Raw genomic sequence first — 144,179 nt, forward strand, 5'->3', positions numbered from 1 at the left:
ACCTTGCTTACCTAGGATGGCGTGTTGTTTACTTCAAGCAATTACATGTTCTGTTGCACCTATGCTTTCAGATTTTTCCAGTTTGTGGCTGATCTCTGATTCTTGCTTGCCCTCACCCTACTGAGCGAGCCATGTTCTTGTCCTGACTCCTGGTAGGTGACAGATGAATCTCGGAGGCCTGGTGTGTTGGGCTACAGCTTGGTTGAATCAGAATTAAGTTCAAGAGCCATTGAGAGTCTACCAGAAAAGGGAGTTTTATTACATTCAGTGCTTTATTATTTCCTCAACATTATTTGCACTTATTTGGGTATTCATCCTTTCTGCATGTTCCCATTTCTCATTACAGGCATATTACAACTGTTTTCCATGTGTGGTAACAACCATTTTGAAATTCAACAAATGTTTCATATGCTTCTTCTTGTGTTAATACATTAATAACTTTCATGCAAGTTTTGTTGTAAATATCCCTGAAGGTCTATAAAAATCTTAAAAGCCCCTGTAATAACCCACTAATAATTTAAATCATTGTGATCAAGTCTAGGGTATCTGTACAGCATGTTACTTGATTTTATTCACAATAGGTAATGGTTTAAATTTTATTTCATGGTTTTTATACACAACATTATATATAATGTTTATATAGAAAATTAATCACTTTAAAAATAAAGTTATTGAAATCTAAAACTGATTCTACAATTCAACCTGTTGTAAGTTGTTGAGCTATACTGTATACTGTTCTGTAGACTGGTTCTTTGCAAGCATTTAACAATTTGTTTTAATATTGATAAATTTTATAATTTTATTAATTCTTGGGTAAACAGTACCAGGATTTGTTTAAGTTTGGTATTTGTTGTTTCAGTAATAATAACCGAGTCAATACTTAAGAAAATGAATGTTGCATGGTATTTGGTAGGTTATTTATGTGAGGAAGAGTGGACAAAGCATGCTATCTATTGGAACACATCAATATTAATTGGCAGTACGAGAGTAGCAGCGTCATTCACGGAAATCTGTCATCGAGGTAAGATTGGATGTATTGAAGGGTGTAACACCCCTCACTCCAGTGTTACAGATTAAGTAAGTAATTCTCAAAAGAAGGCACCAAACTGGGAAAGTTATGTAGCACCATCAAATGTGCAGAATAATCAGAGGGCGCTAAATATCACCAAGAATGCCAATACCAGGAACAGAAACACATAAGGCGAACGATATCAAAAGTATCCGATTCACCAAGAATTCTATCGAGGGACAAGTGAAAGCGAGGGACGGTCGAAAAGCAAGACATACGCTCATCCTGGAAGTCAGGACATTCAACAAGGATATGCACGATTGTAACATTTGGACAACAGGGAGCAGGGCGGCGCTCCATTAAATGAGTTAAGCGTGTATGGCCAATACGTAACCTAGCCTAAGCCATTTCCCACCGCCGGTTACGGTGGTAGAAGGAAGGCCATGGAGGAACACTATTCTTAAAAGTACGCAGTTTGTTACCAGCAACAGAAGACCAACAACCCTGCCATCGGGCAAGGATGGAGGAATGAATAACTAGGTAAAAGTCAGAATAAGGATACCTTTACGGGAGATGTAACAAGAGCAGATAACCTCTTTAATGGCAGCATCCGCACGCTCATTTAAAGACACACCAAGATGGCTGGGAACCCAGCAAAACTTTATTGACTTTAAACTTACTGGAGATAAGAAACAGCCAATGTTGAATCTCGATGACCACCGGATGAACTGGATTAAAGAACCCCAGAGCCATGAGGGCACTACGAGAGTCGACTACAATCACAAAGGAGGATTGACAAAGAGAAAGCAGGAGACAGTGTTACAGATTAGAAAGGTTATTATGGTTAACAGTGTCAAAAGACTTTCAAAGTTCAACAAGTAGTCTTATCAGGTACTCATTTTTGTCAAGAGCCAAGTGTATTAAGTCATGCATATTTATCATAGCATTGGTGGTACTTTTTAGGGGTCTGAAACCATATTGACAAGAGTCAAATACAGTACATAACATCTTGAGGTTATCTTGAGATAACCTTGAGAGAACATGTTTTAACAAGATTCTCAAATATTTAAGATGTGAGAAGTTGTGATATTGGTCTATAATTGTTAATACAGTACCAGTGAAATCTTCCGTATTATAGATTGGGGTTACTCTGGTTTTCATTAGGATATGGTAAGATTAGCAATTTATCAATCCAATATTTTGTCTTGGATATTGAATTGCACACACAACTCAATAACAGCATTGTTAATTAATCATATAATTACATGCCAGTGTCTATACAAGGATATTGATGATGACAGTTGTGTGTCAAATGCACAGCAATCATATATTTGACTAAGATTCAGTTTAACATTACATTATCTGGAAAAGTAAACAAGAACATAAAACACATTTAAAAAGCTCTTTTAAACATTTTGAGGATACTACAGGAAGAATGTCTGATACACATATTACTACTATTTGTAATTTATTTAATCCTCATTATAAAATATAATATATTGGAAGACTATCCTGGAAGCTGTTGTAATTTTTCTTCACATTGTTATGAGCATTACCTGTGGGCATGGCATGGAACATTAATTATATAGTCCTTATCACTAGATAAAAAAAAATTAAAACCTACCAAGATTGTAGTATTTCTTGTCTCAAGTATTCTATTTGCATACAAATGAACAGCTAGACTCGTGTCAATTCTGATTTATAAACCACACAAATCTCTCAAATATATTTTTTTGCTTTGTAACAAAAATTAATGCAGTAATTATTTTTGACAATATAAACCCAACAATACTGAAGAAACAATCCTGCTATAAGGAGAGCACAGCAATTGTATTCTTCAGCATGGAAGACAAGCATTTATTTTTTTTAATATTTTATATAATTTTTGCCTAAGCCACAATCTCTTGTGTTATTTGGAAGACATGCATTTTTTATTATGTTATTTTTAACATAATATTTTATGTTAAAAATATTTTTTGTTAAAAATAACAGCATTAGATATTACAGTACTTCATTTATCATTCATGTGAGCTTCAAAAAAAAAAATACTCAATGAAGCCATCTGCTGCATCATATTATGTATAATAATATATATCACATTTAGGAGATTACTGTGTTACTCTTATCATCAATTATTCAGAGTTAATCTTATTGGAAGAGCCTTTTAATAAAAAACATGAAAACATGCAATAACAATTAGTGCTATAAATATAATTTTCTAACGCACTATCTATAACAAGATGTAATTGCGATAACCCCTATCAAATTAAATCAATTAAGCCTGTCAGATCAGCAATATGTGCTTTGTTAACAGTATTCAGCATATTAGAACTGCTTACATAGATTCATTCACAAGTAAATGATTAAACTGATATTATCAAAGTCCAGCCACGTGTGAAGATTGCGGCGTTACAGATGAAGCTGGAGACTGTGCTAGAGAAATTAACACAGCCTCCATTTGAGATAATTTGTTTTGTAACACAAATGGTAATGTGTCTTTTGCTGAGTAGGTAGCAGCTTTACCAGAGGCGTCTGAAAAAATCACTTTGGGGGAATTGCTGCTTACTTGAACCTGTGTTCCATCCAGATATTCAACAGAAACTTCACCATTGCTACCCTGTAAAAAGTGAACCTCAATTATAATATGGTGAAGCCACTGCTAATACTTTTAACTAAAATTATAAAAACTTTTTATCCAATATATTTTCATTATTTAGTTTCACTGTGCACATATCTATCTTTTATATATATATATATATATATATATATATATATATATATATATATATATATATATATATATATATATATATATATATATATATATATATATATATATATATATATATATACATATATATATATATATATATATATATATATATACATATACATATATATATACACATATACATATATATATACACATATACATACATACACACATGTATATATATTAGTATATTTTGGTAGCAGTCTTTCTTGTAAACACATGTTGTTAAATATGACCAAAAAAGTAAGATTAATAATTCTAACACAAATTTTCTCAATATTTCTTTTGTTTCTTTTTACTGTCGATGGTAATTGAAAAATCAATTCTCCAAAATTCATTTTTATTTCTAGTCTGACGCGACGCTTGAACGCGTTTTGTAATAACTTATTACATTTTCAAAGACTTTAGTTTACCCACACACAACTGTAACCTGAAAACACTAAACAGAGTTTTAAACAGCTTGTCTTATATACTCGCATTTGGGTGAGGTGATATGTTGCAACAGTTTTGGATGAGGTGAACAAACTTTTGACCAACACAAGACAGAATACGGAACAATGGGTATTAATTGATAAATGAGAGGGAAGAATGTAAGTAACTGCAAAGGGCCTATTGGCCCATACTTCCTCCTGATACTTCTATATTGGTACGGAGTCTTGAAGTGGGTAGAATATAGTTGTGCATTAATTGGCTGTTGATTGCTGGTGTTGACTTTTAGATGTCAAACACCACATCAAAAAGTCAACACCAGCAATCAACAGCCAATTAATGTGTCTGGGCTTGAACCAGCCATTGAAGTCAGAATATCCTTGTGCTCTCAAACTGTGAACAACCAACTGATATACGCTCTGTTTATTGGTGGAGGTTCTCAGCTAGCGCTATATTCTCAGCACCTGTTTAATCATTCTTTTGTCTTTATTATATTTGTAGAGTAACGTCACCCTTGTTCTTAATTTTTATGTTATATTTTTTGACTTGTTTGTTTGCACTGTACATAGCCAAGGGATTCTCTTTGTTCATAATTTTTAAAGTTAATTAAAGTTTCATTGTTCATACTATGTGTTTTGCGTGTCTTCCCTTACTTTACCACAGACAACAGCTAAGCAGTCTATCTTTTTTTTCTAAAATGTGATAGGCATTGACACCAGCCATTAGGTGGACCGCCGAACACCTACACTTCTACACTTTCCCGTCACAAAATATTATTTATATATATATAAAATGCACACACACACTTCAAAAGGTGTGTGATTTCAAAAATGATTCAATGTGATGTGAACTGATTCAAAAGGTGACACCCCTAGGGTCAACACTTGCAGCAGAGGAGCTCCAGCATATTTCAACAATCCTAAGTATTGTAGTACAGGTTGATGGTAGTGAGTGGTGTCCCAGAGAACATAAAGGTATAGTGCTCTTGAAAAACAAGTGAGATAACAGGAAAGTGCTAAGGGAAGTGAAAAATCGGATGAGAAAAAGATGCCCTAGTGTTTCCAGTGCAGAGAAGAACATTCAAGATGGCCGCCGGCAAGAGGAAAAACAAAACAGAGCTTGATTTTGCGGGAATCAATGAAGAAAGCATTGATATTAGCAGTCTACATAACAAGTTGGTAAAATTAGATACTATAGTGAACTCTTTTTTTTAGAAATTTCTGGCTCTTACCTGTGATGCCCAACCAATATTCTGTACATAAATACGTGATACAGGTCGCTTCACATCTGACTGCTTTATCTGAATATTACTGGAGGTGTGGGGAGCGAGAGGCATCCTTACATGGGGAGCAGAATTGCTTGCTGCTTGAAAGCTGGCAACTGAACATTCAAATGATCCAAGCTGACGAAGAGAAATATATTTGAATATTAAAAATATTTTTCAACTAAAATCTGGAAACACCTTTGCTAACTTAGGAAATCTTGAATATGTATATACAGTATTTCCCCATTTGACACTGAAAATATTCTAGCACGTTCACCATCTTGACTTGAGAGTGATTTGGTTCATCGTGCAAACTCCGCACAATAAAAGCCAACAGCTCATAATTCACTTTATGGAAGGGAAGAATTTAATGTTAAAATCAGACCAGTTTTTATGACAAAAGGGTATTTACATATCTAACTTCCCTCTATCCCTTAGTGCTTATAGTTAACAAAATATATTATTAATGCACAAGAAAGAAAAGATCCCAAGGTCAAAAAACCAGCATTGAATGTAATGAAACGTCATTTTCTGGGCGAGACCCAGGGTCTCCCCGAAGCTATGCAGGCTGATATGTATATTATTAGACTTTGGCATCAATCAGTGTGAATGGAGTTCTAGGCCTACCAGGGATCACGAGCCAAAACCTGGCCTCCTCAGAGAGGCACGAGGAGCAATGGCCTATAGAAATGTATATGTGTGTAAAGCATTCTGTGTCTGCCATTGACCGGGCCGGGCACCTAGGAAGGTAGGCGCTACAAAACAAACCCCTAATCTGGTTAAAACTACTACAGAACACTAATCTGTTTATTAAACTATTACTGTACTGTATTGTTATTGCCGACACAGATTACGGAGAGAAGATGTGAGTATAAAATAATTAGATATACTGTAGTATTGAAAGATAATGAGTAGTACGGAAGAGGACCAACGAGGCCTAGAAATGACAGGAGGTAATCCTCACCAGAAATCGACAGATGTTCCAATAATATTTTAATTATCGAAGTGCTTCTCGAGCCTTCGAGACCCTCGATAATCAAGAACAAAATCACAGAGGCACATATGGGCCCATTGATATACGTAACCAAGGGTCACGCAGTATCCCGAGATGATTCTTACACGATTGTGACATGATGTAGATGAATACATGTCCCAGATGTTGAGAAAGTGGGCAAAACTACCCATAGGAAGGACGGAACCAATGGACCCGAAGGGACATGGAACCGAACCCGGGGAGGGGCCAACACGAAAACTAACTCGTACGCAGAGGGGGGGAAAGGAAAACCCCACTTTTAGTAACAGAAAGCCTTGCTCAGAGGGTTGGAAAACCCAGACAGGGTCCAACGGGGCCCAAGACCCCCAAGTCAGCTCCTCCCCAACTCCAGGAGCTTCCACATTAGGACCCAGGGGCGAGTCATCCTCCAAAGCCCCAGCTTCACAAGAAAATGCTGGGGCAGCCGGAAAAGCAGGAAGAGAAGAGGCCCACTGGTTAGACCCCGGCACTACAGCTGGAGGAAAAGACTCGAATGCCTTCGTTACCACCCCAGAAAGGGCAACTCCCAAAACTGCCAGTCTCCGAAACCTCAAAACCCGGCCCCAATCCCGAAACCTTCAGATGTCTCGGAGCCGGAAGCAAGCGGAGATGGGGGAGGGGGAGAACAAGGGGGTGCGAACAGGACCAAGACTGAAGCGACCAACACTCCCAAGTCCGGATCCCTACAGACAAAGCAGGGCAGTCTCGGGACATCCGGGGAAGCAATCAACCTAACACATTGCAGCACCCTATACCTATCATGCACTCAAATAATATCACCAGTGGATTGGGTGAATTGAGTCAGAAACAAGCAACAATGCTTGCAGGACTCTGGGTCGAAGGTGTCACCGACCCAACAGGCAGCATGATGGAGGCAATAACAATGAGCGTCACTCTGAGATAAGGGAACAGAGCAACCCTCAAACTCGCACAAGGCGAGAGGGGGACCTAGCGGTCACATCCATCAGACCCCGTGCACCTTCGCGGGGATTCCCAGGGCCCTTAGACTGGTATCGCTAAGGGTAAGCCCAGACAGGGTACTGCTAACCGGCGCCCAAAGTACGGGTGCCGGTTAGAGAGCTACCAAACAAACTGCTAAAGCTGAACCCCCGGGAAGTGTCCACTCACAAGGCCAAGCAGTGGGTACCACCGAACATCGGAGGTCAAGGTTCTAATATAACAGGGGCAAGGGACACAAAGGCAGACCCCCACCAGGTAAAAACAATAAGAAAAACCCCACAAGAGTACAACGTTCCTATGAGGAACAGAGCCAGCTGCTGTAATAGGTGAAAACTAGCTGCACAGTACCCCGTGCCCCTACCAGTGCAAAAACTCCTACTTATCTTAAGGTAAACAAGTGAGGAAATCTCCCAACACACTCGGGGCAGTCGATCACCAAGCAGCAAAAGACCAACAGAGGAAGACCCCAAGGTGATTTGTGGAAGATAACCCCAAGCCCCAGGAGTGGTACTTACAGGGCACTCACCCTAAGCACATGCAGCCCGAGTACCTGTGAATATTACTCTCAGCTCGCACGCCACCGTAAGAGCAGTACTGGACACAAGGCACAACACAACACAAGAGAGAATCTGGAGCTGGAGCCACACGACCATGCCACAATCACATCAGCCGAGAACTGGAGGGTGGATCACCGGCATGGTGGTCTGAGGCTTCCCCCTCCCCCTCCCGGGGAGGGGGAACCTGCTCAGACATGCGGCGCGGCATGTGTGACGTCATGCTCATTTTCTCATTTTCAATTGGGGAGTTCTGTCCACTCATTAGTCTTCCTTAGTGTTTTAACCAGAATAGGGGTTTGTTCTGAGGCACTTACCTTTCTAGGTGCCTGGCCCGGTCGATGGCAGACATAGAATGCTTCTAATCCCATGTGCATTTCTATAGGCCATTGCTCCTTGTGCCTTTCTGAGGGGGCCAGGTTCTGGCTCGTGGTCCCCTGTAGACTTTGAATTCCATTCACACTGACTGATGCCAAAGTCTAATGATATACATATCAGCCTGGATAGCTCCGGGGAGCTGAAAGGGCTCCCCCCCATAAACACTGAAATTCTTTACAAAGAATTCAGGCACAATTGTTACTAGGCAGAAGGCACTGGTAAACTGAGGCGCGGTCGCTGTGCCACCACGCGCTAGGTCAGCCATACGCCTATCAACAAACTACGTTACCCCAAGGCAAAATTCATAACCCGATTTGGATTTTACAAAGAAATTCGGCTCATAACCCGAAAAGTTCGTAAAGAGGAGCATTCGTAAGCCGAGGTGTCACTGTATATCCCTTTTTAGCATTCTATTGCAAACAATTTGATACCAAAATGAATGATGTAACACAAAAATTGAGGTGATCAACCTGAAAAGAATAAACACATTTGAGTGTAGGTGTTGTGTGTGTGCATGGGTTCTTGCTCACAGGTAACATTCAGTCAATTTTCGGGTTTGCCGAGGGTGGCACGCCGGGCTTTTTGACCTTATATGCATATATCCCTTTAGAGAAATCTATTTTGATCAATTTGATACCAAAATGAACAATATAACACAAAAATTGATGTGAGAAAACTGAAAAGAGTATACTGTACATATTTTAGTGAGGTTGTGCGCTCACGGGAAATGCCAGGCCCACCTTGGGGAGGGCTGGCGTGCACGCCGGCAGCTCAAAATGTTAAAAGAAACTTACTGCATCCACAATTTTATCTCACATCCAAGAAACCAAGCCCCCTCCAGAATGTCCCCAGACTGTGAGACATATCACTCATTTGTAAGTTAATTTTTCCACTATAACTATGAAAATTAAGGACCCTGCTTTATTTGCATACTATAAAGCATTATGCATTGAACAATAAATCTTACACTAAAGACAGCGAACTTCCAACTGTCACTAAACCGGACGGTTTAAGAGGTCAGACATCAGTTGAGGTATTGATTATGCAATTGCTTGTCTGAAAGCATATGCTTTCCCTGTGACAGGTTATAGTAAAAATTAGCCACACACACATACCCCCCTTGACTTAAAAGTGTATATTTCATGGTATTACTCTCATAATTTCACATGTATAGTTACTAACTAGTGGCCCAATAGCCATGACAGACCATAACAATATTTTTTAACTCTTTCGAGAGCTCACAACTAACATTAAGCATGTTGGCTTAAGAGGTAAGTCACTGCCCAAGCGATTATGCAATTGCTCATCAATTGCATATACTGTAATCTAATTGTAATAGGTTATATTAAAACCTGACATCTATCCCAATGAGAGTCCTGTGCAAACCACAGAGACTCTGGCTCAGGAAACATTAGTGAGGCATAAGCTCACAACATCTTATGAAACCCATAAGGTACCTCTACAGGGAATACCTTAAAATATAAAAGTTCCTTATCAGCCATACCCAAAGTAAATTATTTCCAAAGTTTCTTCAAAATTAAGAAAATATTGTACATACCTGTCCTGTAATATTTCTAGGAGATCTATAGGATTGCATGGATGTGGGTGAGATATTTTCTTTATCTGACCAAGAATGTGGTTTACCAGGAGGAGAGACTGATGGTGAAGCAGATGCTGGTCTTCTGCCCGAAAATATGGGAAAGCATTCCATTTTTGTCTTATCAGTTACCTCAGATAAGACTCGCTCCAGGTAAAGGCAGTGATCGTGAGCCTGTAACAAATGTGAAGAAACTCTGACATTAAGCAATACAGTGATCTCAGATGGTTTTGACTGATCAAAACCATCTCAGACTGAAGGTTTTGATCAAAGCTTCAAAGCCAAATCAAATCATCAAAAAACCAACGTTGAATGTAATGAAACGCCATTTTCTGAGCGAGACCCGGAGGCTCCACAGAGCTATCCAGGCTGATATGTGGCCAGGACCCAGTATGACCTCCAAAAAACCCTGTGCCCTAATGTCAACCCAAGACCCGAGCTCAGGAACAGGGAAGGAGGGAAACCGAGTCAACCCAAAGCACATCCCAGGCCACCGAAGCCAAGGTGCGCAAAGAATGGCGGAGAGCCGCAACCGGACACAGCACATGATGATCCCTGGCCTGACCAAAAAAGCATCAACAACCCAAGGACCCTTCCGGAAAGCAGCAGTCTCATCTTTCACCAGAAAAGAAGACGGCTACAACCGAACAAACCTACCACCATGACCGAAAGAGCAGAAGCCCCTGCGCTGGAGGAAAGTAAGAAGCTCCCTGACCCAACCGCCAGAGGCCAACACCAACAGAAAAAAAAGAGCCTTAGAAAAACAATTCTGTATCGAAGGGGCCACAACAAATCGAGGAGAAGAGAGAAAAGAGAGTACCGGGTCCAAAGACCAGGACAGCGCACGGGGGAGCATGAGCAGGCCGGAGGTGAAACAACACAGGAGACAGCTTGCGGAAAGAGCAGAAGTAACATCAACAATGAACGCAAGCTGGAGCGGCTCCACCCACACGAGAAGACGCGACAGTATACGGCATAGGAAGACAGTCCCGGAACAACCAAGAGAGAAAGGACAAAACAACCCTATCAGACACTGAAGTACACCTATGCGGTGATAGGAAAAATCGGAAGGACTGCCAGGAAACTTCATACTGCCGCTAAGACAAAGCACACAGGTGGGAGTGATACAAGTGATACATTCGAGTCAAAATCTTAGGGCGTGAAGAATCGGGAGAAGAATGAACCAGCCTCGTACCGAGCTGGACCGATCTGCTGAAAGAGGGGGGATTCACGGGAAGACCCTCGGATTCGGACACCGAGCAAACAGCGCCTGAAACCTAGGCTGGGCCAGCCACCAAGGAGCCAGAAGGACAATTCTCCTGTGGTAAGTCACCAAGCAAGTCAGGACCTGGAGCAACAGCTGAAAGAAAGAGGTACAGGTAATCCCACCTCCCCCAGTCCCGCCGAAAGGCGTCGACCCCGACGGCCTCGCAGTCAGGAAAGGGCGCCACGTATACCGAGAGACGTCTCGACCACGCCAATGCGAAGAGAACCACTTCCGGAGGCCCGAATGTCTGGCAGAGCCAACGGAAGGAGTTGGCGTCAACCGTCCATTCCGTGGATAGGGGAATGAACCGGGACAAGCCATCCGCCAGGATATTGGATATTCCCCCGAATGTGAACTGCCAGGAAAGCCAAACCTCGAGAACCCAGCAGACGAGTCACCCGAAACGACCAGCCCCAAAAGCCAAGGACTGCACCGAACCCCCCTCAGGTTCAGACAAGGAACCATCGGGGAGCAGTCTGAATAGAGCCAGATCGTTGATCCGTGAGCGACTTCAACCTTCCGGAGTGACATCCACACAGCTGCTAACACTCGCACTGTGCTGTGAGCCCAATGGATGGACGAATCCCACCGTCCCTGGCCGGCCCGGTGAGCACTGGTCACAAAACCCCAGCCAAGAGACGACGCGTCCGTGAACACATCGAGCGAGGGCTCGGGTAAGTGCCAAGGCACCGAACTCTGAAAAACCTGAAGAGGAAGCCAGCGACGCAGCAGTCGACACAAAGCCCCTGGAGGGCAAACCCAGCAGTTGCGAGAGAGGAGGAAGGGATGTCCCCGAAGGAACCAGAACAGCCGCCAAAGCCACAACTGACCCAGCGGGTAGACCACCATGGCAAAGTTCAGGCTCTCACACAAACCTCCGAGCAACCGCCGTGTGACCCGGGAGCCCCTCAGAGGTCCAAGTGTCCCACATAAGACCCAGACAAGACCAAACCTGGGAGGGAACCAGATGGGACTTCCGCCAGTTCACCAGGAACCTAAATCTAGATACCTGGGGAAAGAACCAAATCCCTAGCAAGCAGACACGTGGACCGGCTGGGAGCCCAACCAGCCAGTCGGCGAGGTAGGCCAGAACCCGAACACCTAACAGACTCAGACGGGCCACACCAGAACGATACCACACCCACACGATTCGGGTAAGGCGTGTAAAAACACGAGGCGTCAAATTCAAACAGAAAGGAATGCAACAAAAGCGGTAACCTTGAAGCCCCACCACAAAACCGAGCCAATCCCTGAACCTCGGATGAATCGGGATGTGCCAATACACGTCCGTAAGGTTCAGGGACACCATCCAAGCGTCCAGCTCCAACAGAAGACGAACCTGGGACAGAGGAGTCATCCGAAAGGAGGGGCAATGGACTGGAAACAGGTGGGAACCCACCTGAGAAATAAGGTCGTGTTGATCACGCCCAAGCAAACCCACTCCAAGATGACTCAACAGAGCGCAGGAGAAGAGGCCTGCCCCATCAACCCTGAACCTCCCGAAGGAAGAGCCACCCAACGCCATCGCAGACCGCACGAAACTACCCGTAAAGCCCACAAATCGTAGGACCAGTCACGAGCAAACAGAGCGAGGCTCTTCCCCCATCGCCCCATGAATGGGAAGAACCACAAAAGGGCCGACGCATGATACGAGAACCTAAACAGCGCACAGGGTGATCCCCGCACCGACCAAAAAAAGATGGAACCAAAGGCTGCACCTGCCCCGAATCTGGCACCACTGTGAAAAGTGCCACCACTGTGAAAAGTGGCACCACTGGCACCACTGGGGAAAGTGACACCACTAGGAAAAGTGGCACCACTGGGAAAAGTGGCACCACTGGGAAAAGTGGCACCACTGGCACCACTTTTTGCGACGGGAAAAAACCCTGAGCCCTGGCACGACCCTTCCAGGAAGGCCCCCCACAAGTCCCCGGAGGACCAACAAGTCCGACATAGGACGACACCTAGTCGAAACCGTCTGCAGATACTGCACAACAGCAGACTCTGCAAACAACAACGGACAAAAAGGGGAACACAACCCAAGAGCCAAGGCCCAAGCAGATTCTAAAGAAGAAGCCAACACCACCCAAGAAGCAAAAACCGAGAGTCCAACACGAAAGCAGAATCCGGGTCGCACAGGAATCCAGGTCACAAAGGCTGCCCGCACCACATAAGAAGGGATGCGGGAAACCGAAAACCTCCGGAAGGCCGGGATCGAGGAACCCAGAAGATCACGGAACCGAACCCGGGTAGGAGTAGATGCAAAGTCCAATATGTAGGAGGAAGGGGCGAAAGAGAACCCGCTCCCTGTAACGCGAAACCCTGCCCTGAGGGGTATAAAAACCCTGGCAGGGTGCAACAGGGCACAAGGCCCACCAAGTCACACCCCCCCCCCCCCCACACACCCCAGGAACAACAACCCGAGGCCGAGCTGCTCCCCCAAAGCATCGACCCCACAAGAAAAAGCCAAGGCAGCCGTAAAACACTAATGAAGGGGGGGGCCCACTGGTCAGACCCTTATGTATAGGCAGGGAGGAACTAGCTTGAATGCCCCTGCTGCCACCCAGAAGGGAAAACCCCCAAAACCGCCCGAGTCTCAACACCAACGAGGCCCCGCCACACCCCCAACCCTGGGAGTGTCGGAGTTGGAAGCCAGGGCGGGGAAACTGGACCTACAAAAAAGGGAAGAAGAGAGGAAGGCAAAGCGGCCTCTAGCCCCAAGTCCGGGTCCTGAAAAACACCAACGGGGCAGTCTCGGGGCATCCAGGGAGACCGAGATGCCAGGCAGACCATCCGGCAAAACCCACTGCGTCGCTACAACCTAACCTAGCCTAGCCTAAGGAGGCAGATGGTGCATGAGGGAGGGAGGGAGGGAGGGAGGCAGGCAGTGCATGAGGGAGGGGAGGGGAGGGAGGGAGGCAGGCAGTGCATGAGGGAGGGGAGGGAGGGAGGCAGGCAGTGCATGAGGGAGGGAGGTAGGTTGTGCATGAGGGGGAGGGAGGGAGGCAGGTGGTGCATGAGGGGAGGGAGGGAGGGAGACAGGTGGTGCATGAGGGAGGGAGGCAGGTGGTGCATGAGGGAGGGGAGGGAGGCAGGCAGTGCATGAGGGAGGGGAGGGAGGGAGGCAGGCAGTGCATGAGGGAGGGGAGGGAGGGAGGCAGGCAGTGCATGAGGGAGGGGAGGGAGGGAGGCAGGCAGTGCATGAGGGAGGGAGGGAGGAAGGCAGGTGATGCTTGAGGGAGGGAGGGAGGAGGGAATCAGGCGGTGCATGAGGGAGGCAGTACATGAGTGGGATGTGGAAAGTAGGGGGACTGTGTCACATCATGAATTACACACAGCTGATTTAGGTTTCAAATATAAGGATGTGTTTGCCATCCACACACTTTTTAAGTGCTAAAATAATGATGTTAAAGTAAAGAAGATGAAATGATGTTGTTTTTAGCTAATAATTAATGGGAAACAAGTGTTTTTTAACTGACTACTGTACAATATTTGATTATTGAACACTTTTTTCTGTGATCCATCTCATACATAATATGCCCAACCACTTGGGGCTGGGTGGTGGAGCGACGGTCTCGCTTCATGCAGGTCGGCGTTCAAACCCCGACCGTCCAAGTGGTTGAGCACCATTCCTTTTCCCTCGGCCCATCCCAAATCCTTATCCTGACTCATTAAAGTGCTATATAGTTGTAATAGCTTGGCACTTTCCCTGATAATACACTCACTCATACAACATATACATTTTGAGTCACAGTTTTGTTAGATATTATTAAAATAATGTACAATAATAAAACTTATTACGTAAATGTTTTAAAGCATATCTGTGCATCACTCCCCTTTTGAACATTGTTCAGTGAAGCAGGGAAGTGCCAGTAAATTACCCCTGAAAAGTGTGCACTGGAACTGGAGATTTGCTCAAGTGAGGTTGAACTGCTTATGCACATAATATGCATTACAAACACTAAGTAACTAGAATCGACTTGAGAATGGTCCAGGACGGACCGAAACGTCGTCGTCCCTTCAACTTCTAGTGTGTGGTCTGGTCAACATACTTCAGCCTACGTTATTGTGACTCATCGCCTGCACTAAGTAACTAAATCAATCAAATGCTAACTTTTCATAAAAGCATAAATACTGTAAGGTACATTACTTGTTTGAAGTGCAGACAGAGGGGCTGCAGGATCTCGGGCAACACTTTATGTCCAGAAGTCAGTAACACTGTATGTGTGGTCCCAGTTGTTTCTTTGACTACCAAATTGTTTCCACATTTGGTCATTTTAGTTCCTGTCATGAAGGCGAGATATTACAATCACAAATTATTAGGTTTATACATAAACTTGCTTGAATGTTTAAACTCTCAATATGCTTAATATTGGTGTACCTGTAAATATTGGTGAACTTCTAACAGACTGCTAAAAAACCAACGTTAAATGTAACGAAACACCATTTTCTGGGTGAGTCCCGGAGGTTCCCCGGAGCTATCCATGGCTGATATGGGTACCCTAACTATTTTGCATCAGTCGATGTGGGTGGAGTACTAGGCCTACCGAGGACCACAAGCAAGAACCTGGCCCCCCTTCCCCTCACAGAGGCACGAGGAGCAATGGCCCATAGAAATGCACATGTGATTTGGAGCATTCTATATCTGCCATCGACCAAGACAGGCACCCAGAAAGATAAGCGCCACAAAACAAACCCCTATTCTGGTTAACAACGATAATCATCAAACAAATGGACAGAACTATCCAAAAGAAAAACGTGCAAACAAGCATGATGTCACACGAGCCGCGCCGCATGTCTGCGCAGCTCCCCCCGCTCCCTGGGAGGGGGAAGGGGGAGCCCTAGACCCTCGTGCCGGCGATCATCACCCCAGTTCTGAGGCTGGATATCAAAAACCGCAAAAAAACGCCAACCAGAGGGAGGGAGGGGTTGCCGGGGAGCCTCTGGGACTCACCCAGAAAATGGCGTTTCATTACAATCAATGCTAGTTTTCTAAGGGGGAGCCCCTATGGCTCCCCGGAGCTACTTCACCAAAGACAACATAATAAAAGGGGACTTACCCTGGAGGCGGTCGGTGCTCCACTGCTCAACTCGAAGTCGAGACAACTGGCTGCAACCGGCGACCCAAAGCAACACAGGCCCGACTGGGCCCAGGAACGTTCACAAGGTAGCGTGCAGCCAGGACCCTGTTTGACCACCAAAAACCCCGTGCTTGAATGTCAGCCCAAGACATATTGCCAAAGACGGCAGCAAGAGCAGCAAACTTACGACGTCATGGGCACGGGAATAGACCGCATGCTAGCTGGATTTAATTACCCTGCGGACGACCTGAGAGACCCAAACCCGCGAACAGCGAAGAAGGGAAACCGGATCAACCCAAAGTGTGTTCCCGGACACAGAAGCCATGACGAGCAGATAACGGCGGAAGGCCGCAACCGTGCACAACACATGATGAACCTCCGGCCTGACAAACCAAGCATCAACAACCCAAGCACCACTCCAGAAAGCAGCAGTCTAATTCTTCGCCAGAAAAAAGGGAGACGGCTGTAGACGAATATACCTACGACCATGACCAAAAGAGCAAAAACCTTTGCGCCGGAGAGGAGCATGAAGCTCCGCCACTCGACCCCAAGAGGTTAATGCCAACAGAAAAAGAGCCTTAGCAAAGCAATCCTGAACAGAAGGCACCACAACAAACCGAGGAGAAAAAAGATAGGAGAGCACTCTGTCCAAAGACCAGGATGGCTCAGGCAGTGCATGAGCAGGCCGGAGGTGAAACAACGCACGAGACAGCTTGCGAAACGGTGCAGAAGTAACATCGATAACGAAAGCAAGCTTCAGCGGCTCCGCCAGCGCCGCACGATACGAGGCAACAGTATTAAGCGTAAGATGACGATCCTGGAATAACCAAGAGAGAAAGGACAACACTACTCGAACCAAAAGCGAAGAGCAACGATGAAGGGACAAAAAGAACCGGAAGGACCACCAGGAAATTTCATACTGCTGCCGAGAGGAAGTCCACAGGTGGAAAACCAGCAAAGAAGCTACCTGATTACCATAGAGATGGTGATAAACCCAAGTCAAAAATACCAAACATGAAGATTCTAGGAGAAGAGCGAACCAGTCTTGTACCGGACCGGACCGATCCCCTGAATGAGGTGGAGCCGCGGAAAAACCTCCGGGTTCAGACACTGGGCAAGAAGTGACTGAAACCACGGCTGGGCCGGCCACCATGGGTCCAAGAGGATTACTCGCCCCTGGTAAGTCTCCAAGTGAGCTAGGAACTGGAGCAACAGCTAAACCAGGGGAAAGAGGTACAGGAACCCCCACCTCGACCAGTCCTGCCAAAAGGCATCTATCCTGACAGCCTCGCAGTCGGGGAAGGGCGCCCCATACACCAGGAGACGCCTCGACCACACCGACGCAAAGAGGTCCACCTCCGGGCGCCCAAACGTCTGGCAGAGCCAACTGAATGAGTCAGTGTCGACCGTCCATTCCGTGGACAGGGGAACAAACCAGGACAGGCCGTCCACCAGGACATTGGACACCTCCTGGACGTGAACCACCAGGAGATCCAAACCCTGAGAACTCAGCAGACGAGTCACCCGAAGCAACCAGCCCCAAAGAGCCAAGGACCGCATCAAACCCCCCTCGGTTCAGGCAATGAACCACCAAGGAGCAGTCTAAATGGAGCCGGATTGTTGATCCACGGGCGACCCGAACCTTCCGGAGCGCAAACCACATTGCCATAAACTCCACCGTGCTGTGGGCCCAACGGAAGGACGGACCCCACCACCCCTGGCCGGCCTGGTGAGCACTAGTCACAAAGCCCCAGCCGAGAGACGACGCATCCGAGAACACATTGGGTGAGGGCTCGGGTAAGCGCCGAGGCACGGAACCCCAAAAACCCGAAAAGGAAGCCGGCGACGCAACAGCTGACAAAGGGCCGCCGGGGGACGAAACCAGCGATCACAAGAGAGGTGGAAGGGACGTTCCCGAAGGAACCAGAACAGCCGACGAAGTCAAACCCGACCCGGAGGGTAGACCAACATTCGCAAAGTTCAAGCTCCCGCACAGACCCTCGCGCAACCGCCGGGTGACCCGGGAGCCCTCAGAAACAAGCACAGGCAGGACCGCAGCCGAAGGAAAGACACTGGAGGAAGAGACAAGGAAGCAGTCCAAGAGTCCCACACAAGACCCAGCCAGGATCAAACCTGGGAGGAACCTGATGGGACTTCCTCCAGTTCACCAAGAACACAAACCCGTTGAGCTGGAAAAGCACCAAAACCCAGGCGAGCAGACACGAGGACCGACTGGAAGCCCAAACCAGCCAGTCATCGAGGTAAGCCAACACCCGAACACCTAACAGACGCAGACAGACCATCACGACCCAGGTAAGGCATGTAACTCTGATGCCCCACAACACAACCGAGCCAGTTCTGTAACCCCAGATGAATAGGGACGTGCCAATACGCGTCCTTAAGGTCCAAGGCCACCATCCAAGCACCCGGCTCCAACAGAAGTCGGACCTGGGACAGAGTGGTCATCCGAAACAAGGGGCAAGAAACCCATGGGTTCAGTCAGGACAAGTCCAGAATGAACAGCAGGTCGCACAGTCCCGTTTCAGAACTGGGAACAGGCGCGAAACCCACCTGAGAGACGTCGTCGTTTTGACCGCGCCCAAGTGCACCCACTCCAAGATGACCCGAAAAAGCGCAGGAGAGGAAGCCTGCCGCTGTCAGTCCCAAACCCTCCAAAGGAGGAGGAGCCACCCAACGCCACCGCAGGCCGAGAGAAACTACCCAAAAAGCCCACAAATTGTGAAACCAGGCGTGAGCAAACAAAGCATGCCTCCCCACACAGCCCCGTCAATGGGGGTGAACCGCAAAAGGGCCGCTGCCCCTTACGAGAACCAGACCTGCGTGCAGAGCATACATCGCGCTGACCAGGCGCAGGCAGGGCCGCAGACAGCACCAGCATCAAACCCGACACCTGTGGCCGACCCCGACGAACGGAACCGCGAGTCCTGGCACACGACCTCACCCGGTCTAGAACAGTTCACTGCCACGAACGTACAAGAGAAACGAAAGGAAAGAGAGGAATAATGAAGTAATTAGTGAGGGTTTGGGGTGAGGGCAGTAGGGAGAGGGGAGGAGTAAGGAGGGTCATCAGATGAACGGGACAGGGAGGAAGAGGCGGAGGGAGAGGAAAGGGGGCAGGAAGTGAGTAGGAGAGTTAGTGGTAGAGGTAGAAGGGTAGATAAGTAGAAGTAGAGAGTAGAGTGCCACCATCCATTCTAGTCCATTACATACAAGACAAGGAATGGAACTTGTTGGTATCACAAAATTCTCAAAGATGTATAAACAGGTCATTATTAGCATGTTTTAACTGGAATCATGTTCCAGGCAAGATTCTTTTAGTCCCTTACTCAAGAGTACTCTACACTCTAGTTTGCATATATCAGAAATTCCAAGAACTCGGGAACACAATTAAAATCAAATTAAAAGTAAGTGAATCAATTATTTATTTAGCATGATAAATATCAAAATTCAAGCAATCGAACTGAAGGTTCATTATTTCCAGATAAACAATGCGAGCCACCACACAGAATTTTGAGAGTCACTACAGCTGTCTGCCCCCTAGAGATCACACAACATCTTAGTACACGAAATAAGTCACCTTTCATGTTCAACTCGCCAAGTGTCTGCCTATAGCTGGATAGAGGGGGGGGGGGAAGGTCTGTAGTTGACAAAGACTGTCCTGCCCCGTCCGGCTGCCAGCCTCCCTGGCTATGCTGGCCTCTGTTCTGCTCTGCTGGCTGTTCTCCTGTCTCTCAAGTGTAAAGTACCCTGGGTATATATTGGGGACCATCTAGCTAACTCTGCCCACAAGTAGATAGCCCCAGGCACTCCTTAAACTGGCGGCTTGTTTGAAAGGACCCACCCACATACCCGGCTACAATTATGAGCTTAGCAGCAACCAGGTCAACTTCACACGACTTGACCTTGGTCACTTGGTGGTCATCAACACTCTAGAGGTGTGACTTTCTTAATTACCAGGGGCCGCCAATCTGGCACCTCTCAAACTTGTCTGTGTTTCCTGTACTATGTATATATTAAATACAAAACACCTTTACAGTATTACACCAGGAACAGGGCACCAGAGGAAACAGGATCCACCAGACTGCGTCCATGGCCACCGAACCGGGGGCCCCCCAGGTAGCGACTTACAGCCCCTACCGGATAAAAGACATGATGCACCCCCAGCCTAACTAACCAAGCATCTACATCCAACGAACCCCCTCCAGAATGAGACAAAGCCAGCCATCTCATTCTGCGCTAGAAAAGAAGTTGAAGGCTGCAAACGAACAAAACGCGCACCAGGACCCAAAGAGCAGAAACCCCTGCACTGGATAAGACTGCAACCCGACCCGCAGAGGCCAAATCCAACAAAAGCAAGACTTTCAAAAAACAATCACGAACCGGAAGGGCCACCACAAACCAAGGGAAGGAAAGAAAAAAGAGCACCCAGTCCAAAGACCAGGATGGCGCAGGCCGCACACGAGCAGGCCGGAGGTAAAAAATACATGAGAAAAACTACGGAACAGAGCAGAAGAGACATCCACCTCGAACACAAGCTGGCGTGCCTCCGCCAATGTCGCACAATGAGAAGCGACAGTATTCGGCATGAGATGCCGAATACTTTTTTCGGTCCAGAAAAAAAACAAGAAAAAACAAAACAATCTTAACAGATACAGACAACACCCTCGAAGGGAAAGGAAATGGCGGAAAGACCGCCAGGATTCATACTGTTGCTGAGACGAAGACCGCAGGGACATCATCAAATAAGTCACCTGATCACCATACATGTGGCAATACACCCACATCAGAAAAACCAGATGCGAAGAGCGAGTAAGTCGAACCGGCGAGGTACCTCACCGGCCTGACCTGCTGAAAAATGTGAAACTACGGAAAACTCGACCACCAAGCAAGCAGCGCCTGAAACCAAAGCTGGGTCGGCCACCACGGGGCCAGAGAAGCACCCTCCCCTGGTAGGATTCCAACTTAACGAGAACCTGGAGCAGCAGCTGGACCAGGGGATAAAGGGATTGGAACCCCCATCTCAACCAGTTCTACCAAAAAGCATCAACCATGAGGGCCTCGCAGTTGAGGAATGGTGCCACGTACACTGGGAAACGCAGAGACCAAGTCGACGCGAAGAGGTCCACCTCTTCGCGGGAGAGTGAAGACGTTGAACACACCCCTGGATGTGAACAGCACGGAGAGCTATACCTCGAGAACTCAGCAGAAGAGCTACCCGAAGCATCTCTGTGATCCCAAAGAGCCACTGATCGCAGAGACATACTCCAGTTGAAACAATGAACCACAGAAGAGCAGTCTAAAAAGAGCCTGATCACAGAGTCCCAAGGAAGCTGAATCCACTACAGCGCTACCAACACAGCCAGCTGCACTCTCCCGCACCATGTTGTGAGCCCAATGGAAGAATGGAGCCCAACGTCCCTGGCCAGCTTGGTGAGTGCTGATCACGAAACCATAACCAAGAGACGAGGCGTCCGTGAACACATCGAGCAAGGGAAAGGGAAGGTGCAATGGCATTGAACTCGGAAAACACTGAAGAGGAAGCCGGAGATGCAGCAACCAATGCAAGGACCGCAGTGATCAAACCCAGTGGTCACGAGAGTGGCGAAAGAGGCTGCCCCGAAATTACCAGGACAGCCTCTGAAACCAAACCCAGCCCAGTGGGTAAACCAGCATGGCAAAGTTCAGGCCCCCCCGCACAGCTGTTCAAGCAATCGCCGAGTGACCCAGATTCCCCCTCAAAAACAACTGAAGGCAGGACAGCAGCCGGAGCAAATCTGCAGGAGGGAGAGACACAAACGCAGTCCAAGAATCCCATACGAGGCCCAGCCAAGTCCGAACCTGCGACAGAACCAACTGGGACATCCGCCAAATTACCAGGAATCCGAACCCTGCAAGCTGGGAAAGAACTAGCAGACAAGCCGAATGGCCGGGAGCCCACACCAACCAGTCCTCAAGGCAGGTTGTCAGCCAGGAAGACACCGAAACCATGAAGTGCACCCAATCAGAATAACAGGAAACAAACTCAAACAAAAACCGGATCCAACACAGACATAACTAGAGTATCACAGGAGTTATGCGCCTAGGGCCTCCCAAACCCCTGCAAGGGGACTCTGAGAGTAAGAAAACCTCCGAAAAGACCAATCCAAGGAACCCTAGGGCACCCGTAAACAAATCTACCTACTCCATTGCCATCTTTTAGGAATCACAATGTGAATGAAAAGCTTTTTTTTTATATACAGTATATATATAAAGAGCCCTATGGCTAAAACAGCCATAATACAGACAGGATACTGAGGGCTGAAGCTTTGGAAGCCGAACAAGCATATAAGGCAAGGGAACCAGGCACAAAACCAGTGCCCATAAAAAAGAAAGAAAACAAGCCAATGACCACAGTCTGTGAACACAAGACTGGGGTAATAATATACAGAAGCAACACAGGCACATACACAAGACAAGACAGCCCAGTAGACATGACCACCACCCAAAGGTCCCCGAGGGAACAGACAAGACAGGGTAGGAAGCCTGAAAAATAAAGAAACAAGACATAGAATGCCAATCTGCAGCATTAGGTCTTCCTTGTTTAGACTCATACAAATGACCCACTTTAGTTGTGGTTTCCATAAGAATGAATGTATAGAAATTCAAACAACACGTACCAAGAGGGATGACAAAGTTAATCCCAAGAACTCCAAAACTTCCTGAGGAAGAAAGATAATAAAATGTTACTCGCATTGCAGACAAAACAGGGTAGGAAAAGAAGGACGAATCAATGAGTACACTACTACGAGTACACCTAGAATGGGACACTGGAGAAAACCGAGTACCCAAAGGAGCCACAGAGACATGAAAAAGAGACCGAGAAGGAAGGAAAGGAAATGCAGGAGGCAGGGATGAGGTGGAGGCTGCAAACAGAGAACCACAGGAGTTCAAGAAGCTCAGGAATGTGCCCGAGCCCAAACAGGGGCAAAAGGAGCCCAAATGCTCCCAGCAGACTTCCCCTGAGCCCCCAGGAAACCCCAACACAGGCCATGGGGCAGAACCCTCTTCCACACCCACCACCTCTGAAGAAAAGGCAGAGTGCAAGAGAAAGACATTCGAGAAAGAAGGCGGCTGGGATGAACCGGAAGCCTTGGCGGGAAGGACAGGCTAACTGCCTCTGCAACGCAGTGCAACTCAATGCACCTTGCAACGTAACCACCGCCTGAATTCTCTCATCCGCAGACGAAGAATGGGTATCTGAAGCACAAGCGAGGGACCAAGTCCTGCAAGACTCCAGGCTGTAGGTGTCACTGACCCAACAGGCAGAAGGAGGTTATCGTCTTCCTGAGGCAGGGGCAACGAACAACCTTCAACTTCGCACAAGGCAAGAGTGGACTCAGAAGGATTCAAGTTACCAACTGATCCCAAGGGGTTTCTTCAGGGCCCGCAGGGTATGTTAATCCTGCATGAAGCCCAGGCACTGTGGCCAGCTATGCTGTAGACCCCCTGCTTGTAAACAGACAAACCGAGTACCAGAAGCAGCGGTGAAATCTCGGGGACAACAGAATAGGAGAGCCACCACAACCTAGGCTGTCCTAATAAGCAGGTAAGCAAACCTTCTCCGTCCACAGAAGGAAAATTCCCAAAAATTATAAAAAACAAAAAAACAAGCCCCCAAAACAACACCACAAGCACACTAGCAGCCAGAGAAACATCAGCTGTTGCATAGGTAGCAGACAGCACACCCAGTCACAGCACACCCCCCTCTCCCCGGCCAATAGCACTCCCCTACTCAGGGCAAGACAGAAAGCCCCAGACCATCGAGGGCGACTTACCCCAAGGGGCGAAGACAAAGTCAAGCTACGAAGCCCTCTAACAGAAAACGAATCCCGAACGGCCAGAGAGGAGAACCCTGAATGCAAGGGTAGTACTTAAGGAGCACCCAGGGTTGTGCCTTGTACCCTAGGTGCATGCTGTTCAAAGTACAAGAAACACCTGGCCACCACATCACACAATGCTGATACAGTGTGTGGTGTTGCGTAGGTATTCCCTTTCTCCCTCCTATAGAGGAGGGGGGGGGGAATACACTAACAACCGGGAGTACTAGTTGAGGGTAGAGTTGCCAGTTTGGGTCATTTTCTGTTATTTTTATTTTATTTTAGCAGGAGTTTCTTTGCTTCTTTCTGGCTGTAGGTCGCATTTTATTGGCTGGTTATTTGTTTTGGCTCGCTTGTCTTTCTGGGTGCCTACCCCAGTCGATGGCAGAAGATGACATACTTTACGTTTAGAGTGGTCACACGCCATGCTCCCTGCGCCTCTCTGAGGGGACCAGGTTGTGGCTCTGGTTCCCGGTAGGCATATGAACTCCAAGTGACTGATGACCCCAAACTAATATAGAATAGCACATATCAATTCGGATAGCTTCAGGGAGCTGACGGGGCTCCTCCAGAAATGTAATTACTGTACATATACAGTAAATAGTTTAGTGAGGCATCTTGAAGTAACTTTTGGTAAAAATGAAATAAAGTATGAACAGAAAAATACTTTATCATTTAATAAAGACAAATTTGCAAAGTGGAATCAACAAATAAGTGCTGAAGCCAAGATGCATTAAAACTTTTACATTACCATGATAAAACATTGCCACGAAATCTGGATCTGGTGAATTTTCCATCAGATAACATTTTGCTTGCTCTGTGTAATATGTAATCTTGGTAGTTATAGACTTCACAAACTTTACAAACCTGTAAAAGAGAAATTCATGTCATACTATAATTCACTGTCTTCAGTTATATACAAATATACAGTACTTTGAAAAATATAAAAAAAGAATGAAACGAAACGCCACTTTCTGGGTGAGACCCGGAGGCTCCCCGGAGCTATCCAGGCTGATATGTATATCATTAGACTTTGGCATCAGTCAGTGTGTATGGAATTCTAGGCCTACCGGGGACCACAAGCCAGCCTGGATAGTTCAGGGGAGCCGAAGGGGCTCCCCCAGAAAACGGCAGTAAATATAATGACGCCACACCACAGACCCAGAGAAGAGTTACCAGAGCCTAAAGGAGTGTAACCAAGCAGGACAGCCAGGCACAAGAGATCCTCGCCAAAAGAACTGACACCAAATGAAGCTTATAGAATAAACACAGCTAAAAAGAGCAACAGTGGTTTTCTGTGTGAAGCAGGTGACCCCTAGTGCACCCCACAGGAAAATAATCCAAATGCCCTTAACTGCAGGGGGCCCTACAGAGGAGTCAGAAACTCATGTACTACCCAGAACAAGTCTCTTAACACAGCAGTTTTGCTTCTCAGGGGCCATGTCCCGAACACACCAGAAATCACTATCAGTGTATGGGCTACACTAAACAAGTGCTTAGGGAAACATTGGCACTAAACACATGCAGGTCATAGTGATTATTAGACCAAGTCTATGCAACAAGTAAGGCATTTAAACAAATGTACAAGAAGCAAATACTAATGGTAAGGAATAACACATAGGACAAAGTCCAAAGGATAACCTACACTTATGAAAGTAAATGGGAATCACTATGGCTGGTGACTCAGGAAGGCCAGACTGGTCAGCCATCAACAACAGGACTGGCTCATTGTGGGTGTGGGGGAGCCTGGAGCACCCAGGATGCCACCTGTTGGCACCACTCACAACTAGGTGGTTCATGCTAGTTTTGAATGAATCATGTGGGTTGAAGTGAATCATTGGAGAGTCATTTAGCTGTTTCGATGCTTTGTTTTCTGTGAACTTTGCAGTTGTTTATATTGCTTCACTTAATTTCTGAATGTTTTCTTTGTGAGGATGATCATAATAGTCCCCTGCTCCCTGTGCCTCTGTATGGGGGTTTCCAGGTTCTAGTACTGGTCCCTGTTAGGCTATACAAGACACCTATGATTGCTATAATTCAATACATGAAGTCAACTCGGCAAGATAGTTTCAGAGAGCCACCGAGAGGCTCTTCAAGAAAAAGTAATAATATGCCCTACACAAAATTACAAAAACTGTGATGTTAAGTGCACAAATAAGCACTGAAAGTAAAGAAATACTTCCACATCTTAGCTCTGGTACTACCAAGCCATGACCAAACACACCAAACTTCTGAGACCTATCCATCAGGAGTCAGAACCAGAATCTGGCCCACTCTACAAGATGAGGGGAGCAGGGGTTATGGATCAACCACAAAATTGAGGAAAAACTTACCGGAAAGCAAAAATACAACAAAGCAAGCAACTGCTTGAAAGGAAACTAGGCACCCCAAGGTAAACAAGGCAAATCATTATTACCATGAGGCAAATATCCTTACTGATATGTGCCTGACAGCCTCTAGATGGCAGCCCAAGTAATGTGTGTGTCAGCCAGCCCGTCCCTTCACTTGAGAGCTCTCTATACAAAATCACAAAAGAATACTGGTAAAAAGGGGAAAAAGGAAAGGATGAGGAACTACTAGGAGCTTGAATTCCGGGAGGGACTCCTCAGTAGCTCCCAGAGCTTTCTCAACGATGCCTTGACAGAAGACACCAACTTTTCCAAAGAGAAAAAAGGCAGACTGGGCTAACCTGTGAGAGAAGAACGGTATAAGAGGAGTGCCCAGGGCAAAGAACATACAACAAAGAATGAGAGACCATCATCAGTATGACTGCCAGAAGCCCAGAGTTCAAATATAACCTATAACCTCAGGAAAATGGACAAAATGGCAAAAACATCAAAGTAGCAGCCAACTGCACATCCTCATGTTTGAAATAAACAGCTGTCTGGTTGAACCAAACCACCTCTTTGAATACCTGAGGATGGAAGGCCTTGGAACACGGGATCATGAGAAACAGGGCCAATAAATAGCCCAGACAGTATCCTGTCAATGAACAAATCCACAAGGGCCGTGATGAGGGTTCAAACCTACGTCCGGGATGATCCCAGACGCACCTTAGTCGACTGCGCCATGACATGGTTAAAAGAATTGCAACCTGGCGTGTTACTGCACTCTAGTAGACAGAGGTAGAACATTTGGTTGACAGAGCCCGGTTGCATGGGGGAATTATGTAAAACCCTGGTCTGTGCCTCGGAGAAGCTGTTTGAGTCTTGTGGGGGCAGTAGCACTCCAGGTTACAATTCTTTTAACCATGTCGTGGCGCAGTTGACTAAGGCACGTCTGGGATCATCCCAGACATAGGTTTAAACCCTCATCACGGCCCTTGTGGATTTGTTCATTTGATTCATCATGCTATTGTGATTTCTGTGAGTATCCTGTCATTCCTCAAAAGCATGAGCAGTATACCTAGACACCACAGTCACAGGACAGAATACAACTGACTTCCAGCAGGACACCAAAGTGTATCCGAGACATACTCAGAGAAAAGTACCAAAATTAAACCCCCTCCCCACCCAACTGCTAGTAAAAATCATACACGGGTAGTACTTGTGCAAGGGGACACGGGGTGGAAACCGAGTACCCAAATGAGCCACAGGAACCTTAGAAAGAACTTTCAGTGTAAGAGTAGTTAACAGATGGAATGCATTAGGCCGTGATGTGGTGGAGGCAAACTCCATACACAGTTTCAAATGAAGATATAATAGAACCCAGTAGGCTCAGGAATCTGTACACCAGTTAATTGACAGTTGAGAGGCAGGACCAAAGAGCCAGAGCTCAACCCCCGCAAGCACAACTAGGTGAGTACATACTGCCTATGCTGAATAAAATGAAGCAACAGTATAAACAGCAATTGGGAAATTCTGAGGAGCTAGAACAGAAATGATACAGTAATGCTAATGATAATCAAAGGACAGATACCAGAGCGAAGAAAGCCGCTAACGCTGCATCAACAAGCCCACCACTTGAATCCAGAGCCACTGACCATAAAACCCCTTGTCTCAGAGGCCTGGCATGACCCTAAATTTAGCAGCTCCAGTGTTTAAGGCACCGGGATTGAGGGCTCATCAGAAAATTTTATCCGATTAAATTTAGCAGTTTTTTTATACAATGTATTTTCTTTTACATTGCATTTAATCATTCCCGTATACTGTACACTGGTACCTCATCCGTAATTGTTATGTTTTTTCCTGCATTATAACTTTTCAACAATTATTAACCTTACCTGGCAGCTGCTTTATATTTATTCCAGTACTTGACAGGAAGAGTTTCATAAGAGAATAGTAATTGGGCTCCTTCATCTGGTAATGGAGGTGGAGCATCTCCAGGCACTGAACCTGAGCCACCATTTGGCTGGTAAATAACTATCTGAAATAATATACACATATCAAAATATAATACTACTTTCATATTTCTTCTCTCAACCCATATATGCTCATGAAACAAACTTAAAATACAGTATATTAGTCACACTGGAAATAAAGCCAGCGTTGAATGTAATGAAACGCCCTTTTCTGGGGGTAGCCCCAGAGGCTCCCTGAAGCTAACCCAACTGATATGTTCTTTATTAGTTTGGGGGTCTTCAGTCATTGCAGTTCCTTAAGCCTACCTGATCAACTTGATCAACCAGGCTGTGATTCATACGTCAGGCTGCGAGCAGCCGCAACTAACAGCCTGGTTGATGAGTCCAGCAACCAGGAGGCCTGGTCGACGACCGGGCCGCGGGGACACTAAGCCCCGGAAGCACCTCAAGGTAGCCTCAAGGTAGGTACCGGAGGCCACGAGCCAGAAACTGGTCCCTCAGAGAGGCGCTAGGAGCAATGACATATGAGCACTTTACATTTAAAGTATTGTCATATTCTGCCGTCGACCGGGGCAGTTGCCCAGAAAGACAGCCTAACCAAAACAAGCACCTAGCTGGTAAAATGCAACCTATAGCCCAAAAGAGCAAAGAAAATAGACAAACTGAAACAAGCAACTCTGCAAGCAAACTAGTACTCCCATTTGTTAGCGGAACAAGTGGGAGTAGTTTGGGTTTCCCTACTTGAAAGCAGGCATTTCCTTGCAAAGGAGTTTCTTTACTCTTTCGGGCTCTTTAGGTCGAATTTTACCAGCTAGCTGCTTGTTTTGGTTCGCCTATTTTCCTGGGCTACTGCCCCCGTGGATGGCAGAATATGACAATACAGTACTGTACTTTAAATGTTAAGTGCTCATACGCCATCGTGTCCTGCGCCTCTCTGAGGTGACCAGGCTCTGGCTTGTGGTCCCTGGTAGGCTCAGAACTCCAGTGATTGATGACCCCAAACTAATAAAAGCACATATCTGTTCGGTTAGCTTCAGGGAGCCGACGGGGCTCCCCCCAGAAATGACGATGCATCCAACATCAGTGAGAAATACAATAACAAATTTGAAATAACTTTATTATTTAATATTGATTTTGTAACTTTCATGCACATAATCATACCCTCAATCCATCGGGAGTAATTCTGCATACTTCATCTACCATCTCTTGATTTCTTTTGTTACACAGATGCTCAATGCACACTTCCCCATTACTCAAGATGTTTAAGATGCACCTCTTACTTCTATATCGTCTTTTCATCAATCTTCTTGAAGAAAGTGGTGAAGTTTGCTGCCTAAGGGTTTGACTGTTAACTGCGCCCAATTTTTTGTGTGTCCCAGGTTGCTGTTTAGCATTTTCTAAAGTGTCTGATTTTTTGGGCTTTACATCATCACTAACAGCTGGTATTGTGTTCACAACTGGTGGAATGTCACTTAGAATATTGTTTTGTTGTTCATTTTTTGAATCACTAGCAGAATGACCTCTACTACATGAATTAACACTTCGCTTACAGGTATCATTGCATGAATTATGATGAGAACTTACAGGATTTAAATTACTTCTTTTTTCAGTTTCACTGTATTTGCCACTGCCATAAACTGAATCTACCTTCTCTGGAGCTTGAGATCTTTTCTCACACCAAGATTTGTGCTGTGAACTCTGACAGCATGAGTGAGTTCTGTCACTATAATGTTCTCTATATTTATCTCTGGAACTGTATGATTCATGGTTCATTTGGTTTCTAAAACTATCTTTTTTATCTAGAGACCTGCTCACATGTTGCTGGTTTGTCCTATCTTTTGAAGAACTATGTGGAAACTCACTGCTCCTTGATATAACTTCATATCTCTCTCCAGATCTTGACGCACATCTGTATCTTGGATCATCTGAGGAACCTTTTCTCTCAAGGGATCTACTTTGGTGATTATTATATCTTTCATTTGATTTGGTACTTAAAGCTTGACTTTGCTGACCTGAATAGTGGTTATATGAGTCATTATTGTGTCTGTCAGAGATACAGCTATTTGGTCTTTCACTAGAATTCCAAGTTCCACCAATACGGTCTTGTTCTACTGTACTTTTATCATTGCCCTTACTTCTGGAATTACTCCTAGCACTGTCCTTCCTTTCTCTGTTATGGTGATGAGATGCTTCATCTTTATTATGAGCAAAGGAATACTGTACAGAGCTAGACTGCTCATCACTTGAAGAACTGTATCGTTGATCATGTGAAAGCTGCTGTCTCCTCCTTTCCTCAGAGACATCTCGCTCCCGCTTTATTAATGGGGGAAGCCGTGGTGTAGGACAGGCAAAATTTCCTCCACTCTTCAGTGATGGTAAAGGTGTAAATTTTCTCTTCCAAATATCAATAATTCCAGCATTTGGAGGAAGAAGTTCTCTTGGACTGAAAGAATTATCAGATAGATTTTACCATTAAAAATTATGCAATAATAATTATTAAGATGTATGACATGTAGCAGAATACTTTTCATGAATTTAAGTCAAAAATAGATAACTATTTAACTCTTTGGTGTCACCTGGATTTCATCCTAACTGGTGGTGAAGAGGGATGCCGAAGTAGTGGATCAAGGCTTGGTTTCATTATCTGTCTCGAATGACTGCTGCCACTGTCTTCACAAGATGACAAATCACTTTCTGATATGGCATTTAGTGGAGTTCTAGTATAATGTGTAGTGGCTACAGTGGTCATGGTATATAATCCACTGTCAGACAGCCTTGAAACATCAACTTTACTTCCTACAGTCATGAAAGGATGATAAGGAATTGCTTCAAGCTTGATCCGCTCTTTTGGGTTCTTCTGAAGGCACTCTGATATCAAGGTGCAAGCGTAAGTCGAGACATAACTTGGTACCTAAATATATAATTACAATTATTCAGTTATCTTAATCAAGGGGTATACAAAATAAATAACAAGAAATAAACATAAAAAAAAGACCCCTATGATATAGATGAAAAGCAAATTAAGAGCCAGACTTTAGTTTTTTGCTCCAATGGTTAGCAACAGTCGACAGAATAATAATGGCCATTCTCGGGTATAATTAATATTTAACCACGTGCCATGAAAAACCCAGCATTAAATGTAATGAAACGCCATTTTCTGGGTGAGACTCGGAGGCTCCCCGGAGCTATACCAGGATGATGTGCATATACAGTGGTACCTCGGTTTAAGAGTTTAATCCGTTCCTGGAGATAGCTCGTATTCTGAAGCTAATTTCCCCATAAGAAATAATGGGAAATGAATTAATCCGTTCCTGACTACCCCAAAAACCCCACTTCAAACTAAATTTTATACCTAATTCATCTAAATAAACCTACAAAACTATGTTCAAGTTATTACTTACCCTTGCTGATGATTGCTGTTGGCGTATGGAAGATGGTGAGGAGGAGGAGGGAGGAAGAGAGGAGTTACTGTCTGGAAGGGGAGTCCCCTTCCATTATCACATCAGGCAGTGAGGACTTCACTGGTATGCACACTCTGGCACATTTTGCCTGCATACCACTAGGACTTGCTTGTTTTACTAAGAATCTGTCTAAAGACACTTGTTTTTCCCTACATTTTAACACTTGTCTGTAGTAAGACATCACATTGTCATTTAAAAGGTCAATGCAACGGCCTGCTACAGCTTTATCTGGGTGAGTTTTTTCAACAAAACTTTGCAATTCTTCCCATACTTCACACATTTTCTTAACACTTTAGCATTGTCACGGCGCTCGAGAGCGTTACCATTTTTTGTGTTGAGGTCGCACAGCAGACTCGCTCACGAGTCACGAGAAAAAATATTTCTATAAACTAAGTACATACATCGAAAATTAATGTCAGGACAGTGAAAGAAGTATACACTTTTCAGTGTTGCCACTCGATCGCCCGAAACGCCGCACTATTTTCTTAGGTTAAACCTTACCACTGGCTTTCTTGGGACCCATGGCGACATATATAATAACAACTTCTATGGTCAAATGACCAAAAATCCAACAAAACATTGAAAATCCGGTGAAGAATTGACGTGGGATAGTCACTGGGCGTGAGACACTGGTAAACTGAGGAGTGAGGGGCGACGATCGCCGTACCACCACGCACTAGGTCGGCCTGTACGCGTATCAACAAACTCGCCTTCAGAGGCACATTTTCTGAGCAAATACTGCTCGTATTCCGAAAAACTCGTATTCAGGGACACTCGTATTCCAAGGTACCACTGTATTAGACCGTGGCAACAATCAATCGATGGAGTTCTAGCCTACCAGGGACCACGAGCCAGAACCTGGCCCCCTCAGAGAGGCACAAGGAACAATGGCCTATAGACACCCCCATGTAGTTGGAAACAGTCTATGTCTGCCATCTACCAGGTCAGGCACTCAGAAAGGTAGGAACCCCAAAACAAATTACAGCTAGTTAGAAATTGCAAAACAAAAGTCGAACGAGCAAGCAGAACTACCCAATCAGAAAACAAGCAAACAAGCATGACATCACCACAGTCACCACGCCGCTGTCTGCACAGCTTCCCCCTTCCTGGGAGGGGAAGAGGGGAGCCCCAGACCTCACGTGCACTCACTAGATATCATTCCATTGAAGATTGTTTTTCCCTTCTTTGTAACACTTGTCTGTAGTGAGACATCACATTGTCATTAATAAGATCAATACAACAGCCTGCTACAGCTTTATCTGGGTGATTCTTTTCAACAAAACTTTGCAGTTCTTCCCATACTGCACACATTTTCTTAATAAATAAGGGACATCCTCTACTGCCTCCTCCTCCTCCTTCCCTGAAGATTTGTTGTACTGACTAGCTAGTTCAACAATTACCATTTCCTGTGTACCATTTTCATGTTTACGAATGATCTCTTGTTTTTCCTCTATGGTCATTCTCATATGTGTTTTCTTGCCTTGAACTTTAGCATTGGCTTTCTTGGGACCCATGACGAGATATATATAATAACAAATTTTATGTTCAAATAGCAAAAAATCCGAAAAAACTGTAAATCCTTGCAAAGAATTCAGGCGGGAGGCACTGGTAAACTGAGACGCAATCGCCGTGCCACCATGCGCTAGGTGGGCCATACGCGTATCAACAAACTCGTATTGCGAGGTAGAGTTTGTAACCCGATTCAAATTTTCCGAAGAAGTCGGGCTCATATCCCGAAAAGTTCGTAAAGAGGGGTATCCGAGGAACCACTGTATATATATTTAACATTAGATCTTCACTCATATGGATGTCATAATTCAAACCGTTAAACTTTATGTTCACTATGCCAAGATTAATATACAATGTGAATCATCACACAAGAATTTGAGGACACTACGGCTGACTGCCCTTGAAAATCACACAACACACACACACCCGAAGCAACAGCTGAGCCGGTGGTAAGAGGTATAGGTAACCCTACCTCTACCAGTCTTGCCGAAAAGCATCAACTCCGATGGCCTCACAGTTGGGGAAGGGCGCCGCATATACCGGGAGACGCCTCGACCACACCGCCGCGAAGAGGTCCACTTCCGGGCGCCCATGCATCTGGGAGGGCCAATTGAAGGAATCAGTGTCAACCATCCATTCCATGGAAAAGGGAATGAACTGGGACCGGCCGTATGCCAGGATGTTGCAAACCCCCTGGATGTGAAACGCCAAGAGAACCAAACCCCCGAGAACTCAGCAGACGAGTCACCCAAAGCGACCAGCCCCAAAGAGCCAAGGACTGCATCGAACCTAGACAAACTAAAGGAATGGTCGAACAAATGGTTGTTAGAGTTTAACCCAAGCAAATGTAATGTAATGAAGATAGGTGTAGGGAGCAGGAGGCCAGTTACAAGGTATCATTTGGAAGATGAAATTCTACACGAGTCAGAGAGAAGACCTGGGGGTTGATATCACCCCCAGACCTGTCCCCTGAAGCCCATATCAAGAGGATAACATCAGCAGCATATGCCAGGTTGGCTAACATAAGAACGGCATTTAAACACTTGTGCAAGGAATCATTCAGAACTTTGTATACCACCTATGTCAGACCAATCCTGGAGTATGCAGCCCCAGCATGGAGTCCATATCTAGTCAAGCATAAGACCAAATTGGAAAAAGTTCAAAGGTTTGCCACCAGACTAGTACCTGGGCTGAGAGGTATGAGCTACGAGGAGAGACTACGGGAATTAAACCTCACGTCGCTAGAAGACAGAAGAGTTAGGGGGGATATGATCACCACGTACAAGATTCTCAGAGGAATTGACAGGGTAGATAAAGACGGGCTATTTAACACAAGGGGCACACGCACTAGGGGACACAGGTGAAAACTGAGTGCCCAAATGAGCCACAGAGATATTAGAAAGAATTTTTTTAATGTCAGAGTGGTTGACAAATGGAATGCATTAGGCAGTGATGTGGTGGAGGGTGACTCCATACACAGTTTCAAGTGTAGATATGATAGAGCCCAATAGGCTCAGGAACCTGTACACCAGTTGATTAACAGTTGAGAGGTGGGACCGAAGAGCCAGAGCTCAACCCCTGCAAGCACAAATAGGTGAGTACTTGCAAGAAGGACTCTGGGTCAAAAGTGTCAACGACTCAACAGGCAGCATTATGGAGGCAAAAATGATGAATGTCACCTCGAGACAAGGGAAAGGAGCAACCCTCAAACTCGCACAAGGCGAGATGGGACCCAGAGGACGCATCCATCAAACCAATGAGCCCCAATGGGGTTTTCTAGGACCCTTTGGCTGACTGCTAAGGAAAGCCTAGGCAAGGTACTGCTAACTGGTTGGCCCAAACTAACAATAGAACAACTAAAGCTGAACACCTGTGACATGTAAAATCACGAGGACCTAGCAGGGGACCTAGCGGGGGACCTAGCGGGGGACCTAGCGGGGGACCTAGCGGGGGACCTAGCGGGGGACCTAGCGGGGGACCTAGCGGGGAACCTAGCGAGGAACCTAGCGGGGGACCTAGCGAGGAACCTAGCGGGGAACCACCAAAAGAACAGAGGGTAGATAATAACCAAGGTGCAGACCCCCCCCCCCTTGGCAAGAAACAAAAAGAAAACAGAAAAAAACCACAAAAGCACAACATCCCCAAGAGAAACAGAACTGTGTATCGATGTGTATTGCTGTGTATCAACGTCAGACAAACTGCACAATACCTTGCCGCCCTACCAACGACGATACTAACTTCTACCCAAGGTCAAACAGCGGCTATGAAAACCCCAGCTGACCCCAAGGGCGGGCATTCACTAAGCAGCAATAGATCCCTACGGAGGTAGCTCCTGAACGGCTTATGGAAGAGAACCCTAAACCAGAAGGGCAGTACTTACAGAGCACCTAGGGAAGGGAGCCCTAGGCACATGCAGCCCCAGTACTTCATGAATTACTCCAGGTTCGCACACCACAACACCTTAAAGGTACAGAACTGCACCTAGTCTTGAGGCAGAGTCGAATGTCCCCCACCAAGCACAACAGTCTTAGAACCGAGGTTGGATAGCCAGCGCGGGGGTCTAGAGCCCCCCTTCCCCCTCCTCAGGAGGGGAAGGGGGGACAGACAGGTGGCGGGTGTGACGTCATGCTTGTTTACTTGTTTTCTCAGATTGGGGAGTTCTGCTTAGCAGTTCAGCTTTCAATAGCAATGTGTCACTGTTACGGCCCTCTCGGGACGCAACGGGGTCCTTACTCTGATGTTGTTAGAGGAAGATATATGTATCCGTTCCCCAAGCCAGTATTGGCTATCAAGGGATGAGATCCGTGACGCAATTAACTTAAAGGGAGTAGGGAAAGAAAGCTAAGAACTTAATATTATAATTTCCACCATCACCGAATAAATATATATAATAAAAGAGTGCACAAGGGGGGAGGGATATTAACACTTGACAAGGGGATTCTTCGCAATGTAGTCTTCTGCTGAAGACTGGATCAAGAAGCTAGGTGCTGAATCCGCGGTGCTTTCTTCGTGGCCTCACGACGTGTCCTCTAAGAATGCCGAGCCTACCCGGGCCACAGGTCAGCCAAAACACAGGTCCACTGGGGGCACCGCCGTGGAGGCCGTCAACCACACGTCCAGCTGGTCTGCTGGCAGGTACTGAGCCACCAAGGCTGGTACGGCCACTCCACGAACGATATAAGGGGTACTCCCTAGACAGGAGTCTTGTGTGATATCGCAAATCACCCTCCTGTCCTCAATACCCCAGTGGATGATCGTCTCCAACAGTCGGTCCCGGGTAATTCCTTTCACTGCCACTCCACTGGCAGGCTAACACACCACAGTGTTCTTCCGGGGGGACGACGTCACAACAGCTGCAGCAAACTTCACAGTATGGAGACTGGCTGCCTCGGGTAGACTGACTCCACTTCCATCACAGTGGTCCCAGGTCGGCTCTGTAAGCAGACACGTCATCAATAACCGGGACACTAATACACCACACTTACGGGCTCGGGCGCAAACACCTGACGTATCCAGTCCATAGATGGCGCTGTCGTCGGAGCACCACCTCACCAGAGGTCAGGAGCGGCTGTGTTGTGAGCTGCACAGGACTGGAAACTGGCCCTTGTGGCCGATATTCGCCGTCCTCATACGGTGTCGTCGTTCGTTTGGCGGGGGTTTCGGGAGCTGACCCACAGATGGCGTAGTCGTTACTGCTCCTTGCTCGGACGCTGGATCCGGGTTCGTAACAGTCACCAGTTGGGGTCTGTTTTGGGACGCCTACCTTTCTGGGTGCCTAACTCGGTCGATGGCAGAAATAAAATGCTTCCAACCACAGGGGGGTTTCATAAGTCATTGCTCCTCGTGCCTCTCTGAGGGGCACGAGGGATATCGTGGTCCCTGGTAGGCATTAGAACTCCATTCGAAGGACTGCTGCCACAGTCTAATACATGCATATCAGCCCGGTAAGGTCCGGGGAGCCAGAGGGGCTCTCCACAGAAAGTAGTTCAACAAGCTTGACAAATACTCGTAGTTAATATCCAACCCACAACTGATAATGAAGAAACGAACCAAAATGTCGCAGTCATTTCTTTATTTTCAGTTGTGGGTTGGACATACTGTATATATATATATGTATATATACCTATAAACTCTTCAGCCACATTATCCTCTACTTGAAGTTATATAACAGTAAGAGCTGTAGAGAGAAACAAAAGTGGAAAGAATGCCAGGTGGATGGGTACTCAAAAGTCACCAAAGAAAGACAACATGTGCCCAGCATGAAACCTTTTAAAGAGCTTTTATATACAGTACACCAAGCTACTGTACATTAATAAAAGACATTCAAAATATTGAAAAATAAAGCTAAATGAAACGTCACATACGTACCTTATAATCACCTATGACAACCTTGGTAAATATAGACTCCTTCACACCTTTGGAGTCAAATGGAGGATGGCCAACAAGCATGATGAACAGCATGCATCCCAAACTCCACACATCTGACTCAAGGCCATGGGAACTGCGCGTCACCACTTCAGGACTGCAATATTACAAAATTACATAATTATAAATAAATGCATTTGCAGGAAATAATATAATATTAGCAGTAATCAATGTACAGTATTCTATTACTTTACAATTAGGTGTGTTTTATTGGCAGCTAATCAGTTGAGATTAGTCATTAATTAGGATACAAACAAAATGTGTAATTAAGTGTAATAATATACCCCTAGCTTGTGGTTGTGACCACCTGCAGCACATTGAGATAACATTAGGCATTGGATGACTTCTTGAATACATGGGATGAAACTTTTGTCAAAATCTGCTTTGCTCCCACAACACAACCAAAGTAAACTTCCTACTTTGACTCCTAGAAATATCTAAAAACATTCAAGCTCCCCCTGAAAAACATTTTGCATCATTAATGACAAATGAATAATAAAATTTTAGAGAAAATGTGACCTGAATGTACTATTAACAATGCAAAGTCCGGATTTTTCCACACACACACATTGTACTATATTTCAAAGTTCAGATCCACAATCAGAACTTTCAAACACTGTAATATTCAGATAGCAAAATCTTTCCTGATTTTTTTAAGGTTTCCAATATATTAACACTTTGGCGGTCCAGCCTCTCTGCACATTCCCAACCATAAATATTCTAGGTTTCCCGGGTTGCTCACAAACCACTCAGTGATGCAAAATATTTTTACAATCATTTCAAGTTTTCTCAGTTATTTGTTCAGTTATAAGTACAAATTTGATGTCAATGTTTGCAAATGAATTCTCTAGAGAATAAATACAGAAACAAAAGTATATTAATAACAGATTATGTGTGACAGCAATATACAAAAGTTTGTAAATAGCAATCAGATGATGCATTTTAGCGACATTGGAATGTTTACTGTCGAGGTACATACCAATGATGCATTTTTTGCATCATCGGAATCAGAAGGTATTAAGATCTGTATTATTGAGGGTTGTTGTTATTGTTAAAGATTCGCTACCTGAAACAAAAAGTTCCAGGTAACACGGGCTATGGTGAGCCCGTGGCCACTGTACACACTGCCAACAAAATACATACAAAGGAAAGATGGACTTCATAAAATACCTACCTGATGTAATTAGGAGTGCCACACATGGTTGTGTGTCTGTCATCAGGACGTCTAAGTTGTGTTGCAAGACCAAAGTCTGCTATTTTTATTCTTCCATTATTGTCAAGAAGGATATTTGATAGAGTAAGATCACGATGCATAATAGACTGGGAGTGAAGATAAAGCATTCCTGCAACAATCTGACTCAGGTATTCCCGTGCTATTCATGAAAAGAAATTTATATTTTTTTTAGATGTAAGTAATGGAAATGTCTTCGCACAGACACAATAACAATAACAGCCCACACTTATGTACAGTATTTGTGAAATTTATGTAAACATTTACAGCAAGTCTTTCACACTCTACTGAGTGCTTTGTCAAGGTATGAGTACATGGTTAGGACGAGACTTACATCTCAACGACTAATTCATTAGTCATTGAGATGTAAGTCTCATCCTAACCACATACTCAGACCTGTCCTGCTTGATGGGGTTCTGGGAGTTCTTCTATTCCCCAAGCCCGGCCCGAGGCCAGGCTTGACTTGTGAGAGTTTGGTCCACCAGGCTGTTGCTTGGAGCGGCCCACAGGCCCACATACCCACCACAGCTCAGTTGGTCCGGCACTCCTTGGAGGAAACAAACTAGTTTCCTCTTGAAGATGTCCACAGTTGTTCCGGCAATATTTCTCATGCTCGCTGGGAGGATGTTGAACAACCGTGGACCTCTCATGTTTATACAGTGTTCTCTAATTGTGCCTATGGGACTCCTGTTCTTCACTGGTTCTATTTTGCATTTTCTTCCATATCGTTCACTCCAGTACATTGTCATTTTACTGTGCAGATTTGGGACCTGACCCTCCACCTTGACCTGTCCCTTGATAAGAGACCTGACCTTGACAAAGCACTCAGGAGAGGAAAGAGAATTATCAGGGGAAAAGTACCAAGCCATTACGATTATATAGCACTTGGAAGGGTCAGGATAAGGATTTGTGATGGGACGGGAGGAAGGAATGGTACCCAACCACTTGGACGGTCGGGGACTGTACGCCAACCTGCATGAAGCAAGACCGTCGCTCTACCGTCCAGCTCAAGTGGTTGGGCACTCAGAAGTATGTGAAAGACTTGGTGTAAATGTGGTTGACACAAGTGGAGCTGCCCTTGTGGTAGACACAAGTGGAGCTGCCCTTGTGGTAGACACAAGTGGAGCTGCCCCTTGTGGTAGACACAAGTGGAGCTGCCCTTGTGGTAGACACAAGTGGAGCTGCCCCTTGTGGTAGACACAAGTGGAGCTGCCCCTTGCCCAATCTTTACATAAATCTCACAAATACATAAGTGTGGGATGTTATCATATTTTTATGTAAGTTATATTTCTGCTCTATTATGACACTTTTTCATATATATACTGCATTTGCCAGATGACAACATATAAGAACAATATATATATAAATTATATATATATATATATATATATATATATATATATATATATATATATATATATATATATAATTTATATATATATATATATATATATATAATTTATATATATAATTTATATATATATATATATAAATTTATATATAATTTATATATATATATATATATATATATATATATATATATATATATATATATATATATTATATATAATTTATATATATATATAAATTTATATATAATTTATATATATATATATATATATAATTTATATATATAATTTATATATTTATATATAAATATATATATTTATATACATACATATATATATATATATATATATATATATATATATATATATATATATATATATATATATATATATATATAATATATATATATATATATATATATTTATATTTATATTTTATATATATATATATATATATATATATATATATATATTTATATTATATATATATATATTTATATTATATATATATATTTATATTTTATATATATTATTTATATTTTATTATATATTATATATATATATATATATATATTATATATATATATATATTATATATATATATATTATATATATATATATTATATATATATATATAATATATATATATATATATAACATATATATATATATATATATATATATATATATATATATATATATATATATATATATATATATATATATATATATATATATATATATATGGTAGTCTAAATACAGTACTAATTTAAAACATATTATCAAACCTTCATCTTCAGTAAGAACTCTTCTGAGATTTGTTAAATGCTTCAGCAATTCCCCTTTAGTGCAAAGTTCTAAGACAAGATAAACAAACTGCTGATCCTCAAAGAATGTATAAAGCTTGAGTATAGATGGGTGGTTGAGCTGTGAGTGAATAGTAACTTCCTGACGCACTCGGCTAATGAGACCACCTGCCGTGATCTCACTCTTGTTAATCTGAAAATATAAATGATTAAAAATTTAATATGATCTGATTGTAAATGATGAAGTGATATGCACCCAGTCCCAATGGCACTTTTTCTCACATAGCAGAAAGTCACTGTTCATCAGCCAACAATATTCTTCAAAATACACAATGATAACTACATTATTATATATAAACAAACTAATTATTAATACGGTGATAAATAAGGTATTGTATGCTCGACATAATGGAAAAAACATCAAAAGGCGTTTTCTTCGTAGCCTTTATATTTTTTGCTGATGAATACATATGCTGAAATTTTGTTTTTATTATTCTTAGAAAACTATGTTATACCATTTTTACTATTCCACAGCAATTCTATGAAACAAACTACTGTACAGTATTATACCTCACTTAATTACTTTGATTTCTAAGTCTTCAATATTTATCTGTTTAATATTATATGATTTGATTTTACTTATTGCCTTTTACTGTATTATTGGCTGAGTAACATTGACTATTATAGCCAATTTTGTAAAAATTAATTGCAAAATTTAACCCCTTAACTGCGCTAGCCAACAAAAGTCATTCTGAGAGTTGTGCTTTTTTTTTAATTAGGCTATATTTTAATGTTTTTCTATGTTTTCATTGCTCTTTGTGTTTTGAAACAAAATAGTTGAGTTTGGAGACATTTAGACATTAACTTTACCTGAACATTTATTAAGACAAGAAAAATATGTCCTTAACAATTACACCATGAAGTTTTTGCCAAAAACAGGTGCGCAGTGCAGGGGTTAAATACTAGCACAAACCAATTCTTCACCTTCTTGATGGCTACATTTTGTCCAGTGTTGCGGCACTTAGCAGAGTACACAGTGGCAAAGCCACCCCTTCCCAGCTGTTCCCCTACATCGTATTCCTGAAAAATTTTAAATACAACATAATCAAAATGCAATAGCAAAGACAACATTTATAATCCACATACTAGGGGATTTAAGAAAAGATAACAATTCTTAAATCCATCTTAGACTTCACAATTGCATCTTTTAGGTGTTAGGTTAATTGTTTTAATCAAGGAACTGTTACTATTCATCATAAACATTTGCTATGCTCTGTTTATGAATAAGCAAGTACAATAAGTGAAAATTAATTAATACAGTACATATTAAAATAATTTTAAAGCTACTACCTCATTAAATTTAAGCTTCACATGATTATGATTTCTTAAGTTAATTAAGAGTAAACACCTTATCACTTTTTTATCATGTTAAATCAGATAATTTTCTCATACAAATATTTAGCAAATGTTATAAAGCTCCATTCAGTGGACTATTTTGTAAACTTTGTGAAATTTATAATGAATGAATGTCTATGAATTGGCTATTGCTATATTGTGCTTATTAAATATTCCTCAGGTTTATTGATCTGCTTAAGATATTTGTGCTAAGCTACTGACAATATCATATTAAATAGCCATTGTTTTTAAATTAAAGCAATTTGAAGCAAGTGTTCTTCCCATACTAAATACCAGCATGATTTTTATTACCTCCCTACATATTTGAGCTACAAAAAATATATGAAATTAGAAGTCACGACCCAGAAACCAAGACATGTTGAAGCTAATTTAGCTGATAATGCATAACATGAGATCTTGCACAACACCTGATGCCTAACTTTGGTCATGATATCACACCTAACAAATAGCACAGCATCTTAATTCATCGTCACTGGGGGACAGGAAGCCACAGTGTATTCATACACGGTAGGCTTATATCGAGCTCCTTTCCCCCCACCCCCCCAGGTCGAATTACGGACCCCGCCCAGGATGCAACCCAACAACAAGCTAACTAACTCCTGAGTACCTACTTACTGCTAGGTGAACAGACCCATTAGGTGAAAGGAAATGTGCCTAACCTTTTCTGTCCCACCCGGGATATGAACCAGGAATTCTCAACTGTACGTTGAGAAGGAACCCCGACTGTACTATCGGGACCCCAAAGGATCCAAGATCTTAATAAGAGCCTGTATCTAAATGTGCAGTATTCTTTGTGTTGAGTAAAGTGTAAAAGATGTCAGAAATCAATAGCAGATAATTGTACATATGTGATGGCGCACGAGTCACGAAGACACTTCATATGTATATAGATTTTGTATATTTTTTATAAAGAATTTCTTTGTGCTATACAGTATATAAATGACAGAAAAGTATATGTGAGCCTAGAGAACTCTTGCCTAAACTATAGTCTTATGAAGTAGTATCCAAAATTATCCCCCCAGAGGCAAGCCGATAACGTCACAGTGACATCACACACCTCACATAAATAATGTATAAAACAAAAATTGATATTTTACTTTAGGTTAGGTTAGGTTTGTTTATAGCGAGTGGTGATAGCGAGTTACAGCTCCACTGCTGTGCCAGGTGAGTCCACTACGGGCTCACCATAGCCCGTGCTACTTGCAACTTTTTGTTCCCTGTAGCTGAATCTAAAACAACAACAAACAGCAGTGATAATGTAGAATGACATAACTTTTGACTGCTTCTGTACCCTACTCAGTCATTGGAACACTGCATAATTTAGAAACACGTCCATGGGGTAGTGTGCTGGTGGATCTACTACTATATTCAGATATAATGTAACATAATTGAAAGTTATGTAACAATGTATTTAAGCAAAAATAAAGCATAACAGGAAGATTGCCAGTAAGGTGATGCCACTACTGACAAGGTCTATTGCTAGTAGACCAACATGTCATTTGGGCCATACTTAAGAGGCCTGTACCTAAATAGAACAGTTGTGCTTAAGCTTGTAATTATAGATTACTGGAAAGGTGCTTCAAAATTCTATAATCTGGTCCACTTTTCAAAGATACAATACACGGAATATATCTACAGTATTCACATACAACTCTAACAACAAGCCAGAACGATCTATCCAGAACAATGCCAGGCCCAAGTCAATTCTCAACATCAAATACAAAAAATATCCGTGTTAAAAACAACAAACAATGATCATGTAACTTAATTAACCAAATCTCGCCCTTTAAGTCATAAAAAGAGCATATTTAGCATCTTGTAGATCCTCAGTCACTAGTCTAATTGAAAGTTTCCTTACAAGCTTACACAGTTCCTTACCTCCTCAGTCTAGCTACAGTTACACCTATCAACTCCAACTTTACTCTACCTCGATTGAACCTCCAATCTCGTTCTTTTTGCTCATTCTTGTTAACCTGTTGCATGTTATTTTCAAATTTGTTCATCCATATCGTCATACTGAGGCATGTTTATGTTTTCATATCTCCCACTTGCTATGAATCTAAGAATACCATTTGCTGTGGCCGTCAAGTTCGGCCAATCATATTGATGGTTACATTCAAATTTCTTTACGTTGATTGGTTGTCGCGGAGCCTTTCTGGTATATTCTGCCAATGACTGGAATTCTCATTGGTCGATGAGCGAATTTTGGGAGACTCGTTTCATGTGCATGGGAGCAAGGAACTAATGAAGGAAGTTCTCTATAAAGGTTCTTCCACGACGTTGCAGATACAGTTACAAAATGTCCGGATAAAAAAGGTAGAGAAGTACAAATGTTATTCTTAAATAAACAAGCCACTTGTGACCCTTAATATCTTAAAATAGTAGATAATGCATACCTTAACGGAAAACGAGTAAAAGTTTGATTATATTTAATATTTTAATATTACAAATATATTTAGATCATGAGTCTGTCACTTTTGATATCATCTCTTTAATGAATAAAAACGTTATAACAAGAAGTATCAACAATGCATTGCCTCCTTGGTATGATAAGTTGCAAGCGACTCAAACTGTTCATATTAAATCTAGCTGCAGAAGCACGTGTGCCCATGATTGCCGCATGAAGCATGCTTGCACATACTGTATATTTCTAGCTGTTACCTGCACTTTACTAGAAATTACGGCGTCAATCGATTATCCCTTTACATATGGAAAGTTAGGCTACGTAGATTAGATTATAGCACATTTCTAATTACCTCATCGATTATACTTATCTAAATTAAGTTGAAATTAATCGATCTATCGACAGATAGAGTAGAGCTAAAGTTACCTGAGTTTACCTGAGGGGCCACTATATCTCTAGTGGCCTCGACGAGGACAGGAAGCTAAAAGCTTATCGAAGGTTCCAGCATTGTGTAGATGGATTTCCAAAGCCATCAGTGCTTTGGCATTTGAGACTTCCGTGGGTAGGCGGTTCCATGAGTTTACACCCTTATAAATTATTATGGGTGAAAAAAACATCTCCTGTTTTCTGTCTTACATTAATTTTGCTGGTTGAGTTTAAAACCGTTGCTTTTAGTTCGCGTTACATCTGACCTTTTGAAGAAGTTGTCTGGATCAATATCCCCTAAAACAGAGCAATGCAGAAGATGTACAGTGACCACAACACAGCAGTTGCAACATCAGGATCTGCCGGTTGGTATAAGAATTCAACCAACTACGAACCACTTAGTTTGATGAAAGGGAGCAGTAGAACAATAGAAGTACACTTATATCACATCAGGCTTGGATACCCATGTGCATGGGAAATAGGCTTACAGGTTCCGGAAGATGAGAGGAAATGTCAACACTGTGGAGAAATGCCCGACAGACCACCGGAACATTATCTAACACAGTGCACAGTTACAGCCACAACAGACCACTGGAACATTATCTAACACAGAGAGCGGCTCAACACCTTCTAACGGAAGGTGTTGAGCCGTCTCTTCTGGCGAGAGCGCAGGGTCCAAGGTTCTAGCCGTAAAGAAGTGTACTCACCACACATGCCATTTAGACTTGTGCCTTGATGTGCAGTCAGTTTGACATTGCGTCCTGAATTTGAATTTGCTCTGTGGATTTTCTGGAGTTGGAACTTTATTTTTCAAACTACAAGAGAGTGGTCGGTGTCACAATCTGCGCTCTGGAAGCTGCGGGTCAGTTTGACGCTTCTCAGACCGCTACGCCCCGTAAGCACCAGGTCGAGTTGGTGCCAATGTTTAGATCTGGGGTGTCTCCAGGAAACTTTGTGCTGGGACTTGGTGTCGAAGAAGGAATTGGTGATGCAGAGATCATGACGGCAGCAGAACTCCAGGAGGCGCTGCCCACTCTCATTCATCTTCCCAAATCCAAACTGGCCCAGGCAGGAAGGCCAAGAGCTGTGATCAGAACCAACTCTTGCATTAAAGTCTCCCAGGAGGAAGACTGGCTCTTGTTGAGGCATGTCTCTGAGAGTTAGGCCGAGGTCATCATAGAACTTGTCCTTCGCTTCGGTAGAGGTCAGTGTTGGTGCATAGGCATTCATGAGGCTGACCATTCCTACTGCTGTATGAAGCTGAAGAGTGATGATCCTTGCAGACCCCTCCGTGGGCAGTACTATGGACCCTAACAACCAGTTCCTGATGGCAAAGCCAACGCCATGCTCCCTTACCTCTTCTGGTGGTTTGCCCTGCCAGAAGAAGGTAAAGTCCTTCTCCTGTATGCTGCCGGTTGCGGGCAGACGTGTCTCCTGCAGGGCGACTATGTCCATCTGGAGACTGCGTAGTTCATTGTTGATCACAGCTGTCTTGCGGGCGTCGTTCACTTCCAGTAGATCTTCCCAGAGACTCGGTGTCATGGTCCTTACATTCCATGTGCCCAGTTTGAGAGCTGGGTGGCTCTGTGTTTGTTTTCTTTTGCCTGGTGAATGGGTTGACGATCCGCTTGTTGGATTGTGGCTTAAGCCCCACACACCCAGTGGAGCATGCGGACCGTGGCGGGACAGCACCTTATTGGCTGGGGGCTGTCCAGCTTGAGGCGGGTGGTAGCTGTCCGATGAAATCGAATGATTTCTCCCACCGACGAAAGCAACCCCTGGCGCCTCACTCTACGCCAATTGAGTGGTAGGCTTATCACCGGTAACTGTCACTTCCCGTGTTGAGCCTGGAGTTTCCTCTCCAGGGCACAGGGCTGGACAGTAGTTATGGAGAACCGGCTGTTACCCATGCAGCAGATCCACCCTCTCCACGCCACCGATGTGATCCAAGGGAAGGGCAGGCGCAGATACGCTTGGCACCAGTGTCGTCGCAGGAGTTGCCGGAATGTAGCTGTAAACAGCTGCAAACCGTCTTAGGGACTCTGACTTCGGATTTTTCCTCTAGGGTGACTCCCGAAGTCTTTCCCAAGAGCGGGTTAAGCCGCATGACAGTGAAAATTTGAATTCGAGATTTTCCTTCCCCTAAATGAGCTGCCTTCCCAGGCTGACGAGTTCTATCTGCCCGAAGCAATTGGTTTTAAGGCGCCAGAGGCTCGCTTTCGCCCCTTCTCCTGTTAATAGAAGTTCCGCCGGGCCTAGAGGCTAAGCCACACGTGCAGGCCAGGAGCTGGACTTGGTTGTCAGAGGCTATTTGAGACGCGCGCCATCGGGGCACTTTACAAGCTGTGGGAGCTTATTAATAGGGCGGGAGGTTGTGGAGATAAAATTAAATCAAATCAAATTCAAATCAAATCAAATGTTTATTCAGGTAAAAGTACATACAAGATGAGTTACAAACTTAATGTTGGATTTTTAGATAAGCGCTAGTACACATAATACCTAATGCCACTAATACGCACAGCGTTTCGGGCAAGGTGTGAAGAAAAAACACTTTGATTAAAACTTAATACTAATTGAGATCAAAGCATAAATTGACTTGAAAAATATAAAAAGGGCGGGGGGGGGGGGGAGACATGGCAGAAATCAGCTGTTAGACAAGTTTTTCAACAAACAGTATTGTTAGAAAACAGCAAGACATGGCTTGACATTTAAGGGGTCAGGTAGATTACATGGAGTTAATTAGGTAGTACTTAGTTTTTCTCCTCAACTGGTTGAGAGAGGTACAGCCTTTGTCATGATTGGGAAGGTCATTCCACGTTTGGGTTTCTCTTGATTTGTAGAGCATTTCTAGTTTGGTGATTGATGATTGATGAAGATTAAGCCACCCAAGAGGTGGCACGGGCATGAATAGCCCGTAAGTGGTGGCCCTTTCGAGTCATTACCAGTATCAAAAGATGATACTGGAGATCTGTGGAGGCGCAACTGCACCCTGCGTGACGGGAGATGTCTCCCGGACCAAGTGGTGACCAAATGGTGAGGTTTGGTTAAGGCGCACTCTTGAAATATCCAATAGGTGGTGCTTTCTGGTGTGGTGCCCATGGGTTCTGTTGCAACCTTCTAGGAAGCTTTTAAGGTCAGGATTGACATTACAGTTCGGAGTTTTAAATATATAGAGTACACATGAGAGGATGTGCAGTGACTTAATATCTAACGTATTCAAAGATTTAAGTAAGGGTACCGAGTGCTGTCTGAGGCCAGAGTTGGATATTGTCCTAATAGCAGCTTTGTGTTGAGTAATTAGAGGACGTAAATGATTTTGGGTAGTAGAACCCCAAGCACAAATACCATAGTTAAGATAAGGATAGATGAGGGAGTAATGGAGCGTCACCAGGGCAGGGCGAGGTACATAATATCTGATCTTAGAAAGAATGCCAACAGTTTTATAAACTTGAAGATTTATTAATCCTCAATATAATCCTAACTTGTACTATATGTATCAACTGGCTGCCTGTCCCCCAACTCAATGAATTAAAATTATTATTAAAAATATTAAATCTCTAAATCCAAAATATTACCCGCGTTGGCTCCTTAAAGTGTTAAATAGGCAACTATTGCTTTAGAAAGCAATCATCAACTAATTCTAACAAAATCTGCTTCAGTATTCCCTGTTTTGTTAAACCAGTTTATTCCACAAAACTTAAAGTCACCTATAACAGACACTGTGTGACCTAGATGCTCTAGATATTTCATCCCACAGATGCTAGGCTTCCATTGTCTAAGGTTGGTACGCTTTTGAAGACGTACACTTCCTGTGTACCCCTTCACCTGTGTACCTCTCCTCACCTGTGTACCTCCTCACCTGTGTACCTCTTCACCTGTGTACCCCGGGATGCCCACCGGCTGGGCGTGAGACACATTATGTGACCTACACCTCCGTGACCTACACAATGGGCGGACTACGGGACAGCTGAGACTAAAGCGTCCACATTGTGGCCGGAGCCAGAGACCAGGAGCACGGAGTGTGGGCGTGAGCTAGGCTGCTAGGGCGTGCCTGGCCTCCCCTGGCGGGTGTGGGCGTGAGCTAGGCTGCTAGGGCGTGTCTGGCCTGCTCTGGCGGGTGTGGGCGTGAGCTAGGCTGCTAGGGCGTGCCTGGCCTCCCCTGGCGGGTGTGGGCGTGAGCTAGGCTGCTAGGGCGTGCCTGGCCTCCCCTGGCGGGTGTGGGCGTGCCTGGCCTCCCCTGGCGGGTATGGGCGTGAGCTAGGCTGCTAGGGCGTGCCTGGCCTCCCCTGGCGGGTGTGGGTGTGAGCTAGACTGCTAGGGCGTGCCTGGCCTGCCCTGGTGGGTGTGGGCGTGCCTGGCCTCCCCTGGCGGGTGTGGGCGTGCCTGGCCTCCCCTGGCGGGTGTGGGCGTGAGCTAGGCTGCTAGGGCGTGCCTGGCCTCCCCTGGCGGGTGTGGGCGTGAGCTAGGCTGCTAGGGCGTGCCTGGCCTCCCCTGGCGGGTGTGGGTGTGAGCTAGACTGCTAGGGCGTGCCTGGCCTGCCCTGGTGGGTGTGGGCGTGAGCTAGGCTGCTAGGGCGTGCCTGGCCTGCCCTGGTGGGTGTGGGCGTGAGCTAGGCTGCTAGGGCGTGCCTGGCCTCCCCTGGCGGGTGTGGGTGTGAGCTAGACTGCTAGGGCGTGCCTGGCCTGCCCTGGTGGGTGTGGGCGTGCCTGGCCTCCCCTGGCGGGTGTGGGCGTGCCTGGCCTCCCCTGGCGGGTGTGGGCGTGAGCTAGGCTGCTAGGGCGTGCCTGGCCTCCCCTGGCGGGTGTGGGTGTGAGCTAGACTGCTAGGGCGTGCCTGGCCTGCCCTGGTGGGTGTGGGCGTGAGCTAGGCTGCTAGGGCGTGCCTGGCCTCCCCTGGCGGGTGTGGGCGTGAGCTAGGCTGCTAGGGCGTGCCTGGCCTCCCTTGGCGTCGTGTGGGCGTGAGCTAGGCTGCTAGGGCGTGCCTGGCCTCCCCTGGCGGGTGTGGGCGTGAGCTAGGCTGCTAGGGCGTGCCTGGCCTCCCTTGGCGTCGTGTGGGCGTGAGCTAGGCTGCTAGGGCGTGCCTGGCCTCCCCTGGCGGGTGTGGGCGTGAACTAGGCTGCTAGGGAGTGCCTCGTCTGCCCTGGCGGGTGTGGGCGTGAGCTAGGCTGCTAGGGCGTGCCTGGCCTCCCTTGACGTCGTACGGGCGTGAGCTAGGCTGCTAGGGAGTGCCTCGTCTGTCCTGGCGGGTGTGGGCGTGAGTGAGGGCGGCCAGGGCTCAAGAACCCGCCATGGCTGCCCCTTATATAGAGGTGTGGAGCGTGGTAGTGCTCCAGTCGCCACGCCTCCTGCCTCCGTCACATAATAATGATGATCTCAGGGGTTATTGATCACAGGATGCTATTGATCACAGGAAGCTATTGATCACAGGATGCTATTGATCACAGGATGCTATTGATCACAGGATGCTATTGATCACAGGATGCTATTGATCACAGGGGTTATTAATCACAGGGTGTTATTACTCTTGCTGTAGGCGTAGATGAGACGGAAGACGTCACTTGATACGCAAGGACTAAAGACAGAGTCACCACCTCCAGGATGTACGTTATTTTATATAACATGTACGAGTCAAAGTCAGCTGGTGTCAGGCGGAGGGATGTACTCACCTAATTGTGCTTGCGGGGGTTGAGCTTCGGCTCTTTGGTCCCGCCTCTCAACTGTCAATCAACTGGTGTACAGATTCCTGAGCCTACTGGGCTCTATCATATCTACATTTGAAACTGTGTATGGAGTCAGCCTCCACCACATCACTTCCTAGTGCATTCCATTTATTAACTACTCTGACACTGAAAAAATTCTTTCTAACGTCTCTGTGGCTCATCTGGGTACTAAGTTTCCACCTGTGTCCCCTTGTTCGTGTCCCACCCGTGCTGAAGAGTTTGTTTTTGTCCACCCTGTCAATTGTGTTTAACTAGGTATGGACTCCAGGCTGGAGCTGCATACTCCAGGATTGGTCTTACATAAGTGGTATACAGGGTCCTGAACGATTCCTTACACAAGTTTCTAAAGGCAGTTCTTATGTTGGCCAGTCTAGCATATGCCGCTGATGATATTCTTTTGATGTGGGCCTCTGGGGACAGGTTCGGTGTGATATCAACCTCCAGATCTTTCACTCTATTTGACTCTTACAGGATTTCACCTCCCAGATGGTACCTTGTGTTCAGCCTCCTGCTCCCTTCGCCTAATTTCATTACCTTACACTTTTCTGAGTTGAACTTTATCTTGAGGTTATCTTGAGATGATTTCGGGGCTTTAGTGTCCCCGCGGCCCGATCCTCGACCAGGCCTCCACCCCCAGGAAGCAGCCCGTGACAGCTGACTAACACCCAGGTACCTATTTTACTGCTAGGTAACAGGGGCATAGGGTGAAAGAAACTCTGCCCATTGTTTCTCGCCAGCGCCTGGGATCGAACCCAGTACCACAGGATCACAAGTCCAGTGTGCTGTCTGCTCGGCCGACCGGCTCCCTAGCAGCCGTTATCTAGACCATTCCTCCAGTTTGTCCAGGTCATCCTGTAGTCTCTGTCTATCTTCATCCGTCTTGATTCTTCTCATAATTTTTGCATCATCAGCAAACATTGAGAGGAACGAGTCTATACCCTCTGGAAGATCGTTTACATATATTAGAAACAGGATGGGTCCAAGTACTGAGCCCTGTGGGACTCCGCTGGTGACATCTCGCCACTCTGATGTCTCCCCCCCTCACCGTTACTCGCTGTTTCCTGTTGCTTAAGTACTCCCTTATCCCTTATGGTCCCTTATACTCCCTTTTTCCTTACTCCTTATACTCCCTTATGTATGAGTGTCTGGTGTGTCAGGCGATGGGATGTATGAGTGTCTGCTGGCACTCATTTGACCTTACTCTGAACCTCCGCCCTCAATGGCCCCCTAACCACGCCTTCGACGTCCCAAGGGCCAGTCACAGAACCTAGGCCTACCTGGTGGGCGTGGCCGGGGTCCTAATGGAACACCTAGTACCTAAGGACCTAAGGTACTAGTACCTGGAGTGTCACCTCTCAAGATGACAGGCCCAGGCTGGAGAAGGTACTATAGTCCTTGTAAATAATTTGTCAACCCGTCAGCCATTGGGTCTTGACCAACCTGCTGAAGGAAAGGTCTCCAAGGAGGTCCCTCCAGCGGGCCAGAGGAGGCCAGGCCTGGAGGTAAGGAAGGCCAGGCCTGGAGGTAGGGGAGGCCAGGCCTGGAGGTAGGGGAGGCCAGGCCTGGAGGTAGGGAAGGCCAGGCCTGGAGGTAGGGGAGGCCAGGCCTGGAGGTAGGGGAGGCCAGGCCTGGAGGTAGGGAAGGCCAGGCCTGGAGGTAGGGAAGGCCAGATCTGGAGGTTGGAGGAGGCCAGCTAATGGCTTTTCTGATCGCCCCTGATGGAGGGGAATTAGGCCTCTCGAATACAAGATAAGTTGACCCATGTCCAGCAAATATATAGTTCTCCATCCTGTTGTAACTGAGAAGCTACGAACGGGAAAGAGAAGGAAGAGGAGGGAGGATAAATAAGGGGAAGATGAGAGAGAATCATTTTGAAAGAATGATAAGGGGAATTCCTTGGTTGTTACAGAGATCGAATACAGACCTGCAAGAAACTCTCCACAGTACCGATGGGTCCAAGTGGATGGACCCAGTCATTAAAAGTTGCACAACAAGTTGATGCTGCAGTAAAAAATCTTAGGAAGTCAAAGCTTCGACTTCAAGGAAAAGAAAGTGGATATTCAACGTACTATAGTCTCTGGTGCGCCTCATCACGGTTGCTGTAGCAGACCTCCTTTCAAGCCTCACCTTTCAAGCCTCACCTTTCAAGCCTCACCTTTCAAGCCTCACCTTTCAAGCCTCACCTTTCAAGCCTCACCTTTCAAAAAGACAAATCGGCTTTGGAGAAAGTTTAACACAGCGAGAAACTCATATCATAAATGAGTCACTTCTCATGCCAGGCACGGCATGAGAATATTAATCCAGACCACTTCTTTATCCACACCACTTCTTTATCCAGACCACTTCTTTTATCCAGACCCCTTCTTTGTCCAGACCACTTCTTTATCCAGACCACTTCTTTGTCCAGACCACTTCTTTTATCCAGACCCCTTCTTTGTCCAGACCACTTCTTTATCCAGACCACTTCTTTGTCCAGACCCCTTCTTTATCCAGACCACTTCTTTATCCAGACCACTTCTTTATCCAGACCACTTCTTTATCCAGACCACTTCTTTATCCAGACCACTTCTTTATCCAGACCACTTCTTTGTCCAGACCACTTCTTTATCCAGACCCCTTCTTTATCCAGACCACTTCTTTATCCAGACCACTTCTTTATCCAGACCACTTCTTTATCCAGACCACTTCTTTATCCAGACCACTTCTTTATCCAGACCACTTCTTTATCCAGACCACTTCTTTGTCCAGACCACTTCTTTATCCAGACCACTTCTTTATCCAGACCACTTCTTTATCCAGACCACTTCTTTATCCAGACCACTTCTTTGTCCAGACCACTTCTTTATCCAGACCACTTCTTTATCCAGACCACTTCTTTATCCAGACCACTTCTTTATCCAGACCACTTCTTTATCCAGACCACTTCTTTGTCCAGACCACTTCTTTATCCAGACCACTTCTTTATCCAGACCACTTCTTTATCCAGACCACTTCTTTATCCAGACCCCTTCTTTATCCAGACCCCTTCTTTGTTCAGACCACTTCTTTGTTCAGACCACTTCTTTGTCCAGACCACTTCTTTATCCAGACCACTTCTTTATCCAGACCCCTTCTTTATCCAGACCCCTTCTTTATCCAGACCCCTTCTTTGTTCAGACCACTTCTTTGTCCAGACCACTTCTTTGTCCAGACCACTTCTTTATCCAGACCACTTCTTTGTCCAGACCACTTCTTTATCCAGACCACGTCTTTATCCAGACCACTTCTTTATCCAGACCACTTCTTTATCCAGACCACGTCTTTATCCAGACCACTTCTTTATCCAGACCACTTCTTTGTCCAGACCACTTCTTTATCCAGACCACTTCTTTATCCAGACCACTTCTTTATCCAGACCACTTCTTTATCCAGACCACTTCTTTAAAAGGTCAACTGTAACACATACAAGGGGAACTGCTTCAAGCTCAACACAGGCACACTGTAGGACATAAAATAGATGGTTTTCATCCATAGAGTTGTAAGTTAATGGAACCGCCTACTTGCCGAAGCTGTAAACACTAAGACATTACTTCATTGTTTGATTGAACATGGAAAATATCTTCAGAAACAATGTGAGGGACCTTTGACAAGCCGACGGCTTCCTGTCAGCTATATACAGTGGAAGCCAGTTAGTACTTCACCACTAACTCTCTGCATATTTGAATTCTTAATAATAATAATAATAACCCATTGTGCACTATATATGTAGTGTTTACCTTAAACCAACTATCACTAGTGGCCTCGACGAGGACAGGAAGCCGGCGGCTTGTCAAAGGTCCCCCTATTTGCCTTGATGATATTTTCCTTCTATACTTTAAAACCCAACAGAGTTTTGGCATGAACGGCTTCGGCGGGTAGGCGGTTCCATGGGTTAATAACCCTGTGGGTGAGACAGCCTCTCCTGTTCTCAGTCCTGCAGTGTGGCTTGTTGAGCTTGAAACCGTTGCTCCTTGTTTGTGTTACACCTGACCTTTTGAAGAAATTTTCCGGATCAACGTCCTCTAATTTGTTCATTATTTTAAAAGTTTCAATAAGATCCGCTCTACCATGCCTGGTTTGTAGTGCTGTTAGCCCTGTGGCCTTCAACCGTTCCTGATACGTGAGTTACCTTAGCTCTGGAATGAGTTTTATTGCTCGGTGTTGCACTTTCTCCAGGGCAACTATATCATCCTGAAGATGAGGTCTCCATGCTTGGATACAGTAAAACAAATGCTCAGTAATAATATATTTACCAGTGATATATACAATTGAATCACTGCCTTCTTTTCCTTGAAATCGAAGGTACGCTTGATTGTCCCCAGTATTTGGTTAGCTTTTACAACTGCGGCCCCTACCTGCTGTGGAGGTGAGAGGTGGAGTTTGACTCCAAGGTTTTTTCCTCGTCAATGTGCTGTAATGGCATGTTATTAACTCGGTAGTTGTGGTAGTAACTAGTGTAACAGATCACTAAGTAATCTACCCATACGAGGACAGGTGAAAGTGTACATGTGATGGTCACACTGTAACCCACTGATAAAACACAACATAAAACAGTGGCCACGTAAGTGGTATACAGTGAGCTAAACAACAACACAGGCGACGGAAAGTTATTATTATCCTTCACCATAAACCCTTCCACCTCCAGCTGTCACCCTCAGTGGTAGTCCCTTCCTCCAGCTGTCACCCTCAGTGGTAGTCCCCTTCCTCCAGCTGTCACCCTCAGTGGTAGTCCCCTTCCTCCAGCTGTCACCCCCAGTGGTAGTCCCCTTCCTCCAGCTGTCACCCTCAGTGGTAGTCCCCTTCCTCCAGCTGTCACCCTCAGTGGTAGTCCCCTTCCTCCAGCTGTCACCCTCAGTGGTAGTCCCCTTCCTCCAGCTGTCACCCCCCAGTGGTAGTCCCCTTCCTCCAGCTGTCACCCTCAGTGGTAGTCCCCTTCCTCCAGCTGTCACCCCCCAGTGGTAGTCCCCTTCCTCCAGCTGTCACCCCCAGTGGTAGTCCCTTCCTCCAGCTGTCACCCCCAGTGGTAGTCCCCTTCCTCCAGCTGTCACCCTCAGTGGTAGTCCCCTTCCTCCAGCTGTCACCCTCAGTGGTAGTCCCTTCCTCCAGCTGTCACGTGTAATCCCTTTCTTTAACTGTCACCTGTAATCCCCTCCTGCAGTTGTCACCTGTAATCCCCTCCTGCAGTTGTCACCTGTAATCCCTTCCTCCAGCTGTCACCTGTAATCCCTTCCTGCAGTTGTCACCTGTAATCCCTTCCTCCAGCTGTCACCTGTAATCCCTTCCTGCAGTTGTCACCTACAGTCCCTTCCTCCAGCTGTCACTTGCAGTCCCCTTCCTCCAGCTGTCACCTAGCTGTAATCCCTTCCTACATCTGTCACCTGCAGTCCTCCATACACCAGCTGTCATCTGCAGTACCCTTCATCCAACTGTCACCTGTAATCCCTTCCTACACCTGTCACCTGCAGGCCCTTTTCCCAGTTGTCACCATATATGCACCATAGTAGAGCTCTGGCCATGAACTTTCTCATCTCCACACACTCTTTTTTTCTACTTGACTCATGCACAACCTTCCTTGCACCCGAGCGGGAGTTCCCGTATACAGTTCGCTCCCAATTTAATATATACCTCCAACGATTGACTTTGCAAATATGTGCGTTTATATATATTTATAAATCAACTATATAATATATTCCAATGTATTCTTTTGTTAATAAGCAATTAGAAATGTGTAGCTAATATAATTTTTTAGATTTTATACACAGATTTATAAGTATATGTATTTTTTATATATTGAGCAAATATGTACGTTTATTTAGTATTGCTTATTATGTTAAATAATGAAAATATTTGATTAGATTGTGGCTTTAATGTCTGGTGGAAGTCAATATAGAGTTCTCTGGAGATTTAGTTACTTGTTCCATGGCGAGCGAGCGGCTAGCGCGCGAGCCTGACCGGCCTCGTGCTCTAGAATTTTCGTCAGTGTGTCATGGGCAGTGGTTGTGCTAGCTTGGAGGTGTAGCAGTCAGCCCAGAGGCCTTGCTAATTCAGTCCTCTCGCAGCCCCCCCAGTCCCTCCGTACGCTCCCTCAGCCTCAATATTGTGATAGTTGCACACTCAGATCCCCGTGAAAATGTCCGTCATCGGCATTGATTTCGGAAACGACGGGTGTTACATCGCTGTGGCCAGACAGGGCGGTATTGAAACTATCGCCAATGATTATAGCTTACGCACTACACCGTAAGTATGTCGCTGATGTACTTGAGATGTAAGTCATAATGTAGCCAGTGACGCAACTAGTAGAGTGGTGGTGTTGTGTTTACTGTAGCGGGTGTTATAAGGGTTAACTTGAGATATAGACGGCATTATTTACCACTCGTGCTAAACTACCTCCTCCACTTTAACCACTGGGAAAAATGTGTGAAGTAGGAAGTATTGCGAGTGAATCATAGCCCTCTACTGGACCCCTAGTGTGATACCAAGCACGGCTGTGTGGCGGCGTGTAGACATAAGGACACTACAAGATGGAAACTCGTCCCAGCCCCACATGTCACGGGAGACACTTTCCCTTATTTACACACTTGTTTACAATCTTTGTACTTGTCTAATGTTGTGGAGCTACAGTTGTCGAGCTTCTCGATATGTCTTGTAAATATCTAAGTTGTGGCTGTTAGAAAAGTTTAATAAACTAGGTTTGACGTTTACTTAGTGGGAGTCATACCTGCTTGACACCTGGTTGATGGGGTTCTGGGAGTTCTACTCCCCGAGCCCGGCCCGAGGCCAGGCTTGACCTTGTGAGAGTTTGGTCCACCAGGCTGTTGCTTGGAGCGGCCCGCAGGCCCACATATACCTGGTTGATGGGGTTCTGGGAGTTGTTCTACTCCCCAAGCCCGGCCCGAGGCCAGGCTTGACCTTGTGAGAGTTTGGTCCACCAGGCTGTTGCTTGGAGCGGCCCGCAGGCCCACATATACCTGGTTGATGGGGTTCTGGGAGTTGTTCTACTCCCCAAGCCCGGCCCGAGGCCAGGCTTGACTTGTGAGAGTTTGGTCCACCAGGCTGTTGCTTGGAGCGGCCCGCAGGCCCACATACCCACCACAGCCCGGTTGGTCCGGCACTCCTTGAAGAAAACAATTTCTCTTGAAGATGTCCACGGTTGTTCCGGCAATATTTCTTATAGTCGCTGGGAGGACTTGAACAGCCGCGGACCTCTGATGTTTATACAGTGTTCTCTGATTGTGCCTATGGCACCTCTGTTCTTCACTGGTTCTATTCTGCATTTTCTTCCATATCGTTCACTCCAGTACGTTGATATTTTACTTTGTAGATTTGGGACCTGGCCCTCCAGTATTTTCCATGTGTATATTATTTGGTATATCTCTCTTTCTAGCGAGTACATTTGGAGAGCTTTGAGACGATCCCAATAATTTAGGTGCTTTATCGCGTCTATGCGTGCCGTATATGTTCTCTGTATTCCCTCTATTTCAGCAATCTCTCCTGCTCTGAAGGGGGAAACGCAGTACTGAGAACTGGGAACTGAGCAGAGCGGACAGCACGCTGGACTTGTGATCCTGTGGTCCCGGGTTCAATCCTGGGTGCCGGCGAGAAACAATGGGCAGGTTTCTTTCACCCAATGCCCCTGTTACCTAGCAGTAAAATAGGTACCTGGGTGTTAGCTGTCACAGGCTGCTTCCTGGGGGTGGAGGCCTGGTCGAGGACCAGGCCGCGGGGACACTAAAGCCCCGAAATCATCTCAAGATAACCTCAAGTACTCAAGACGGGACAACACAAGTGATTTGAAGAGTACAACCATTGTGATGGGATCCCTGGATTTGAAAGTTCTCATAATCCATCCTATCATTTTTTTGGCTGATGCAATATTTACTTGGTTATGCTCCCTAAACATTAGGTCGTTGTCTGCGAGTTCTACTCCAGAATTAATTTTGTTGGGGACAGGAAGCCTGTGTGTATGTATATTAAAATATATGAGTATGCAGGATTATGAGACCATTCAAATCCAGAGACCCCCACAGCAATGGTAATACTATTTAAATCACTGGTGCTGTCCCGTCTTGAGTATTGCTCGGTACTCATTTCCCCTTTCAGAGCAGGAGAGAGATCTCTAAATTAGAGGAAACAGAACATAAACGGCACGCATAGAAACAATAAAACATCTAAATTATTGGGACCCCTCTCAAAGCTCTCAAATGTACTTTGGAAATGACTCGAGAAAGGAATTAAATATATCCATGGAAGATACAGTAGTTATCTATCTCGAGTTTATTTTGAGATGATTTTGGGGCTTAGCATCCCTGTGGCCTGGTCCTCGACCAGGCCTCCTTTTTGTTACATATCCCCAGGAAGCAGCCTGTAGCAGCTGTCTAACTCACAGGTACCTATTTACTGTTAGGTGAACAGGCGCATCAGGGTGAAAGAATCTCTGCCCATTTGTTTCTGCCTTCCGGGATTGAACCCGGAATCTCAGGACTACGAATCCGAAGCGCTGTCCTCTCAGCTGTCAGGCCCCCAATTGTACCTTTATTTACGCATTTAATGTTCCCAGAGACGGGTCGTAACTCGAAACAAATTTTCCCCTAAGAAATAATGTAAATTGAATTAATCTGTTCCATGCTCCCCAAAATGTTAACTTCAAAATACATTTCATACATAATACAGTACACACATTTTGTACTATAGTATGCACAAGTTATAGCTTACCTTTATTCATGACTTGTTGGTGTATGGAAGACAGGGAGGAGGAGGAGGAGGAGGAGAGATGTTAGTGTTTAGAAGGGGAGGTCCCCTTCTATTATAACATCAGGTAGTGATGACTTTTCTGGGGTACTAGTTTTGCAGGCATACCACTAGGACCTGGTTGTGGCTCACTGCTTGCTTGTCTTAAGAATCTGTCTGAAGACACTTGTTTTTCACTACATTTTAACACTTGTCTGTAGTGAGGCATCACATTGTCATTCAAAAGGTCAGTGAAACAGCCTGCTACAGCTTTATCTGGGTGAGTTTTTTCAACAAAACTTTGCAGGTTCTTCCTATATTTCGCACATTTTCTTCATGTGGAGGAGGTCGTCTATAGGGTAGGTCGGCCAACCACGTGGTGTGGTAATGGTGTGCTGTAATATTAAGTATAATAGTTCACCTTTAGCTGTATTCTTAGAGGAAAGGTAGGTGAAGCAATTCTAGGCTTCTCATGGGAGGTAGGATATAGGGTGGCAAAGCCTCGTCAGTCAGCCAGTAAATAAGTATCCCAAATTCTAGTGGGTGCCGGATGAACTTGTGTCCCCCTGCAGGGGGACACAAGACCCTGACCCTGCTGGGGTCAAGTGCGGTTCATCTCCCCCTCTTGGCCCTCCAGGCCTGCGCAGGAAGGTTGCGCACAGCCGCCATCCACCAATCGGAGCACAGTCCTGCCCTAGATATGAAATGTTTCCCGTGATGGGCTCTTTGAATGTGGTTCCCTCCACATTGAGGAAGGGACATCTGGAGCATCCTCTACTCACAACTAATTTCTTAGGTTGAACCTTACCACTGACTTTCTTGGGACCCATGGCATGATATATGATTACTGTTCAAAAACCAAAAACAGAAAAACAATGAAATTCTTTATAAAGAATTCAATCGCAGTTGTCACTAGGTGAAACTCTGGTAAGCTGAAGCGCACCATGTGCTCGGTCGACCCATATGTGTATCGGCAAAGTCGCAAGTTGAGGCAAAGGTCGTAAGTAGTAAAATTTTCTGATGAAATTGGAGTCATAACTCGAAAAATTCGTAAGTAGGGGCATTTGCACAGTAGAATAACAGTAGAACGAAAGATGTGGAAGGAAATGCAGAATAGAACCAGTGAAGAGTAGAGGTGCCATAGGCACAATCAGAGAACACTTAACATTCAGAGGTCCACAGCTGTTCAACACCCTCCCAGTAAGCATTAGAAATGTTGCTGGAACAAAAGCGAATGTATTCAAGAGGCACTTAAATAAGTTCTTGCAAGAAATGCCAGCCTAACCAGGCTGTAGCAGATATGTGGACCTGCGGACTACTCAAAGCAACAGACTGTTGGATCAAGTTATCACAAGTCGAGCTTGGCCTTAGGCTGGGCTCGGGGAGTAGAACAACTCCCAGAACCCTCTCCAGGTATGTTCCAAATAATTGTGAAAGGCAGAAGCTTCCAGCTCTAAATCCATATTGATCTGGATTGTGAAATTCTCCTTAAAACTGGAGATTTGACTACCAATCACTAAACTTTAACATTATTTGTAATGTTAGTGCTACTGGTCTATAGTTTTAATCAAATGCTCTTCTTTACCTAGTGTAGTGGATGTATTGTATCTGCTGATTTAAGTACTTGAGGTATCTCGCCTGAATTAAAGGTTTTTCTCTATACGACTGGTTCTTTACGTTTATTATTACAGTAAATGCGTACTGTATTTGTCGGTGTATGACGAGTTTTATTTTTGTTATTTTTAAATGTATAAAAAAAATTGCCCTGCATCTAATGCAGGCCATATTACGGATGTGAGACCGAGAGCCATAGGCCAGGGAGCTGGGCGAGCCTACTGGGTAAGTTTGCTAGGCACAAAAATCGTTGGAAATAATTCTGCTTGTTTTCAATATTTATTATCAGTATCACAAATGTATGAAAAATTTACGATAAACGTCGACAGTTATGAAGGAAGCTTGCATCATCTCGCCACCTTACCAAGCATACATAACCTACACCTGATGTCATACATTATTTAAAGACAGCATTACCTTTAAGAAACATTTATTCATTATCTAAATGAAAAATGCTAGAAATTTGAAAGGAATGTTAAACTTTCATCGACCTGTCAGCCATTTGCAATGAATGAACGAGAACAAAACAAGAGCGATGTGATGGTGTGCCGCCCTGGTGGCCTGATACGGCTACACTAAACATCACATCCAGAAATACACGTTTCACATCCAGTGTATCACTTGCCCAGTTTATAAACCACTATACTGTACAGCTGATCTTAGAGGAGGTAAGAGTTGGGTACAAAATTCACTTTAAAATGTCTCAATAAATATATGAAGGAAAAATACTAAGTTTTTTCCACAAACTATCCTTGTAAAATAGGGGTGTGTCCTATGCGAGGGTGCATCTTTTACACTGGAAAATACAGTATGTACAGTAATTCCAGGAGTCTGGATCCGGAGCCGAGTGCATGGGCAAGTTTTTGGTTTTTCTTTTAAAGTCTGCTGTGCTTTTTGGTTAGTGTCGGTTTTGGATATCATTCATAAAGAAGCTGTACAGATCTTCAACTTTCATGGCTTAACTATGCCAATACAGTAAGTACCTTTTAAATTACATTCCAAAGTCTGCACCAAACTCAGCCATAGCCTCAGTCTTTCTCTCAACAATGAAAAATTGCTACCCAAATACCACAGCGATTTATACAGATGGATCTCGCATCATCAAGAACAACGTACCCTCGGTCACTAGCGCTGTATGGATACCGGAATACCATCTCAAGCAGGGATGGCGGTTACCAAACCAACTATCTGTTTTCACAGCTGAATTATATGCCTTATATCAAGCTCTCCAAATAATCACATTACCAGTCGGGACATATACAATCTGCAGTGACTCCAAGAGTGCGATTCAAGCAATTACGTGCTCTTCAAAAACGTGCAAGGAGTTTGTTTACCCATGTCTTCAACTTCTTCATGAACATCGATTGAACGGTTATGATACCTCTATCCAATGGGTCCCAGCGCATTGTGGTATTCTCCATAATGAACTAGTAGATCAACTAGCCAAAGCAATGCACAACACACCTCACATTACCCGTCATCCAATTCCCCATGTTGCACGTAAAGGAGCCTTCAAAAATACCATCACCCAAGATTTTGCGACGAAATGGAAAACGTCATGCTCACCTTTGTACTATGGGTCCATTAAAAAGAAATGGGAAACTTGGAAACATGTCAGATATAAAAGCAGAGAAATTGATATAGCGATGACCAGATTAAGGCTGGGACACACCTCCTAGCAGCACACAGCTCTAAGTACAGAACAGACATCAACGAACTCTGCATCCACTGTCAGGTGCCTGAAACAATCGAACACTATCTCCTACATTGCTTCCGACACTATAGTGCCAGAGTAAATTTCAAACAAGAACTTATCTCACTTAAAATACCCTTTACCATCGAGCATATATTAGGAGGCGGTGACCACTCGTTACAAGAAAAATACCAAATAGTCAAAGCACTGGCTAAATATCTCCAATCGACCAACAAATTGGGTCACATCTGACCCGCGCCACATTTATACCTGGCGCCACCAACAGCTAAACACAGAAAACAACTGCCTCGTCGCAACACCAAGGATCAGCTGACGCCATAAACACAACACACCGCCCTACGGTGCGGCAAGTCTCCCTCTAACACCCACCTCTGTTTTAGTCGCCGCTCCTCTGTCTACAGCACAACGCAACAAGCACTTTTGAAACTCTTATCATCTTCAACATAAACGCCTCTACCAACATCTGAACTGGTGCAGTCATCGGGAGGACAAACCCTTCATGCAAACTGCACCTACTATCAAGAAGAAGAAGAAATTTTATTGATTGGAATATTTCAGCTAGTCTTATTATTTATTATTATTAAGATTTCCTGTTAAATTATGTCTTGCACCACTGAATAGTTTCTACTGCTACTCATGAATTAACCTTTGTAAATTTTTCAGGTCATGTGTTGCTTTTGGAGAGAAAAATCGTGTATTGGGTGTGGCTGCAAAGAACCAGATGACAACTAACATGAAAAATACAATTCATAGCTTCAAAAGACTTTTGGGACGGCAGTATAGGTAAGATGGAAGTTCTCTTTGATATTTTGAGAATGTAGTAGTCATAGTTTATAGTAGTCAGTTTATAGGTTCACCATTGTTTCTAGGTGATATTATGAGGATATATCTGCACCAGTCTTTGATCTCAATATCTGTGCTTGGTTATCAGGTAACATTCCAATTTCAGTTGTCCTGCGTATTCTCCCTGGTAGGCAGGTTATTATTATTATTTATTTTCTTTTAACTTGTGCTCATTTCTCAGTATCAATAGGATAGGTTGGAATTATAGGCCTTGAAATTGTTTGATGGAATAATTTTTGTTACTCTCCTTGTGGCCATTATATCATAAATTTTGCTATGGTGCTACATATTCTCCCTGGCTTGATGCCTTCTTTTGATAATTACTTATTCATAAATTTTGCTGCATTTTCTCCTAGTAGTAGTAGGTTTCCATCAGTCTTGAGAGACTATAGAGTTGTGCTCTGGATGTCGGTCTGTAGTGGCCTCTCCAGGGTACAAAGCCAGAGTAGGTTGATACAGGGAAGAAGCTGTTACCCAAGCTGCAGGTTCCACAAAGGGGAGAGGGCGGGGGGGGGGGGGGGTGGCTGAACGTAGCTGCAATACTCGAACTAGGAGGAGACATGTAGACATTTACATACCACAGAGTCGAGCAAAGATTCATAGGGTTAGAGCATTGGAGAAGATTTAGTGACCATAATCCAACAGTTTTAACATTAGCATCTTTGGGCAGGTACAAGAGTTCAGTCATCTTTGAACCACATGTTATGGTGAATGGGGGAAAATAGAACAGAATTGCACTTAAATTGCATCTGGCTTGGATACCCCTTGTGCATGGACAAGGGGTATCCCTTGCAGGCTTGCAGATTCCAGAACAAGAGGAAATATCATTGGGAAGACAAACCTGACACATCACTGAACATTATCAAACATGTAGCTGAGCACAGCAAACCTCCAATCTGATGTTGAGTCTTTCAATAGTCCACAGATAATATGATTAACAAAGATGAGTTCCAGCTCCTACACTATGGAAAAAACAAAATATAAAAACAAACCATCCATAAAAAGTAGTCAAATCACACAAGAACAAAAAGCAATGTGAAGGATCTAAGAGTAATCATGTCGGAAGACCTTGCCTTCAAAGAACACAATAAATTAGCTGTCATGAATGCAAGGAAAATGACAGGTTGGATAACAAGAACCTTTCAAACAAGGGATGCCATACCAAGGCTACTTTTTAAAATGCTCTCTAGGGTGGAATATTGTTGCACACTAACACCATTCTTGGCCGAGGAAATTGCTGACCTTGAGAGCGTGCAAAGATCCTTTACTGCCAGAATCCACTTTATAGAACATCTAAATTAAGTGAACATATTAAGTTCTAAATTTGTATTCTCTAAAGCACAGGTGAGAGATACATGATAATTTACTAGTGGAAAATATTAGAGGGACTTGTTCTGAATCTGCACAGAAATAACATGACATCCTGCCAGTAGGCATGACAGGATTTGCAAAATATCCCTATTGAAATGCAGAGGTTTAATGGGTTCAGGTACGCTGATAGAGAGCTCTATCAACATCAAGGGGCCCAAGACTTTTCAATCCTCCCACTACACATAAGGGGCATAACTGGCCGGCCTCTCACGGTATTCAAAAGAACTCAGGTAAACATCCCTGAAGGACATCTGATCAACCAGGCTGCTAGCAGTCTCATCCAACAGCCTGGCTGACCAGACGACCAACAAGGAGGCCTGATCAGAGATCAGGCCTCGTAGACGTTGATTCTTGGAACCTCCACTAGGTAGATAGGTAGCCCACAGCAATTGAATGAGGAATTTGGTGATATCACATGGAATCTTAACCTTTCATCAGAATCCATCGATTCCCAAAAAGTTTAGGCAAGCGTATGTCTGGGGGTTTGTGAGGATTTGCAAGAGCTTGTGAAAAAAGTATATCTTGTCACCTTTTTTGTAAATGAGTAAATATAGTTTTAAAAAACAATCCTGAGTTTCACATTAAATTAGGAGACAATTAGAATCAATGTTATGTTGAAACTTCTTATTTTCAATTGGTGAAATATATAAAGCAGTACTTGTAACCAGTAAGCCAAATTTAATGAAAATGTTTGATTTTTTATTAACAGTAAATAGAAATGGGTAATAAATACTCTTGTAAAAATTGTATTCACAAGTTATTTATTAATTAAACTGTGCTTTACATGTATATTTTGTAATTTACCCCAAACCTAATGTTAGCTGGGTAGGGGTTTGCAAAGATTTTACATAATATTTCAAGGGTTCCTCTAAACAAAAAAGATTGGGAATCACCAACTTAGATATAGGGTCTTTGTACTTACTATAATTTTTGGTTCTACCAAATTTTTATTTTACTAAATTAGTATGTTTGTAAACCAACATGTATGTTTTTGTTGGAGTGTGATTAATTCTAGCAGATCTAATTAAATGCCTTGTGCAAGAATTTATATGGAAAAAAATAAAGAGGCTTGGCTCTCACTAATGTATCAGAGCAAACAAATCTTCACAAGCACATTTCACCAGTGAATGTTAAAGTTTTATGCTGTATCTAGACTTTAAGTTCTAAGTCTAGATACTTGACTAGTCATTACAGCACTCTTTAGATTAAAAAAGCTTATACTGTACTGTAAATTTTTATCCATATTCTTGAAAGCTAGTATCAAAGCTTCAATAATTAATTTTTTTTCCAGAGACCCTAAAGTGCAGGCTGAGGTATCGTCTGCATCTTTTAGAGTAGTTGAGCTTCCTGACAGAAATGTTGGTATTGTGGTGCAATATCTAAATGAAGAACAAATATTCACCCCTATCCAAATAACAGCAATGCTCTTCAGCAAGCTGAAACACACAGCTGAACAAGCACTTGGTATTAAGGTCAATGATGTAGTAATCGGGGTAAGTGCCCTAAATTGGTTTTAATGTCATTTGCTATAGAACTGTAAATTGTTTATTTGGATTTGGGACATAGTTCATTTTGAATCTTGGGTTTTCATGTCAGAAGAATTGTGCATGATTTCTTTGTTTATGTAATATTTGGGGAATACTAGGTTTATTTAACATGGAAATTTTTGGCAAAGGATAGTGATTGATCCAGTGTCCTAGGATACCCCCAGATGCGTGCCTTATCCCATAGACCATATGATTAAGTTTATTTATATTTAGGCCTGGGATTTACCCAGAGCCACTGGGAGTCTGGGGGCACAGAGCTAGTAGCTAATCCACATTTTACAAAAATCGGCATACACTGGTTTGGGTAATGGTGTTCTCCATTAAATGCTTCCCTCAAATAAGCAAGGAAATCAGTGTCTGCGGTACCTAGAATGCTGGTTCAATCCACATCGTCCTCCAAAGAATTTTTCATGTCTCGTTACTGTGTTTGGCTAACCACTCGGAAGTTTCATGCATATGTTATTTCTTTTACTTTTTATAATATAAGAATGTTTTGTACATAGACATGTGTATTGACATCTTATGGTCCAAAACATGTTGTTATCAGCAATATTTTTATTATAATTTTTTCAAAATGAAGCACAGATACATTACTAAATATCTAGTTGTTTATACGTAATTTTGTTTACAGGTTCCTTGTTATTTTACTGATGCTGAGCGACGTGCGATGTTGGATGCTGCTGTTACTGCAGGGTTAAATGTATTGCGCCTTTTGAATGAAACCACAGCCACTGCCCTTGCATATGGTATTACAAGCAGGACCTTCCCACAGAGGAAAAACCAAGAAATGTGATCTTTGTTGATTGTGGAAATTCAAATCTACAGGTTTGTCAAGTATTTTTGCATATATTGTAAGCTTGGTAAGCAACCTGTTCTCAAAGTCTATTCTATCCAGAGGTTGACCCCAAAGATGCATTCATCAATTTTAACATTATTCATTCAAAACAGAACTTTTCCCAAATATAAATTAATATTATATACAGTATTAGCATATTGTGCATATTTAGGCACTGGTTAGCTTAGGTGTTTAGGTTCGTTGGCAATTATTTGTATTACGTGGGTGAAGCATTTAGTGTTGTAATTCGAACAAAAGTCGTCAGCAAAGCACTTGTTCCATACGTTGTGAGTCGTGTGTAAACTTTTTTTTTTTCCTTCTTAAAATAGGGGATTTGGCGGGTGCATGGACTGGACTTTAGGTCTTTGTTTAGAGGACGGGTTGTGGTAAGAGCTTTTAACTCGAACAGGAATTAAAATTATAAGGTTATGTGGAATGAGACACATAAATAATTAAAGTTTAAATGCTTGACTGTTTAACTGTAATGATTGATGAAGATTAAAGCCACCACAAAAAAGCGCACGGGCATGAGTAGCCCATAAAAACTGTAATATAAATATTGGATATTGATAGTGATTCAGTTGTATGTACTTCATTTTTGTCTACTTGCAAAGCTCTTAACAGAGCAAGGTGAAATCACATAAGCAAGATGCAACATGTCAGCAGTGGGTAGATGTCTACACATGGTTCTAATGTTTTTCCCTTCAGATTTCCCTGCCTTTGTTGTTGTATAGCAGGCAGGTGTGCACCCATGCATGTAGCCAGCCAGCCAGGCAGGCAGGTGTGCACCCATGCATGTAGCCAGCCAGCCAGGCAGGCAGGTGTGCACCCATGCATGTAGCCAGCCAGCCAGGCAGGCAGGTGTGCACCCATGCATGTAGCCAGCCAGCCAGGCAGGCAGGTGTGCATCCATGCATGTAGCCAGCCAGCCAGGCAGGTGTGCATCCATGCATGTAGCCAGCCAGCCAGGCAGGTGTGCATCCATGCATGTAGCCAGCCAGCCAGGCAGGTGTGCATCCATGCATGTAGCCAGCCAGGCAGGCAGGTGTGCATCCATGCATGTAGCCAGCCAGCCAGGCAGGCAGGTGTGCATCCATGCATGTAGCCAGGCAGGCAGGCAGGTGTGCACCCATGCATGTAGCCAGGCAGCCAGGCAGGTGTGCACCCATGCATGTAGCCAGCCAGCCAGGCAGGTGTGCATCCATGCATGTAGCCAGCCAGCCAGGCAGGCAGGTGTGCATCCATGCATGTAGCCAGCCAGCCAGCCAGGCAGGCAGGTGTGCATCCATGCATGTAGCCAGCCAGCCAGCCAGGCAGGTGTGCACCCATGCATGTAGCCAGCCAGCCAGGCAGGTGTGCACCCATGCATGTAGCCAGCCAGCCAGGCAGGTGTGCACCCATGCATGTAGCCAGCCAGCCAGGCAGGTGTGCACCCATGCATGTAGCCAGCCAGCCAGGCAGGTGTGCACCCATGCATGTAGCCAGCCAGCCAGGCAGGTGTGCACCCATGCATGTAGCCAGCCAGCCAGGCAGGCAGGTGTGCATCCATGCATGTAGCCAGGCAGGCAGGCAGGTGTGCACCCATGCATGTAGCCAGGCAGCCAGGCAGGTGTGCACCCATGCATGTAGCCAGCCAGCCAGGCAGGTGTGCATCCATGCATGTAGCCAGCCAGCCAGGCAGGCAGGTGTGCATCCATGCATGTAGCCAGCCAGCCAGGCAGGCAGGTGTGCATCCATGCATGTAGCCAGCCAGCCAGCCAGGCAGGTGTGCACCCATGCATGTAGCCAGCCAGCCAGGCAGGTGTGCACCCATGCATGTAGCCAGCCAGCCAGGCAGGTGTGCACCCATGCATGTAGCCAGCCAGCCAGGCAGGCAGGTGTGCATCCATGCATGTAGCCAGCCAGCCAGGCAGGCAGGTGTGCATCCATGCATGTAGCCAGGCAGGCAGGCAGGTGTGCATCCATGCATGTAGCCAGGCAGGCAGGCAGGTGTGCATCCATGCATGTAGCCAGCCAGCCAGGCAGGTGTGCATCCATGCATGTAGCCAGCCAGCCAGGCAGGCAGGTGTGCATCCATGCATGTAGCCAGGCAGGCAGGCAGGTGTGCATCCATGCATGTAGCCAGCCAGCCAGGCAGGTGTGCATCCATGCATGTAGCCAGCCAGCCAGGCAGGTGTGCATCCATGCATGTAGCCAGCCAGCCAGGCAGGTGTGCATCCATGCATGTAGCCAGCCAGCCAGGCAGGTGTGCATCCATGCATGTAGCCAGCCAGTCAGGCAGGTGTGCATCCATGCATGTAGCCAGCCAGGCAGGCAGGCAGGCGTGCATCCATGCATGTAGCCAGCCAGGCAGGCAGGCACGTGTGCATCCAGGCATGTAGCCAGCCAGCCAGGCAGGTGTGCATCCAGGCATGTAGCCAGCCAGGTAGGTTTGCTTGTAGGCAGATACATAGGCAGCCAGGTGTGCATGCAAGCAAGGTGTGCGTGCTGCCAGGTATGCAGGTGTGCATGCACGGAGCCAGCCAGGTAGACAAGCAGATGTGTGTGCAGGTAGCCACACATCTACAGGTTTGCAGGCAGGCATGTAGGCAGACAGGTTTATAGGCAGGCAGGTGTGCATGCATGCAGCCAGGCGGGGGTGCATGCAATTCACTCATAAATTAGTATTAAAACATTCAATGTGCTCCTCTGAATCAGTGTTATTTAATTATGCACAAATTGTGGGCTACTTGTATCTAGTTAGTTGTTGCTGGTTAAAGTGTTAGGGATATCTTCAAGTGATTGGCTATGAATAATTTTTTTTTTTTTGTATTCTAGGTGTCTGCTGTAGCTTTTAATAAAGGAAAACTTAAGATGTTGGCTACAGCTGCAGATCCCAATCTTGGAGGACGTGACTTTGATCGTCTCTTGGCTCAGCATTTTGCAGTGGAATTTAAATCAAAATATAAGGCAAGTTGATGTTTAATGCTAAAAGTCATGGTATAAAGTTTCTGAAGAATATGCAGGTCTAAAATGTTTAGGCCATGTATTTGATGTTGCTTTTATCTTACATTTTGTTTTCTTGAAACAGGTTGATGCAACTACCAATCCTCGTGCTTGGCTTCGACTCTGTGCTGAGGTAGAGAAGCTGAAGAAACAAATGTCTGCAAATTCAACAGATCTTCCTATTAATATTGAGTGCTTTATGAATGATAAGGATGTATCTTCTAAATTAAACAGGTAAGAATACTGTGCATTTGTATACATATGGTTTAGACCATTAGGTTAGTGGCACTGTCACAACTGAACACAAAATTTAAGCTAGGTAACAAGAACTTTTCCAACGATATATGCCAAGCCAACAATAACACTTTGAGCTGGAGCTATGGGCTGTCGCATGAGTGTCTGCTAATGACCACACAACCAATCTTCACACCATCACATTTATCACCGTTACCAACAATAGGTAGATAACAAGTATTCACCTAGTTGTGTTTCACCTAGTTGTGTTTGCGGGGGTTGAGCTTTGCTCTTTCGGCCCGCCTCTCAACTGTTTACTAACTACACTAACTACTTTTTTTTTTTTTTTTCACACCACACACACACACACCCCAGGAAGCAGCCCGTGACAGCTGACTAACTCCCAGGTACCTATTTGCTGCTAGGTAACAGGGGCATTCAGGGTGAAAGAAACTTTGCCTATTTATTTCTGCCTCGTGTGGGAATCGAACCCGCGCCACAGAATTAAGAGTCGTGCGCGCTATCCCCCAGGCTACGAAGGCCCCCGAAGTGGAACCACTCATGTGCACAAATTGTAACTATTGGTGTGCATCTATCATAAAAGGTGCCACTGCCTGTGTGCAAAAATAAAAGTATATATTTGTGTGCCAAAAAGTATGAAAAATGCAAAAAAGTGCAAATACCTTGTCTTATTTTGGCTATGTGCATGTTGAGAGGAAGGCGGTGGGGTGAGGGGGGGGTGTGTCCTTAAGTTAGTGGACTATGGGTGAGGCAATTTTGTTGACTTGCCATGTAGGGAAGAGGGCTGTAATGTTCAAGTTAGATTATGCGTTTGTTGTTTCACTTTCTAAATGTATGGAATAGCTCTATTTAGGTACGCATGGGAATGTCTTGTAACCCACTCTGCTGCTCTTCTCTCCAGTAAGGTCTAGAATTATTTTTGTGGGTCTAGGTCAACTGTTACATCCATATATATGTATTATAACCACATGTAATTTGATGAAAGCTAGGTTATAACTAAAATAATCATATAACTATATTACTCTGGAGTAATGTAGTTATTTTAACCCCATTAGAAAGGTTAAAAGATTCAAGAAAATAGTTTTTCTTGCGAGATACAAATAAACCAAAATTAGTTTACTACCTTGTACGTCCAGAAGCTCATTTTAAGTAAATTCTTGTACTGACATGAGATCCCAAAATTTTGATTGTGAATTATTCTTTATTTCCTGGTCAAGGCCCATTGGTTTACCACTGGCATGTTTTTGACCATTGAAACTGCAATGCTCCTAGTGACAAATTCTGCATCATGGTGACCAGCAATCATCTCTTAAACCCCCCCCCTCCCTCCCCCCTCCCCCCTCCCCCCTCCCCCTCCCCCCTCCCCCTCCCCCTCCCCCTCCCCCTCCCCCCTCCCCCCTCCCCCTCCCCCTAACAGTAGCACTCTGCTTCCTGTTGTTTAGGTACTCCCTTATCCATTGGAGCACCTTACCACTTACTGCAGCCTGTGCAACTCTCTTATGGGGGGCTTTGTCAAAAGCTTTCTGACAGTCCAAGAAATTGCAGCCTGCCCACCCTTCTCTTTCTTGCTTAATGTTTGTTGCTTGGTCATAGTGTGGATAGTCTTAGTTTTGCTTCAGGGTGATACTTGTGATGTAAACGAGTATCATTCTCATTCTTCCCTACATTGCTCCTCTTTGGGATGTTACCTCCCCATCTCATAAAACTGTAAATAGAATTAGATATTAATTTTTTATATTGACTAGTTAATCATTTGACTTTAGGGCCGCGATGGAAGAAATGTCTGCTCCTCTTCTGAAGCGTGTAGAGTCAACTCTTCAACAGTGCCTCATAGATTCATCACTCAAGCTGGATGATATTGCCAGCGTTGAAATTGTGGGTGGATCAACTCGTATTCCATCAATCAAAAACTTGATAGAAAAGGTGTTCAATAAAATTCCGTCTACAACTCTTAATCAAGATGAAGCTGTCGCTAGAGGCTGTGCTCTGCAGTGTGCAATGCTTTCTCCAGCATTTAAGGTGAGCAGGCTTTTTTCTAAGCCAGACTGATTTATTAGGAATGGTTTTGATTTTCCTAATTAAACTGCAAGTAAAAAAATAGCTGTTCTTCATTAGCTCATATGAAGTCCTGACCCTAGAAACTCATTTGATCATTGTTAATATATCATTTCAATTCATTGTTAATATATCATTAGGAAAACTATATTGGTAAATTAAGTAATGTTGGTACAGCTTCATGTACCTAAGTGTGCCAGAGCCTTCATGTGGTTGGCTGACTTGACTTTAATCGTAACTATATCTTGGAAACATGGTCCAAATGCAAATCAGCCCAGTAAAGAATGATGGAGTGATATGTGAGAGAATGGCTTAATCAGTATGAGGTTGTTGATGAATGAGCACTATTAGTTGTGGTTGCCAACATGTGGTTGTCCATGGAATTCTGCTTCGGAGGTGTTTTGCCACTGAATTATGCATTTCACAGAAATTTGTCTTAAATAATCCAACTGAATAATTTGAGGTCTGCTGTAAAGGGCCTGTACTCGCAAGGGATTTTGATTTGCTCTTTGCACATGCTTGTTTTCCTAGTTCTTGGATGGCTCTTTCTGTGGAGAGCCCCTCCGGCTCCCCAGAGCTTGCCTAGCTGATGTGTGCATTAGATCGTGGCATCAATCAATTCAGTGGCATTTCTGCCTACATGGGACCACGAGCCAGAACCTGGCCCCCCTCAGAGGCACGAGAAACACTGGCCTATGGAAACCCCCATGTGGTTGGAAGTATTGCATGTTTGCCATTGACCGGATTAGGCACCCAGAAAGCTTGGCGTCCCAAAGGCACCCAGAAAGATAGAAATCACAAAACAAACTCCATCTTGTTAAAAAAAAATTGCTACTGAAAGCTGGACTGTCAATCCGAAACTCCCCAAGAACTCCTCCAATTCGGAGTCGGGGCAGTGTTTAGCTGGTGGCGATACTCAGGGGGAGTTTCGGTGGTTGTCCCATCCGGTTCAGCGACGGAAGCATTTGAGCCTGCTCCTCGTTGCCGGGGCTTCTGGGTCTGACCAGCGAACTCCCTTATTCCCAGCCTTTCTGGGGACTCTGCCTTTTCTTCAGAGGTGGAGGGTTTGGAGGACAGTTCTGCCCAGAGTCCTGACATGGAGGATCACTGGGGAGGAGTTGGCTTCGGGGGCTTGGGCTCTGTTTGACCCCGCTTGGATGTTGGTACCCTCGGCGCAAGGTTTGTTGTTATAGGGGGAGGGGTTTTCTTATCCCACCTTCCCTGTATGAGTTTGAGAGTTCTGCTCCTTCCCTGGTTCAGTTCCGGATTCCCTTTGGTTCTTCGGTCCTTTCCTTCAGGAGGTTTTCGGCTTCCTGCATCCAACCTAAGGAGGTTTGGGAGGCCATTGCAGTGTACCTCCTGCGTGATGAGTCATTTCTTGCCTTGATAATGGACCCTTCCTCATTTGAGTTTGGTGCAACTTTTCCTTATTGGGTGAGTTACGAGGTGCTGGAGTCTTCCTGGTTGGCAGACTTGCTTTTCATTGGGGGCGTGGCATGCAACTTCTACGGTTATTCAGGTTTATCTGGGAGGTGAGTTTGAGCACCTCAATGCATGCTTGTTCGCCCCTGCTTTTCCTAAGGATGTCGGCCAGGGACAGCTTCACATGCAGGTTCCCGCTCTTTCAGCGATCCCTGGTAGTGTAGAGTTTGCATGCCCGTGGGCATTTGGCTTCGATCTTGCGTTTCTTTTCCCTTCCCTGAGCTGTCATCAGACTGGCTTGAGGAGGATGTGGAGGTACTGGGTACCAGGCCTGCATCCGGTGTGCTTGCTTCGGCAGCTGCCTTGTTGAAGTTGTTTGCGGCGATTTTCAAGGAAATGGTGTCTGTTCTTTGCATCTCGCACATGACAACAGGCTGTGCTTGCTCACTCCTTGGAATCCGTGTGGACTCTGGCTCCTAGATTTTCGTCGCCTTCCTATGCGCTCTGTCGGGTCATTTTGAAGTGGGTGTCCCTCAGGTGCATTTCCTGTCTGTTTTCAGTCCCGAAATAGGACTGAGCAGATCTGAGGTTCATCCTGGACTTGTCCCGCCTGAACCCCTGAATTTATTGCCCCTCCTTTCGGATGACTACTGTCCCAGGTCGTGCTTCTGTTGTTTGTATCCAGGTGCTTGGATGGTGTCTCTGAACCTCCGGGACGTGTATTGGCATACCTGCTTGATGGGGTTCTGGGATTTCTACTCCCTAAGCCCGGCCCAAGGCCAGGCTTGACTCGTGAGTTTGGTTCAACAGGCTATTGCTTGGAGCGGCCCGCAGGCCCACACATTTGGGAGGGCCGAGCGGACAGCACGCGGGACTTGTGATCCTGTGGTCCTGGGTTCGATCCTAGGCGCCGGCGAGAAACAATGGGTAGAGTTTCTTTCATCCTATGCCCTGTTACCTAGCAGTAAAATAGGTACCTGGGTGTTAGTTAGCTGTCACGGGCTGCTTCCTGGGGGTGGAGGCCTGGTCGAGGACCGGGCCGCGGGGACACTAGAAGCCCCGAAATCATCTCAAGATAACCTCAAGAAGATCCTCCACAGCCTGGTTTGTCCGGCACTCCTTGAAAAAACTATCTAGTTTTCTCTTGAAGATGTCCACAGTTGGTCCGGCAATATTTCTTATGCTCGTCGGGAGAATGTTGAACAGTGGACCTCTGATGTTTATACAGTGTTCTCTGATTGTGCCTTTGGCACCCCTGCTCCTCACTGGTTCTATTCTGCATTTTCTTCCATATTGTTCACTCCAGTATGTTATTTTACTGTGTAGATTTAGTACCTAGCCCTCCAGTATCTTCCACGTGTATATTATTTGATATCTCTCGTCTTCTTTCTAGTGAGTACATTTGGAGAGCTTTGAGATAATCCCAATAATTTAATTGCTTTATTGCATTTATGTATGCTGTATATGTTCTCTGTATTCCTCTATTTAAGCAATCTCTCCTGCTCTGAAGGGGGAAGTGAGTACGGAGCAGTATTCAAGATGGGACAGTAAGAGATTTGTATAGTACAATCATTGTGATAGGATATCTGGATTTGTAAGTTCTCGCAATCTATCCCCATTCATGTCCCAATTCGTCCAGGGTTCAGGGACTAGCTCAGCTTTGTCATGGGGCAGCAAGCTTACTGCTTTCGTTGCCTTCTGTTGGACACCTCGCATGTTCACATCCCCTTACCCTAGTCGTGGTGACCTGTATGCGTCTACTAGGGGTTCGGGTTCTGGCCTACCTCGACGATTGGCTGGTGTGGGCTCCCAGCGTGTGTGCTCAACATGGTTTGGTTCTTTCCCAGCTTGCCAGGTTCGGGTACTTGGTGAACTGGAGGAAGTCCCATCTGGTTCCCTCTCAGGTTCAGATTTGATTGGGTCTTGTGAGGGACTCTTGGACCGCTTTCTAGTCTCTCCCTCCGGCGGCATTGCTGCGGCTGCGGTCCCTCCTTCGTCTGTTTCAAGAGTGCTCTCAGGTCACTCATTGATTGCTCAGGCAGCTGTGTGGGAGTCTGAACTTCGCCGTGATGGTTTACCTGCCGGGTTGGGTCTGGTTCCTTCGGGAATGTCCCTTCCGCCTCTCTTGCGGTCGCTGGGTTTGGCCTCTGGGGGCCTTGCATCAGTTGCTGCGTTGCCGACTTCCTCTTCGGGTTTTTTGGGGTTCAGTGCCGTGGTGCCTCTAAGCCCTCGCTCGATGTGTTCCTGGACACGTAGTCTCTTGGCTGGGGCTTTGTGACCAGTGCTTACCAGACTGGCCAGGGTCTGTGGTGTTTGTCCTTTTGTCAGGCTCACATCACGTGTGGCTAGTTCGCATAGGTGTGGCTGTCGCTTCAGAGGGTTTGTCACTTGTGGATCAACAATCCGGCTCAATTCGGACTGTACCCCGCTGATTCATTGCTTGAATTGCAGAGGTTCGATGCAGTCCATGGCTTTTTGGGACTGGTCGCTTCGGGTGACTCGTCTGCCGAGTTATCAGGGTGTTTGGCTCTCCTGGTGATTCATATCCAAGGAGTGTCCAACGTCCTGGCGGACGGCCTTTCACAGTTCGTTCTCCTTTCCACGGAGTAGACGGTTGACGCTGACTCGTTCAGTTGGCTCTGTCGGACATACGGGCGTCCGGAGGTGGACCTCTTGGCATCGGCGTGGTCGAGGAGTCTCCCGGTATATGTGACTCCCTTTCCCTGACTGCGAGGCAGTCGGGGTTAATTCCTTTCGGCAGGACTGGTCGTGGTAAGGTTATCTGTACCTCTTATCCCCTTCCCCGTTCCAGCTGTTGCTTCGGGTTCTGGCTCGTTTAGAGACTTTCAACCGAACCCGCTGACTTTTCCACGGGTCTGCTTCTTTCAGCAGATCGAGTCAGTCCTGGTACATGGCTGGTTAGATATTCTCTTCCGGTTTCGCATCTGGTCTTTCTGATGCGGGTTTATCACCACGTGTATGGTGATCACGTGGCTTCATTGATGGTGTTCCACCTGCATGCTTTATCTCCGCAGCTGTTTGAAGTCTCCTGGCAGTCCTTTCGTCAGTTTTTCTCTTCATAGGTTGTCTTCGGTTTTGGATCGGGTTTTGTCCTTTCTCTCGGCTGTTTCAGGACCGTCATCTTTTGCCAAATACTATCGCCCTGTATCGTGCGGCACTGGCGGAGCCGCTGCTGCTTGTGTTTGGGGTGGATGTTACTTCCGCTCCTTATAGCAAGCCATCTTGTGCATTGTTTCAGCCTTCGGCCTGCTCATGCACTGCCTGAGCCATCCTGGTCGTTGGACCGAGTGCTCTTTTCTATCTTCTCCTTGGTTTGTGGTGGCTCCTTCGGTTCGGGATTGTTTTGCTAAGGCTCTTTTCTTGTAGGCATTGGCCTATGGGGGTCGAGTCGAGGAGCTTCATACTCTCCTCCAGTGCAGGGGTTTCTGCTCTTTCGGTCTTGGTGGTAGGTTTGTACGTTTGCACCCATTTCCTTCTTTTCTGGCGAAGAACTGGACGGCGGCTTTCCGGAGGGGTCCTTGGGCTGTTGATGCTTGGTTGGTTCGGCTTCCAATCACATACGGGTTTCCATAAGCCATTGTTCCTCGCGCACCTCCAAGGGGGGCCAGATTGTGGATCGGGTAAGCTGCAGGGAGCCTCCGGGACTTGCCCAGAAAAGTGTTTCATTACATTCAACACTGGATTTTAATCTTTTCTTCTATACGGTGTTCTGTGGTCCTTTTTACAAATTAGGCCTTACTTTCTCAGAGGGACATGATTTTTGCAGATTTTGTATATCGCATCATGTTAGCGTTTGAGGGTTCAGTGCTGTGTCCCAGGTAATGTTGGCTAATTCATTATTTTTTCCCACTCAATGCTTTTATTGTTAAAATATTTTTAAAGTGCTCCTTCTGTTGCACACACACTTTGGACATGTTACAGGAGTTTATATTTGTTTTTACCTCTATGGGATTGTGATCCAAACAAGTTGTATTTAAGAATGTTCCTAAATTAATTTCCTTATCTGCGGTTAAACACAAACGTCTCTCATTAGCTCTGAATTTTTTCTTGTGAAGCATTACAGTATTCTTGTCTTCCCCTTCAAATTTATAGTGGTTGAAGGCTCATAGAAAGTTAATGTACAGTATTGGGTTTTCTAGGAAGTTTTCTATTTTTATCTGCCAGCTAAATTTAAGGTTGTTGCATCTGAGGGTTTGTATATTAGCTTGAATGCTAGGGTTTTGCTTTTTAGTCAAGGTATGTTTAATCCACATCACTTTAGGCATGGCAGTGCTTCCTTGCTGTGTATGTTATGTTTGAGATTTTCATGACCATATGATGGCAAATTATCACATGTATTGTTTAGTTCTATGTTCACTTATTAAAGTGGAAGGTGATAGATCATTTAATATAATTACAGCATGTATTTCTTTTTCTTAGGTCCGCGAATTTTTAGTAACTGATGTTCAACCGTATAGCATTCGACTCGTCTGGCAAGATGAATCGGGACAAGAAGGGGACATGGAAGTCTTCCCCAAGAATCATCAAGTAAGCTTTATAGTTGTGTAGTCTGTTTTTATCAACAGAGTTCAGAGTACTTTGCAGTGGAATCTGATATGTGTAATTTATGTGTGCAAATAACACGGATAAATTCAGATATGCACATTGGTTGATTCTGGTAGATGGGAGTTGTTTGTGCCCAGTGCATGTCCTCGGTCTCCTGACCGTGGGGGGACGTGGGCCCCGAAATCATCTCAAGGTAGGTAGGTCCCGCTGAATGGTTTACCCCCTGAGGCAGGTGTTTTATTTAAAGTAAAATATATTTTAAAGGTTAAAAAGAAACTGGTTGTATTTTTTAATAAAGATTATTTCATTCTGCACATGAATTTCCATTCACAAACAGGGTCGATGGTAATGTAATCTTGTGGAATAGTGTGCTCATTTTATGAATTTAATTTGGTAGTGTCAGTTTTTTATCAGTGTATAATGGTACTGTTCACAAATATTGTATACCTGTATGACCCAATTGTTTTTGCCTGAGAGGCAACTTGGCACAACTCATACAGAAGTTTCACATATAAAGTAAGAGTTAAAGCAAAGTTCTTGTAAGAGCAATATGAGAAGTCCCACAAAGAAGCGTTTTTAAACACGATTCAATCATAAATGTTGTTATTTGTATTATGTCCTCTATTTCAACTTGTTTTTACTCTGTATATGGTGCTGGCCTAACTTTGTAATTAAATTATTTTACCCATATTAAAAGAAAAACACATTGAATGCACTAACCAGTGCAAGTAAACATGATTATAGGTTCTTAGTCACTAAAATGTCTTGATGCTTACCAGAAAATGTTACATCAGTCACCCTACATTAGCCCAAAGGCATCTCCCCCCCACCCCCACCCCAAAAAAAAAAAAAAAAATAATTCACAGTGCAATGGACAATATTTAAGAAAACTAAATAATTGTTATTAATCTGCAGTACATGGAAACTGAGTTTGAGACAAATAATACAAACTGGAGGTACAATTGTTTGGCTGTGGCAAATTGAGAAATGGAAATTTACTAAGAATTCAGAATTTTTTTCAATCATCTAGTCATATATTAAGAATTACATGAAATTATTATTTTATTTTTTTTTTTTTTTTAATTTTCCAGTAAACTCGGTTATGTTACATTTTCTGTTACATATGCAGTATACCATAATGTTCTTGTTTTATGGCATATTTCAAAAGTTCTACATTCTTGGTTCTTCTCATGTAATCACTTTATATATTTTTCACTATAGGTTTGTAACATTTGTATGTAATTACTGTTTGCTGTTACTTGTTTATTGTGCTTGCCATTGCACTAATTATATTGAACTCTCTTAATTGTTTCCCCCTTAGGTACCATTTTCCAAGATGCTGACGTTCTACCGCCGGGAACCATTTACACTACAGGCACAGTACACTCTCCCTTCAACTTTCCCAGACCCAATCATTGGCCATTATACAGTGGAAAATGTTGCTCCAGGGCCAGAGGGAGAGAGTCAAAAGGTAATGTTGCTTGTGATGGTAATGTAACTACTATTAATAATATTCAAATTTTCAGACCTGTCTGTACCTTTTCTTTTGTCTTCTACTTCCTGTCTGACTATACTTGTATTCCTTTCCATGTTACATGTAGCTCCTGTCTCTACAGTTATTCTCTGCAGTCACTCCTAGTACCACATAACAATAGTTGCAATAAATACCAAAGAACTGGGAATAGAATTTTAAGGTTTTACTCGAGGCTACATTTGTATTGGTTGTGCTAGTTGTTGTCTTGTAAGTTGTTAAATTCAAGATGTACAAATGAATGTTGATTATTGAATTAAAGATTTCTGGGAGGAAAGTAACATCTTTGGAGGGAGCTGGCCAGGCTGTAGACCCAACAGGTAAGAGGGAAACATTGAATTAATGGAGGAAAATGTTTTTCTAAGCTAGATTCGCAAAAGTTGTCAGGTCTAGATGGCACTTCAAATTAAGTTACAAAAACAGGAGTGGAAATTTGAATTTCCATCATTTTGGCCTTCCTCTTTTCTCCTAAAATTGACTCCCTTCAGCAGCCTGTTATGATACACTTGTCAAAGTTGACCAAACTATTTCAGTACAGTATATTCCTCAGTCTTAGTTTAATAACTTTTATACAGTCGAACCTTGGAACTCGAACTTGTTTGGTTCCAGAAGGCCGCTAGAGTGTCGATCTCTTCGAGTTCCAAATAATTCTTTCCCGTAAAGAGTAATGTAAATTGGATTGTTCTAGGGCACAGAAAAAAAACATGTGCAGTAAATAAATAAAATAAATGCAAATATATTCTCACTTTACCTGTACTTAGTTGATGGTTTATAGGGAAGGTGGTGAGGAGGAGGAGAGATGTTATTCTTTGGCAGGGGAGTCCCCCCTACCATAAAACCTTCAGGTAATTGTGCTGAACCTTACCTCCTATGGAGAGGTATAAAGGGAGACAGTCTTTATAATAAATTATCTGTTAATACAGAGGAGTTGTGTGAAGGCATTGGAGTGTTTTCTTGAAATAAATGTGTAGCTGGGCAACTGGGAGGTTGCAGGTGACTTGAGATTACCCCGTCCAACAAAGTAATGCCTTTGAGCTAGAGATTGTTCATGAATAATGTTTTGCCTTACACCAAAACTGTACGAATGAAAAGTGGACTTAACAATATTCCCTGCACAGGTTAGGTGATTAAGTCATTAAGGGGTTTGCTGAAAGGTAAAGTATTCAGGGGCGGGTGACGCAACAGGGACCGACGCCATCTTTGCCTGATGAGCAGCAGCTGTCTAACTGGTCTTTGCTTTACCAAGGCATTTCTCCTGCCATACTTTAAGATAAGCCACTAGGTTGTATTAAAAGGTTGCAAAAAGGGGTAGAATATATTGATGGTCTACTAGTAGGTTACTAAAAAGAGTCCAGGTTTCCTAGTTATATATGTGACACATGCTAATAGGTGTTGTGGGTGTGTGCACTGATCCAGTGTTGGACTAGAGCTACAGGGTGATCGGAGTTCCTGGATGGATGATATGATAGTGTTTTAACACTAGGAAGAGAAGAGATTATGCCATGTAATATATTCAGACCAGAGTTGTAGCCTAGGAACACAGCTGACTTGGGCTTACATAAGGCACGGCCTGGCCTGTATTAATACAAGTAGTTTATAACGGGTTGTGGCAGTCAGTCAATTAGATGTGGAGAGCTAAGTAGTGGAGAAAGGGCCTTGATACCAATAAGCCCCGTGACAGGCACCACTTTCATATTAACAAATCTACAAGGGCCGTGACGAGAGGTTGAACCTATGTCCGAGAGGATCCCAGACACTGCCTTAATCGACTGAGCTTCGACATGGTAAAAGAATTGCAACCAGGAAAAAATCCTGACCTACCGCGGGGCCTGCTGCCTCTTGAGACACAAACCGAGAAGTAAGGGCGAAGAAGAAGAACAGCCTATTGGCAGAGCTCGGGTGCATGGGGGAATTGCGTAAAACCCTGATTTGTGTCTCGGAAAGGCTAGGTCAGGATGATTTCCCGGTTCCAATTCTTCTACCATGTCATAGCTTAGTCGATTAAGGTAGCATCTGGGATCCTCTCGGACGTAGGTTCGAACCCTCGTCACGGCCCCTGTGGATTTGTTCATTTGATGCATCACGCTATTGTGATTTGTGTGTGTAATCACTTTCATATTTTGCTAAGAGTTCTTTTTTCATCTCTATCGTGGCCCAAACTAATTTCCTTTTTGTTTATCACTAACTTTCTTAGGCACTACAATGACTTATTTATACTAAGGATATAAAAAATATAGAAGAAAACACGAGAAAGTTAAGAGAAGTTTAGTGGTGGTGGTATGCACTGAATGACAGCCACTTTGAACTAACTCATCCGTTACGCATGTTTACATTTGAGTACGTGGTAAACGGTCATCTACTGCACAAGAAAACATCATTTGAGCACCGAATTATTCGAGAGGGAGCTGTTCAAGTACTGAGGTTCTTCTATACTTCACATTTTCCATAATATATTCTATTTTCTTAACACCACACACAACTCATATTAGCCTTTCTACTATAATTCCCAATTTTTTCCAATTCCTTGGTTCTGGCTGTCTTTCTATGCAAGCTTTCATTGAACTACTAGTAGATAGTTTTTCTTACCACTGTATTACATACCAATTAACTTGCTGTGTCGGGACTCCCTTGGGCACGTGACAGGTGATCCTCGCTCTGTTTTACATGCCAACGTCAGAGAGTGACATTGGGGTCCGTTTCCGTCCTGTCATATTAACTTTCATTTTATCACAATGTCAATTTAAAGCCATGCACACGTCTGTCAATAATAAATTGAGTCAGACTAATATATTCAATAACATTTCTCACAAATGCATGTATAATTTACAATCTGTTGATATGTAACTTATAAACATGTCTTAAGCAAAAACTAATTATTTAACCACTGTGAGGCGCTGCATTTATTGCTACAGTCTGGTTGTGCGCCGAAAATAGTGTTCCAAAACGGTACCTGTTCTTTTGGTATTGTTAATTAGCACCAAGGAAGCGCAAAAATCCAAGTACAAAGTCTCTATCTCTTGTAGTGTAGTCGTCATTGCCTGGAGAAGTTGTGTTTTTTGGGTAAAAGTCAGGAGATTTGCTGGATGGGAATTATTTTGATGACCTATTTTCAATGTTTCTCACTGTATTTATTTAGTTTTGCTCTAACAAGTTGTATCTATGTCAAAGATGGTGTTTTTTGAATTATGTAGCATCTTATCATTTGTATGCTCTGATATTGGCAGGTCAAAGTTAAAGTACGAGTGAACATTCATGGCCTGTTCACTGTTGCTTCAGCTTCATTGACAGAGAAGAGAGAGAATGTTGAGGAAGTTCAAGAAACAATGGAGACAGAGGAGAAGCAAGACAAGGTTAGTTGAGTGCATTTACTAGTTTCTTTTGAAAAGTAAAGTTTAACCCTTAGCCAATGGCTGTGGAAAAATACCTGCTTATGTGCAACAAACAAAAATTAAACTTTCAAAATGAATTATGTATTTGTATTCAATATGTAAGAAAAATATGTAAATAAGTAAATATTTGTTTTATTGGGTGGAGGCTGTCTAGTGCTTGTCAACGTCTCGTACTTCCAGTGTTATCCTCTGATGTTGCACTATTATTTACAAGTGTGCGTGTGTGTTAAATAACTTTATAATTCACATAACAATGATTCAATTGATGATTGGTTTACCTGGTATATTCCATTGCAAGCAAATAGAGTAGTAAAAAGAACATGAACAAAATATTCAGTGGTGTTTGGCTCTGGGCAATGACATATGGCCTAATTGGCACCATATGGGTGAGTGTGTGTTGACAAATGAAGGCGTGAGCCACCACTGTGGCACTCACAGACGAGTCATATGGCAATAGCCCCATTCACCTAGTAAGTAAGTAATGAGTAACAGGATTTAGAAGTAACAATGGAAAGCAGGATTTTTTTCGAAGGTCAAGGAAAACTCCATTTCATCCTTCATAGACCAACTATATCCTTATTGCATCATACAGGTAAATCCCAGGCAACAATTATATAAGTCGTCATACGATGATAACTGCATTCATAAAGTAACTAATGAGTAACATTTATTAACCAAACCACACACAAGAAATTGGAGATGACATTTCAGTCCATCCTGGACCATTATCAATTAAATTGTGGTCCAGGACAGACCGAAACATTGTAGTGTCTTCAATTTCCAGTGTGTGGTTTGGTCAATACTTTAAAGCCACAATTTTATGACTTCATTTGCATCATTTATTAGTGACTAAAGAGAGCAGGTTTTCTGTGGGGAGCCCCTACGACTTCCTGGAGCTGTCGGGCTAATAAACAATACATTAGACCAGGGCTTTAGTCAGTGGAGTTCTGCCTACCCAGGACTACGAGCCAGAACCTAGCCCCTCTCAGAGAGGCACAGGAACAATGGTCCTGGATAACCTCCCTGTGGTTGGGGGTATACATTATCTACCATTGACCGGGGTTAGGCACCCAGAAAGGTAGGCATAACAAAAAACCCCACAAGGTAAGAAAAATACAAACAAGCCAAATGGAGAGAACTTTCAGTTCCCAAGGAAGCGAGCAAACATCACACCATGCCATCATGTCGCTAGTCTGTGCATGCATCCCCTCCCCTCAAAGGGGGAAGGGGGAGCCCCACATCCACCACGCCCGGCTACCCAACCTCAGTTTGTTGGCTAAAGATATCCAGGATGGACATCATCTCTTGCCTCGGTTTCCAAGCAGAGTATACGTTCGTTGAGTCATCTGGGGTGTCAGTGTGGTGGCCAGGTGTCCTGAAGAGTACCAGGGGCTGTATATGCTAAGGGGCCCCTCCTTCCCTAAGCGTCCTGCCAATACTACCCTTGCGTGCTAGGGTTCTCTTCTCTGGTGCGTTCGGGAACCAATTCCTTAGGGGTTTTTGATGCTCAGCACTTGGCCCCCGCCCTTGGGGCCAGCTGTGGTTTCGTGGCCTTTGTTTGGCCTTGGGTAGGGATTGGTATCGTGCTGGTTGGGGTGTCCAGGTGTTGTGCAGCCTGCCTACCTTCCTACGTGGTGGCCAGTTCCTGTTTCCTCTGGGGATGTTACACTTTTGTGGGGGGGTTTTCTTTCCTCGCCTGCTGGGGGTCTGACTGGTGGCTATAGTTATGGTTAGATTGCTGCAATGCAGTAGGATGGTTGCCCACCTGGATGTCCCATTTTGGTTAAGCCAAAATTTGGTCATCCAGGTCCCCCCCCCCCCCCCCTCTTCCTTCTGTTCTTGGCTCCGAGGGTTTTGGGGTATAATTGGTGATGAGACTTGAGCAGCTTCGGGGACGCTGCCCCATTTGGGTTGGGGATGAAGGTACTCAAGCCTGCTCCTCCTGCCAAGGCTTGTGGGTCCTACCAGCAGCCTCCCCCCCTCCCCTTTTTTCTGCTTTTTCTTCAGGGGTGGCGTACTGCTCTGGCCTGGGGCCTCCATTGCGGGTGCCTAGAGGAGCCCGCTAGCAGTTTTGTGGCTGTTTGCCCCTGCTTTGGCTTTGTGCCTTCTGGGGGGAGGAGGAGGGGTTCATCCTGTGTATCTTCCCACATTCCCTGTTCACAGGCTTGGGGTCTCCCAGGGTTAAGTCTGCTTAATTCCCACATTTGCTGGTGTGATTTTGGCTCTTGCATCAGCCGTGTCTTTTGTTTTGGTGGTCATTTTCTTTCTGCGTTTTGTTTGTTTACATGTGCCTGGGAGTATGTGCTCGCGTTTTGGGGGCGTTTTTTCACCTCCGTTGAGTTTTATCCTCCCGTTGCCATTTCTATTTTATTATTCTTCTAGAACATTCTGCCCTTCTGTTCCTCTGGGAACACTTGAGAATGTTTTTTTTTTTTTTCACCTGGTTTTGTGTTTTCTGTCTGTTTGGGTCTGGGCCCTGGATTTAGGGCCTGATGTCCCTGGCAGTTTGCTTTGCTTACTCCTGCGCCTTTTGTCCCTCAGTTTTCGGTCCGTTTCAGGGTGTTTGACTCGGGGTTCAGTCTGGGTAGTCTGTTTTGTCCTTTCTTTCTGTGGTGCATTCCCATCGGCAATTGTGGTGGTTTGGGCTACCCCCCTGGGTTCGATTCCAGGTTCCTTTGGGCTCTTCGGTTTTGTTCTGAAGGTTTTCTTTCTCTCTTGGGTCCTCTTTGGGGGTTCTATAGGTCCTTGGTTTACCTCCTGTGCACCCTGGACTTCCTCTTCTAGGGTTCTAGGGTCTTCCTATCCTGCAGACTGCGCTTCTTAGGTCTTGGCACGTGTTTTGTGGTCATGCTGGGACTCCAGTTCTGCTCGTCAGGGTGGGCCTTTGGTGCAGCTTTTGTCCCAAAAACAAATTGTAAGGAACGGCCAGTGCCTCTTCTGGGGCTGTCTTCGGCTGGTTGGCACGGTGCTCCTCAACCTGACCTCATCTGGGGGTAAGGTTGGCGAGCTTCATACTCTCCTAGCACAGGGGTTTCTGCTATTTTTGATCCTGGTGGTCAGTTTGTGCGATTGCAGCCTTCTTCTTTTCTGGCAGATAATGAGATGGCTGCTTTCTGGAGGGATGCTTGGTTGGTCAGGCCAGGGGTGCATCATGTATTGTCCCTGGTTGCAGCTGTTCGTCGTTACTTGTGCGCTTTAGCTTCTATGACCAGGGGAGGGGATGATCTTGGCCAGTTTCCCACATTCCCTGTTCACGGGCTCGGGGGTCTCCCAGGGTTATGTCTACACAGCCTGCGGTCTATCGTCATGCCCATGACATTCGGAAGGTTGCTGCTTGTGCAATTTCCAAACACGGGAGCCAATCAGCCTTCCCGTGGAAGGCTAATATTCGAGCGTGGGGATTTTAGAGGTCGAACAGGGTCCTAGCTGCCCAATAGTTGGTTAACGTTCCTGCTCCTGGGTGTTCGTGTGTTGAATTGGGTTGCAGCCGGTTGTCATGCTTTAGAGTTGAAGAGCATGTGGTGGCCGCCTCCTGGGTGTGTCCCTCGTTGTACTTATCCTTGGTTATGTAGCTTGAAGGAGGCGTAGAGACTCCCCACAGAAAACCAGCATTGAATGTAATGAAATGCCATTTTCTGGGTGAGTCCCAGAGGCTCCCTGGCACCCTCCCTCCCTCTGGTCGACGGTTTCGTTTTGCTTTTTGATGTTTAGCTTCTGGACTGAGGCTAGGTAGCTGGCGTAGTGGGTATGGGGTTTCCCCTTTCTCCTCCCTTAGGGAAAGAAGCTGCGCGAACGAGCGACGTGATGGCGTGGTGTGTTGCTTGCTTGTTTCCTTGGGAATTGAGGGAGTTCTATCTCCGTTCGGCTTTCGTTTGCATTTTTCTTACCTTGTGGGGGTCTGTTGTGTTACGCCTACCTTTCTGGGTCCCTAACCCCGGTCAATGGCAGATAAGGTAACCCACAACCACGGGGGGGTTTTCCAGGACCATTGTTTCCTGAGCCTCTGAGGGGTCCCAGGTTCTGGTTAGTGGTCCCCAGTAGGCAGAACTCAATTGACTAAAGCCCTGGTATAATGCATCGCATGCATATTAGCCCAATAACTCCAGGAAACCTCTGGGGCTCAGCCAGAAAATGGAATTTCATTACAGTCAATGCTTCTTTTTTTTTTTTTTTAAGGATTAAGGTAAACTCCATTACATCCACATAGACCTATTATATCCTTATTTGCATCATACATATAAAACCCAGACAATAATTATTTATATTGACATATGGCAATAACTGCATTACTCTATAAATAAACATATGACGATAACTGCTGCTAAGGGTTAATTATGGAATTTTTACAAATTTAACAGTACTGGAAATTTATTTTGGATATTTTTACAGACAACTGATGGAGCAGTAAATAACCAGGAAGGTGGAGCCGAGAATCAGCCTCCTGCTGAGGAAGGAGGCCAGCAGGAGGTAAGTCCACTTGAACTTTGTCAGTAGAAATCATACAGTTGATTTTGCAGTAGGGTTTCCAGATCAGTTTTATTATATGCTGTTTCTTTCAATGCTTTGTTTCTACGATGGATTTACTGCATTATTTTACTAAAGATTTCATCTTGCCGTGTAGTTTTCCCGAAATTCATAGGGTACTGAGGCTTCTGCCTGGATAAAATGGAGAAGAGTAAAGTCAAAGATTATATTGTGTTTGCTTGAAAATAAGCCGCCACTAATTCTAAACAGCAGAGTGAATTTGACTTTTTTTCATAGAAAAAAAAAAGCTTGTACATCTCGTAAAGAAAATTTGTTTGTTTTACACATTTAAGCTTTTTGTATATGAGCTCCTGATGAATAATAATGTCAATGTAAGTAAATATCTTTATTACAAAAAAAATATATATATATTTCAGTACATGGCATGTCTCGATTCTGGGCTTTTTGTTAAATGTAATTTATAGGAAAATAAAATTACCGAGCTGCAAATGAAATTTCAGAACTATGCTCAACACTTGAACTTGAGGTTATCTTGAGATGATTTCGGGGGTTTTTAGTGTCCCCGCGGCCCGGTCCTCGACCAGGCCTCCACCCCCAGGAAGCAACCCGTGACAGCTGACTAACACCCAGGTACCTATTTTACTGCTAGGTAACAGGGGCATAGGGTGAAAGAAACTCTGCCCATTGTTTCTCGCCGGCGCCTGGGATCGAACCCAGGACCACAGGATCACAAGTCCAGCGTGCTGTCCGCTCGGCCGACCGGCTCCCTACTGCAATCTGTACCGGAACTGCAATCTGTATCCTGAAGCAGCCAACAATAAAAGAATATCATAGCATATGCTAGGTTGGCCAACATTAGAACTGCCTATAGAAATGTGTGAAGAATTATTCAGATTCATACCTGTCAGTCCATTCCTGGAATATGTGGCTCAAATGGGAAGTGTTTGTAATCAAGCACACGATAAAGTTAGAGAAAGCTCAATACATATGTCACCAGGGTAGTTCCAGAACTAAGAGGTAAGAGTTATTAAGAAAGTCTACAGGATTTAAACCTCATGTTGCTGGAAGTTAGTTAAGGAAGACATGATAACGACATTAACAAATTCTCAAGGGGAATTGGGTAGACATGGCCTGACTTTATTTAACGTGAGTGGTACTCAAACAGGGGGACACAGGTGGAGGCAGAGTAGTCAAATGAGCCACAGACATATTAGAATATTTGTGTTAGTAGTGAACAAATGGAATGCACGAAGAAATAAGTCAATGGAGATGCACTATACTGTTTCAAATATTGATTCGATAAGTCCAAAGAACTCGGGAATCTGGAGACTAGTGGAGGGGTGGGACCAGGGAGCCTAGGCTCCATCCCCGACAAGCACAATAAGAGGTGCTTGTGCGATATTTCCTGCATTTTTTAGTCATTTATACACCTTGAAATTGCATCAGTGCCCTGTATTCCGAGATACTTTAGTGTGAACTTTTTTTCCTGAAGCAAGCCTGCTGTTCACTGCAAGTAGTAAGAACTGCTACATTCTACACTTGCATAGCTATATAACTTGTGCAAAAATCTTAATCAGTTACGGACACTTGGATACAACTAAAGTTTTAAAATATAAATACTCTTGAGGGAATTATTGAAATTGTTTCAAGTAATTATTGAAATAGTAATGTGCAATTTTTTTTCTTTTGGCTAGAAAATGGATGCAGATAAATCAGCAGAGGCTCCGACACCAGCCAAGGTAACAATAGCTTACTCCATCTCCCTTTGTTCCTCTTCTCTTCGTGATCTCATTTAAAAATATATATACATATAAGTAAACACTGTTGAATGTTATCAAGGTATTGTGGTAAAGCTGAGTGGCATGTGATGGGGTAGAGAAATGAATGAAAAGCGAGGGTCAAAGAAGCCCCAAACGTTAATTTTTGCGGGCAGCATTTCATTCCTTTGTCCTATCCTAAATCATTACCTGCTTGATGGAGTTCTGGGAGTTGTTCTACTTCTCCCGAGGCCAGGCTTGCCTTGTTAGAGATTGGTCCAACAGGCTGCTGCGGCCCGCAGGCCCACATACCCACACAGTCCAGTTGGTCCGGCACTTCTTGAAGAAAACTATCTAGTTTTCTGTTGAAATCACCCTTATCCCTGCATCTTTTCCAGTTGCTATGTACCTTACCTCTGTTTCTTGTTAGGTACTACAGTTTCCAGTTTAATGTCTAGTTATCCATCCTGCCTCATCATCATGTGCACTTGCCTTTTGTGAAGAACTGTGGTAGTGAGAGAGTGAGGAAGAAATATGGAATAATTGATTTAAGAATTTTTAAAGTGCCCAAGAATATTGAATAATTTTCTGTTTTTACTTGTACAGAATGAAGGTAGTGAAAAGAAAGGGAAAAAGGTCTTAAAGACAGTAGAACTGCCAATTAAAGAAGTTGTGAAGTCCTATAGTCCTTCAGAGCTGAATTCCTTAGTGGAACGCGAATCTCAAATGGTACAAGCTGACAAGTTAGAAAATGAACGCATTAATGCTAAGGTAAGGTTAAATTTTTATGTAATCATATAAATTTCAAGTTACAATTTGGTTGTTAGTCATAGGTCAACATGTAACTACAGTGACATCTATGTAATCAGACGACCAAAGTGATTGAGGTCAGCTTGTCTGAACATATGTACTGTACGTGTGTGTATCATTGTGTGGTGTAGTGTTTATAGTCTGATACAATACTGTACAAGTTGGAGTGTTTTATCCTTTATTTTGAACATTGTTCCTTTTTTTCTTATTAGAATGCTGTCGAGGAGTATGTTTACGATGTGCGCAGCCGTATTTACGATGACCTAGATCAATATATTAGCTCGAGCGATAAGGAAAAATTAAGCCTTCAGTTAGAAGATACAGAGACTTGGCTATATGAGGAAGGAGAAGATTGCAATAAGCAAGTGTACTTGGATAAATTAGCAGAATTAAAGGTGTGTGTATTGCATTGATTCCTTGTTCAAGGGAATTTTGGATTTAATATATAATACCGTGTGTATAACACACATACATTATAATTTTACATTTTATTTTATTCTCATAAATAATAATAACAAATGATCATACTCCATCCCAATATTCTTTCTCCCACTCACATGCAGTGTACAGTAGAAATAATGTAATCTTTAATGAAGCCTTGTTTTTGTATTATCAGAGACACTGATAGAGATGTTATCCTGCCTGTATTGATATCCTTGGAGCTTGCAGTTCTTTATTGAACATGGCAATACTTAAGCAACATGTGCCTCTTTTAAACATAATAATTATATAAATAATTTGTTCTACTCAGAAACAAGGAGAGCCAATAAAGGGGAGGAAGCGAGAACGTGAGGAACTTCCTGCTGCTTTCGAATACCTGTTGAGTTCTGTTCAGTTGGCACGTAAAGCAACTGAGCAGTTCCATCAGGGTGACGAGAAATATAACCACCTTGATGGTGCACAGGTGGAAAAAGTAAGTCAAATTAAAATTGTAGTTATAACAACATACTTGAAGAAAACCTGAAGTTCTGACAAGGATGTAGGAAAAAAATTAAGATTAGGAAATAATTTTTTTTACTGATCTCTTGCTTATAAGAACTTTATTAAATTGCCAATTTGATAAAGGCCTTGTCAATTTGTCTACTAGTATTGCCTACTGTGTTTTTTTATGTGCTTGTCATTGCTTGTCAGAATATGAAGTCTAGTTCTCTTAACTTGAATTTCAGGATAGGAGAAACTAAACATTATTTAAAAGTTGCAGTTTAAATTTTGTTTTTATTAATACATTAGGTACATCTGCATTTGTGCAGCTACCCTAGACTATATGAAGGGGAGTACAGTGTGTCAAAAAGCTAGCTACGTGATGCTAAAAAATCCCCATCACACAGGATGGTTAGTCATACAGAGGCATGTGATGGTCTGCACTGACAGACTGGGTTTGTTATGAGGATATCGTGAGCACAAGAGTGAATAAGGTAGCAGTGATAATAAGTCCCTATCTCGCAGGATGGTTAGTCATACAGGGCCATGTGTTCAGTAGCCTGCACTGGTAAATTTTGGGTACACACTGAGGATATCATCAACACAAGAGTGACTAAGGCAGCAGTGGTAATTAAAGTCCCCGTCTCGCAGGATGGCTAGTCATACAGGGTCATATGTTCAGTAGCCTGCATTGGTAAATTTTGGGTACACTGTGAGGATATCTTCAAGAATACGTACGTGAGTGAATAAAGTAATTCATTGTTTGTTCTCGACTTAGATTTGGAAGTCTTTCAATACTTTATAGGTTTGCCTGTTTACACTAATGATATGTATGAGGGCTATTCAAATGAAATTAATGAAAGTGTTTAATTGTATGTAAATACAAGTTTAATTAAAAATCTTTTATAAAGTTTTTTTTACTTTAGTCGTATGTCAGTTGTTGCACGGGAGATCAATAAAGCATTCAAAATGTCTGTATGTGCTTACCTGTCAATGACTACAGTGAAGTGAGGTCTAGCTCTTTATGCCCCACTTCCTAGCTTTTATACCTTGCAAGTTAATGTCTCCTCTCTTAACATTAACATTTTCATCATACTGTAATTTCGTTTTTTAAACTTGTGGATGGAGTTCGGTTTAGCAGCTTTTTCCTTCGGTGCATTCAATTTGCCGTCAATCCGTACAGGGAGTGAGAACTTTCTTGCATCTCTTTTACGCAATTGAATGTCTAGCTTCCACTGATGTCCCTTTGTTCTATCCCTTTAATTTAAATATCCACTATCAAATTAAATTATTTAATTAAACCCACTCTTATCCACTTTGTGTATTCTCTTGAAGATTAGTATGTAGTTATCACATTTCTTTTGTTTCTTCTCTCCTATTAATGTTGGTGAGGGGTAAGTTATAGCCATGGGATCTCAATTCTGGTACTAATCTAGTTGTCAACTTCTGAACTTTCTCAAGTTTCTATTTATGCTTCACAAGGTGTGGATTTCAGTCTGTAGCTGCATACTCGAGTAATGGTCTTGCATAAGCAGTGTGAATGGACTCAAAAGCCTCCTTGTTTAGATTCTCAAATGATCTTATGTTTGCTAACTTCCTATATGCTGCTTATGTTATCAAGTTTATATGAGCTTCTAGTGCTAGTCTTGGGATTATGTCCGCTCCCAATTCTTTTCTGGAGGGAGCCACTTCGGCTTCTTGGAGCTATCTAGGCTGATACAGTATGTATATTATTAGACTTTGGCATCAGTCAGTGTGAATGAAGTTCTAGGCCTACCGGGGACCACGAGCCAGGACCTGGCCCCTTCAGAGAGGCACAAAGAGCAATGGCCTATAGAAATGCACATGTGTGTGGAGCATTCTATGTCTCCCATCGACTGGCCTGGCACCCAGAAAGGTACAAGTATCTCCCTTGCCCATTTTCATTACACTTTCTTGGATAACTATAAAGTAATGAAAATGGGAAAGGAATAGGAGACTTGTATCTGGTAAGATACATAGTACTGAACCAAAATTGAAATTTTCTAACATAATGTTAGACCTAGTACAATACATGACATGGTTGAACTTATGCACCACAAATGAAAGATTGAATTGGAACTAAATATTTTATAACAGAGTTTATGATCTTGATATTGCTTCTTAGTGATGCCTAGCCAGCACATTTACACCAGACAACATTTCTGCTATTGAGGAAATTTTAAAATTAAACCCATGTCTGTAACACTTCTTTTTCTAACCCCATACCTTTCTTAAGGTTTAAACATGGGAAAATAATATATAGTGTGAACTTGCTTCAATATGAGGTGTGTACAAATGCTACCATGTTTTCTACCCCAGGAGACTGTTGAATAAAAAAAAAAAAAAGTTTGCTTAAACTAGGGTCTTAGAAATTGTATTGTTTACTTTTGAGACAGCCACATTTAATTATCCTTTATCTTTTTTTTGTTTATAATTTGTTTAATTTTACAGGTGGAGAAGGCCATTGCAGAAAAGCAAGATTGGGTTGATAAAAATCTAGGATTAATAACCTCTACTTCACTCCATGTAGATCTACCTATCACAGCATCACAAGTGCGTTCCGAAAAGTGCGCGTTTGATGCACTAGTGAATCCCATCATTAACAAACCCAAGCCTAAGCCCAAGGTAAGCTTTACTCTACAATATTTAATTCAAAGTGTTGTGTTTGCAGCAAAATGTATGTAATCTTTCCAGTTTGCATTTTCTTTGATGCACTTTATGAAGTTACCCACGTGGCTCTTGCTTGTCATTAATGCACCAGATCCTCCACCCCCCCACCACAAAAAAAAATCAGCCAAGATTTCCCAAATTGTTAATGTAATCACACTTATGTGTCGCTTACCTCCGGAGACTAGCATCTTCACAGCGAAGCGTTATGCTATTCTCTATGCTCTCTCGTTGTCAATCTTCCTTTGTAGTTTTTGTTGACTCTCGTAGTGCCCTCATGGCTCTCGGGTTCTTTAATCCGGTTCATCCAGTGGTTGAGATCCAGCATTGGCTGTTTCTTGTTCACAGTAAATTTAAGTCGGTTGAGTTTTGTTGGGTTCCCAGCCATATTGGTGTCTTTAAATGAGCATGCGGATGCTGCCGCCAGGGAGGCTGTCCGCTCTTGTCCCATCTCGTAAAGGTATTCCTTATTCCGACTTTTACCCGGTTATCCATTCCTCCATCCTTACCCATTGGCAGGCTTGTTGGTCGTCTGTTACTGGTAACAAACTACGTTCTCTTAAAAGTTGTGTCCTCGTGGCCGTCCTCCTACCACAGTAACCGGCGATGGGAAACGGCTCTGGCGAGGTTGCGTATTGGTCATACTCGCTTAACTCACGGTCACTTGGAGCGCCGCCCTGCTCCTTATTGTCCTAATTGCATTGTCCCCCTTACAGTCGTGCATATCCTTGTTGAATGTCCTGCCTTCCGGGACGAGCGTGTCTTGTTTTCCGACCGTCCCCCGCGGTCGCTTGTCTCTCGATAGTATTCTTGGTGACTCGGATACTTTTGATATCGTTCGCCTTATGCGTTTCTGTTCTCGTATTGGTATCCTTGGTGATATTTAGCACCTTCTGATTATCCCGCGCATTTGATGGTGCTACATAGCCTTCTCGGTTTGGTGCCTTCTTTTTGATAATTACTTCCAATTCTTGTTAAGAAATGTAGTATGAAGCCTATTTAATTGATGTTCTGCTTGTTACAGGTTGAAGAGCCTCCTCCAGCAGAGAAGAAAGAAAGTGGAGACAAGGCAGAGGGTGAGCAACCTAATGGCCCAAAGACTAATGAAACTCAGCAGCACTCTACTGAGAAACCTACGGAACCAATGGATGTGGACTAATTTATTACTTTAGGTTTACATTTTCCTACGTGTATGAAGACAGCACTTGACGGCCTAAACACAACTGTGTTGGAATGTGAAGAAACGTGTTGTGAAGGATGCACTGTTACATTTGACTATGATTATTGAAAATGATTTGATTTTCAGAACGTGTATGCTGAGATACTGCAAAAGACTAGCCCCAAAGGTTTATTTTATAAATTGACCTTCATCTGATATTGCTATATACATGATGGGGTCAAATTCTTAAATCACCAATAAAATGATCATTCAACATTGGTATTCAAGTTATTCAGCAATACACCTAGCAATTTTTAGTTTAAAATTGTTAAAATACTTACATGCAAAACAGGCAATATAGTGACTAAGGATGTTTCACTTTCAAGAACCATTGTGAGCACTTGTAGGGAGCTGCCTCTACTGATATAGCACATCTCTTCACTCGCCCCCCATTCCCTTTACCCCTCCTCTCAAATTATGAGGGAAGAATTTGGTGATACTGTTGCCCTTCTCCATACTAATAATAGTAGGTTTTCATTTCTGTGCATAGATAACAGCCCTAAACTGTCAGGGATGAATGTTAAGCAGTTCAGTGCAGCATAGAAAGCATTATTAATATTTGTACATATTCACACATGCGGAGTGTAGATCTCAACTTCATATTGAAGTTTTTGAGTTTTGAGTTAAGACTACTGTCTTCAATATTGCATCAAGCTTTCAGTTTACTCCATTAGTGTTTAAAACAAAGGATTGAACTAAATGTTCATGATCGTATAAGAAATTCTAATTTCTGAACAGGATCAGTGGAAAGTTTTGCTCTCAATTTAAAGATTAGTTGAATTCGACTCTTGTGTGTGAAAGAGCGAGCGAGCGAGAGCGTGCATTCATGCATGCTTTTGCTGTGGTGTTGGTGTGCATGCAGTTTAAAAAGCTTGTGTATGGATTCCATATTTTCTTGTTTATACAGAATATTAAATGAAAGCTTATGTCAATTTGATATCAGGCTAGTTAGTAAGCTTATTTGATGAGGCTTTGTCAAGCCCCTCTCACTGTAATCATTCCACTGTATCTGCTTCTGTTAAAGGCTGAATGTCATTTAAAATAATAATTATTTTGAGTTCCATGTTTGGTATTATTTTTGCCTGTAATACCAAAGTTACTGTTTTACAGAATTATAAAGGATTTAACAATCATATCTTTAAATTTATTGGAAGTATATTGGAAAACATTTTACATTATTTGATTTACCAGAGGTCAGTTAGTGTGGCTCATGAAGGTCCTCTTCTGGATTTTGGGCAGAAGCCAACCAAAATGTAACCAGCCTTTACTTGGACTATGCTGTGGATGTAGGAAAGAATACCTTATATTTTGGGGGGTTACATATGGAAGATTCTAAGGATCAAAGTCCTTGCGGCCTGGGTCTCCAACCGAGCACCTGGGTTGGTAGTTTGGTCAACCAGGCTGTATGACATGGCTACTCACAACCTGTGGGACAATGATTCACAACAACATGACTAAACCACACACCATAGGATGAAGAAATGACGCTTCGGTCTGTCCTGGACCAGTATTGTGATTGGAAAGGAGAATGTTGTTTTTTAGATTCATTTACTCGGAACAAAAAGTTCCTAGCAGCACTAGCTATGGCGAGCCTGTCGTACTTACCTGGCAGCAGATGTGCAGAGAGATGATCAATTTATGAATATTGTCACCCAAGAGGTGGCACGGGCATGAATAGCCTGTAAGTGGTACAACTTTTTGTTCAGTAATTCTTTTTCAGTGTTCTGAGGTCGCATTTAATCGTCAAGTTGCTATCGCGGGGGAGGATACTGCTTGACAGTCTTTATGTGGGGTGTCCAGCTGCTGGACACCTTTTTTTGACCAGGAGAGTGGCTGTGTTGATGACTTCAGGGTGGTTACTGCAAGAATCAGGGACTCTTAAAGCTCTTCTAAGGTCGTTGGTTGCTTCACATTCTAGAAGATAGTGAAGTAATGGCTTTTCTGTGACAGTTTGGCAGAAGATTCACTCTGTTGGGGTTCACCAATCTCCCAGTTGCATCTGTAACCTAGACGTAGTCTTTATAACCTAACTGCTATTTCCCTGTGGATTCCTTTTGGGATATTTAACGTTTCTAATTTGGTTGCCTGAAGATACCATATTGCAGAGGGCGAACCTTCAGCTACTCTGGTGTAGATATGCTTTGTTGAGGTGCGAGTGTGTTTTGGTGGTGGTGATTGTTCTCTAGGCTGGGATGAATTGTTTTATGTATCACTGGATGACGAGTTGCCAATTTAGCAATTTCATAGGCTTTCAGCAGCGTGATATGTTGTTATAGATTCAGCTACTTGAAACAAGTTCCAAGTAGCAGGGGCTATAGTGAGCCTGTAACTTACCTGGCACAGGAGCGGGGTAAATAGCACGGGCTATAGTGAGCCCGTAGTGGACTTTCCTGGTACAGGAGCGGTGCTGTCTGGTGTGAGCATGATATGTTTCAGATTTAGCTACTCGGAACGAAGTGTCCATGTAGCACGGGCTATGGTGAGCCCGTAAAAAATAGCATGATAAAAACATGGGTAATAAATACAGCAAGAGTGAGGTGAGGAGCAGGGAGAGAAGGTAATTCCTAGAATTAGGTAAGAGTAAGGCAAAAGATAAGAATAGGAGAGAGATGAATGGGATGAGTGTAATAAAGTGATAGGTAAGAATAAAACTTTAGTATGTACTGTGAATGGAAAGTCGATAGAAACAAAGCCATGACTTAGGTTCGTGTTGTGTATCAGCTGATTCGACAAGACAGCGGCTGTGAAGAGTAGAAACAGGAATGATTATTTTAGAAGGCCAATCAGTTACGATGATTCTAGTCCCAAACATGACAGAAGAGAGCATTGTTTGTATCTGCATACACACTGCTCTCTGGAGCATTTGTATCCCTGTCTGATATGAGGCTGTGGAAGTACCAGAGCAAGCACAGTACAGAGTACTTAGTCCCCTTGGGGGGACTAAGCTTTTCACAGTGAATGATCTAGGTTTTATTTTGTTGACTGAATTTTGTTAGTGTTAAAGATCCATCTCCCTACTTTGCCAGTAATTCTTTGTGTGTAATAACACCATGGTCACATTTGTCAAAAACTTAAGTGGCATAGGTCATTTATGTGCATATTTTTAGCTAACAACTTTTTAATTACTGGTATTTACCATACACCTTTGAAAACTGACCTTATACCTTCACGTATCTTGTAGAATTTCATCTATTGCCACATTAGAGGCAACATTCATGTTGCCAGGTGTGACCGTGAATTCAGAAACCTCAATCTACTCGCTTCCATCCATTATTTGATGGACTGAAGTATTTTAATAAATATTTAGGCCAAATCTTGAGCATAATCCAGTCATGTTGGATTATGTCCATATCTTGAGGTTATCTTGAGATGATTTCGGGGCTTTTTAGTGTCCCCGCGGCCCGGTCCTCGACCAGGCCTCCACCCCCAGGAAGCAGCCCGTGACAGCTGACTAACACCCAGGTACCTATTTTACTGCTAGGTAACAGGGGCATAGGGTGAAAGAAACTCTGCCCATTGTTTCTCGCCGGCGCCTGGGATCGAATGCAGGATCGGGATCATATGAGCATAGTCCAGTCATGTTGATTATCAATGGAGGTGATACTACTCCAACTACTGTATTTGTAACCTTGACTGGATTATATTTTAAATGAATAAGCTATACAATAGTCCTCAAATTTGGTATTTGGGTAAAGGTTATAACTGATTTTTTTCATAAGTCATGAAAATCATTAATGTTGAATAATGAGGGGGTTGTCTATTTTGTTATCTACCATATAAACCACATATATTTATAACAATAAAAAATGTGAAAATATGACAATACTTGGGAATATCAGGACCAGGTTCAGAGAAATCAGGGTGAGGGGGATTGGTAAAGTCGAGAGGGTTGTGGTAATGAGCATTGGTTAAACACTTTATCATAGACATATTTAAAGTTCTAATGAAGATTCATGTATTTTAATAATCGCCGAGCTCCGACCCCCGCATAGACTGAGCGACAGAGCAACTCTCTCAGAAGAATGTTTATTTTACGTAAATACGTTAATAAACACAAATGTTTTACACATCTTAAGAAAGATAGAAATATAAGCTTTATTTTAAATACATTACATTAGACATATTTAAAGCTCAAGTGAAGATATATATGTTTTTATAGTGGCGTTCAATAGCTTTTCGGTCATGGAGTGCAGACGCCTACGCACTTGCCAATATGTTGTGTAATTAATAAAGATACGCTAATAAAGCCTAAAATATTACATGCCTCCAGAAAGACAGAGCTATAATCGTTATTGTGAGTGCATCAAAGGAAATATATCATGTTGGAGACCAATGATATAGCAATTTTAATTTAAGTTTCGAGTCCCGCCCGGTCGAGAGAGATGGGGCGACTCGCCCCATCTATTGGAGATTCTGTCCACTAAAGACCCAAAGCTACTCAAACCTTCCTAGCATTACGTAAGCAATGAAGTAATATGGTATATTTACTCACTATAATGTGGATGCTGGATGCAGAAAATGAGAAAACATAATTTTACTCTGAAAAAATAACATTTCATAACAAAATAAGATGTAAATATGTAATATCAAAGGAAGTCGATGGTCCAAGCAACAATATCGTGGAGCGACTTATCCAAGATATATTGCTCTCTGGAAAGTGTTTGCTGGCATATCAACCTTCTGTACACAGTGATCCAGTCGTCGAACTTCTCTGCTCAAATTATTGCAAATTTAATTTATGATGTTAACAAGTAGAATGCGTATTTTTAATCAAATCTAACGATATTAACAAGTAGAATGCGTATTTTTAATCAAATCTAACGATATTAACAAGTAGAATGCGTATTTTTAATCAAATCTAACATAACTAGCCAGAAAACGTTAAAGCTTATTTAAAAATACATGGTTGGAAATTAAATCAACTCCATAGAACAATATTTTTGTTATAGATACTAATCGTTATTTGTTGGTATGCGTTCGCTACTTTAACTATCATGTACTGTATTTATGTAAAATCTCCCTGTTTCTTCGGACATGGAACACGGAACCTTACACGCTCTCTGATTTACTGTTTAATAGAGATTCACAAATAAGCTTATGATTGTATACGTTATCAAAAAGGCAGTGACAAAGTCAATTTTGCATTTTAATCACAGAGATTAGATCTTAGTGAGATAGGAAAGATATTCATATTTTAAAGAAGGATTTTTGAACCATCGCTCTCCCTATCAATAGAAACTAACTTTTTTTTTGTTATTATTAACAAGCTTAGGTATACACAGTAATGTGCTGCTACCCTATTCTATATGAAAGATTACACAGTGTATATCAAAAACTAGCTATAAGTTCATTAAATATTCCCATCTCACAGGATGGTTAGTTATACATGGAATCAGGGGATAAAATACCAGCCTCAATAAAAAAAAAATCAACTGTGACTAACAAGAACACCACTTACGGGCTATTCATGCCCGTGCTACCTTTTGGGTGGCTTAATCCTCATCAATCAATCACAAGAAACAAGGGATACATCTCCCGTCACGCAGGGTCCAGTCGCACTTCCACAGATCTCCAGTATCATCTATTGATACTGTTAATGGTTCAAGAGGACTACCACTTACGGGCCTACCTCAAGGTAACAATCAGGCGAGAACATAAAATATAAGGCTGATCTATTAGCCTCCGTTAGCAAAATCTGGGTACAGCATAAGAATATCTTCCAATATTCCTAAGTGTATGAAGTAATTACAGAGTTCAAAGTACCTTATACCATTTGGTCTGAAGTCACTTATAACAGGGCAATTACAGATATAGTGTTGGTGAGTATGTCCCAGCTCTTGTTCACATAGTTTACAATTGGAATATTCACCATTGGGGGCTATTCATTACCTGCAGCCACCTGCGATACATATCGATATCCTAGCCTAATTCTGGCAATTACAATGTCACACTGTCATTGTGACACTAGTGGAAGTTTTATGCTGTCCGTTCATATAATTCTCGATTCTAAACATGTTTACTTAGTTTAGTTCATTAATTATGCACCCCATATATCATCTTGTGGGCGGTAGTGGAAAAGGTTACAGAGGCACATAAACATGTCATAGCTCTTTATACTCTTGCTTTCTGGCTTTTGTGTGTCAGTGACTGCTCTTCTGTCTTCCCTAATTTCCTAAAATATTGCGGCTTTGACAGAAGAGATTGGAATGCCCATATCCCACTCAACTTCAGGCTTATCACATTCAGTTTTAGCTGCCTTGTTTGTGTCATCATGCTGGACAACACCTATATGAGAAGGTATCCATACAAATGAGACTTTGAAACTCCTACTGTTTGCAATAATAATGTTGTTTATAATGGATGTTACAACTACAACCTTTTGAAGATCAATGCTAATTTTATCTAGATAATGTAATAAACGAAAGTTTTCTATGTCAACAGAAAGGCAGAAATATAAGCTACACTTTAAATACTTGTCATAAATATAACTGAAGTGAAAGCGAAGATATATGCATTTGATACTGTACAGTTTCTTGATGGCTTGCTCTAAGAGTGTGAAGCCCTTCACACCAGCCTATAAATTGTGTAATTTATTTCCATATATGCTAATTAACCTTAAAATCTATATGTCAGAAGGAAGGAAGATGTAGACGTTAATGTGACAACATTTCAAGAAATATCTCTCTCTTTAAAGTTAAATAATACAATCCTATCGCTGGTGTCCGGACACATGAAAGCTACTTATAGGTATCAGTGGCCAGCCAGGTGGAGATCACAGGCTGTACAATACTGATAAATTATGTAATTCACAGAGATACGTTGATAAATATTAATGTTTTATATTTTATTAAAAATACAGATATATACTTTGTTTCATACGTTAAATGTAACAATATTTCAGTATATATTATATAAGCATAGTATATATAATTCAGTATATACAATATATAATAAGAGTGTCAGACCACGGAGGAAGAATTGAAACAGGAATTTCCTTTAGTACTTTCTTATATTAATACATCTTCAGAGCGAACCATTCCTTCTGAAGATGTATTAATATACGAAAGTACTTAGAGCATTCTATTGTGGTTTTAATATTGAACAATTATACATATACGAAACAGACAAATCTGGTGTCCGAAATAGTAAAAATATTAGTGTGTGATGTGATCAATGTAAGGGGGATATTGGGTGTGCCTCGTATCCCCTACAACAACAAGAAGTTCGAGAGCGATGAGGCCGCCACCTACTAGCTTCAGGATGTCGTCGAATCTAAATCAACAATATACTATCGCCGCTACTTTCTCGGAAACGTAAGTACCTGCCGCTTTACTTCTCTCACCCTGCCTAGCCTGGCCTGGCCTGACCTGGCCTAGCCAGACCTGACCAGACCTGACCTGACCAGACCTGACCTGACCAGACCTGACCTGGCCTAGCCTTACCTAGACTAGTCTGACCTGACCTGGCCTAGCCTTACCCAACACTAATCACCACACGTGACAGCCCAAACGAATCGCAAATAAGTACACGTAACAAGTCACATGCCCGGACACTCTTTCACCTTGGGGACTGAGTGGTAACTATTGTATAGAAGAGCCGGCTCCCTGAGAGTGGTAAGAGGGCGTGATAAGAGGCTAACGTGTGGTCTTGAAGGAAGTCGATAAAGCAGACAATTTTCAAAAGGAAGGGCAGCATAACGAGCAGACAGGAATGGACAGACAGTCGGTTATCCCATAATGTGTAATACGCCCCGCACAGCATGGGTGGAGTGGGGGGGGGGTTGTAGCAGGGCACAGTATGGTGATGGTGCGGGTGAAGTACACACCCACTGAATTCCTGCCATTAATAATTGTTTTCATAACCATTAGAACAATGGCATCCCTCCAGCCACCATCCTTCCACTGACCCCCTCTGGTCCTCCACCTCAGACAATAACCCCCCACACCCCCTCTCCCTTCCAGACATCAGCATGTCAAAATCAGTACCATAATGTGTTTAAACTATTTAAACTAAGTCATTGTGTATCTCAAGGTATCTTAATTCATTTGAAAGTGTACATGTGCATTCGTTCATATACTCGCCTTATTGTGCTTGCTGGGGTTGAGCTCTGCCTCTTTAGTTCCACCTCTCAACCGTCAATCAACAGGTGTACAGGTTTCTGAGCCTATTGGGCTCTATCATATCTACACTTGAACCTGTGTATGGAGTCAGCCTCCACCACATCACTTACTAATGCATTCCATTAGATATAATCATATATGATTACACATAATCATAATCATTCTATACACATAATCATATATGTGTACGTCAACGTATACATACATGCGTATGTATACCTCATATTAAAATACTGATAAACGAATGACCATGAACAAATTAATTTATAATTGTAGCATTATATATAATTTTAATAGACTAATTACGTGTTTATACATTTGAATGGTCCAGACAGGTGGCCAGCCTTGGACATATACACTTCTGGTAGGCACAATGACCTCATGTTAGACCCTTGATAGATTATGTTAGAGAGAGAGAGAGAGCTGGGGCAGGGAGGTGCGTGCCCCAGGGAGATAATCCATGCCCATGCCCTGCCTCGAGGTCAGTTCTCGAGTCACACCAAGAATAACAATTGAGCAAGTTGTCCTGACCAGGATGTGGCATATTAGGGAGGGTTGAGGAATAGGAAGCCTGTCTGATAGGGCTCTTGGCAAGCAGCTCTCCCTCAGTCTACCTATCTATATGGAAGAAATGTATCTAGGCCCTCCTCCCCCCTGCCTATTCTCTCTCCCCCACCTTTCTTCCTTCATTTCCAACCCTCCTTCCCTCCCCCTCACTGGTGAGAGAGTAGGAGTGTGAGAGTAGTTAGAGAACTCGTAGTTCTCACGCTCGTGAAATTGTCTGCGACCCTGGAGGAGTAGAGCGGAGGGGGGGTGAAAGTAGGTGACGATGGAGGAGTAGAGGGGAGCATTATATGCAGTGAACGTAGGTGTCTATGGAAGAGTACATCATAGAGGAGGGTGAAAGGAAGGTGACGATGGAGGAGGAGAAGGGAGGGGGTGTGAAGGTAGGTGATGATGGAGGAGTAGAGGGGAGGAGGGGGGCAAAGGTAGGTGTCTATGGAAGAGTACATCATAGAGGGGGGTGAAGGTAGGTGGCGATGGAGTAGAGCAAAAGGGGTGGGGGTTGAAAGTAATCCTGAGTTTAATTTTTTAGTTATATATAGTGACACCTCGGCTTACAAATGAATATTTATGAACTTTTCGGGTTACGAGCCTAATTTCTTCGAAAAATTTGAATCGGGTTACAAACTTTGCCTCGGGAAATGAGTTTGTTGATATGCGTATGGGCTGACCTAGTGTGTGGTGGCATGGTGATCGCGCCTCAGTTTACCAGTGTCTCCTGCCTAGTAACTATCGCGCCTGAATTCTTTGTAAAGCATTACATTTGTTTTGGGATTTTTGGCTATTTGAACATAAAATTTGTTATGATATATCTTGCCATGAGTCCCAAGAAAGCCAGTGGTAAGGTTCAAGCCAAGAAAACACATGTGAGAATGACCATAGAGGAAAAACAAGAGAGCATTCATAAACATCAAAATGGTGCACAGGTTGTTGAACTAGCTAGGCAGTACAACAAATCTATGTCAACAATATGCACTGTACTTGCTAAGAAAAAGGACATTATGAACATTAAAGTGGCAAAAGGCATATCAACAATCCCGAAACAAAGAACACAAACACTTGAGGATGTTAAAAAGTTTTTATTAATTTGGATACACAACAAGGAGTTAGCAGGTGATAGCATTTCAGAGGCCATCATTTGTGGGAAACCAAGGCATTTGCATGAAGACCTTTTAAAGAAAACCCCTGGAACGAGGGGGGGGGGGGGAGAAAGATGAATCAAGTTTGAAAATGTGAAAAGTTTGTGTGACAATAGAGCCTTGTGGAAAACTTTTGCTGTGGTCATTACCTGGTGGAATGCACCCAGGATGGAGTATTAGGGCTATACATCTTTTAAATCATAAAAGTAATAAACATTTCCCATCAACCTTACAAACAATATTAACCTATTTTCATGTATTTCCCCCATGTGCATTTTAACAAAGTTGCTAAATTGCCTTTATCATTCTGTAAAATTTCAATTACAGTACTGTATGTATAATTTTGTTAGTATAAATTGACTGAATATTCTGAAATTGCTATTAATTTTACAATTTCAGATTCAAAGGTGGTCTGGACACCCAATTTGGTCAGACAGGTGAAGAGAGCATTTAGGATAGTTCGAAGAGATGAAGATGGTCGCAATTGTGTTCGAAGAGGCAAATGCCCCCCTTTGCTCCTGACATTATGTTCAACCATTGACCCCTGCACACCTAACACAAGGTAGGTTGAAAACTCCTCCTTCATGTCATTGGTACATTAGCCAGAAACTCAGGGCTCATGTAGGAATATCCCTAAAAAAAAAAAAGTGGCCCCAACAATGCATCCTCCAAGTCTGGAGGATGAGCAGGAGCATTGTCGAGAAGCAGGACCTTGAGTGTCAAACTTTTCTCTTGCAGATATTTTTTGATGGCAGGGCAAACCACTCCACATCAGTTTTTCTGCACGTTATATATTTTTTAAAACTCTTGGATTTTCGGAATGATACACGAGCAAGGGTTTAATTTTCAAATCGCCACACAGCACAAGAGTTAGCCTATCCTGACACAAGTTAGCCCAAGTTAGCTTGTGTCCGGGCAGTGATGTCTCCTCTTGGGTTATGTATGTCCTCTTCGGCAATTTTTTCCAGAATAGCTATGTCTCCTCACAATTAAACACTTGTTGTGGAATGTATCCATCAATACAGCACAGTGTATCTACAAAATTTTAATTTTTTACTTATATATAGTGTCACCTCGGCTTACGAATGAATATTTATGAACTTTTCGGGTTACGAGCCTAATTTCTTCGAAAAATTTGAATCGGGTTACAAACTTTGCCTCGGGAAATGAGTTTGTTGATATGCGTATGGGCTGACCTAGCGCGTGGTGGCATGGTGATTGCACCTCAGTTTACCAGTGTCTCCTGCCTAGTAACTATCGCGCCTGAATTCTTTATAAAGCATTACATTTGTTTTGGGATTTTTGGCTATTTGAACATAAAATTTGTTATTATATATCTTGCCATGAGTCCCAAGAAAGCCAGTGGTAAGGTTCAAGCCAAGAAAACACATGTGAGAATGACCATAGAGGAAAAACAAGAGAGCATTCATAAACATCAAAATGGTGCACAGGTTGTTGAACTAGCTAGGCAGTACAACAAATCTATGTCAACAATATGCACTATACTTGCTAAGAAAAAGGACATTATGAGCGTTAAAGTGGCAAAAGGCATATCAACAATCCCGAAACAAAGAACACAAACACTTGAGGATGTTGAAAAGTTTTTATTAATTTGGATACACAACAAGGAGTTAGCAGGTGATAGCATTTCAGAGGCCATCATTTGTGAGAAACCAAGGCATTTGCATGAAGACCTTTTAAAGAAAACCCCTGGAACGAGGGGGGGGGGAGAAAGATGAATCAAGTTTGAAAATGTGAAAAGTTTGTGTGACAATAGAGCCTCGTGGAAAACTTTTGCTGTGGTCATTACCTGGTGGAATGCACCCAGGATGGAGTATTAGGGCTATACATCTTTTAAATCATAAAAGTAATAAACATTTCCCATCAACCTTACAAACCCTATTAACCTATTTTCATGTATTTCCCCCATGTGCATTTTAACAAAGTTACTAAATTGCCTTTATCATTCTGTAAAATTTCAATTACAGTATACTGTATATAATTTTGTTAGTATAAATGGACTGAATATTCTGAAATCACTATTAATTTTACAATTTCAGATTCAAAGGTGGTCTGGACACCCAATTTGGTCAGACAGGTGAAGAGAGCATTTAGGATAGTTCGAAGAGATGAAGATGGTCACAATTGTGTTTGAAGAGGCAAACGCCCCCCTTTGCTCCTGACATTATGTTCAGCCTATTGACCCCTGCACACCTAACACAAGGTAGGTTGAAAACTCCTCCTTCATGTCATTGGTTCATTAGCCAGAAACTTAGGGCCCATGCAGGAATATCCCTAAAAAAAAAAAGTGGCCCCAACAATGCATCCTCCAAGTCTGGAGGATGAGCAGGAGCATTGTCGAGAAGCAGGCCCTTTTGTGTCAAACTTTTCTCTTGCAGATATTTTTTGATGGCAGGGCAAACCACTCTACATCACAGTTTTTCTGCACGTTATATATTTTTTAAAACTCTTGGATTTTCGGAATGATACACGAGCAAGGGTTTAATTTTCAAATCGCCACACAGCACAAGAGTTTGCCTATCCTGACACAAGTTAGCCCAAGTTAGCTTGTGTCCGGGCAGTGACGTCTCCTCTTGGGTAATGTATGTCCTCTTCGGCAATTTTTTCCAGAATAGCCATGTCTCCTCACAATTAAACACTTGTTGTGGAATATATCCATCAATACAGTACTGTATCTACAAAATCTTTAAAATCACAAACAAATCTTTCAGCCCCTACTTTGTCTGAGCTGGCACCCTCACCATGCCTCACAACACTATGAATACCACGTCTTTTTTCAAAATTTCTCAAACCATCCCCTACTCACCTTAAACTCTTTCGTATCTGCAAAACTCGTTCTAGGGGTTTTCTTTATAAGATCTTGCATGAAGATTTCATTGTTGACCAAACCACACACTGGAAATTGAATAGACGACGACATTTCGATCCGTCCTGGACCATTATAAAGTCGATTGTGATGAGATGAGGGAAGCAAGAGCATTAAGTAGGCAAGAGAGAGAGGTGAGGAGATGGCAAGTATGTACGTATGTACATGAATAAAACATGTACATACTTATACATAACGTGTATAAATAGTGTAATAAACACAATAACAGTATTTTGGGAGGAGGAATGTTGGCGAGTAATGTGTTGGAGGAGGGAGGGAGGACTGGCAGGGTGTGGCAGCTCACTCATGTTTTTTGGGCTCACCATACCAACATAGTGGATCGTTATGGTGAATACATACGTAGATGGGTATATACAATGTGTGTATATAGTATAATAACAGCAAAAACACTTGATTGTAGAATATGTCGCATATATGAGGCCCATAATTTTGAGCATAGCGATGTTCTATACTTTGAATTATATAAATTCCACAAATTACACACTTTTAAATAATATTACAGCCAAAAAAAAGAAGAAATGAATGAGAAACTTCAAAATAATTGCGCAACATTTTATTCGCAGCAACTGCCGTCGCACGGGGTGGCGGGGCCGACAGACCCCTATCGCTCCAACGCTCAGCGCCCATAATTTGCTCAACTTCCCAGCTCCATCGCAGCTAAAGTAAGTCACATACAATATTTTTTGTTTAATTTCCCCGTGATCAGACTCTGCATTTTAACAATATAAGAAGAGAAAAAAAAATTTTGGAAAGAATTTATTTCTTGTGCACCAGGATGTTATTTGGAGACAGAGCAGTTCAGTGGTTAACTACTAAATTTTTTTTTCTCCCACACACGCACCCCCCTAGGAAGCAGCCTGTAACAGCTAACTCCCTGATACCTATTTACTGTTAGGTAACAGGGGTCATCCCCTTTTGTACAAAGAATCTGCTAAAGCTTTTAGGGCTAATCTTTGACACTCGTTTGTCTTTGTCGCCCCATATTTTTTACGTCCGAGTTGAATGCTCTAAGGCCCTTAACTAACTTTAGGTCATGTCCCATACTTCTTGGGGAGCTAATCGACACTGCTCCTCTCTTTACATTCCTCTCTCGTTCTGTCTAAACTCGATTATGGCCCCGTTTACTCGTCTGCTTCTCCTTCTACCCTTCACCATCCGGACACACTGCATCATACTGGGTTACGGCTCAGCTCTGGTACCTTTCCTTCGACACCTACCCTAAGCCTGTATGTTGAAACTGGCGTCCTGTTTCTACAGGATCGCCATGATCGCTACTGTCTTCTCCACCTTGCACGGTCCTTACAGCACCCTCACTCTTGCTTATGTCATGCCTTGACCTTTACCCATCCTGTGGTTCCTGTTCCCCTTCACCACCTATCTCTTTCTATACGGTTGTCTCTTACAAAATGCTCTTTCAGTTTGTGTTACCAATATTTCCCCTCGTGTCATTCCGTCTTTGCCCCTATGGAGGGGTCCCCGTTCCTAAATTCTGTAAGCCTTGACCCACATGACTAAAACTTTTACCCCTCCTACAGTTCTAAATCACCTTTTCCTTGAACACTTTTCTTCACACTTGCACTCTATTTCCGTCTTCACCAATGTGTCTTAAGTCTGCAGACGGTGTAGGCTACTCTGTTGTTTGTCCTGACTGCGCCTTTGTGTCTCCTGCCTCCGGAGACTAGCATCTTCATGGCAGAACTTTATGCTATTCTCTATGCTCTTCATCAACTCTTTTCTCGCTGTCAATCCTCCTCTGTGTTTGTAGTTGACACTTGCAGTGCCCTCATGGCTCTAGAATCCTTTAATCCAGTCCATCCTTTGGTAGTTGAAATTCAACATTGGCTGTTTCTTATCTCCAGTAGATTTAAGACAGTGGAATTTCGCTGGATTCCCACCCATATTGGCTCGTTCTTAAATGAGCGTGCGGACACTGCCGCTAAGGAAGCTATCCGCACCTGTCCCATCTCCCGTAAAGGTATTCCTTATTATGACTTTTACCCAGTTATTCATTTCCCCATTCTTGCCCGTTGTCAGGGTTGTTGGTCTTCTGTTACTGGTAACAAATTGCGTGCTCTTAAGAGTAGTGTGTTCCCGTGGCCTTCCTCCTACCACCGTAACCGGTGGTGGGAAACGGCTCTGGCGAGGTTGTATATTGGTCATACACGTTTAACTCACGGGCACTTAATGGAGCGCTGCCCTGCTTCTTATTGTCCAAACCGTTGTCTCTACATGTCCTGACTTCCAGGACTTACGTGTCTTGCTTCCCGACCATCCCTCACTGTCAATTGTCCCTCGATAAAATTCTTGGTAAATTCAATACCTTTGATATTGTTCGCCGTATGCGTTTTTGTTCTTGTATTGGCGACGTTAGTGATATTTAGCGCACTATGATTATCCCACACATTTGATGGTTTGATAATTACTGTACTGTACAGTACTTTGGTTTGGAATGTATCAAATAAAGTTGTTTCATGTATTCAAATGTGTGAGAAAATCCACTGGGGCTGTGAGATGAAGCGAACCTGTAACAAAGGCATTGCCAGTTGCATACTCTACCACCACTGATGGTAAAAGTCTTACAACTGGATATCTTGTGTGACGGGTTATGGTATCACAGCTATACTGAACCAAGATGGTATGGCTCTCCCTCACATAAATGAAAGAAATGCTGCTATTGGCCTTGCAGTGTGTAAGTTGCAGGTGGAAACAAATGAAAATTATCAAATAAATAATTAAACAATTTACTGAAATAGTAATGAACAAAAATAACACATGACAATACTTGACTATCATGTAATGCAAAGGTGAACAAGTTAGTATGACCTTAAATGCAAAAAATAAACTATAAGCAATGAATAAAAGTATGAAGATATACTGGTGTTCTGAAGACAGCTACCATACCACCATGGCATCAGTCACACGACGTTGGCTGGAAGTGGACGACGGGTTAGAGACACCAAGGTGATCCTAGAGCACTAAGGGAGAGATTGCCTCTCCAGGGAGGCAGCGCTCTTTATATAGTCCGGCGGTGATGACTCATCCAGTGTCAACACGAGGTGGACATCCGGTCAACTAGCAAACTGCTCGTTGTGGCTGGTGGTGCCTTTGTGTTGAGCTGTACCACTGTCAGTTGAAGGCGGCTAACTGCTTGTTTGTGGGGACAAACTGGCAGTTAGCAGTGGCGCCCGGCTTGCCTCTGAGTCGTACCAGGCCGTGCCAGGCCCTGGGGGGTATGGAGAGGTGGCAGGACTGATGACTCTTCTGGGCTGGTGTAGATGTATAATACTTCCAGTGCAGAGGCATTGAAGGTGAAGGGAAAAGGCAGTTCCACTGCTATGCAGGGGATTCACGTGACACTTGTGAAGCCACAGAAAGTCTGGAGGCCCTACTGAAGCCAGTGCAAGTATTAAATAAAACCCCTGAAGTACGCCGGTGAAGGGTAAAGTGAAGGGTGAAGCAAGACCGTATGCCCCAACTTCAGGCACACACAGAAAATCACGTTTTGGTCCCGCCTCTCAACTGTGTATTTGAAGTTGGGGCGTATGGTGTTGAACTGCTTCAGCCTTCACCAGAGTGCTTGTAGGTCTTACGTAAGACGTTGACTCAAGGAGGGGCCTCAAAACTTGCTGTGATTTATGGGGAAATCCGGTTGTAAGACTTTTACAAAGTCAGTAATATAGTGTGGTAGAGTATGCAGCTGCCAGTGCCTTGGGCAAGGGTTTACGTCGCCTCACAGCTCCAGTGGATTTTCTGCTTGGTGTATATCAGGTTGTGATTTTGTGTGTGTACCGTATTGTTACGATCGGCGTCTGATAAGTCCTTTCTGGCCTCAAGAGTCATTTTTACCCACCTAGAAAGATTGCAGATGGCCAAAGCAGTTATTTAAGTTAAGAAGGGACAAGTCTTAAACAGAATTTTGCATAATATTTGACTGTAAAGGGGTAAATTGAGGTAGATTGAAAAACAAAATGGTGAAGCGGGCAGGCGGTACTCACAATTAGGCGAGTACACTCGGGAACTTTTAAAGTGCAACCAAACATGCTTTAGGCTCTCACAACAAGAGGTGAGTGGTGGTGGCTCAGGTGCTCAGCCAATCAGAGCACCTAAGGAGGGAGGGCAGGAGTGAGAGGGGGGTGGTATGTGGAAGTTTGGTGACAGTTGTGTGTAGTTTGTTCATCTTCATTGTAAGTTTCATGGCTTGGTGTGCATTTCCCTAGTAAATTGAATTAGGGAAAAATTCAGGTGTTTGATTTTTTAAATCAACTTTTTAAATGTTGAGTTGTTAAAGCCTCAAAGTGCATGGAGTTGGTTTGGGAGTATGGCATCCTCATGCTGTTGCGTGCTCGCGTGAGGTAGCAAAGGTGATGTAAAGTTGTGGGGTGTACATGCTTGGGACGTCCTCTCTCGGGATGGCTGGTGTTAGACCTGCGTGTTAGTCGGTTGTTGAAAAGCCGTTGTCATCCTTTGCTCTTGTGGTATTGATTTTACATTGTTCATCTTGTAATTAATACTGTAGTGCGATATCTAGGGCTACCATTTGTAGGTTTAAAATGTCTAATACAAACAGTTGTCCAATGAGTTTTAATAGGAAATATCATCCACCAAGCACCATTGTACAATTATATTAATTGATAGTATATGGATTGTGCAGAACTGCTTAGAATGATCTTTAACACTTGGCTATATTGGTCATGTCAAATACCTGCACGGTGAATGCTCAAAGACCCTTTCTTTATTCAGTGTTGTCACATACCTCATGGGGGTATGGATAGGCAAACACTCATTCGGTTAAACTTGCCTTGTAGTACTTTCAGAGCTCAGTAATTTGGAATCTGGTTAGCACTTTCCAAATAAATTGACCTTTAAAGTGAATTCCTATTTAGGTTTAAAACATTATACCGAATGAGAAAGTTGTATTATATAGCCGAACACCAGAAATGTTGTTATTCAATTTGGTTGCCTAAAGTACATTCAAGGACTACACATTACATGGCATTCCAGGATTCCTCTATACCTTGCCTTATACTGTAAACATTGCCACAACCTTATTGATTTAAATGGCCACAGGGAGGCATACAACACTGCAGATTATGATGTCATTAGTTATCCACTGTGCTGACAAGTGGGCTGACTGATGTTCGTTGACACCTGTATCGTGCTTCAATTTAATCGCCAGGAGATCACCCTCTCACTAGACTCGTCTATAGGAAGTACAGTATAGTATCTCAAATTACCTTGGATCATAAATACTGTAGCATAAGACTTGGGGGTAGGAGAGGGTTGCAGTGTTTGTCATGGCTCTCGGTTGTTCCTGGTATTAGGCAATTTAGTTCTGGAATCATTTTTGTTGGCCAATGTTAAACTTTTTCGAAAGTAGATGTTTTTCTGAAAGGGAAGTGGGGGGGGGGACCTCTATGCTTGGATACAGTTATCTAAGTGAATACTTAGATTTATACAGTAGAATAACCACCTTCTTTTCCTTAGTCAAAAAGGTTGCTTGTTTATTTCTAGGGACTTGTATTTTCTTTTATTTTTAACTGCAGCAATTTTCAGTGAATGATAGATTCTTACTGAAAGGACCTTTACTTCATTGTTGTTGCTTTATGGTCATCTCATTGTGTACAGGGATTCCGCGAAGCTTTTGGGGTTAGTCTTTGACACTCGTTTGTCTTGGTCAGCCCATATCTCTTGCCTCCGAGTTGAATGCTCTAAGGCCCTGAACCTCCTTAAAGTTTTGTCCCATACTTCTTGGGGAGCGGATAGGCGCACGCTCCTCTATTTGCACTCCTCTCTCGTCCTGTGTAAACTCAATTATGGTTGCCCTGCATACTCTTCTGCTTCTCCTTCTACTCTTCGCCATCTTGATGCTTTGCACCATACTGGGTTGCGTCTCGGCTCTGGTGGCTTTCGTTCGACTCCCACCCTTAGTTTGTATGTTGACACTGGCTTTCTCTCTCTTCAGGACTGCCGTGATCGCTACTGTCTTCGCTATCTTGCGCGGTCCTTCCAACATCCTTCCTCTCGCCTCTGTCGTGCATTGACTTTTCCTCCTCCTGTGGTTCCTGTTCCTCTTCATTGTCTCCCACTTTCTGTCCAGTTATCTCGCTTACAGGATTCTCTTTCTGTTCATATTTCTAATGTTTCTCCTCGTATTGTTCCTTCATTACCTCCGTGGAGAGTCCCCCTTCCCAAGTTTTCTACGTCCTTGACTTGTATTACTAAAGCCTTTACCCCTCCTACAATTCTGAAAAGCCTCTTCCTTGAGCACTTTTCTTCGCACTCCCACTCTATTTCCATCTTCCCTGATGGGTCTAAGTCTGCGGATGGTGTGGGCTACTCTGTTGTTTTTCCTGACCGTACTTACATGTGTCGCCTCCCTTCGAAGGCTAGCGTCTTTACGGCAGAACTTTATGCTATTCTCTATGCTCTTCGTCTCTTGCTTTCTCGTTCCTCCTTTGTGGTTGTAGTTGATTCTCGTAGTGCCCTCATGGCTCTAGGGTCCTTTAATCCTGTCCATCCGGTAGTCATTGAGATTCAACATTGGCTGTTTCTTATTTCTAGTAAATTTAAATCAGTAGAGTTTTGCTGGGTTCCCAGCCATATTGGTGTTTCAATGAGCGTGCGGATGCTGCCGCTAAGGAAGCTATCCGTTCTTGTCCCATCTCCCGTAAAGGTATTCCTTATTCCGACTTTTATCCTGTTATTCATTCTTCCCCGTTGGCCCTCTGTGGTTGGTAACAAGCTGCGTACTCTCAAACTTAGTGTGTCCCCGTGGCCTTCCTCCTACCACCGTAGGGACACTGCTTTGGCACGGCTGTGGGTTGGTCATACCCGCTTAACCCACGGTCACTTAATGGAGCGCCGCCCTGCTCCTTATTGTCCAAATTGCGTTGTCCCTCTTACAGTTGTGCATATCCTTGTTGAATGTCCTGACTTCCAGGACGAGCGTGTGTCTTGCTTTCCGACCGTCCCTCGCAGTCACTTGTCCCTCGATAAAATTCTAGGTGAATCGGATACTTTTGATATCGTTCGCCTTGTGCGTTTTTGTTCTCGTATTGGCATTCTTGGTGATATTTAGCGCCCTCTGATTATTTTGCACTTTTATGGTGCTACACGGCCTTCCCGGTTTGGTGCCTTCTTTTGGTAATTACCTTACCTTCAATGTTGTTTCATTTTAATGTGGTAGTTGTGATGTGGATTGTTCTGGCTCACATGCAAGGTCTTGGATTTTTTTCTGTTTTATATTAAGAAATTGCCAGTCTTGTTACTATTTGTAGAGTTAGAGATCTGCATTAAGGCCTCAATATTATATTCTTTATAACATGTTATCAGCAATTTTTGTGGTTGGTAATATTTAGATTAATGTCAGTGATGCATATGACAAGGGTTAAGACCCCTTGTGGTATGACAGCATTTTTCCCAGTCATTTCTTTAACAAATGAAAGGGTCCTCATAACCATTCTTTTGTCCTTTCTACCATGTACCTGTTTGTTGCTTCTTGGTCTTTCATTTGGTACTTTGGCTATTAAAACAATGGCCTTTGGTAATGTTGCAATTACCATTTCTAAAAAAAATGAGCAGGTTCATTAGGCAGGGTTTGTTTTTAGCAAACAAAGTTTTACAAAAAAAATTCCATTCCTTCAGGACCTTGCATGTGTTAGGTCAAATTAATTGACGGTAATCTGTTTTGCCCTTTCAAACAATGGTTTTAATATAGGTAAAATATTTCAGAATATCTGAAGTTTGGCAGACAAATCATTTAAGAGCTTTGATTAAATTTAAGTTACCAAAGACTTTGTGAAAACCATGTTGTATAGATGCTTCAGTGTCACTTTTCTAATGTTTTGTAAATTTAACAATGATCTTTAGTTAATTTAATCATAATTTGTACAAAGCTTAGGTGTTGCATAGCTTTAAATTTACTTTCAAATATGAAAACTAAAATATTGACTAAAGTTTCTTCCACTTTAATATTTCAGACTGATTTGCAATATGTTAGTTTATGTAAATTGAATAGGTAGTGCATTTTGCATGTACCTATGTAACAAGTTACAAATATTTGAAAATAAATACTTGGTAAAATTTACAAAGTAAAAATATTTCAGATGTTTAAACATTGCATCAATAGTAGTAAACAATTTCCAGCATAATTTCAGGATAAGGTATATAAAGTAGTTTCATTATAATTGTTTTATTAAATAAGTTTTACATAGTATTTATAATACATCTAATATTTATTACTGTTTCAGGTTGTGGGACAGATGCTCCTAGATGAACAGAAGATCCAAAAAGCCAAGACAACTCCTGAGACAATCACCTGTAAAAGATAAATAAACATTAAACAGGGACACTACTTTTATTATCACCAATGCCTAATAATAAGCCCCAAAAATCCTAACATCCTATCTTTTAAGATAGGCTCAGCAAGGCCTATCCCTTCCTCTGATTTCAGTGCAGACCTTGTTCCCTGAATGGGTGCATTACATCCACCACTTTAGTGCCCTCAACACATTGTACATATGCTTTACTCAAAGCACTGTACAATGCATGCCAGGCACTAAAGTTTTAGATGCATCCACCCATTCAGCAAACAAGTCCTGTGAGAATTAACAATGTAACCATTGTTAAGGGTCCCTAAACCTATGCAAATCTAGTCCATCTATTAGATGGGTAGTAGAGCAAAGCTCTGAAAAAGCCAAGCCAGGAAAATCTGCAGGACTGCCTGGTCCCCTTTTATGAAATGGGGTAGGATCAGTACAAACTGCATCAATCCCTGTGGGTTGTAACAGTAGGACATGGTTACACACCTATAAATGGACTAGATAAGAGAATTAAGATTAGGTCATTGATATAGCTAAAACATCAATTTCAAACTCACCCACTTTCATAGATTTCCTTTTGCAGAGTAAAGGAGCCTCACCAAGCCAGTCCATGCATCATAATCACTTTCACCTGAAAAATATTTCAACAAATTAATTTCAGATTTAAAGCCAATCTTTCTTTACTTATCAAATTAGCATTCAGTACTTTACAAATTCAGATGGAACAAATTTCTTTAAGGAATTTACCTTTCCTACATATTCTAGTAGCAGTAGTAAAGATCTAATTTAGCAATATAAATATATATGGCATCAATTTGCCAAGCTTCAGTAAATGTCATTTGAGAAACTATCCACAACTGCACTTCAATGGCAATTTACATTTATCCTTAGCCAATGCTATATTGTTTAAGTTATTTCTATTTTTTTTACTTTTATGCAAATATATTCAGATTAACCTTTACTACAACTCACCTGATTCTCTTTAACCAACTGACAGGGACTTCTGGACTTTCCAAACCACATTCTGGAAAACTATATAAATTTAAAACCAAGCTAAAGTAAACATTGAATAGTTTTTTTTACTTTCAAGGGAGAAATACCATCACTTAGAACAAAACTTTTCCTGCCATTAACTTTATTTGACTCATGATTACCCTTAACAGTGTTATACATTTATAGATTAAAGCTTATTTAACAAAACGTTTAATGTTAACTAAACAAGATTTATATTTCATTAAAATTATTAATAAAACACCCTCAACTATGCTGTTTAAGATCTAATGCCCCACATTAGAATTTTCACAATTTCAACATACCATTCTATTCAATACATTCCTGAAAGGACTAAACTTGCAGATATGGTACACACTAGCCTAAGCCTAGACTTCCATACCCTAATATTTAATAGGTTTTTAGCAATTAACTTCTACCCTCTAATTCCAATGTACACAACACTACTTACTGTAGATCTGCAAGTATTTTCCTGCAGCTCTTTGTTGCCAGGACCTTCCACAACCTGTCATGTGAACAGTAAATATTACTAAAAAGTTATTTGCATAGCGATGTTATTTTGTTCATACCTGTACCACCAGTTTAACAGTTGCCGTTTTAAATGGCACACTAAGATTCTGTAACAATAAAACTATAAGCCACACTTTCTCCCCCCCACCCCCTTCCTCCCAACTGTTCAGTGCCAAAAGGGAGGGGGGGGGGGGTGTCCATTTACTGTACCACTTACATTTTAGTGTGGGCTTCATCCACTATTCTGATGTTAGCTGGAACATTTGTGCCAGCTGCTGGTTTGAAAGGGAGGCATACCATGTGCCAATTCACGAAGCTTTCCACGTTCCTCACTACCATGTTGGGAGGCAGTTGAAGACTAACCAATCAACATCCCAGGCTGGAGAGCAGTGCCAGCTCGGGGAGAATTTACCACCTGCAAAAAATTTAACACTCTTAATCTACAACATCTATCATCTTTACCTAGCCCCCAAACCTTACATTTGTCAGCATTAAACTGCATCTGGTAGTCTTAACCATTTCAAAACTATATAGGGCATCGGTATTTTTTTATTTGCCAATTCTGCAACTATTGCAGTCTAAACCATAATCTTGCGAATAACAGGTCCAAGGAGAGCTTTTAGGCACTACTTACAACACTTCTCCCAACTTAACCCCATTTATACTAATTTCCTTTGGTATAGCCATGACCTAATCAACTTCAGTCAGCATTCCCAATGATCCGAGCCCCTATCAATTTTGCGCCACTATCAAAATCTGCTGAAGTCAAGGTACACAAAATCACAAACCTTATCACAATTTCCTCAACTATGCAACCTAATCCATGAACATTTAGTAATAAAACTATGCGATTCATGTATCTAGTCATGTTTCTCAAAAAGAGTAGAGAAATGGCATTTGCAATGTTAGATTCTAGTAACTTTCCTCACAATAGACTAAGCTAATTGGTCACTAACTTAAGCGTTAAAGTTAACTCAAACTTTTCATTTAAAACTTGCTATATTAGGAACTTTCCACGACCGCCCTTTACCCGACATAATTAAATAGGGTAAAAACGGTATATTAAATGCAGTAAAACTACGGTAAATTCAATATGATAAACTTGCATTCTTTAAGCATGGGTTGCATAGTAAGTTAACTAAACTAAATGTTAAGCACCCTGGCAAACCACTTCGTTCTATTCAATTTCTTTATTTAATCACTTTGTCCGGCTACAATTTTTAGATTAGATTAAAGGAACACCCTCCCTGGTAACGGCTGAACTAGTTAACCAAATACAAATATTTAGGTAAAATACTTTCATAAAACCCGTCTACTTCCCCCACCAGTAGACTTGGTCAGCTAAAGGCATAATGTAATGTTCCACTTAAGTAAATAAAGACTTAAAAAAACACTACCCCATCTGTGTAGTTACCGGTTACCTGACATTCTACGCTTAAAATAATCCATCTATTCCCCATAATTGTTCGATATAACTTACCTCTCACCCGCTGGTCGAGTACACAGCAGTATATATCCTCCTCCATCACTCACCGCGTGGATACTATTTCACTCTGGCCGCAAATTGCCTCAAATCACCTACGTTGTCCATAAACATATATAGAAGAGCAACTGACCGTAATACCCGTATAGCGATCATCACATAACGTGGGAACATTAGTAGTACTGCTGTCAAAACATAGATGGCGCCAGGACAAACGGTAATTCCTATGGACTCGCCTAGTTATGCGTAGGGAATTGAGCTTCAGCTGTTTGGTCCCGCCCCTCAGCTGTATTCACCTAGTTGTACTCACCTAATTTGTGCTTGCAGGGGTTGAGCTTTGGTTCTTTGGTCCCGACTCTCAACCGTCAATCAACTGGTGTACAGGTTCCTGAGCCTACTGGGCTCTATCACATCTACATTTGAAATTGTGTATGGAGTCAGCCTCCACCACATCACTGCTTAAGGAGAGAAGTGCGACGACTGGATCACTGTGGACAGAAGGTTGATATGCCAACAAACACTTTCCAGACAACAATATATCTTGGATAAGTCGCTCCACAACATTGACACCTGGACCGTTGACTTCCTATGAGGCCACATATATACTTATTTCATAATGGAAGTATATTATTTTATAGTAAATATATGTTTTCTCGTGTTCTGCATTAAGCACCAACATTATAGTGAATAAATATACCATATTTCTTCATTATTTAAGTAATGCTAGGAGGCTTTGACTAGCTTTGGGTCATTAGGTGAACAGAATCTCCAAAAGATGGGACGAGAGTCGCGCTATCTCTCGCCCGAGCGAGAGTCGAAACTTATTTTAGAATTGATATATCTTTGTCCTCCAACAAGATATATTTCCTTTGGTGCACTCACAATAACGAGCATATCTCTGTCTTTCTGAAGGCATATAATATTTTAGGCTTTATAAGCGTATCTTTGTTAATTACACACTATATTGGCAAGTGCGTAGGCTTCTGCATTCCATGACCGACAAGCTACTGAATGCCACTATAAAAACGTATGTATCTTCACTTGAGCTTTATATATGTCTATGTTAAAGTATTTAAAATGAAGCTTATATTTCTATCTTTCTTGAGACATATAAAACATATGTGTTTATTAATGAATTTACGTGAAATAAGCATTGTTCTGAGAGAGTTGCTCTGTCGATCAGTCTCTGCGGGGTCGGAGCTCGGCGATTATTAAAACACATGTATCTTCATTAGAACTTTATATATATCTATGGTAAAGTATTTAAAATGAAGCTTATATTTCTATCTTTCTCAACACATATAAAAACATTTGCGTTTATTAACGAATTTACGTGAAATAAGCATTGTTCTGAGAGAGAATTACTCCGTTGCTCGATCTGTGCGGGATCGGAGCTCGCCGATTAGAAAAATACACGTATCTTCGCTTTAAATACAAATATGCCCATGGTAAGGCATTTAAAATGAAGATTATGTTTCTATCTTTCTTGAGACGTATAAAAATCTTACGTTTATTAACGATTCTGCGTGAAATAAGCATTGTTCTGAGATGAATATTGCGGATTTCCGGCTCTACGACCGATGAAAAATGCAACTTTTATACAACTACAAATATCTTTAGTTTTACTTTAAATTTTGTCCTGAAAGAGTTTTCATATATAGATCCAGTTTCTGCCGTTCTTCTGACATAAAAAGACCTTTGGTTTAATAAGTTATTAAGATGTTTTCAACAATATTACTAGGGCGTTCACCGATTCTAACATGGGCGACCCTTTTGGAAACGCAACACATGGGTTGACCTGATTGATATATGGGTCAGATTCCATTAAGGTTCGGAACATCTGCATGGAATCACTTTTGGGGTCTTTGTTTGGAGGACTGGTTGGGTGAGCCAGCTCATGCACCAACCCGTCCTCACATACAAAGATCTAAGCTCGTTTATCCAGCCGCCAAACCAGCCCTCCTCCAAACAAAGACCCAAAAGTGATTCCATGCATCTGCCAAACCCCCTGTTTATGAATGAAAATCGGTTTACACACGACTCAACTGATTTTGTTCCAACACTTCCGAAACAAGTGCTTCACTGACTAATTTTGTTCGAACCACAATGCTATAAACAGCCCGCTATAAATACCTCTCCTGCTTTCGGGTGCTCATAAACAGTTTCTGTTCCTCATGTCTCGATCTTGGCCTGCTTTGACCGCAGCAGTTCATGGCCTCCATAGCCGCATGGCTTGTTAGGCTTTCCCGGGGATAGGGAGCTTCGCCTGTGCGGTCAGAATAGGTCTTGGGTGGAGTTTTTCACTCTTGGGGCTTGGCCCTTCTTCCTCCTCATCGGGGTTTTTTTTTTTGAGATATATACAAGAGTTGTTACATTCTTGTACAGCCACTAGTACGCGTAGCGTTTCGGGCAAGTCCTTAATCCTATGGTCCCTGGAATACCATCCCCTGCCGCGAAGAATCGTTTTTTCATCCAAGTACACATTTTACTGTTGCGTTAAACAGAGGCTACAGTTAAGGAATTGCGCCCAGTAAATCCTCCCCGGCCAGGATACGAACCCATGACATAGCGCTCGCGGAACGCCAGGCAAGTGTCTTTACCACTACACCACGGAGACTGTAAAACGCTGCACATTATGCTCATGTCCCTCTCAATCTCCTTTTATTAGCTTGCTCAGTAATTTGGTCTAGGTGGGCAGAAAGCAGTAACTTGTCAGACTGTTGGCATTTGATAAAGTTTGATAAAGTTGAGAAATTTGTAGTGTAGAGTACTAATTTCGTTGTCGCCCTCTATCGAGGTGTGGTAGCCTGGTCCTTCCTCTTTTTTTTTTTCCCCAGTCCGTCAGTGGGTCAATCCGTAAGTAAACGAGTTGGTTTAGGCGTGATAAGCAGGAATGAGATAGAGAACGAACGAGTATAGCAGTCTGATTTGAGTCTTCTTTCTGAAGGCTTTATTCCTGGATGTTTTTTCTCACTCGTTGGGGACCATTGGCACTTTTTGACCTTCCTAATTTTCCGGAGGATTTCCCTGGGTTTCTGGTACCTTTTTTACCTCTTCCCCTTTCTCTTTGCCTTCAGGGGTACTCTCGGCTCCATATGGGCTTTGCTCATTGGTTGGTCTCAGTGTGGGTGTACCATTTCCTTTGGAGGGGTCTTGGTTCTGTTCAGTCCCCCTGTGAGGTTTTGGCAGCCCTATGAGGCATTCCATCCTTTTCCAAGTTTGTGCACCTTCTTCACCAACCTATGGTTGACTGTTTTTGCCTGTGGAGTGGGCTATGGGGACCCACTCCTTGCATGTGGAGTGGGTCCCCATGGCCTGGATTCGGCTCTGAGCACTGTTCTGGTTCTCGGGTTCTGTCAGGTTCACCACTGCCAGGGTTGTCGTATTTGGGCCTGTCCGCCTTTAATTTTTGTTTTGCTGGCTTCCTCTTTGGTGTTCATTTTACTTGAATTACCCGAGGACCACTAACACATTAGTGGCCTCAACAAGGACATGAAACCGAGGACTTGTCAAAGGTTTTCCTCTCCCCACTTGATTTTTTATTTTTTTCCAGCAGGATTTTAAATTTTAAGTTTTAGCATTTATGACTGGCAGGTAGATGGTTCCAGGGGTTTATAACCCTGTGGGTGAAAAAAGCATCTCCTATTTTCAGTCCTGCACTGTGGTTTGCTGAGCATGAAGTCTTGTCTGAGAAGTCAAAGTCTTTGACTTACATCTAACCTTATGCAGAAATTAAGTCTGCATAAAGAAATTGACCAAAATTTGTCACGCCCTCCTCCCCCTTCCCTCAGGTTCTCAGATGCCTCCGTTTTGGATTGAGGTTTCCTGCCCTGTGCTCTCCTCACTTCCCAGGGTTGGTTGGATTCACATCTGGAATATGCCAGCAATATTGATTGCTTCTGTATGGTGGGGCCCCCTCCCCCCCCCCCTCCTTTTTTTTTTTTTGAGGACTGGTTTTGGATACTTCGTGCAGTTTCCATGCAGGGCGAGTCCTATCTTCTCGGGGACAGTTCCTCTAGCTTTCCATCCCTTTCAGACTAAACCATCCGAGACATCTTTCCGTTTTATTTGCGAGGTGTTCAGTTTCACCAAGGATTCTTGGTGCAACTGGTGTAATTTTAGTTTGAAATTAACACTTCATGTGGGTGTAAAATCGATTCTACCTTTTTCACCAGTTCGGCCTCGTGACATCATGCTGGTTCGTCCTTCTCTACATAGCATTTCTGTGTTAGGGAGGATTCTGATCCCTCTTGCCACCTTTTCCTGCAAGGGTGGCTCTTTTGCATAATTCTCTCTGTTCATGTTTGTAACATCTTCCCTCATGAAGTTCCTGTCTTGCCCCCATTGACGATCCCCCCCATGTAAAATTTTTAAAGACCGACTCACATGGTGAAGGCTTGTACCCTTCCTACTATTTTTAAGTCTTTTCCTTGAACAGTTTTCCTCACACTCCATTGATCTGTTTACAGGTGGACCCAAGTCTGCCAACCATGTTGACTATTGTTGTTTTCCGATCAACGTTAAGTGTTACCTGCCCCTGGAGACTAGCATCTTCACAGCAGAATTTTATGCTATTCATCAACAGCTTTTTCAGTGTCAACATTCCTTTCTCATTGCGGTCAACTTGCCGTGCTCTCATGTCTCTGGAATTCTAACCCTTTTCATCCTGTAGTGGTTAAAATCCAATACTGGATGTTTATCACTAGCAGACAAGACAGTTGACTCCTTGCAGGATGTCCTGATTTTCAGGATGATTGTTATATTTATGTGCCTACAGGTCAGTTGTCCCTTAATAAATCCTTGGTGAATCCAATACTTTTGATGTTGCTCACTTTGTCCCTTTGTTCTCATATTGGCATCCCAAGTGATGTTTAGCGCATCACTTGGTGATGCGCTTGATGGTGATGTGCAGATGGTGCTACATAATATTCCTGGTATGGCACCTTCTTTCGACCATTATTTATCAAGATGCACAGAAATATATAAATCGATGCAAGTGCATCACATTCATATTTATCATTCATTACAATTCAATTTTTCAGTTAACTTATACAGAATCAAAATCACTTAATCATTCAGTCTTTGGCCCACTACCCCTTAACCTTACTGTATATTCCTATCCCTATTAAAAAAAATATGCTTTAAAATCCCCTCATCCTACTTTTGATTTCCCTGATTATGAGTTTGTCATCAAAAATCAATCTCCCCGCCCGCCATGATAATAGCACAAGGTTATGATGGTGGGGAAACAAAATAAAGTATACAGTAATTGAAAAAAAAAGACTGACTTGCTTAAAAAAAATCACAAATGACTATAAAACTAAGTCACAAATTTACAGGACCAGTTGTTCATCTTGTTTATTTTCATTAATTTCCCAAAATTAGTCTATCATGATTTTGAGCTAATTTGGTGCACTTTATTGTAAAACCTTTACAACATTTTGTGACATTCACGTTAAGTGGGTTAAAATTTAGTAAACAATTTTAATTATGCAGTACAATAGTTCCCTTTGGTAAATTGCTATATAATAATAATATATATATATGAATGAGATGTCAGGCAATTTGATTTTGCAGAATCATGCATGTTTACACACATGCATACACGCACTTGGGTTTGTCTGACCGTGCAGTTCATGCACATTTCTAAATACACAGATGTACAGTATATACATTGCCCGTGTTTCATTAACATGAAACATGCACGTGTAGTTTATGCAATTGCATGAATATGTACATGCAATATGAATATGTTCTGTTCATATTAAGTGGAGATTAATTTCCCATTTTTGACAATTGCAACCTTGATCGGCTGAGCCCAAGGATGAATTTACATTTCATTATAGAGATCAATGTCTCAAACAATCTGAAAACATTTGGAAAAGAAATCAACATTACTAAAAATTACTATGCTAAAGCAATGTGTAACATAATATAGGTTCATTATAAAGATGAAAACTGTTTTAGATTTATTCATTCTGACACTTCACTGACCCATTATATAATTAAATATTCACTTTCATTAGGTTAATAAATGTTAACATTTTGGTATATAAAAGTTTAGACAAACATCAACAGCTGCCTAATTATATAAGTATGCATACAATGATGAACAAAGATATCTATGCATTAAACAATTGAATGTTTGTATGGGAAGCAAATACAAGGCACGTTTCTAATATTCATTCATTACAAAAACAATTCTTCCAGCCCAAAATAAATGGCGGCAACCAGTTTACAATATGACTCGATAAAACCCAACAAAACCTCTCCACAAAGTTAGGGTCAGTTTAATGCTATTATAAGTGTGAGGTACAAACTTTGTCATTTACTTGCACAAAAATGTCATTGAATTTATTAGCAGTTCCTGGAATATTTTGTCTATTTAGAACATGTTAACAATTCAAACTTGCCTCACTGACGGCAACGTCTAACAGTACTGTATAGATACTAGTGATGCTTCTCACTATACAATCTAAGGCCCCAAATAAATAGCAGATAAACATGGTACACAATATGAGCATGGTAAGGAAAATATTTGCTCTCAAATATTAGTACAAAAGTAAAAACTGGGTGTAGAGTGTAGTTGAACACTCCTTTTGAAGCTGGTCCCTAGAATGCTGTCCGAGTCACTGGGATTCACATAGGGTTCATATCTGTATGATAGGTTTTTGTGATTTTTTTTCTTTCCTCAAAAGTATCTTGGCAAATTGTCTTGTTAGGAAAGAGTAATAATGGCAAGTCTAATTTAAGCCACCACCGCCAACAATTTGGCTCACTACCAAACAAAGGAGGAGTCGTTACCACACCCCCACAAGTGCTAATTAGAACCTAAAGGCATAATAATTAATATGTACTAAATATGTATATATACATATTACATAACAGTATAATGTCTAAATACTGTTAGAAAATCAATCTTCCCCTGGTGGCAATCAGCATAAGAGTCTCGGAAGGGGATAGATAGGTGGACAAGACGGACGGGGATAGGTGGACAAGACGGAAGGGGATAGGTGGACGAGACGGAAGGGGATAGGTGGACGAGACGGAAGGGGATAGGTGGACGAGACGGAAGGGGATAGGTGGACGAGACGGAAGGGGATAGGTGGACGAGACGGAAGGGGATAGGTGGACAAGACGGAAGGGGATAGGTGGACAAGACGGAAGGGGATAGGTGGACAAGACGGAAGGGGATAGGTGGACAAGACGGAAGGGGATAGGTGGACAAGACGGAAGGCAAATGCCGGGTTTTTGAACCCAACCTAACTTGAGGGATTGGATTAGAAAGAAGTGGGTAACAACAAAATTTGAGCCCAAGCCAAACTGAAAGACATAAATGGAGCATACCTGTAAGATGCAGGTGAAAGAGTAAAAATGGAAAGAGCACCCACACAGTGAGTGATGACAGCAATGAAAGCGCTGAAGTACCAGCCAAGCGACCTAACACTAATGAAGGAAAAACATGAAATTGAAGTTCAGTCAGCTGCCTCAAATAAAATTGTATACAAGCCCCCAAAAAACTACATATGATGATTGGCAGAGTGCCTTGAAGCTGTAAAGCCCGAGTTGGGGCAACTTTTCAGCAAGGCCGAACAATCCACATGAGAACCAGAAGAATAACAGCATTCAAAGGTCCTTAACTTAGACCAGACAGGCAACATCATCTTGAGTGGAGAAAACTAAGAAAAACCCCTTTACTGACCACAGGTGAGACTAAATATATCCAATACAATAGAACTGTATTGGGAAATGAAGCTACATACCATACACAGAAAACCTTTTGTTCCACATTGGGGCAGAGATATCCACCTGGGGAAGACAAAATGTGCTGCATATGCAAAGAAAGGAGGGCTCATCTGAGCTCAACTGAACAAAATGAGACGTTGTCTACAAGCACACTGGAGTCCTGACAAATGTGACCACATAGACAGTTTGAACTTGGCAAGCCAGAAGCGAAGCTATGGCTCAAGATCACCACCACAATGGTGAACAGAATGAAACCAAAGGTGGATGTATTCAAGAGGCACCTAGATAAGTTCTTGCAACAAGTACCGAATCAACCAGGCTGTAGTGGACATGTGGGCCTGCGAGCCGCTCCAAGCCTGTTGGATCAAGTTATCACAAATCAGGGAGTATAAAAACTCCCGAAACCAGAAAATGCGCCACCAGAAAACTAACGGCATATTGAGAGACTAGCCTTGAAGAATTAAGATGCATCTATGTGCTTTCCAAACCACCGCTGTCTCCCATGCATGAACACTGACCAACATACCTTACCAACAAGGTAATGGGCTCTACGCACAAAGTAAGGTAGTCAGCTCCCCCCCCCCCCCCCCCCCCCGCCAACCCTGTTGTGTGGATGCTGCCACCTTGGTTGGCTTTAGTTTAATTTTGCATTCTTTTTGTTTCTAATCAGTACTTGTAGAGGGTGTTACTTATATTTCTGTACTACATTTGTACAATAGTGAGTTGGTGCCTTTGTGAAGGCTCGAGTTTGACTCGCCACTGTCAACCATTCCTTCATTTTACTGACAACTGTATGTAAAGATACTCAGTAATGAGAGTCCAAGTGGGACTAACAATTCTGGCCCAGTGAGCATCTGAGGGTCCTCGACTAAGAAAGCACAAATGAAGTTTAGTTTCCACAATGGTGATCTATTTTCAAAAACATTCAATACATAAAACTGGAAAATAGAAAACTGTATAAAACACAAAATGCCAAAAATCGGGAAATATATGTAGGACTGAAATGCACTTTTGGATAAGGTCTTTACACAATTGGAACTAGGCCTTAAATGCTTAGTATCATTATGCTGGTAATGTTCCTGACCTAGACCACACACTGTTGTTTCCTGAGACAATGTCCTGCTCTCATGCAAACATGAATGAACAACAGCTAAGCCAGGACACATTCCTCAGTGCAGTGGGAATCTTTGAAAACCACCATACCAGACTATAAGTCAGCCCAGCCCAGAATGACTTGCAGTAAGCTCTACTAATTGCTAAATGGCCACCCAGTTGCTACCCCAAACCACCACGAGGTATCAACACCCACAATTTCAGCATAATCAAAGGGGGCAACCCACCTTGCTTTTATTCAGGCTCCTGCAAGCCAAACAGCCTGGCTGGATGGGATTGCATTGTGCAGTTCAGCTGCGGTACAACAATTACCTCATTTTTGGATACTTAATATCATGACTTGATTAATTTTAAACTTGGCAGTGTCAATAGTGTCATTTTGAAATGATGCTCTTTTTTTGGGAGATTTTATTTTTTGTTTCCTTTTGGATTACAATACTGAAACTTTGGCTGGAGGTTCATCTTACAGGTTAAATTTTATCAATTTAATAAGAATTGGTTGGTTTTGAATGTTGGGGGGGGGGGGGGGCAGAATCACATTCATTCTTAACATAGGCTAATTGGATACTACTGTAGATGTCCATTTCTACCAACTTTGTATTAATTGGGCTGTGAGTCAATAACTGTGAGGTGGACTGTTCCTTGCTATTCTGTTGAGCGTATAGGTATTAACATCTGGTGGTGGTGGTTAGGGGTTGTGGCCAGATGGCCAGCTTGCAAACAGTATAGCAATACATGGCAGTCTCTTTATGGTTGAGTACTACTTAGAGGGGTTTCTTGAGTGTAGATCAGCTTACTGGAGGCCATTCTGGAATGGCTCGAGAAATCTTCAGTGTCTTCCTCCACTTATGGTCTGGTACAGTCATTTGCACAGGGGAATGAACATGCCCTTGCTTGACTGCTGTTTGGTCATGACTGTGAGAGAGAACATTACCTCAGTGAGCAACTGAGGGACTTGAAACTATTCATCACCATTCAAAGCTTTATTTTTGTGGTTTGTGTGCACACCTTTTATGATATACTGTATATAGAGATGAGAGAGCATGGCTTCAACAAGAAATTATCTTGGTTACATGAACAAGAAAAGTGATAAGTAACTAGTAGGAGAACTTTCAGTAAATGTTTGTTGAAGAGTAGTTAATATAAGCACCGAGTGTGAATCTAGACATAGAAGCTGAGAAAATATAAAAGTATTAAAGTCGCTAAAGAATCTGAATACTGCGGGTAAAGACCATTAGACATATCTATTTAATGCGCTGCAATTTCAAAGATCTAGTTCTAAAATTTTAATTAAATGCTAAAACAATAAGAAATGTAAAATACAAATATGAAGCGAATATACAAAAAAATATTTGCACGTCACTGTCTGGACACAAGCTAATTAAAGTCATGTTTACAACTATACTTTGTGTTACCAGAGTTGCTGTACCCAAAATTAACAAGTTTGTAAAGTCATGCAACATTTTCTCTAGTTTCACTTAACTCGTAAGGACAATGGAAAATGGGATATTTTTTGAGCTTGAGTTCCAAGGAATACAACTGCCTGTAATGAATTTATATCACTGACACTGCAGATTATGTTCACAATACAGTATATTGCAGACAAAACCTGTAAACAGGATGCAGAGGCTCCAACACAGCATCACTGGGCAAATCTAGCACTGAAATCAGCAGTAACACAATAATGTCTGAACATGTTCAAAGATAAAATCTGGAGTTTTTTCATATGACAATAACACACTCCTATTGTGAACTGAACAGATATTAGTTCACTAGTGGATTTAAAGGTAGGTTTAAAGATCCTGACAATTTTTTGTAACCATCACCCACCTTAATATTAAACAAGTTCATAATGGTCTAAATCTGCTATTTTATTCTACCCGACTTATTCAGTTAGTGTAAAGCCATTAAAGCTGACACCTGTAGCACTTTAACATAATGACCAGGTTTAAAAGAATACTACCAACAATTTTCATCACAAAAATTCACTTGCATTCTTATCACAAATTAAACATTCAGGGATTTAAAAACCCTATTACAGCAACAATCTTCTACTTGCATTCTGGGATAAAAATTTCCACAGGAGCCTCACTATTTAGTCCTTCCCTTCTTGCTTCAGTTTCTGCTTTCTTGGCTCTCAGGGCTTCCTTCATGGCCTTCCGTCTCTCCTCCAGCATTTTTTTCCTGGCTTCGTCCCTCGTCTTCCCTTCCTCTGTTTTCTCAGCACTAGCTCTTGTAGACTTGGCCGGTCTGGATGGCCTTGGTGCAGGTTTCCGACGCGCATGACCAGTCGTCACATTTTTATCAACTCCATCGGTTATATCTTGAGTTATCTTCAGTAAAAAAAAATTAGACAAAAAGGTAAATTTTTATTAACAGGTCAGCATTACAGTACTTTTCATAACTCATTATTAAATATGTAAACATTTTCTTATATAATTACAAAAAAAGACATTTTACAAACATAAATGGATAAAATAAATTTGATTAATTGTACCTCTTTCCATCCATTAGCACGAAGCACCATGATTTCTTGTAAAGAATTTTTAATGTCTTCAACTTGGATGGACACCATATCCCAAAAGCCAGCAAGATCTTCGCAAGTTGTAGGAAATTCCTCGCCTATAGTTCCAGCCTGTAACAAAGAACCTATGTGAGACAAAGAAGAGAGTACAGGTGTATTACCTTACCCCTTTACCATGACACACTGTAAGTTATACAACCTGGGATTCCACTGAATCCACAGAAAGTCTGGAGGTTTCTACTGAAGCCAGTCCAAGTTTTACATATAACCCCCAAGTACTCTGGTGTAGGTAAAGGCAATTTTACACACCAGCTTCAGGTACACAAAGATGTCACATCAAAGTGATATATTTCCATGAGGAAATTTATTGGAACAATAAGGTGACTTAAACTACCAATCAGGGTACTTCCAGCTATGCATCTTTACCCCTGTATGAGTTTTAGTTTGTTTTGCTCATCCATTACCAAGTATCGTTTGTGCTGTTTTCCTCACCATTTCTCTTTCAAGCAGTGATTTGTTTCATTTGGCAAACCTTACCATTTCATAGGGCCTTACCTTGTTGATACTTTGTGCAAAGGGCTTAGCAGCACCAGTGCTTAAGATGCTGCTGATGCCTGCACAGAAATGCATTGAAACTTGTCATATTGCAATTTAAGTGTTGTAAATTTGACATACCTTTAATTATTTGGTAGAAAGACTAAGACCTGTTTAGAATTCTGTAGTGCAACATTTATTCAGTAATGAAGAAATTTAAAAGCTCAAAAACTTTTAATATTTTGGTGGCTATAGTCAAGACCTTACCTTGCAGTTGCCTTGCGATGATTTTGGGTCTCAACGTCCCTGCGGCCCAATCCCCGACCAGGTCTCCCACCACAACCTCAGTACAAGTAGTGTACAGTAATAACTTTCACCTCAACACACACTGATAGGAATTTAGCTACTCACAATGTTCTTATGACAGAGGCCTTGAAATTGCTGAATTTTCTGCGATACAAGAAGACGCGCCTTTCCTATAGCTGCAAACACCTTTCCACGCACCTCTTCGCTCATTTCTGGCTCTCGTAATTTAAGTTCAGATTCAATTTCAGCAACCGTTGCTTCAATATTATTTACTACTTTTTCTACCACCTGAAAAAATAATAAAATATCAACTACATTTAAATAACTAAATGTTTGGTTGAAAGATAAGCCACAAACATTTTAATTTACTTTAAAATGAGTTTTTGTACAATTAAAACAAATTTGTATTAAGTATTGTGACTGTCAGTACTGTAGGTTATTTTTTTTCTCATTTGTAATCAAATTATTTGTTCGGAAATGCATCTTATTTTTCTCAAAACCTTTTTGGCAGAAGCAATTCTGCTTTGGTCCCATGCATACTTTTCTTGGGCTTACATTGACCTAAACAACAAATTTATACTTTTGTTTACCTCTATAGTAAGAACATTACCTACTCTTTCCAGTTACACAATTAAAAGAATAGAGGAAACAATTCTTGGTGAACATTTTTGTATATAAAGTAGTTTTTGAGTATCCATTTTAAAATAGAAAATTTGGTTCAAGTTAATGTTCAATTGCAGAACATTAATGGTTAAGACATAATTTTATAAATCTTGTACATCTAAAAACAATAATCACAGTGTGTGTGTGTGTGTGTGTGTATTATATATATAATAAAGATCCACATAAAGATATATATATATATATATATATAATCTTTATGTGGATCTTTATTATATATATAATATACACACACACACACACACAAAAAAAAAAAGGAAGGGGGTGGTAGGAGAAAAGCACACAAACTGTATTGGAGGGGATCTAAACATTCCCTCTAATGCGTTATGTGTGGTTTCCTCCGAGGCTATGGGTCCCCCTTCTTCCAGCCAGAGGTGGTACTCCCTATATTTTATATTATATATATATATATATATATATATATATATATATATATATATATATATATATATATATATATATATATATATATATATATATATATATATATAATTTTTTTTTTTTTGAGGGGAGTGATATCTCCATTTGAATAACATTTCTAAGAAAAAACCAGCGTTGAATGTAATGAAACGCCATTTTCTGGGTGAGTCCCGGAGGCTCCCCGGAGCTATCCCAGGCTGATATGCTAATGTCAGACTTTGGCATCAGTCATGTGTATGGAGTTCTTAGGCCTACCGGGGACCACGGCCAGAACCGGGCCCCCTCAGAGAGGCAAGGGGAGCAATGGCCTATAGAAGCCCCCGTGTAGTTGGAAGCATTCTATGTCTGCCATCGACCGGAACAGGCACCCAGAAAGGTAAGCGCCCCAAAACAAACCCCTATTCTGGTTAAAATTGCTACCTAATACCGAACTAGTGGATAGAACTCCCCAACCGAAAACAAGCAAATTAGTGTGACGTCACACACTGCCGCGCCGCTGTCTGCGCAGCTCCCCCCTCCCCGGGAGGGGGAAGGGGGAGCCCCAGACCCCCCGCGCCGGCTACCCACACCTCAGTTCTTGAGGCTGGATGTCAAAAACGCGAAAAACCGCCGACCGGAGGGAGGGAGGGATGCCGGGGAGCCTCCGGGACTCACCCAGAAAATGGCGTTTCATTACATTCAACGCTGGTTTTCTGGGGGGAGCCCCGTCGGCTCCCCGGAGCTAACTACCCACAGACAGAAAAAGAGGGACGTACCCGGGAGGCGGTCGTCGCTCACCCCTCAACTCGAAGCCGAGACAACTGGCTGCAACCGCCGACCCAAAGCAACACAGGCCCGACGAGGGCCAGGGACATTCACAAGGTAACGAGCAGCCAGGACCCTGTTCGACCGCCAAAATCCCCGCGCCCGAATATCAGACCAAGACATATTCCCAAAGACGGCAGCAAGAGCCGCGAACTTACGAACGTCATGGGCACGGGGATAGACCGCAGGCTGGCTAGACCTAATAACCCTGCGGACGACCTGAGAGACCCGAACCCGCGAACAGGGAAGAAGGGAAACCGGATCAACCCACAGCGCGTCCCCGGACACAGAAGCTGTGGCGCGCAAATAACGGCGAAGCGCCGCAACCGGACACAAAACATGATGCACCCCCGGCCTGACCAACCAAGCATCAACCACCCAGGGACCCCTCCGGAACGCAGCAGTCTCATTCTTCGCCAGAAAAGAAGGAGACGGCTGCAAACGAACAAAACTATCACCACGACCAAAAGAGCAGAAACCCCTGCGCCGGAGGAGAGCATGAAGCTCCCCTACCCGACCCCCAGAGGCCAAAGCCAACAAGAAAAGTGCCTTGGAAAAACAATCCTGGACCGAAGGGGCCACAACGAAACGAGGAGATGAAAGGAAAGCGAGCACTCTGTCCAAAGACCAGGACGGCTCAGGCGACGCATGAGCAGGCCGGAGGTGAAACAATGCACGAGACAGCTTGCGAAACGGCGCAGACGTAACATCGATACCGAAAGCAAGCTGAAGCGGCTCCGCCAGCGCCGCACGATACGAAGCGACAGTGTTAGGCATAAGATGACGGTCCTGAAACAACCACGAGAGGAAGGACAAGACCACCCGAACAGACAAGGAGCTAACACGACGAAGACGCAAAAAGAAACGGAAGGACCGCCAGGAAACTTCATACTGCCGCCGAGAAGAAGCCCTCAGGTGGGACACCAACAAGGAGGCCACCTGATCACCATAGAGATGATGATAGACTCGAGTCAAAAAACCCATACGCGAAGACTCGAGGAGAAGATCGAACCAGCTACGTGACGTACCGGCCCGATCTGCTGAAAGAGGCGGAGCCGCGGGAAAACCCTCGGGTTCGGACACCGAGCAACCAGCGCCTGAAACCAAGGCTGGGCCGGCCACCAAGGGGCCAGAAGGACAACTCTCCCCTGGTAAGTCTCTAAGCGAGTCAGGACCTGGAGCAACAGCCGAACTGGGGGAAAGAGGTACAGGAACCCCCACCTCGACCAGTCGAGCCGAAAGGCATCGACCCCGACGGCCTCGCAATCGGGGAAGGGCGCCGCATAAACGGGAAGACGCCGCGACCACGCCGACGCGAAGAGGTCCACCTCGGGGCGCCCGAACGTCTGGCAAAGCCAACGGAAGGACTCGTTGTCGACCGTCCACTCCGTGGAGAGGGGAACGAAGCGAGACAGGGCGTCGGCCAAGACGTTGGACACGCCCCGTACGTGAACCGCCAGGAGAGCCAAACCCCGAGAACTCAGCAGACGAGTCACCCGAAGCGACCAACCCCAAAGAGACAAGGACCGCATCGAACCCCCGCGGTTCAGGCAATGAACCACCGGAGAGCAGTCCGAATGGAGCCGAATCGTCGATCCGCGGGCCACCCGAATCCTCCCCAGAGCAAACCACACCGCCGCGAACTCCCGCACCGTACTGTGAGCTCGACGGAAGGACGGATCCCAACGCCCCTGGCCGGCCTGGTGAGCACTGGTCACAAAACCCCAGCCGAGAGACGACGCATCCGTGTACACATCGAGCGAGGGCTCGGGTAGGCGCCAAGGCACTGAACCCCGAAAAACCCGAAGAGGAAGCCGGTGACGCAGCAACCGACGCAAGTCCCCCGGGGGTCGAACTCTGCGATCGCGAGAGAGGCGGAAGGGGGAACCCCGAAGGAACCAGAACAGCCGTCGAAGCCAAACCCGACCCGGCGGGTAGACCACCATCGCGAAGTTCAGGCTCCCGCACAGCCCCTCGAGCAACCGCCGGGTGACCCGAGGGCCCTCCAGAAACAGACGAAGGCGGGACCGCAGCCGCAGGAGAGACTCCGGAGGGAGAGACAAGGAGGCGGTCCGAGAGTCCCACACGAGACCCAGCCAAGTCCGAACCTGAGAGGGAACCAGATGGGACTTCCTCCAGTTCACCAAGAACCCGAACCCGGCGAGCTGGGAAAGAACCAAATCCCTGGCTAGCAAGCAAGCGGACTGGCTGGGAGCCCAAACCAGCCAGTCGTCGAGGTAGGCCAACACCCGAACACCTAGGAGACGCAAACGAGCCACCACAACCCGTGTAAGGCGTGTGAACACGCGAGGTGCCAGGTTCAACCCGAACGGGAGACAACGAAAGCGGTAACTCAGACGCCCCACTACAAAACCGAGCCAGTCCCTGAACCGCGGATGAATCGGGACATGCCAATAAGCGTCCCGGAGGTCCAGGGACACCATCCAAGCACCCGGCTCCAAGAGGAGCCGAACCTGAGACAGCGTAGTCATCCGAAAGGAGGGGCAATGAACCCAGGGGTTCAGACGGGACAAGTCCAGAATGAACCGCAGGACCGCGCAGTCCCGTTTCGGAACCGGAAACAGACGGGAAACCCATCTGAGGGACGACGTCGTTTCGACGACGCCCAAGCGTACCCACTCCAAGACGACTCGACAGAGCGCAGGGGAAGAAGCCTGCCCCGCCAGCCCCGACCCCCCAAAGGGGGGAGGGGCCACCCAACGCCACCGCAGGCCGCGAGACACGACCCGAAAGGCCCACGAATCGTGGGACCAGGCGCGGGCGAACAGCGCAAGCCGCCCCCCCAACGCCCCGTCAAAGGGGCAAACCGCGAAAAGGCCGGCGACCCTTACGAGACCCAGAACCCCGCACAGCGCGAACACCGCGCCGACCAGACGAGGGAGGGTCCGCAGGAGGAGCCAACCCCAAACCTGACACCAGAGGCCTACCACGACGAGAGGAACCCCGAGCCCTGGCACGACCTTTCCGGGAAGACCCACCCCGGGACCCCCGGAAAACCAACAAGTCCGACATCGGACGACAAGCCGCCGACGCAGCCTGAATAAACTGCGCCACGGCCGACTCCCCAAACAGGAGAGGACAAAAAGGTGAAGAACGCCTAAGAGCCAGAGCCCAAGCAGATTCCACGGAGGAACCCAGCACCGCCTGCCGACACGCGAGACGGGAAGCATAGAACAGGGAAACCGCATCCCGCAAAATCGGCGTGAACAGCTTCAACAAGGCAGCCGACGAACGCGCAGCCGAGGACAAGGTGCCGGACCCCGGGACGGACCCAAGCGTCCCCACATCCTCCACGAGCCAATCCGAAGACAGCTCCAGGAGGGAAAAGAACCGCAAGGCCGAACACAAAAGGCCCCGAGCGCGCAAGTCCTCCGCCACGAGCGCCGCCGAAAGGGAGGGAACCTGCACATGGAGCTGAATAACGCCCACATCGCGGGGAAGGGCAGGGGCAAACAAGCACTCATTCAGGTACTCAAGTTCACCCCCCAGGAAAACCTGAAGCACCGTGGAAGCTTCCCGCCACTCCAGCGTGCGGGAACGACAGAAGGAATGCCAGGAATCCAGACCAAACAAGGGGCAGTCTGCTAGCCAGGATGACTCCGGAACCTCGTAACGGAGCCAGAAAGGGAACGAAGTCCCAAACCTGAACGTGGACGGATCCATTTCCGAGGCATAATCCGGGTCACGCAGGAGGTAAGCTGCAAAGGCCGCTCGCACCACACCAGGTTGGATGCGATAAGCCGAAAACCTCCGGAAGGACGGAACCGACGTACCCGGGGGAACACGGAACCGTACCCGGGGAGGGGCCGACACCAAATCCAACTCGTACGCAGAGGGGGGGAAAGAAAACCCCACTCCTTGTAACAATAAGCCCCGCTCAGTGGGAAGAAAAACCCCGGCGGGGTCCAGCGGGGCCCAAGGCCCCCAAGTCAGCCCCTCCCCAGCCTCGAGGTCCGTCACCACAGGACCCGAGGCCGAGTCCTCTCCCCAAGCCCCGACCCCACAAGACAAGGACGGAGCAGCCGGAAAAGCTGGAGGAAGGGGGGCCCACTGGTCAGACCCTGAAGCTTCGGCCGGGAGACAAGACTCGAAAGCCTCTGCCGCCCCCCCGGAAGGGGCAACCCCCGAAGCTGCCCGAGTCTCGAGATCAAGTAACCCCTGCTCCGACCCCGAAACCCTCAGACGCTTCGGGGCCGGAAGCAGGGGCGGGGGACCAGAACGAACAGAAGGGGAAGGACGAGGAGGTGCGGACTGAACCAGGATCGAAGCGACCCCCACCCCCAAGTCCGGGTCTCGAAAAGCAAAGCGGGGCAGCCCCGGGGCATCCGGGGAAGCAACCAACCGAGCGCGTTGCAACAGACGAAATCTAGACTGCAACGCACGTGCCGCCTGTACCCGAATAGAATCATCAGAGGATTGGGTAAATTGAGTCACAAGCAAGCAGCAACACTCACAGGACTCAGGGTCGAAAGTATCACCGACCCAACAGGCAGCATGGCAGAGGCAAAAACAATGAGGGTCACCCTGAGACAAGGGGACCGAGCAACCCTCAAACTCGCACACAGCGAGTGGGGACCCCGGGGTCACATCCATCGGACCCACGCGCCCCCTAGGGGATTCCCAGGGTCCTGAGCGTTTACTTTAAGAGGACTCGCGCTCAGGTAGTCCCAGGCAGGGTGCTGCAAACCGGCGCCCAAAACTACCAAGCAAACTTCTAAAGCTGAACCCCAGGGACGTGTACACTCACGGGGACCTAGCAGGGGGCGCCACCGAGGAGAACAGTGGAAGGGCAAAACAAACTGAATAAAATGACAGAACCCCCCACCAGGCAAAAACAAAAAGAAAAACAAAACCCCGCAAGAGGACAGCGAACCCCAAGGAACAGAGCCGGCCGCGATGTCGGGAATTACAAGCTGAGCAGCACCCTGCGCCCCTACCAGTGCAAACTGCCTCTTACCTGCCGGTAACAAGGGAGAACAGAACACCCAAGAGCCCAACAGGCGGCCGAAAAACCGAAAGGTAAAACGGACCAGCAGAGGCAGACCCCGAGGAGCCTGTGGAAGGTGGCCCCAAGCCCCAAGGGCAGTACTTACAGGGCACCTAGGGAAGGCAGCCCTAGGCGCATGCAGCCCGAGTACTGAAGATAACTCCTGGCTCTCGCACCCACAAAACTAACACCACACTCAAAGCACAGTGCAGTAGCGACACCGGAGCCAGAGCACACGACCATCGCCTATAGCATCAGCCTCAAGAACTGAGGTGTGGGTAGCCGGCGCGGGGGGTCTGGGGCTCCCCCTTCCCCCTCCCGGGGAGGGGGGAGCTGCGCAGACAGCGGCGCGGCAGTGTGTGACGTCACACTAATTTGCTTGTTTTCGGTTGGGGAGTTCTATCCACTAGTTCGGTATTAGGTAGCAATTTTAACCAGAATAGGGGTTTGTTTTGGGGCGCTTACCTTTCTGGGTGCCTGTTCCGGTCGATGGCAGACATAGAATGCTTCCAACTACACGGGGGCTTCTATAGGCCATTGCTCCCCTTGCCTCTCTGAGGGGGCCCGGTTCTGGCCGTGGTCCCCGGTAGGCCTAAGAACTCCATACACATGACTGATGCCAAAGTCTGACATTAGCATATCAGCCTGGGATAGCTCCGGGGAGCCGACGGGGCTCCCCCCAGAAAAGGGTGTGTTCTTTCCATACATATTATGAACAATTATTGAAAGTCCTTTAACAGACAGCATCAATAGCAATAAAATATAAAAAAATGAACACAGTATTACCAAACCTTTACGTTCTAATAAAAAATATGGGCCCAGTAACTAAAGCTATAATGATCACAATGCACTCAATATCATAAATACTGTACAAGAAATATTCTATGTATTTTAGTAGCATAATTACAAAATAAAAGCTAATTCTGCCCTATTAAGAATCTTTGGAATTTGTGGCAAAAGTTTTGTAACCACTAAAATGATTTTCAATTATTCAAGGTCAATTCATTAGGGTAGAATACTAATGGCTTTGTACCATCAATTTTAAGGAAAGAAAATTGCATAATATAAGTACAATCCTTTGTGAAAATATTTCACCTTAATACTCACCTTCAAGTAATAATGACCATCTTTTCCTTCCAAAGTGTCATTGAAAATTCCATTTACTTGTATAGAGTCTGAAACACCATTAACAATATTTGTTCTCTTAGCCAATTCTTGTTCTTCAGTAACACTATTTGTGTTCTCTATTGTACTTCCATTAACATATGATTCTGTGTCCAATGCCACTTTACTTTCTTTTATATTTCCATTAACAATCTTCTGAACTACAACTGGTTTGTTGTCCCTATTAACAACTTTGTTTCCTCTATTTGTTTCACTGGTAATGATTATCTCGGGTTTTGGTTGAGGAACTGGGGGTTTTTGAATAGTTTTATCTAATGCATCTGTTAATATGATTGGTATAACTCTTCCAGGTCTCTTAGGTGAATCTACATTATTAGCAGCACTCAAAGATGGTAATTCCAAGGGAATAACCGTTTTCAACCTACCGCTACGCTTCACTTGCAGCTGTGTTCTAAATTCGGGCCGTAAGTGTCTAAATACACTTGGAAACCCTTCTGGGGCTTTTTGATCTGGTTCAAAATGATTGTCTATGTGAGAAGCTAATAAAGGACTCCTATACCCTCCTGATTCTCTGTCTTTCTGTTCTTTTTCTAGCTCCAACAGAGATCGGCGACTTCGAAATCCTGCCCCAAGTGCACTAGGTCCATACAGCCGCTCAATCCTAGATTGAATAAATGACTTAGATTCTGGAATGTCACCATTTGTGTGAGCAGTGTAGTGTATACTATCACTTGTTTCACTAATGCCGCCTCTAACAACACTTTGTTCAAATGAATATTGATAGCTAGAAGACTTCAATGTACTTGAATCAGTCATGCTAATTTCAACTAGGTGGACATGTTTGCCACCATTTGTGGCCTTGTCATTTTCATGGCCATTCATTTTCTCCCGAGGTCCCGATTTCACTAGATATCCTCTGTCTACACTGATACTGCGACCCTGTGAAGGTCTTCTTCCGAGTTTTCTTAACGAGTTTTGACGGCCACGTTCTCCCGGGGGTTGAGGAAACTCTGCCTTAAAACGTGCTAATTCTTCCTTCAGCTCCTTGATCTTGGCAGCAGTTGCTTGTGGTGAAGCCTAGAGAGAGAGAGAGAGAGATTTTTAGTTTTATTTGCTTATATAACTGCTTACAATGTCAAAGATCTAAAATATTAATGAATATTATATTAAGAGGTAGTGCAGCTTGTTACCAACATGTGTAGAATTAATTCGCCATTCTCCCCAGTTATGAAGTTATTCTCCCCTTGTCTTGTTGTCTATTACTTCCTTCAACCTCGATACTGCTCACGATTGCTGCACTTGTTTTTTTCTTATCTATCATGTATTGTCTAAATTCATTTGTATTTACCTGTCCATACATTCAAATGCATAATTTTCTCCCTGATTCACTATTTAGCATGCATCACCACTTTTTTATGCTGCATTATATCTGTACCTGTACTGCATCATATAACATTTTGGTAGATTTCTCCAGACACCCCTTTCATACATGTTCTACATTCCCTCTCTACTGGAAACAATTAACATTTAGCATACATATTAACATGCATGACTGATGCTGAATGTTCTGTGCTGCCCCTATGGATTTGACAGATGAGGAAACTATGGAACTGAAAGACATTTTATGATGTTCATTGCATACCTAACTCTGAAAATTAAGAAAATAAACACATGAAAAATGCTGACATCTAAGATCTTTACCTTAAACACCAACCAACAATACCAACAAACTGGTCTTTACTAATTTTTACCTATCATTAAAAAACAATAATTTTAAGTGGTATGTTATGGACTAACAAATAGGAAGAGAGTTCACGAATAATATTCACGAATTCACTAACCCTTGTGGGTAAAACTCGGCAAGTAAAACTATGGGTAACACTAAACAAAACCCTATTATATATAGTCCTGCGTTGATAGCTGTTCTCAGTATCGGCTCAGTTGCGATGTTGAATAGCAGACCACTGATTGGGCATCCCTGCCTGACCCCACAGTCTGCCGGGGCCCATACGAGGCAGCTTCTATTTATATCCACCCAATCTCATTCATATATATGTTCAACCTACACTTGAAACAATCAAGGGATCCTACTTCTATTATGTTACAAGGTAATGGGTATACAAATCAACAACCCTGTTACCAAACCAGCATTTACCCAGGTCTTTTCTAAATTTAAACTTATCCAATTTATACCCATTGTTTTGTGTTCTATTTTATGTAGATACTTTTAATACTCTATTAATATCTATCTCCTCTGTTATGCCCATTCATCCACTTGTACACCGCTATCATGTCAGCCCTAATTCTTTGCCTTTCTAGAGAATGTAATTTAAGCTTTATCAATCTTTCTTCACATGACAGGTTTCTAATTTGTGGGATTAACTTTATCCTCCTATGCTGGATGCGTTCAAGTGAATTTATATCCATTCTATAGTATGGTGACCAAAACTGAACTGCATAATCTAAATAGTGCCTAACAAGAGCAAGATATAGTTGAAGAATAACATCAGGCGTTTTATTACTAACGTTTCGAGAAATAAATCCCAGTGACTTATTTGCTTTATTACGAACATTTATGCATTGACTTTTTGGTTTTAAAGTCTTACTAATTATAACTCCTAGATCCCTTTCACAATCTCAACACCATCTGGCTCGTACTGTATTTTGTAACTATAATTATCTAGCCTCAAAACCTTACATTTGTCAGCATTAAACTGCATCTGCCAATGCTGACCATTTCAAAACCCTATTTAGATTGTCCTGAAGTGATAGTCTTTTTATGTGTGTCTTTCTCTCCCGATTTTTGTATTGTTGGCAAATTTGCAAATATTGCTGCTCAAACCTGAATCTAAATCATTTACATATACTGTATTATGAATAACAGAGGTCCCAGAACAGAGCCCTGAGGCACTCCATTAACAGAAACATCTCGAACAAAACAAGGTTACATCTTGAGCCTTGAATTTATTACCTTTGTATGAAGATCAAATACTTTCCACTCTGGCCGCATAGGACTAGAATCTCTACTTCTGCTAAATGCTAAACGTGCTGGGCTAGCATCTCTTGAGCGAAAACCATCACGGAGAGAGGAATCATACCTTAAAATTAAAAACAAGCCATTTGTAAATTATTTTTAACTAATAACTGATTTGTCACATTGCAAAACCCTATTTACTACATATAAATTACAGTATTGCCATTCTGGGACACACATCATGATATATACTGCACTTGCAATTCTCTTTCTAAAGAGAACACTAAAGAATCTAAAGACACTACTAAAAACAGGAAACTTTTCATAAGATTACTTGCATATAAAAATACAAACAGTTAACCATTTTATGTAATTAACCTACTTAGAGCCTCACCTGTTAAGTCGACTGTAACCATTAACTGCACAAGATATACCTAAGTAAGAGGGGGTCTTGTATGTAACATCGGCTGTTCCACCACTATCCCTTAAGGAGCCCGGGTCAGTGAAGGGCTGAGGTTTGAGAATAGGTCTTAGTGGAGTGGTTACTATGGTTCCTCCTGTCTGTAATGACAATACCGTCAATCTCATTAAATGGTTGCCTGCACGACTCTTTAATTTCCCTTTAATAAACAACAACAACTAATACATTCTTATGACAATATATAAAAGAATTGGATTAAATGTTTAAAAAAAAAATGAGAGAGAATGTGAGGGAAAGGAGGAGGGAGAGTCAAGGAAGAGCGAGACAAAAGAGAAGTGGAGAATGATAGAGAAAATAATGTAAGAAAAAACAGGTGTTGAATGTAATGAAACGCCAGTTTTTGGGTGAGCCCCTGAAGCTTACCTCCTGCGGGAGGTAAGCTTCAGG

General features: G+C 43.5%; 3 protein-coding genes across 3 annotated transcripts in view; 1 reads left to right on the top strand and 2 right to left on the bottom strand.

Moving 5' to 3' along the window:
- Nucleotides 1-2,306: 2,306 nt before the first annotated feature.
- On the bottom strand, nucleotides 2,307-44,802 carry LOC123773765 (serine/threonine-protein kinase PLK4). The gene is made up of 13 exons (XM_045767694.2): nucleotides 44,647-44,802; nucleotides 42,288-42,383; nucleotides 41,286-41,496; nucleotides 39,092-39,290; nucleotides 37,861-38,014; nucleotides 31,099-31,433; nucleotides 29,684-30,965; nucleotides 28,445-28,587; nucleotides 24,974-25,089; nucleotides 15,415-15,548; nucleotides 9,959-10,171; nucleotides 5,443-5,613; nucleotides 2,307-3,626 (listed from the first exon to the last, which is right to left on the bottom strand). Exons 1-13 carry the CDS (start codon nucleotides 44,680-44,682, stop codon nucleotides 3,387-3,389), a joined length of 3,330 nt encoding a protein of 1,109 aa, XP_045623650.1. The 5' UTR covers nucleotides 44,683-44,802; the 3' UTR covers nucleotides 2,307-3,386.
- A 12,427-nt stretch (nucleotides 44,803-57,229) lies between these two features.
- Hsp110 (heat shock protein 70Cb) lies at nucleotides 57,230-97,083 on the top strand. Its single transcript, XM_045767695.2, is given in 18 exon segments — nucleotides 57,230-57,523; nucleotides 64,005-64,124; nucleotides 66,847-67,048; nucleotides 67,734-67,851; nucleotides 67,854-67,927; nucleotides 70,755-70,886; nucleotides 71,008-71,156; nucleotides 72,941-73,196; nucleotides 79,095-79,202; nucleotides 80,542-80,691; nucleotides 83,976-84,101; nucleotides 88,530-88,607; nucleotides 90,320-90,364; nucleotides 90,989-91,153; nucleotides 91,405-91,587; nucleotides 91,944-92,105; nucleotides 94,586-94,759; nucleotides 95,826-97,083. Coding segments are annotated over 18 exon segments (2,484 nt in total). The 5' UTR covers nucleotides 57,230-57,416; the 3' UTR covers nucleotides 95,961-97,083.
- Nucleotides 97,084-126,033: 28,950 nt separating this feature from the next.
- LOC123773768 (uncharacterized) overlaps nucleotides 126,034-144,179 on the bottom strand; it is a gene marked incomplete in the record, with an annotated part of 148,893 nt that continues 130,747 nt past the window's right edge. Inside the window, 6 exon segments of the mRNA XM_069312348.1 lie at nucleotides 126,034-131,268; nucleotides 131,433-131,570; nucleotides 132,405-132,587; nucleotides 140,320-141,414; nucleotides 143,309-143,435; nucleotides 143,706-143,872. Of these exon segments, the coding sequence (XP_069168449.1) occupies nucleotides 130,987-131,268; nucleotides 131,433-131,570; nucleotides 132,405-132,587; nucleotides 140,320-141,414; nucleotides 143,309-143,435; nucleotides 143,706-143,872 (1,992 nt within the window).

The sequence above is a fragment of the Procambarus clarkii genome, chromosome 72, assembly GCF_040958095.1.
Source record: "Procambarus clarkii isolate CNS0578487 chromosome 72, FALCON_Pclarkii_2.0, whole genome shotgun sequence".
Lineage (NCBI taxonomy): Eukaryota > Metazoa > Arthropoda > Malacostraca > Decapoda > Cambaridae > Procambarus > Procambarus clarkii.

What these genes read in the sequence shown, in the direction of transcription:
- LOC123773765 (XM_045767694.2), bottom strand. Translation starts at nt 44,682, where the DNA reads ATGAGCAAAAAGAACGAGATTGGAGGTTCAATCGAG. An exon ending in CGTGGCAATGTTTTATCATG is followed by an intron (nt 15,549 to 24,973) that starts GTAATGTAAAAG and finishes CCTTCATGACAG; the next exon opens with GAACTAAAATGACCAAATGT. An exon ending in TCTGTCTGCACTTCAAACAA is followed by an intron (nt 10,172 to 15,414) that starts GTAATGTACCTT and finishes CATTTGTTACAG; the next exon opens with GCTCACGATCACTGCCTTTA.